Raw genomic sequence first — 118,973 nt, 5'->3', positions numbered from 1 at the left:
TACAAGCACAACATCACTATTAATCATAAAACACCTCAAGTTTATTTGAAAATTCTAAAGAAAAAGAACACACAAACACACAATGCCTCAGTGATTCACAGAACTGTTTCACAGATCACAGAACTATATCAGGGTGTCATTTCTCAGGCAGAAATGTAGATACAAATAATGAAATCCTGTTCCCCAAACAAGTGCAAGAACCACAGAGTCAAGAATAGGTTAAATATACAAATAAATTAAAATAAATTAAAAACAATAGCACATCAACATAAAAACATAAAAACATATAAACATAAAGCTGGAGCCTGAGGACAGTGTGTCCAACAGCACAACATCACTATTAATCATAAAACACCTCAAGTTATTTGAAATTCTGAGGACAAACAACACACAAACACACAATGCCTCAGTGATTCACAGAAGTATATCACAGATCACAGAACTATATCAGGGTGTCTCATGCAGCACTTTAAGTGGGGTTGCATAGTTTATTTGACTCCTGATACCTGGCATCTTTTAGCTTTCACCAGCGCATCAATATCAGGCGTCACATCCTGAGTGGCAGCCAACTTCAGGATGTGATTCAAGTGCTTGTGCGTGAGCCTTGAGCGCAGCTTTGTTTTATTTATGCTCATTACAGAGAACTTGCTCACAAAGATATGTGGTTCCAAACATGCACAACAGTTTTGCAGCGAGGGCTGTCAAGTTGGGGTAACCTGGCAAGAGATTCTGATAAAATGTGTCCAAGCCAGCTGCAGCAAATTTGCCCTTCAAATCCGAGTCACACTGCAAGTCTATTATTTCAAGTTGGATGCTGACGGGCAGATCAGAGGGATTCACGGTTAATGGCGAACAAAAAACGTTGAAGTCTTTCTCCAGTTCACCAAAAATCTGAAAGCGTTGCTCAAACTCCCTTAACAGTCCCGTTATTTTATCTTTGAACCGCTTCATGTCTGCCACATGTTGGGTCGCGCACACATTTTTCAGACAGGGGAAGTGAGCTGCATCACCACCGGCGAGTTGCGTCTCCCACAATGACAGCTTCAACTTGAAAGAACGTATGCTGTCATAATACTGCGTGGCAACTTTGTTGCACCCTTGCAGCTGTTTGTTCAAGTTATTCAGGTGCTCTGTAACATCCACCATAAATGCAAGGTCCTGCATCCATTCTGCGGAATGAAATTCTAACACTGGTTTGCCCTTTTCTTCCATGAACTGTTCAATTTCTTCTCGAAAATCAAAGAAACGCCTCAGCACAGCACCTCGGCTTAACCATCTTACCTCAGTGTGGTATGGCAGGCCATAGATGTGGTCTTTCTCTCTGAGAAGGCTGTCAAACTGACGTTGATTCAGGCTTCTGGATCGGATTAAATTAACTGTTTGGATAATATAATAATAATAATATAATAATAATATAATATAATAATATAATAATAATATAATAAAAATAATAACCACCTTCATGACGTTATCCATCTTTAATGACTTGCAACACAAAGCCTCCTGGTGCAAAATACAGTGAAAAGTCCAAAAATCACGTCCTCCATTTGCAGATTGCACTTTCTCTCTGAACTTTGTCACAACGCCTGCTTTTTTCCCGATCATTGAGGGCGCACCATCTGTAGCCAGGCTGACAGCGCGGGACCAGTCCACTCCGACCCTGTCCAGCGCGCTGACGAGTGCAGTGAAAATATCATCTGTCATCGGCACCAACTCCACGGTCAATGTGTCATCAACTCTGCGGATGAAAATGGCCAGTTGTGCAACATCTGTAATGTCCGTGCTTTCATCAATTGCAACCGAAAACGCAATAAATTACTTTACTTTTTGCTTCAACTGGCTGTCCAAATCCACTGAAAGATCGGAAATCCTGTCTGCAACTGTGTTTCTTGTCAGGCTGATATTTGCAAAAGCCTGGTGCTTTTCAGGGCACACAATCTCCGCTGCCTTCATCATGCATGTTTTTACAAATTCACCCTCACTAAATGGTTTTGAAGCCACTGCGATTTCATTAGCAATGAGGTAGCTAGCTTTCACTGCAGCGTCACTGATGTCTCGGCTGTGAGTAAACACAGACTGCTGTTTCTTCAGACCCGCCAACAGTTCATTCACCTCCTCTCTTCTCCGCTGTCCTTGAAAGTTGTCATATTTGTCGGCATGAAGACTCACATAGTGGCGACGAAGGTTATATTCTTTCAGCACTGCAACATGCTGTGAACACACCAAACATACAGCTTTCCCATTCAATTCCGTGAATAAATAGAAGGATGACAATTTTTCTTGGAACACTCTGCACTCTGCGTCCACTTTTCTCTTTTTTGACAGAGACATATTGGGGCAATGAGGGTGCAAAGCACATAATGTTAAAAGTAGAAGCCGTAATAAATATCGCGGGCAAAACAAAGTAGCTCATCCGGACTGGCTGCACTTGCTTGACCTATTTGCTCTTCCCCGGTATAAACAGTTTGCTTGCTTAACACAATTGCTATTGCGCTATCCAGTGGACACAATTGGAACAGCAGTTTCTTTTATTGAAAAATTGCAGCTCATTTTTATACTTTACAAAATCATCTCGCGGGCCGGATTAAACCCGTTTGCGGGCCTGATCCGGCCCGCGGGCCGGACGTTTGACACCCCTGGGCTAAAGGATTGCAATATTTACCTGGAGCTAACCCTGCAGATAGAAGGCAACTTGTTCTGGGGAGAAGGACAGGAGAAATCTGATTATGATGAATGATCAGTGCATATCAACGGGACCAGAGAAACAACCTGTAATGTCTAGTAGGCTATGTAACACTATTATGCTCTGATTGTCTATTAATAATGTTCTGAAGCCTAAATGCTTAGCTAATTATTATGAAGATAATAAAAACATGTAGGGTACTAGGGGATAACTGCACCCCCCCCCCCCCCCCCCCCTCCCCCACCCGTAATTCACATTAAGACCACAAGATGTCACCAAATTATTTCCCCTGGCTGCCACTGCTCTTGCTCAACAAAAAATGACCTCTGTGTCATCACAACTTTCTGAGGTATTTCAACAAAACGATTTTGTGATAAATTGAACTAATTTTTTACAATTTTGAAAAAGTTGTAAAATATGAACAAATGAAGTTAGATCTATAATTTTTGTTCTATATATATATACAAGTAGGAAAGCGTTAAGATAAATAATCCACTTGTTTAGAGAGAAAAATTTACATAATATTTTTGTAAAGTAGTAATATGTTGGATGAATGTGTTGGGGGCAACTTGCCCCCCTACTAGGGGATAACTGGCCCCTGGGAGCTAGTTACCCCTTTATGGTTATGAATGTGTTTCTACCTGTCATTTAGACAATGACTAGCCCAGTTAGCGCGAGTTTATGCTAACTTGCTAGCTAGGAACTTCACTAGCAGTAAATGCTAGCCAGCTAACTAATTAGCATAAGCTACTAGGAGTGCTAGCGAGCAACCTTACTACCAGATCGTCTGAGGTAAAATACAATAAAAAGATAACGTAACTTAATTGCAGTTGTAAATGTTTCCGCTAGTGACTGGTAGCTTTACAGTTCATGTTTCTTTATAGCCTTTTAGCTATTTTACACAGCATTTTATGTCATATACCTAGATAGCTAGCTACGTTTTTAAGAGAGAGCTTTTCAATTGGCATCTCTCCCCTTTTTTTCAGTCACAGGTGGGGACTGGATTAGGTGTGAGCAGTGCAGGAGGTGGGCTCATGAGTTGTGCTCCAATTTGACTGGGTTAGATTTAACACTTTGGCCTGAATGCAAGGCGTCACGTCTGGAGGAAACCTGGCACCATCCCTATGGTGAAGCATGGTTGTGGCAGCATCATGCTGTGGGGATGTTTTTCAGGGGCAGAGACTGGGAGACTAGTCAGGATCGAGGCAAATTGTTCTTTACCATTCGGCCATCAGATTTGCCACCAATGCTCCTTATAGGACACATCACTGCACTCTATACTCCTCTGTAAACTGGTCATCTCTGTATACCCGTCGCAAGACCCACTGGTTGATGCTTATTTATAAAACCCTATTAGGCCTCACTCCCCTTTATCTGAGATACCTACTGCAGCCCTCATCCTCCACATACAACACCCATTCTGCCAGTCACATTCTGTTAAAGGTCCCCAAAGCACACACATCCCAGGGTCGCTCCTGTTTTCAGTTTGCTGCAGCTAGAGACTGGAACGAGCTGCAAAAAACACTCAAACTGGACAGTTTTATCTCAATCTCTTCATTCAAAGACTCAATCATGGACACTCTTACAGACAGTTGTGGCTGCTTCGTGTGATGTATTGTTGGCTCTACCTTCTTGCCCTTTGTGCTGTTGTCTGTGCCCAATAATGTTTATACCATGTTTTGTGCTCCTACCATGTTGTGCTGCTGCCATGTTGCGTTGCTACCATGTTGTTGTCATGTTGTGTTGCTACTATGCTGTGTTGTCATGTGTTGCTGCCATGCTATGTTATTGTCTTAGGTCTCTCTTTATGTAGTGTTGTGGTGTCTCTCTTGTCGTGATGTGTGTTTTGTCCTATATTTTCATTTTATTTTAAATCCCAGCCCCAGTCCCCGCAGGAGGCCTTTTGCCTTTTGGTAGGCCATCATTGTAAATAAGAATTTGTTCTTAACTGACTTGCCTAGTTAAATAAAGGTTGAATAAAAAAATACGGAGCAAAGTACAGATAGATCCTTGATGAAAACCTGCTCCAGAGCGCTCAGGACATCAGACTGGGGCGAAGGTTCACCTTCCAACAGGACAACGACCCTAAGCACACAGCCAAGACAACGCAGGAGTGGCTTCGGGACGAGTCTCTGAATGTCCTTGAATGGCCCAGCCAGAGCCTGGACTTGAACCCGATCAAACATCTCTGGAGAGACCTGAACATAGCTGTGCAGCAATGCTCCCCATCCAACCTGAAAGAGCTTGAGAGGATCTGCAGAGAGGAATGGGAGAAACTCCCCAAATACAGGTGTGCCAAGCTTGTAGCATTATACCCAGGAAGACTCGAGGCTGTAATCGCTGCCAAAGGTGCTTCAACAAATTACTGAGTAATGGGTCTGAATACTTATGTAAATGTAATATTTCCGTTTATTATTTTTAATACATTTGCAAAATTAAAAAAAAAAAAAACTGTTTTTGCTTTGTTTTTATGGGGTATTGTGTGTAGATTGATGAGGGAAAAAACAATTTAAGCAATTTTAGAATAAGGCTCAGACAGTCTATCTAGGGATATAGTACCAATATTATTGTCTAATTGTACAGTCAGGGTGAGCAACGGGAGGGGTTGCAAGGAGGGATAGCTACGAGCATCAAACTCGGCAGTGGCAGCATCCATCCACCCCTCCCCCTCCTACCCATCGCATAGAACAGCCCATTTTAATGTTGCCATCACCGTAGGATGAGTCCGGTAAGCGAGGTATCTTTTCAGCATGTAGACCCAAATTCTTGCTCACCTATTGGAGCTTATGCTGTATTATCAGACAAAAAAAATAACAGCAACGAGAAACATTGGGAACAACGACAAGAACAGTAGGCCTAATAATATCAAATAGCTACCTGCAGTCCATAACCATTCATTTATGCAAACACGCTAATATCTACCCTCATCATTTAATTTTCTTCAGCATTAGAGGAATTTCACATAGGCCTAGACGTCTGCACAATTCTGTGCTCTACATTTTTATCTGCTGACCAGAAACAACAGATGGGACATCACGTCGGTATACATCCTTCAAACGTTTTTTCTCTGTCGGATTTGAAGTGAATTTGAAAGTGAAGAACATTGGATTTTCTGTTTTTCTAAACTCCCCGTTGACGTCCTTGGACATGGCCGGGTGAGTATTTTAACTCCGTTCAATGGTGTTTTTTGTATTATTATGATAGGCTAAGGATAATATTGCCTCAAAATGCCTCGTGATATTTGAATGATCTGTGAAAATGGCGATGATGTGCACCATTTATTTATTTTATCATTATTATTATTATTATTATACCTTTCTCGCTAGAAGGCTATTGATATATTATGGGACTGGTAGGCTATATAATACTGACAATCCATGAGATAAAATATAGCCTACTCATGCATCCAACACTGAACATACAGTGGCTACATTACCTTTATCAATATGAAATGCTATAAATGATCTAGGTAGGCTACATTAATGTTGTGGGCAACAGGAATAGATTATGATTCATTAGTAGGGCAGCACTGGCATCTGGAATATCTAAAATGTGGCGTATTCTGGGAATAGGGTATAGGCCTACCGGTCACTTCTATGATTTATGTCTGAATCCACAGAGAAGAGTTATTCTGCAAAGAAACCATAGCCGGTGTCTATCCGGTGATAACCTTGCAGTAGCCTAAACCAGCTCACAGATTAAATGTAGCACATTCACGCGGCCAGAATGTTATCGTTTTCCCACTATCAAGAAACGCAATATGTTCCAATCGTATTTTTCTATGTGCTGCAATTCCTCTGAAATCTGTTGCCTCGAAAATGTGTTCTTATTCATGTTAGGCCCATCATACCCACTTCCACCTCTAGAAATTAAAAATAAAATATGAATTTAAGAAAAGGTGTATAATTCCATGCTTTGGTGTGCATTTCTATCGTAATGGAAGGATATCGCTGACAAAATAGATTTTTGTGCAGACCAAGGTTAACAACTGATATCTGAAGGTTACAAGTAAAGGGCACGGTGGATTTTGATAATGTACTAGAATAACACATGCTCCGTGTTGCAAGGGAAAGGGATGCATTTTAAAAATATGATATATAAAAACAATGCTTCCATTCGCTCTTTGATACTGTGGAAATATAAGAAAATCTTAGTATAATGCTTCGTGCCACGATGGAGGTGTTTTTACCCGCGCATCACTCGGAAGAGAGTATCCTCTGTATCCCAGATCGCTGAGCATCATGGCTGTGCGCGTCGCCTTCGTGAAACCCATTCTAGACATGGATTGGCTATTTCCATACGAGCGTGACGACGCTCGTTCAGAAGGCGGTACTGTGAGAACAAATATATTCTGGAAATGTGTTTACTGTTTGTGTTTAACCTTAAAAAATGTTCTTGAGATTTTGATGATTCCTGGGCGCATATAGTAGGCCTAATTTGTCATGTATGGGTGGAATAGCATCGAGGGAGTACAATTCACTGTTTGAAGATGATGACGAAAGGAGAATATTATGCAAAGCTAATTAATTATACAAAGTTTAGAATAGTGTAGCATTAGTAGGCTAAAAGCTTGTCAAATTCATTAGGGCCAAAATATTAAGCAAATCCCATGCACACCATCTGATTATTTGCGTAGGCCTTTAAAACATTGAATATAAAGTATAAAATCATAAGGAAATGTAAAGATTTCTTTGTAACGATTACAATTTCAAGTCACAATTCAACGATGTGACTTTGACTCATAGATACATAACAGTATCAGTCTTATAAAGATATTGTATATTTGCATGGGTTTTCATCCCAATGCCTTTCTCCTCCTATTTTTAGTATGAGCATTCAGGATGGTTATGTATGTCCCCCTGATCAGAGAGCCAACCCACTGTTAAGCTGTTTCAAGCCAGAGAGGCCTTAACCTCCTAAATCAATAAACTCCAAATCAATAGACCTCTTATAAATAAGTTATGGTGTCTGTTTTTTTGTTTTGTTTGTTTCTTCTCCCAGTGAAGCGGGGTGGGATTCAAGCAACTCCTATTGGCTCATTAGGAATTCTCTTTGGTGCAAATGATAGATCATATTTTCATGGCATAGTGACATCCTGCCAAGACCCTGAATTCCTTACATCTGAGAGTTATTTTGAGACATGGGTTTATAGTCTTTTAAGGGGACTAATCATTTTTTTTCTCTGTTGGCAAATGTTCACAATTTGAATGATGAAAGAATATTCTCTACAAAACCCCTTTTCTCCATCTTCTCCAGCCTCTAGGTAAATCCAACACTCCACCTTCTGAAGCATCTTACTCTTTACCCCCAAACGCTTGAGCTCTTCTTTTTATTTATCTCCTTACAAATATCTGTCTCTATGGATTGGTATCCCCCTATCATTTAGCTTGATGCCCTTTTCTCTTCTGTGGTTGTGAGACACACCAGATTAAGGTCTCTGGTGGAATAAACCACCGTCAAATCACACGACAAAAACATTTCCATATGTTCTTCCACACATGCCTTGATATGGAGAATCATAGAAGGGGCAGAGGAGGGAGTGGCATGGGGGAACATTAATCTAAAAATCACATAGTCAAGCATACCCCACATCCTACCCTGGCTCAGGCACTAAAGAAGTCCATCAGTGAATCATTGTTTTTTGAAGAATCAATACACTTCTATAACCACACATTATCATGGGGGACTTAGCCAATAGCTCGGTGGAGTTCAAACCCAAGAAGCGAGGTAGTGGAGGGGGAATGGAGGTCAACCATGCAGGGGACTTCGGGGCTACCCTGGAGGACCTGCGGGACCTTATGGAGCTGAGGGGTGCAGAAGCCATTCAGAAGATTCAGGAGAACTACACGGACACAGAGGGCCTCTGTCAGAGACTGAAGACATCCCCAGCCGATGGTGAGAGTCTCACTCAGACACACCACTCTCAGAGTGACATACTTCACTTGTAACACAATATGCACCTTATTAGTCTACCTTACCAATCAAATTGAAACCAATAGGTCAAATCAACTGGATTTTTTTTATGAAGAACCAGTTGATGATATTGTATGCCATAGCGCCACTGCCATCGCATTTGCATAGACAGTTTCTACTTTACTCAATATCATCATTTGTACTGTCCTCATCCGCCTGGTTTTCTATCTGTATTTTTGTATTCCCAACCCAGTCTGCCAGAACATGCTTTCATGTCGTTGCTAAGCTACAAAAGAATCAGCAATCTGGTGGGTGTGAGGCAGAGACAGACACCTCCTCTCATTCATCCTGCAGCAAACATCAAATCGGCCTGAGGAGAGATGCTCAAACCTATAAGAGCATTTCATGTTTTCAGCATAATTGCTTTATGTTCAACATTATAGTTTCAAATTATGTAATAAAAAAAAAAAAATCAGATGACCTTCAATTATACAAGTGCCTTACTGTTTTTCACCATATCATCTTAAACAGGGATTTTTGCTTATGCTGTTGAGTATGGAATGGGAACTTTCCGATTAATGTCGATTTCAGTTTCAATTTGAATCAGTGGAAATTAATAAGTAAAGAGCAAAGGAGTCTCATTTGTATTTGCATTTTTAAGAACAATTTTCAATATTCCTGTTTTTACAATTCAACACACCTCTAATATCTGCAAACTTTTATAATGATTACAAAATGATTTTTTATAATTCAGTAAAAATACATGTATGCTGTTTCAATAATCAAATCAAATTTTATTTGTCACGTACACAGATTTTCTGATGTAATCGCAGGTGCAGTGAAATGCTTAGTAGCTCCAACAGTGCAGCAATACCTAGCAATAAAAAAAACAATACACACATAATCCAGAAAGATTTAGAAATTAAGAAATATCAGAACGAGCAATGTCAGTTACCGGACTATAAATATATATACACTACCTGTGACGAGGTGTGAATGAAGGAGTCAGGCGCAGGAGGTAAGATACCGAAGTCCAGAGTATTCTGTTTACATAAATCAAACGCCCCAAGCGTCAAACTAAACTATTACAAGGGAAAACATCCACCTTAGCATAAACACAGTGAATAGTAGCTCAACCAAGCTACACGCTCTCACAACAAACAATCACTCACAAAGACAAGGGGAACAGAGGGAACACTTATACACATACTAATTAGGGGAATGAGCACCAGGTGTGTGTGATTGACAAGACATGACAAGTGGGGTGATGAGAATGGGATCGGCAGTAGCTAGTACTCCGGTGACAACGAACGCCGAACGCCCCCGACGGACGCGCGGCTCCAGCAGTGCGCCGACCCCGGCCTCAGGGATGGAAATCCCTCAACAGGGAGAGATCGAGGATGTCCCGCCTTGGGACCCAGCACCGTTCCTCCGGACCGTACACCTCACACTCCACGAGATACTGAAGACCCCCCACCCGACGCCTCGAATCGGACCGAGTACGCCAGGGCCCCCTCAATGTCCAGAGGAGGTGGAGTAACCTCCCGTACCTCAGATTCCTGGAGCGGACCAGCTACCACCGGCCTGAGGAGAGACACATGAAACGAGGGGTTAATACAGTAATGTCACCTCGTTTATTCTCCTCAGGACTTTAAACGGCCCCACAAACCGCGGGCTCAGCTTCCGGCAGGGCAGGCGGAGGGGCAGATTCCGGGTCGGGAGCCAGATCCGATCCCCCGGTACTTACACCGGGGCCTCCCTGCGGTGGCGGTTAGCGTTGGCCTTCTGACGACGCACGGCGCGCTGGAGGCGAATGTGGGCAGCGTCCCAAGTCTCCTCTGCGTGCCGAAACCAGTCATCCACCGCAGGAGCCTCGGTCTGGCTCTGGTGCCATGGTGCCAGGACCGGTTGGTAACCCAAAACACATTGGAAGGGTGTTAGGTTAGTGGAGGAGTGGCGGAGAGAGTTCTGAGCATATTCTGCCCGTGGCAGGAACACCGACCACTCCCCCGGCCGGTCCTGACAGTAGGTCCGCAGGAACCTACCCACATCTTGATTCACCCTTTCCACCTGCCCATTACTCTCGGGGTGAAATCCAGAGGTCAGGCTGACCAAGACCCTCAGACGTTCCATGAACGCCTTCCAGACTCTAGACGTGAACTGGGGACCTCGGTCGGACACTATATCCTCTGGTACCCCGTAGTGCCGGAAGACGTGAGTAAACAGAGCCTCCGCAGTTTGTAGGGCCGTGGGGAGACCGGGAAGAGGAAGGAGGCGGCAGGATAGTGGTGTTACCTTGGGAGAGGGGAAGATCAGTGAGAAAATCAATACTCAGATGAGACCATGGTCGTTGTGGAACTGGTAAAGGTTGTAGCTTACCCGCTGGGAGGTGCCTAGGTGCCTTACTCTGGGCGCACACTGAGCATGAGGAAAGATACACCCTCACGTCCTTAGCCAAGGTAGGCCACCAGTACTTCTCGGTCAGGCAACGCATTGTACGACCGATACCAGAGGAGGGTGACGTGTGTGCCCAGTAGATCAGACGATCACGGATAAGCACAGGCACATACTGCAGCCCAGCTGGACACTGCGGTGGAGATGAATCTGTGCGTAATGCCTGTGCTATATCTGCGTCCATCGCCCATACTACCGGCGCCACAATAGATGAGGCCGGGAGTATGGGGGTGTTGTCTCTGGGCCTCTCCTCTGTGTCATACAGCCGAGACAGTGCGTCTGCCTTCACGTCCTTCGTACCCGGAATGTATGAGAGTGTGAAATCAAACCGGGTAAAGAAGAGGGCCCACCTGGCCTGGCGAGGATTCAGCCTCCTTGCTGCCCGAATGTACTCGTGGTCTGTCCAGACGAGGAAAGGGTGTTTCACCCCTTCGAGGCAATGTCTCCACACCGTCAAAGCTCGGACAACAGCCAGCAGCTCCCGATCACCAACGCCGTAGTTCTGCTCCGCCAAGCTGAGCTTCTTAGAGAAGAAGGCACAGGGGCGGAGCTTGGGTGGCGTGCCCGAGCGTTGGGATAAGACAGCTCCTATCCCTACCTCGGACGCATCCACCTCCACTACGAACGGTAGTGATGGATCGGGGTGAGCCAGTACCGGGGCTGAGGTGAACAAACCCTGCAATCTACTGAAGGCCAAATCAGCCTCAGCAGACCAGCGGAGCCGGGACAGCCCACCCTTCAACAAGGAGATAATGGGAGCTGCGACCTTGCCAAAGCCCCGAATAAACCTTCGATAGTAGTTGGCAAAGCCAAGGAAGCGCTGCACCTCCTTTACTGTGGTTGGAGTCGGCCAATTACGCACGGCTGCAATGCGGTCTCCCTCCATCTCCACACCTGTGGTGGTAATGCGATATCCAAGGAAGGAGACTGACTGCTGGAAAAACTCACACTTCTCTGCCTTAGGCATAAAGATAATTTTCCAGCAGTCGGACCAGTACCTTGCGAACCAGGGACACATTCTTTGCAACCCTGTCTAGGTCAGCATCCCGGAGTCGCCTCTTCACTGTTGACGTTGAGACTGGTGTTTTGCGGGTACTATTTAATGAAGCTGCCAGTTGAGGACCTGTGAGGCGTCTGTTTCTCAAACTAGACACTCTAATGTATTTGTCCTCTTGCTCAGTTGTGCACCGGGGCCTCCCACTCCTCTTTCTATTCTGGTTAGAGCCAGTTTGCGCTGTTCTGTGAAGGGAGTAGTACACAGCGTTGTACGAGATCTTCAGTTTCTTGGCAATTTCTTGCATGGTATAGCCTTCATTTCTCAGAACAAGAATAGACTGACGAGTTTCAGAAAAAAGTTATTTGTTTCTGGCCATTTTGATCCTGTAAACAAACCCACAATTGCCGATGCTCCACATACTCAACTAGTCTCAAGAAAGCCAGTTTTATTGCTTCTTTAATCAGCACAACAGTTTTCAGCTGTGCTAACATAATTACAAAAGGGTTTTCTAATGATCAATTCGCCTTTTAAAATGATACATTTGATTTAGCAAACACAACGTGCCATTGGAACACAGGACTGATGGTTGCTGATAATGGGCCTCTTTACGCCTATGTAGATATTCCATTAATAATCAGCCGTTTCCAGCTACAATAGCCATTTACAACATTAACAATGTCTACACTGTATTTCTAATCAATTTGATGTTATTTTAATGGACATTTCTTTAGAAATCAAGGACATTTCTAAGTGACCCCAAACTTTTGAAAGGTAGTGTACATCTAATATCCAAAAGTTATTTCCAGGTGTAGGTAATAATAAAATAAACGTTCTGAGCAAATAATATAAGAAATTACACACAAAAAACTATAGTGAATACTGCAAAGTTGGATAGGAGCTAGAAACAGAGCGATCGTGTCTGTCGGCACCATCTTGTTAGGGAGATCAAGAAGATTTGTTCATGAACCTTTCATTACCATAGAAACGGTAAGAATATTGTCTGAATTAGTAAAAGGTGTATTTTCACAAATAGGTTCCTTTCAGATGAATTAAAATGTGCATATCTCCTCAACCTGAGATGTTCCTACTCACGTGTCTTTTTATCATCAGACTGTTTCACACAATTTCTGAACTTGGTCAAGGTCAAATGGAGTGCTGTGTGCAGTGCAGGCCTAGCTCTGGTTATAGTGCGACTACATTTTGACTACACCACGAAATGGGATTGTGTGAAAAAGAAACAGATAAAGAGAGAGGGAGAGAAAGAGATACAGAGAGAGTGATGACTGGGTTGCCAGTAGCAGCAGGTGACGTTTGGCAGGGGAGGACATGAGGAGTGTGCTTGCCAGAGCACACACCCCACAGAGAAGCAGACACACTGACTTAGCCATCTGTGCTGTTCCCACCCCATCTATCTCACTTCACCAAGAGAGCACCCAGCACTCAAACATTTATATGTCTGTCATAGGATTCATGTGAGCGAGTGAGTCTATTGAAATGTACATTTACATAAATAATTGTATGATGCCTTAGGCTGTGTTCTGTCTGCTCTAATGTAGACATTGTGATAGCAATTTATTTGAATGCTCTGTCATAATGCCTACACAAGGCTATAAGAAACATGGCCTAAACTGTCATGATCTCAAGTATTATGACCACGTCCAATGTAATGTGGTCCTCTGTAGCTCAATTGGTAGAGCATGGCGCTTGTAACGCCAGGGTAGTGGGTTCGATCCCCGGGACTACCCATACGTAAAAATGTATGCACACATGACTGTAAGTCGCTTTGGATAAAAGAGTCTGCTAAATGGCATATTATATTATTATTATTAATGTAATGACTGTTTATGACAACAGTATTTCACAAGGCCAGTTTCTAATATGAACCTATCATGAAGTGTTACACACTGACTTTGTGAAGCATGATGCACTGAAACTCAAGGCAGAGACCTGCAATTTGACAAATGTTTAGTCTTATGTAGGCATCCTGACAGAACTACCCCCTTACCTACTGAATTCACGCAAGACTCTAATGCCCTTTAGTAGCGTTTTACATTAAATCCAGTGAGGTAAATGAAGGGATGCCGTGCACCATGTTCAGTAGCAGTATTCCCTCTCCTCTCTAGGCCTATCGGACAACCCGTCAGACCTGGAGAAGCGTGGCCTGGTGTTTGGCCAGAACTTTATCCCTCCTAAGAAGGCCAAGTCGTTCCTGGAGCTGGTCTGGGAGGCCCTACAGGATGTCACTCTCATCATCCTGGAGATAGCTGCCATCATCTCCCTCGCACTGTCCTTCTACCAACCACCCGGAGAGGAGAGCGAAGGTAGGTGTGACTGACTGTCCAGGTATCGAACTTGGGCCTTCCGCATGCCTTAAGAAAGCATTAGCCCTCTGAGCTAATGCCTAGGCATTACCTCTGGGAGCTAACACCACCCGGAGAGGTCTCTTCACAGTCCCCAAGTCCAGAACAGACTACGGGAAATGCACAGTACTACATAGAGCCATGACTAAATGGAACTCTATTCCACATCATGTAACTCAGTCAATCAGTAAAATCAGATTTAAAAAACAGATACAACTACACTTTATGGAACAGCTCGGACTGTGAAGAGACACACACACACACACACACACACAGCATTTGCAAACACATGCTAACACGCACTCTACACACACACATTTTAATATTGTTATTTTGCTGTATTATTGATTTTGTATTGTGATTGGACCCCAGGAAGAGTAGCTGCTGCCTTGGCAGCCACTAATGGGGATCCGTAATAAAAACAAATACAAAACACAAGATTTCAGTTCTATCAGTTAAGGTAACTCATCAGATGAGCAGAGTTCTATCTTCCCTAATTTTACTGCCCCCTCTCTTTCTCTCTCTATCTCTGCCGTCTCTTTCTTTCGCTCTCTCTCTGTCATCTTTCTTTCTATTTCTCTCCCTCTCTCTCTGCAGCGTGTGGGAACGTGGCGTCCGGTGCGGAGGACGAGGGCGAGGCGGAGGCTGGCTGGATCGAGGGCGCAGCCATCTTGCTGTCTGTAGTCTGTGTGGTGCTGGTGACGGCCTTCAATGACTGGAGCAAGGAGAAACAGTTCCGGGGGCTGCAGAGCCGCATCGAGCAGGAGCAGCGATTCGCCGTGGTGCGGAACGGTACCGTCATCCAGATCCCCGTGGCCGAAATGGTGGTTGGGGACGTGGCCCAAATCAAATATGGTCAGTCCAGGCTCAGGAAAGGTCACCTGATGTATTATACCTTGTTAGACTATCTACGTAGCTACCTGTGTAAAATGCATTTGTAGTTGCTACTATCTTACAAAAGGTCTATTAAGAATTAAACTTTCATAACAACTCACTTGGTCCTTATAACAGCAACCACATAATACATTAAACATATCTGGTATTGTGTAGACTTTTATTAAGCAGTTATAACTATGTTTGGATCTTTATAATTCCTTATAGATCCTTATAAGTCTCTGGTCCCATGTCTCCTCCTGCTCCTGCTCCTACACAGGCGATCTCCTGCCTGCTGATGGGATACTGATACAGGGAAACGACCTGAAGATCGATGAGAGCTCGCTGACAGGAGAGTCTGACCATGTAAAAAAGTCTGTTGACAAGGACCCTATGTTGCTGTCTGGTGAGTTGTTTGCATATAATACAGTAGTCATGTTACAGTCGGGAGACAGAGGCCATGCTAGGGGTGTTTGCCTCTGTGCGGTGTGTGTGTGTTCTAAGTGCGTTCTTATGCGTGTACTTTTTTTTCTGACTGATGAGCTGCCTGAGTGAATGGCCTGTCTAATGTGTCAGTATGCTAGCTGCAATGCCGAGAGGAGAAATCTCATTGCCTCTCCCAGTAAGAGAGTGAATCCTCCCTGTTCCCTGGAGCCTGACAAGGCTAATCGGATTGTAGCCTCTGGTCAGCTTCCTGAGCACTGGGTCATGGATCCATTAGACCCACAGGACACCCTCTCTCATCCTTTTCCCAATAATGATACTCGGAACTGGACTCTGCTACTAACTCCATAGGTCCACTGACTGGCTAGGCCTATGCAGAGATCTAAAAGAAGAGCATGCTATTGTGATCATGGTGTAGCAGCCTCATCCACATTGCTGTGATGGCGCAGAAGAACAAGTATTGAAAGTATTCAGATGCAGGTTTAGAAATATGTATGATACAATTGGTCAGTTATTTCATCAAGCAATATACAGTGGGGGAAAAAAGTATTTAGTCAGCCACCAATTGTGCAAGTTCTCCCACTTAAAAAGATGAGAGAGGCCTGTAATTTTCATCATAGGTACACGTCAACTATGACAGACAAATTGAGAAAAGAAATTCCAGAAAATCACATTGTAGGATTTTTAATGAATTTATTTGCAAATTATGGTGGAAAATAAGTATTTGGTCACCTACAAACAAGCAAGATTTCTGGCTCTCACAGACCTGTAACTTCTTCTTTAAGAGGCTCCTCTGTCCTCCAATCGTTACCTGTATTAATGGCACCTGTTTGAACTTGTTATCAGTATAAAAGACACCTGTCCACAACTTCAAACAGTCACACTCCAAACTCCACTATGGCCAAGACCAAAGAGCTGTCAAAGGACACCAGAAACAAAATTGTAGACCTGCACCAGGCTGGGAAGACTGAATCTGCAATAGGTAAGCAGCTTGGTTTGAAGAAATCAACTGTGGGAGCAATTATTAGGAAATGGAAGACATACAAGACCACTGATAATCTCCCTCGATCTGGGGCTCCACGCAAGATCTCACCCCGTGGGGTCAAAATGATCACAAGAACGGTGAGCAAAAATCCCAGAACCACACGGGGGGACCTAGTGAATGACCTGCAGAGAGCTGGGACCAAAGTAACAAAGCCTACCATCAGTAACACACTACGCCGCCAGGGACTCAAATCCTGCAGTGCCAGACGTGTCCCCCTGCTTAAGCCAGTACATGTCCAGGCCCGTCTGAAGTTTGCTAGAGTGCATTTGGATGATCCAGAAGAGGATTGGGAGAATGTCATATGGTCAGATGAAACCAAAATAGAACTTTTGGTAAAAACTCAACTCGTCGTGTTTGGAGGACAAAGAATGCTGAGTTGCATCCAAAGAACACCATACCTACTGTGAAGCATGGGGGTGGAAACATCATGCTTTGGGGCTGTTTTTCTGCAAAGGGACCAGGACGACTGATCCTTGTAAAGGAAAGAATGAATGGGGCCATGTATCGTGAGATTTTGAGTGAAAACCTCCTTCCATCAGCAAGGGCATTGAAGATGAAATATGGCTGGGTCTTTCAGCATGACAATGATCCCAAACACACCGCCACGGCAACGAAGGAGTGGCTTCGTAAGAAGCATTTCAAGGTCCTGGAGTGGCCTAGCCAGTCTCCAGATCTCAACCCCATAGAAAATCTTTGGAGGGAGTTGAAAGTCCGTGTTGCCCAGTGACAGCCCCAAAACATCACTGCTCTAGAGGAGATCTGCATGGAGGAATGGGCCAAAATACCAGCAACAGTGTGTGAAAACCTTGTGAAGACTTACAGAAAACGTTTGACCTGTGTCATTACTGATTGTTCTTTCTCACAGAGAGCTATTCCACTCCCTGGTTATTGAACAATCCCTGGTCTCTTGTGATAGAGTAGTTTAATTAATGGGAACATAATGAAGCTCTGCTGTACAAAAGTAATTAGATCACCGGTCAGTAGGAAATACAGAGGAAAGTGACCTTAGAAAGTGATTAAAAAAGACAAACTACAGTAGTTTCAGATTGGTGAGTGTAATTCTGCATTGACCCTGGATTTGAATCTGCGTTCCCAATGGCACACCTCACTCAAGCCAACCATGCAAAACTCTAGAGCAAGAAAGCTAGCTAGTCACTCCAGGAATGAGATTTGGCTTTTAGGTCTTAGGGAAGATGACGTCATTGTGTAATGTAAACTTAGCCGTCCACTATATCTACACTGAACAAAAATATAAACGCAACATGTAAAGTGTTGGTCCCATGTTTCATGAGCTGAAATAAAAGATCCCAGGAATTTTCCATATGCACAAAAACCTTATTTCTCTCAAAATGTTTGCACAAATTTGTTTACATCCCTGTTAGTGAGCATTTCTCTTTTGCCAAGATAATCCATCCACCTGACAGGTGTGGCATATCAAGAAGCTGATTAAACAGCATGATCATTACACATGTGCCCCTTGTGCTAGGGACAAAAAAAAGGCCACTCTAAAATTTGCAGTTTTGTCACACAACACGCCACGGATGTCTCATGTTTTGAGGGAGCGTGCAATTGGCATGCTGACTGCAGGAATGTCCACCAGAGCTGTTGCCAGAGAACTGAATGTTAATTTCTCTACCATAAGCCGCCTCCAACGTTGTTTTTGAGAATTTGGCAGTACAGTGCCTTCAGACATTATTCATACCCCTTGACTTATTCCACATTTTGTTGTGTTACAGCTTGAATTCAAAATGGATTAAATATATTGTTTTTCTCACCCATCTACACACAATACCCCATAATGACAAAGTGAAAACATGTTTTTAGAAATGTTTGCACATTTATTGAAAATGAAATACAGAAACATCTCATTTACATAAGTATTCACACCCCTGAGTCAATACATGTTAGATTCACCTTTGGTAGTGATTACAGATGTGAGTCTTTCTGGGTAAGTCTCTAAGAGCTTTGCACACCCGGATTGTACAATATTTGCACATTATAATTGTTTTAATTCTTCAAGCTCTGGCAAGTTGGTTGTTGATCATTGCTAGACTGACATTTTCAAGTCTTGCCATAGATTTTCAAGACGATTTAAGTCAAACTTTAACTAGGCCACTCAGAAACATTAAATGTCATCTTGGTAAGCAACTCTAGTGTATATTTGGCCTTGTGTTTTAGGTTATTGTCCTGCTGAAAGGTGAATTCATCTTCCAGTGTCTGGTGGAAAGCATACTGAACCAGGTTTTCCTCTAGGATTCTGCCTGTCCTTAACGATTACAAGCATACCCAAAACATGATGCAGCCCCCACTAAGCTTGAAAATATGGCGAGTGGTACTCAGTAATGTGTTGTATTGGATTTGTCCCCAACATAACACTTTGTAGTCATGGCTTTGCCATATGTGCAGTATTACTTTAGTGCCTTGTTGCAAACAGGATGCATGTTTTGGAATAATTTTCTTCTGTACAGGCTTCCTTCTTTTCATTCGGTCAATTAGGTTAGTATTGTGGAGTAACTATAATGTTGTTGATCAATCCTCAGTTTTCTCGGGGGCGCTAGAGAGCGTGCTATGGAGTAGACGTGCATTGCTAGAGCTCCGCTCAATTTTGAAACAAATTAATATTTATCTTAACCTCTCACAACCTATAACTTCAAACAAATATGACAAAGGGAAAAGGCAACAAAAAAGGGGGCGCTAAACAAGATAATTGGAATGAGATAGACAACGAACCAATTTCAACGTCGCCGACCCACGAGGAGCTAGCTGAAGAGGCTAGCTTCCAAGAGTTCCCCACAGATCCTACTCAAAGTGACATACTGGCTGCCATAAACGCACTAAGCAAGAAGGTGGACACAAGGTTGGCTGATATCTCAAAGAGTATTGGGACTTTGGCCGAAACTGTGAAGGCAACTAAGGGAAGGGTGCACGAGGTTGAGCAGACGACAATCGATCACGAGGCCAGGCTACAGGACATAGAGAAACAGTGCGCAACGTTCAAAAATGACAACAAAACCCTGAAGGCCCGACTGGAAATGCTCGAGTCGCATTCAAGACGCCAGAACATCCGAATATGTGGGATCCAGGAGGACACGGAGAAAGGGAAACCCACTGAATTTGTCTCGGAGCTGATACCGGCATTGCTGGGGAGTGAACACTTCAAAACGGCCATCCTGATCGACCGCGCACACAGAGCACAGGCAACGAAGCCGGCCAAGGGCGGGCCACCAAGGCCATTCATTGTAAGGCTGCACTATCCCCACACCAGGGATCTCATCCTCAAGCTGGCTAGTCAAAAGTTCCCCCTTAACTACAACGGAGCCAGGGTGTCTTTATACCCAGATCTTACCTTGGAGGTGAGGAACCAACGGAAAGAGTAGGATGAGGTACGCAACAAATGCAGGGCGGCCAACATCCGATATGGATTCCTCTTCCCAGCCCGGTTTAAGGTGACAGTCGAGGGATCAACACGTACGTTTGACAACGCAAAAGAGGCAGATCTGTTCTTGACAAGCAAGCTCCCGGCTGAGGATACAGAACGGCTGTGCCAGCAGGCTAAATGGCCAAATACAGGCCAGGAATGTGTGTGAATTGAATTTCCGGCCTATGTCTTTTCGATCAGAAGATCAGAAATTGGGACTTATAGGATAGGTGAGATGTTGTGGCTAATATAGCATTGTTTGGCATGTCATGTTTTAGCGCCACTTACCCCCTAACATGAGAGTTAAGTTAAGTGTTATTTAATATTAGTTTATATGCGGAGCATCTATAGACGACGAGTTAGTTCAAGCTTTATGTCTAGACACCCTAACGTTTGTGTGTTAGCCAAGGAGTGCTTCGTTTGGGGAAGTCACTCAGTAAAGGGACGGGAGGGGGTTGGGGTCTGTGTTTTATGTTCACGTTTATTAGTACAGGTGGCATGACAAGCTTCGCACGGCGGGGACGTTTTTCTTCTGGGTTTTGTATGACAGCAGCAATTTGCTTTAAAATAAGAAATGCCACATAGTGACCGAGCACAGAGTAGACCAGGTGGAATAAAGATAGTCAGCTGGAACTGTAATGAATTAGGGCATGTCGTGAAACGAGCTAAGGTTTTTTCTCATCTTAAATCACTGGGTGCTGACATAGTGCTTCTTCAAGAAACTCATATTAAACGCCCCGCGCAGGCCAAGCTACGAGTCGGCTGGATCGGTCAGATATACCAGTCTAACTTTGATGCAAAAGCGAGAGGGGTAGCAATCCTGATAAGGAAGAACATTCCTTTTGTTTACTCAACCTCGATTTCAGATCCTAATGGTCGGTATATTATTGTGGCTGGTACACTGAATTCAAAACCAATAACCTTGGTCAATTTATATGGACCCAACTTCGATGATCCATTATTTTTTCAAAGGGTATTTAAGGCCATACCAAATATCTCGGATACAAGTGTTATTGTTGGAGGTGACTTTAACTGTACGTTAGACCCTCTTTTAGATAAACAGCTATCAAGGTCACTTCAACAATCAAATGCCAGTGTCTGTCTAAATACATTGATGACAAACCTTAACATTGTCGATATTTGGAGACTGACGCACCCAACAGACAGGGATTATTCTTTCTTCTCATCAGTTCATAAATCATATTCCAGAATTGACTATTTTTTGTTGGACTCCAAACTAATCTCAGCAGCTGAGTCGGTTACCTATCACCCCATTCTAATTACGGACCACTCTCCTCTGTCCATGGTGCTGAAACTCGACAATATGTCGACAGGTCGGCGACCGTGGCGCTTAGACGCATACCTGTTGAAAGATGAGGCTTTTTGTCAGTATTTGGAGGAGCAGATTGCCTTTTTCCTCAGTACTAACGACACGGGGGATGTTGACGACTCCACCCTTTGGGAATCTCTAAAGGCTGTGATTAGAGGTTACATTATTTCTTATACATCAGAGAGGAAGAAACGTGCCAATACTAGGCTGAGAGAAATTGAAAGAGAGTTAGGGGAACAGGAGAACGTTTTAGGACAAATTCCTCGTATACAGTCCTTGAGAAGATCACAAAGTTAAAGTATGAATACAATACCATCCTTTCGAAACGGGTGGGCTCTTTACTTGCTAGAACGCAACAAAGTTATTTTGAACTGGGGGACAAACCACATAAATTATTAGCAAGACAGCTAAGGCATGTACAAGCATCTAGAGCTATTCACAAAATTAAAGACAAGAAGGGTAAAATAGTAACAGATCCGCAGGACATTAATAAATGCTTTGCACAGTTTTACTCAGAGCTATACCAATCAAAATGCGATGCTACTGATCCACAAACTATGGAACGCTTTCTCGCTGATTGTGAACTTCCTAAACTAGACAGGGGGCAGCTGCCGCACTCGATGCAGGGATAACCTTAGATGAAATTAACACAGCGATAGCACAATTTCCAAACAGCAAGGCCCCTGGGCCCGATGGATATGTAATAGAATTCTATAAGAAGTACTGCGCTAGTCTATCTCCACTTATGCTGCGAATGTTTCAACAATCCAAAGAAAATACCAAACTCCCGCAAACACTGTATGAGGCTACAATAGCCCTGATCTTGAAAAAAGATAGAGATTCCATGGAGATGTCGTCGTATCGCCCCGTGTCGTTACTCCCCATAGAAAACAAGGTGTTGACAAAGATATTGGCAAACCGATTGAAAAAATATATTTCCGACATCATACACCCTGACCAGACAGGTTTTATCCCGGGCCGACATATATACTACAATTTGAGACGCCTTTTCAACGTAATGTATCATGATCATAAAGTTGAGGCAGTGGTAATAGCTCTTGATGCAGAGAAGGCGTTTGATCAGATTGAGTGGAAGTATATGATGTCGGTTCTGGAGCATTTCGGATTTGGAAAGGAATTTATTAATTGGATAAGAATTATTTATGCACACCCAATGGCGTCCGTGGTGACCAATCAGGAAATGTCGCAGTCATTCCGCCTGTTCAAGGGGTGCCGACAGGGGTGCCCTATTTCGCCTGCTCTCTTCGCTATAGCCATAGAACCCCTTGCTACGCGCATTCGGGCATGTGCCGATATAGCTTCTGTTAAAATAAAAGACACACAGCACAAAATTTCCCTATATGCAGACGATGTTCTTTTGTTTTTGTCCAAGCCTAAAACGTCTATTCCACCATTACTTAACTTGATAAACACATTCGGCTCCTTCTCTGGCTACAAGATAAACTGGCAAAAAAGTGAGATGATGCCAATATCATGGCCTGTGGATATGCAATTTCTGCAATCTACCCCGCTTAGAACAGTGAGGGACAAGTTCACAAGCCTTGGCATTGTAGTGACAAGAGACCTTGACCAGCTATTGAAAGTGAATTGGGACATGAAAATATATCAGCTTAAACAAAATATAGATTTCTGGAAAACTCTGCCTATTTCCTTGGTTGGTCGTATAAACGCTATTAAAATGGTTGTCCTACCCAGGTTTCTTTACCTCTTCCAATGTCTACCCAATTTCATACCACAAAGCTATTTTAAGAAACTGGATTCAATAGTAACTCCATTTTTATGGGATAACAAGGCAGCCAGAATTGCAAAGAAGCATTTATGCAAGTACAAGATAGAGGGGGCTTTGGCCTTCCTCACTTCAAACTGTATTATTGGGCTGCTAATCTGAACATTGTGTCTTTCTGGAGGGAAAGTTTACCTGAGATGAGACGGAAGGATATGCCTTCATGGCTTTTGATTGAGCAGGCCTCCTGTCAACGTTCCTCACTCCCTGCACTTGTTAATAGCCCATCATATGTGAAAAAAGCCACTTATGACTCCAATCCAGTCATTTGTCATACTCTTAGGATCTGGAAACAGATTAGGGATTTTCTTAACATACCCACTGTGTACATAGACAGCCCGATTAGCCGGAATCATGCTTTCCACCCTGCAATGGATGATGTGGTGTTTTCACAGTGGAGGGAGAAGGGGCTCACAACAATTGGTAATCTATACATAGATGGTCAGTTAGCTTCATTTCAACAACTACAGGCAAAGTTCAACATGCCAACAACACATTTTTTTCAGATACCTCCAAATCAGGAATTTCTTAAGGACACACATCCCACAGTATGGCATGAAGCCAAATAGTCCTACATTAGATAGCTTGATCCTTGTCAAACCCCATTCAAAAGGGTCGGTCTCCAGACTGTATGATGTGCTACAGGCCCACATAGAGGTATCCACAGACACCATTAAAAGGGCTTGGGAACAAGAACTTGGTTCAGAAATCTCAAATGAGGACTGGATAGAAGCTCTCAGGAATATAAACCACAGTTCAGTGAATGCCAGACACAACCTTGTACAGTTTAAGGTGATACACAGGTTACACTACTCAAAAGTAAAACTGCATAAAATATTCCCGGACACCTCACCACTGTGTGAGAGGTGCAAGCAGGAGGAGGGGACGTTGTCCCACTTATTCTGGACATGCCCTAAATTACAGGCTTACTGGGCTCTCATTTTTGATTACTTATCTAAGGCCTTTGATAGAGTTCTAGCCCCAGACCCATTGATCGCTCTGTTTGGTACAGTTGATGGGAATAACCAGGAGGGGAAAGCTGTCTCTCTTTGTACTCTATTAGCCAAAAGGCTCATATTGCAATTTTGGAAATTGGAGACTGTACCTACCTTTGAAATGTGGTTACGGGATTTAGGGAATGTAATCCATATGGAAAAGATTCGATACAACACCTCCAATAGAAGTCCATTGTTTTACAAAATATGGCAGCCGATACTGGATAAATGGTCTAGTCCCGCTTCATAACTGGGCTGACGATCTGCTGCTACTCTGTGCTGTACTCCACTCAATATTTATTTTTGGCTGAACTACACTGCTTGTAATGACTATATGCTGTCTTCTTATACACGTACCACCTAATAGGATTTTGTTTTATTTTGTGTATGTGTGAGTTAACTTTTGTTTTGTCCTCTAAACTGGCCATCCCATCCAACAGTACAATGAATGTCATTGTTTGTATTGCTGTCTCTTTTACTTTATTTTTATTGGAAAATAATAAACATATTATTAAAAAAAAAAAATCCTCAGTTTTCTCCTATCGCAGCCATTAAACTCTGTAACTGTTTTAAAGTCACCATTGGCCTCATAGTGAAATCACTGAGCCTGTGTTTTTGTAGTGACTCTGTGTATTGATACAGCATCCAAAGTGTAATTAATAACTTCACCATGCTCAAAGGGATATTCAATATCAGCTTCTTTTTTTTTTACTCATCCATCAATAGGTGCCCTTCTTTGCGAGGCATTGGAAAACCTCCCTGGTCTTTGTGTTTGAAGTTCACTGCTCGACTGAGGGACCTTACAGATAATTGTATGTGTGGGGTACAGAGATGAGGTAGTCATTCAAAAATATTGTTAAACACTACTATTGCACACAGAGTGAGTCCATGCAACTTATTATGTGACTTGTTAAGCATATTTTTACTCCTGAACTTATTTAGGCTTGCCATAACAAATGGGATGAATACTTATTGACTCAAGACATTTTAGATTTTCATTTTTAATTAATTAAAACATTTGAAAAACATCATTCCACTTTGACATTATGGGGTATTGTGTGCAGGCCAGTGACACTAAATCTAAATTTAATCCATTTTAAATTCAGGCTGTAACACAACAAAATGTGGAAAAAGTCAATGAGTGTGAATACTTTCTGAAGGCACTGTACGTCTAACCGGTCTCACAACCGCAGACCATGGCGTCGTGTGGGCGAGCGGTTTGCTGATGTCAACGTTGTGAACAGTGCCCCATGGTGGTGGTAGGCTTATGGTATGCACAGAAATACCGTGACTAGATCCTGAGGCCCAATGTGAGGCCCATTTTTTTGAAGGTATCTGTGACCAACAGATGCATATCTGTATTCCCAGTCATGTGAAATCCATAGATTAGGGCCTAATTAATTTATTTCAATTGACTGATTTCCTCATATGAACTGTAACTCAGTAAAATCTTTGAAATTGTTGCATGTTGCGTTTATATTTTTGTTCAGTATACATCATAGAAATAAACACTTTTGAAAACATGATTTTTCTGCAATAACAATCTTTGAACACCATATCTTTGCAAACATTATTAATGGACATTTTCTCTTCTGTTTGAGGTGCCATATAAATAAAGGTACTCTGTTTAATATAGTGTTGATAACTGTGAGTTATTTCCATGCCTATTTATGAATGTAATCTTTGTGTCCCCTTAGGAACTCATGTGATGGAAGGCTCTGGAAAGATGCTGGTTACTGCTGTGGGGATCAACTCTCAAACTGGAATCATCTTCACTCTACTGGGGGCTGGAGAGGGGGAGGGGGAGGAGGAGAAGAAAGACAAGAAAGGTAAGATAATAAGACAAGCTTAAGTTGTAAAGACCTTAAGACGTTGGTATCATTGGTATAAAAGCAAATATAGTAGCCTACATTTGAATCTCAGTACATATAGCAGGGATGCTTAATATGGATAAATACTGTACATGGATGTATTTACGTATGATTGACTTACAATCTCTGTTTCTTATACTGTATATACAAAGACAGACATGTATAAGTATCAAATAAATAAATACAAAAGAAAATAAATCATGCATTGGCATTTTCAATAGGTGTGTTGAAATGATCCTCCGTTTAGCTGTGAGTCATTCAAGACCTGAAGTTACTTCTGCTGAGAAAGAGAGAGCAGAGCGTCTCTGAGCTGTACAGTGTACATTTACAGTACATGGGCAGAGACTTTCCTCCCTGTCTCCCTCTCCTTGATATGAAGAGAGCGGTAGCTAGCTAGCTGTTTAATAATTATATCCAGTAAAAGCATAGCAGTCTGCAGAGCGATCAATAATTGAATGGAAAGAGGGAGAGCAAGAAGGAGATGGGGTTACACAGACAGGGAAGCCTCTGGTAAGGACCAAGCTTCACAATGTAGACCACAGAAAGATATGATGCAATGGTTGACTTATTTACTGCTCCTGAGGTCTCATTCATTCATTTTGATCCATTCCTTTTTTCTGTTGTTTCTGTTGCTCATCCTTTTTTGTGATTTGATTGTTTTTGTCTCTTAATTTGATAAGATCTCTTATTGTCCCTGTCCCTATCTCAAATCCCAAACCACTATCCCGTCAGAGGGCAATAATACCCCTGCAGTCGAAGCAAAACAGATCAGCATCACGAATGGTAGGTGTTTCCCCTATTAGACTAGTTAGATTGATGAAGGGATTTGCTAGAGATATTTCATGGGACTTCCATGGGAAATTGTGGGCCCCTAACGTAATTGGAAAAAAAGTACAAACTGTAAACATATTTTGAAAAGTATGTTTAACATGTTGATATGTCATTGCGATTTCTTCACATGTTTCTGTCACTTTCATTTTGTCTATTCATTTTCCCATTCGATTTTTACTTCTTTCGGGGGGTTAAAATGGGAGCAATGTTTGCCTCCCATGCAGCATTATGTCTGTCACATTCAGCTGTATCAGTCTAGATATTTATCTCTCTCTCACTCAATCGCAGGTAAGCAAGATGGGACATTGGAAAACAATCAGAACAAAGGTAAGAAACAGTGGGATTTCAAGGCAGATTAATCATCCCTCATTTCAAATAGGCTGCCATATATAAATAGTTTGGGGAACTATACGAACAACTGATGGTATGAGGTAATAATTTATACCAAATATTTATATAGAACATTTTTACTTCTCAAATAAGATGGAAGCAATCTCTTGATTTATGTTGAAAACATCTTACCTGCACCTGTAAATGTTATAATAATGGATTGTATGTATATAGAGCTTTCTATTAGGTCTCAAAGGGCTTTACATCCTATAGGAAGCACTCCATGTTACAGTTGCATACTGTAGCACCAACCTGGGGGAAGCACGGCAGCCATTTTGTGCCGCAACGCTCACCACACCTTTAGTCTTTTCTCTAACCGTCCTAACCACTCCCTAACTTTGTGACAACCCCCAACCTTAGCCAAGAAACAGGATGAGGCTGTTGCCATGGAGATGCAGCCCCTGAAGAGCGCTGAAGGAGGGGAGGTGGAAGCGGAGAAGAAAAAGGGCAACGTGCCTAAAAAAGAGAAGTCTGTGCTCCAGGGCAAACTCACTAAACTGGCCGTGCAGATCGGGAAGGCAGGTGAGGGCTGACTAAAGCATTCAGCATCTCTTTTCTGCTGGCCTGCTTGTTCACTTTGACTTGACCTGTGAATACACAAGGTATACACTGCTGACAAGCTCTTCACATTTTCCTTTGAACTAAGGAGCCATTTTTTTTTACATTTTAGCAGACGCTCTTATCCAGAGCGACTTACAGTTAGTGAGTGCATACATTAATTTTTTTCCATACTGGCCCCCCGTGGGACTCGAACCCACAACCCTGGCGTTGCAAACACCATGCTCTACCAACTGAGCTACCAACTGAGCTACACAGGGCCATGTCTAAATGGTCGTGTCTGAGTGTCTGTCTGTCCGCTTTCGCAGGTCTGGTCATGTCAGCCATCACAGTGATCATCCTGGTGATGTACTTTGTGATCGAGACCTTTGTGGTTCAGGGCCGGGAGTGGCTCACTGAGTGTACCCCCGTCTATGTGCAGTACTTTGTCAAGTTCTTCATCATCGGCGTCACAGTGCTGGTGGTGGCTGTGCCTGAAGGGCTGCCGCTGGCTGTCACTATATCACTGGCCTACTCTGTCAAGGTGAGGGGAATAAGCTGTGTGTGTGTGTGTGTGTGCGTGTGTGTGTGTGTGTGTGTGTGTTGCTGCAGACATTATGTGACAATCATGTTAAATCACATTTTTGCTCGAGTATCCTCCATGTGGCAAAATCAAGGCACGATTACACTATATATTGTGCATGCAGCTGAATTGTATTGTAGTTTCTCAGGTGTAGGCCTAACAGTAAGATTCCTCTCCGTCTGTTTCCTCCTCCTTCCCTATAGAAAATGATGAAGGACAATAACTTGGTGCGCCACCTGGATGCCTGTGAGACCATGGGCAATGCCACAGCCATCTGCTCTGACAAGACGGGCACCCTCACTACCAACCGCATGACCGTGGTGCAGGCCTACGCGGGCGACCAGCACTTCCACATGGTCCCACACCCTGACCAGATGAATCCTATGGTGCTGGACACGCTCGTAAACGCCATAGCTGTCAACAGCGCATACACCTCAAAGATTATGGTGAGAGGGTGGATTATGAAAGACAGATACTGTAGATACCTGCACACTGTTGAATGCTCCTACATATGTCTGCAGTGCTAACGGGACACAGCTAGATTTTTTCTGTTTATCCAGTGTAGTTTAGTTGGACATTTACATATTTATTGGCCATTTGGATGGAAACTCATTTTGTTCATGTCAGCACGACATACAGTAGCTAAAACAATTCATAGAATTCAGAATTTACATATTTACATACACATTTACATACAAATTATATCGCCTTACCTTTTCTTTTCCTTCTTGTCTTTGACTCATTTTGCCCAGTCTGTTATTTACAGCCACATCTATTGAGCGGGGGGGGAATGGTAACTTCATCTTTTATCCCTTAGCCCCCAGATAAGGAGGGAGGCCTACCCAAGCAGGTGGGCAACAAGACAGAATGTGCCCTACTTGGCTTCGTCCTGGACCTGAAAAGGGACTATGCCCCCGTGAGGGAACAGATCCCTGAGGAGAAGCTCTACAAGGTCTACACCTTCAACTCGGTGCGCAAGTCCATGAGCACAGTGGTGCAGCTGCCCGATGGATCCTTCCGCCTCTACAGCAAGGGGGCCTCTGAGATCCTGCTCAAGAAGTAAGTCTGACTCCGAAGCTGAAGAAGTCGGAAAAGTCATTTTTCTGTTAATCACGCTTTTCAAATAAAGTTGGATTTGATTTGAGGCTACAGGTTTGATAGAGAATGAGGTGGTGGTGGCCTCAAGATAAAGTGAGCCTTGAATGAGGATTGATGAACAAAACAAAACAACTAACATTAATATTGTGCCCTAACATACAGAACATCTGACTTGTGTCCTGACTAGGGTAGCAAAGGAAGGGTATATTACTGGAAAGTAGCAGTATCTAACACAATTTTGGTAACTTTCAAGGATTTTAAGGAATTTATCACTGGACATCTCGTGGCCTTTTTGGGTACTTCAGATGATCACAGGTGTCTGTAATTATCTCTGCCCTCTGTGTGGCCTTATCATATGTACAATATATAACATAATCAAAAAATATGATTTTAAATCAAATTAGAAATAGAATGACAAAGCTGTAAAACATCCTAAGTATAAACCATCAATTTAGTGAATACCATTGGTGTTTAATCCTGGGCCATGCCAACATAAAATATTCTTTATATATATATTTTTCACAATGTCAATATGTCTTTGTTGTAAATGTTGTGGTGCCAAACTGGTGGTAGTTCTGAAAAAAATAAATAGTTGGAGGTGTTGAATAGTTAATTTAAAATAATGCTATTGTTGATTAGATGTTTGTTTTTTCATTAAATCGGCTATTTTCTCTTGAACCATTTGGTCTATCATATGGTCTATTCACTAGAAGCTCATGGGCAATATGGACACAGATATAAAAAATATGGACACAGATAAAAAATAAAAAAAAGTTATTCAAGTATACATTTCCGGTAATTACCTGTAGCTTTGCAACCATAGTTCTGACTCTCTGTCTGTCAGGTGCTCCTCTATCATGGCTGGCGGTGGAGATCCGCGGGGTTTCCGCCCGCGGGACAGGGACGAGATGGTGAAGAAGGTGATCGAGCCCATGGCCTGCGACGGCCTGCGCACCATCTGCGTGGCCTACAAGGACTTGCCGGCCAGCCCTGAGCCCGACTGGGAGGACGAGGCGGGCATCGTCAGCGACCTCATCTGTATCACCGTGGTGGGCATCGAGGACCCTGTCCGCCCAGAGGTAACCAAGACCTTACGCAGAGGGACTCTCTATTGCGGTGCAGTTGTTTACAGATGTAGGTAGAGATTTGGAGTGGAGTTTTTCCACAGGGATGACAATTGCCTGTTTCTTGCTCTTCATTTCAAGTGGGTTATTCTGCAGATATATGTCTAAATAAGTCAGATATATATGAATTTATTAATACATAGGATTAGAGTGGGGAGACCCATGCACCTATGGAAGGGCTGGAACAGTAGGATGACACAACGGGTATTGTTATACTGCAGGTAAAGGTATAGTTAGGTATAGGCATTGTAATCTCACACATAACATAAATGGTATCGTAGCATCTGTCAACAGACTGGGAAGGGGAGCGGACATTTGGACCATAGACTTGCCCAAAGCATACAGAGAGAGGGGGGTGGAGCTACCGCCCTGCTTTCGCTCCTCGTTCTAGTAACACATCTGCCCCCAGAACAGAATCGAGTGTCCGAAGCAATTAAAAAAGGTTTTAGTTCTGCGTTTCCGAGATTATAGGTATTGTTATAATTGTAGTAAATATTCAGTGATTAAAGCTGTAGTTTCATGCACATTAGCAAGTAAGAGGAGGTGCCAAGGCTTTATCAAAACCCAGGTGTCTTTTATAACCAGGTCCCAGATGCTATCAAGAAATGCCAGCGAGCAGGGATCACGGTACGCATGGTGACAGGTGACAACATCAACACAGCGCGCGCCATCGCTGCCAAGTGTGGCATCATCCAGCCAGGGGATGACTTCCTGTGTATAGACGGGAAGGAATTCAACCGACGAATCAGAAATGAGAAAGGAGAGGTAGAATTCATCATTCATGAACTGTTTAACACTCTTTTACTGACAAAAAATAGAAGTGCCCTGATTCAGTTCCTTAGCTTGTGTTACATAGTGTTACGTGACTCAACATTTTCTGTGTATATCCAATCTTTCTTTCTTACAGGTTGAGCAGGAGCGCATTGATAAGGTTTGGCCCAAACTGAGAGTTCTGGCCAGGTCCTCACCTACAGACAAACATACACTGGTCAAAGGTGGGTCAGAGATTCTACACTCAAAGCTACAGTACTCTTTTGTAAACAGTTTGTAAACCATGCAGCTACAGCATTTCCAATGAGACCTTAATCTCCCTGCAGGCATCATAGACAGCACCGTACTGGAGCAGCGGCAGGTAGTGGCTGTGACAGGGGACGGGACAAACGATGGACCTGCCTTGAAGAAGGCCGATGTTGGCTTTGCCATGGTGAGACATCATGATGATGATGACAAATCTTTTGTCATTTAAGTAACTTTGGGAAAATATTAAGTCCCAGACTTAAAGTTGCAGTCCGGGATCATAAGCACTTACAAATAACATATCGTAACATATCATACGAAATGGTTGACGTAGCCGGCCGCGACCGGGAGACCCATGGGGCGGCGCACAATTGGCCCAGCGTCGTCTAGGGTAGGGGAGGTAATGGCCGGCAGGGGATGTAGCTCAGTTCATAGTTGTGGATTCGTTTCCCACGGGGGGTATGAAAAAAAATAAAAATGCATGCACTAACTGTAAGTCGCTCTGGATAAGAGCGTCTGCTAAATGATGTAAATGTAATGTAAAATGTACACAATTGTGCACCATTTTCAGGGACCAGTTTTGGCTTTCAGAACTACTCTCTGAAATTATACAAAACCTTTGGAGCATCACTTTAACAATACATTTCCCTACCTATTTACATTGTAGTTACATAGGCATAGTATGTACTGTGGTATTGTTACATTAGTACTTACATAGTACTTACGGCTATGTAACTATCATGCACATATATAGGTATTAGTGACATGTTTTTTTAATGTGAGACCTGTGCAAGCAGGGGGGTGAATACTTTTCAAAGCAGTGTGAATTTAAAGTGGATTATCTCTGTGGCTCTGTGTAGGGCATCGCTGGTACTGACGTAGCCAAGGAAGCCTCTGACATCATCCTGACTGATGACAACTTCTCAAGCATTGTGAAGGCGGTCATGTGGGGACGTAACGTCTATGACAGCATCTCCAAGTTCCTCCAGTTCCAGCTCACTGTCAACGTGGTGGCTGTCATTGTGGCCTTCACCGGCGCCTGTATCACACAGGTACTCACTCCATCTCTGACTCTCGCACACCACAGCACACCACACCACAGCACAATTCACTGTTGTGTAAAATCCAAATGGACCACTTAAGTAACTGTAGTAAATGGTCAAAGATGTAGGTAACGGTCTATGGACATTCCAAACAAGCTTTGAAGCTAAATTCTATCTACTTACCTCTTTTTCTCTCTCCTTCTCTCCTTACCTCTCTCTCTTGCTGCTTCTCTTCTTACTTCCCCCTCTCTCTGCCCCTTACCTTCCCCCTCTCGCTACCTCTTTCTCCCTCTCTCCTTACCTCTCCCTACCCCCTCCCTCTCTCTCCTCCCTTCAGGACTCTCCCCTGAAGGCTGTCCAGATGTTGTGGGTGAACCTGATCATGGACACCTTTGCCTCCCTGGCCTTAGCCACCGAGCCGCCCACTGAGTCCCTGCTCCTGAGGAAACCTTACGGCCGCAACAACCCCCTCATCTCCCGCACCATGATGAAGAACATCCTGGGTCATGCCATCTACCAGCTCACCATCATCTTCACCCTGCTGTTCGCGGGTACACACAAGGGAGGAGGAGGAGGAGGAGGAGGAGAGAGACTGGAAGTGGGGGCAGAATGGAGACAAGGGGAGGAGGTGGAGGGGGGCTGCAGGTGGAGGTGGAGGGGGGCTGCAGGTGGAGGTGGAGGACGGAGTCTGGAGGTGGGGAAAGGGAAAGGGGGAGGGGGGGTGTAGGTAAAGGCAATGGTGAGGAACAAGAAGGTTGAAGTAAAACAGTCATGAAACTATGGTGCTCTATTTAGCTCATAGCATTTTACATGATAATTTAGTATACCTTTGCTTGCCATTAAAGGGATAGTGTGTTTTTCTAATTATCCAGTCAGATAAACTCATGGATACCATTTTTATGTCTCTGCATTCAGTATGAAGGAGGTTAGAGGTAGATTCGCGAGCCAATGCTAACTAGCGTTAGTGCAATGACTGGAAGTAGAAACTACCATCAAATTCTTTCAAACTGCACGCAGAGACATAGTAAATGGTATCATCTGACTCTGGGTAAGTAGAAAAACAGCTTAATTTCCAGAATCTTGCACTATCCCTTTAACTAGGAAGTATATCTTCGACTACATGTGTCTCTTTCTATTGTCCGCTTATCCTTTTTGTGTTCCTCTCCATCTCAGGAGAAAAGATCTTCAACATTGATAGTGGACGCAACGCCCCTCTGCACTCCCCCCCCTCCGAGCATTACACGATCATCTTCAACACCTTTGTGCTCATGCAACTGTTCAACGAGATCAATGCCCGCAAGATCCACGGTGAAAGGAATGTTTTCGACGGCATATTCCACAACCCTATTTTCTGCAGTATCGTGCTGGGGACTTTTTTAATGCAGGTGACAGGACCACAAGCGTTTACTTCTTATACGTTATTTTCCATTTCCATTATAGCAATCCTAGTAATGTTATTCAACCATGACATATACCTAATAATATTGACTACTTAATTATTGTCGCACAGGATACATGTATTTGGGCTAACCAATGGCAACCACTTTTTGTGATCAAATCTCTCTCGTCTTGTGTCTTATTCTGTACAGTTTGTGATTGTGCAGTTTGGGGGGAAACCTTTCAGCTGCACACCGCTCAATGTGGAGCAGTGGCTGTGGTGTCTGCTCGTGGGAGTAGGAGAGCTACTGTGGGGACAGGTACTTATGCTGGAGTTAATGTTGTGTGAATGTGTTAACCAATATGTGGTTCTACAGTGGTTTTGTGTCAAGACACAACTAAGGCCTTTGACATAGACAAACCCACATATCCATAACCCAGTCTTCAGTTGGCTTTGACACAAGGACTAGCTAGGACCAACCAGACCGAAACGGAAGTTGTGTTCTTCTGCTCGTCAACTAACGCTGACCCCTAACCCCAACAGCTCATCACCACGGTGCCCACCAGCCGCCTGCCCTGTCTGAAGGAAGCGGGTCATGCGCTGGGTAAGGAGGAGATGATTGATGATGACATGGCAGATGATGAGCAAGAGATTGACCATGCTGAGAGGGAGCTGCGTCGAGGGCAGATCCTCTGGTTCCGGGGCCTCAATCGCATCCAGACTCAGGTACAGTGCATTGGGCTCCACCATTCTCTGTCCCTTGTCTTTCCCTAACAAGGGCTCTGGTATGTACTGTACTGTCCTACGAAGAGGAGTCTTTTCTACTTGCCCGACTTATCTCTGTTAATTTGTGTCTCTCTTCACCATTTGATGCCTTAATTTATTTCACCACACTTTGTTTTCCTATATTTATTGAAATATAATTCTCTCTATTTTAACCTATCAGAGTAATTTTGATTCCATCTCATGGTCATATTTCTCACTAAAATACTTTTTATCCTTCTTCCTCATGTCATTGCTATTATCACAGATTCTGTCTTTATTTTTTATGTATCCTTAATCCTCGTCACTGTGACACAGAAAAGTCTTCAATGATCATACCTAATAATCCTAACAACAAGTATATTAAATATATTACAAGAGTTCCAATTGTAGTCTGTCTCGTACTCAAACCAGCATCTTTATGAGACATATGATGCGGACGTAGTGCTAAATACAATAATTAACATTACCAGTCCATGTTTTGAGGGTAACGTCATTTCTTTTTAAATGCATTTTTGTATCTAATACATGCTTTTGATACCTTCATATTGGAACATGACCTCTACAAAACTACAAGTTCTACTATACCATCCCGTTAAACGTGATTCATTCTGCCTGCTGGTTTCATAGCCCTCCAATATGCCCCACAGGGCCCCCTACCACCTGACATGAGGTACTGCAAGATTGTCATGTCCTCTCTGTAATATCCTCTCTTTCTCTCCAACAGATGGAGGTAGTGAGTACCTTCAAGAGAAGTGGTTCCTTTCAGGGTGCTGCGCGACGTCGCTCCTCAGTTCTCAGCCAACTCCATGACGTAACCAATATTTCTACTCCCACTCACGTAGTTCTCTCCACTGCCAATGCAACTGGTGCGCCTGGGAGTGAGTTTCTGCCATCCATTAACGGCACACAACAAAAAACAGTCCACTCACCATCATCAAAATGAGCATCTTGTATGTAGAAAATGGACCTTTGCCTGCCCAGAAATGCAATTAAGCATCAAAGATATGTGTGTTTGTCTGTGTGTGTGTTGTGTGGTGGGGGAGTCAACACTGAGGCGCCTGACCCACTGACCTTTTCATTTGAGTTTTCCTCCTTTTTTCTGGTTTATCTACCATCTCTATCTCCATCATCTTTTAAATTAGTTTAGTGACTGTGTGTTTATGTGTATATTTGTGGTTGTATTATTTGTTAATTTAATATTATATTTCTCTACCTCCTTTTCACTACTACCTCATGATCTTAGGCCAGGATTCAATCAGATCTGCGCTAGCCGACAACCACATAGCTCTTGTTCGAGTGCCGCGATGTCAGGCTGCATACTCTTTTGTCTTCGTAATTATGTATAGGCTACCTGGCTTCTTCAAGCATGATCATTAGCTGGCCAGCTGTATTCAATGAACCCATAAATAATATATGTATTTATTATTATTTATGTATTATTTTTTTATTGATTATATAATATTTTGTTTTATTATAGCCAATATTCTTTATGTATGACAATTTCATAGTTCTGAAAATGTTTCCTCATTTATACTTTTTGACTGCACAAATAAGGAGAACGTAGCCAGGTGCCTTTTGTAAACTGTTTTTCGTTGAACGATTTTACATTCGAGTAGAGTCTACACTTCATATCGATGTTTTGAACTACTAACATTGTAGGGAAGGACGGATGTTTTTTTGTCAATGTCCACAAGAGCAGCAGCTCACCAATTTGACAGCTCATAGCGTAGTTATACCTGTTGGCTGATGTGGGTTGCTGCTGATCTGATTTCATCCTGGCCTTAATCTATTTCTTTATCTTGCTGCTTTGTTTGGCTTGATGCAGTCTGTGATCAATCGTGTTTCAAACTGCCCAGAGAAGACTGTCTGTATGCTCCTATGGTTTTATCAGATTTGTGACAATACATACGTTTAATTTTCAATGTGATCAGAATTGTATTCAGAGCATTACAATGAAGCAGCCATGCCAATTTAAACAATTTCTTAAATGGCAAATCAAGGTTAAAAAAGACACAAAAGATAAGAAACAAAATAACATGTATTTTGGGTGTGTGCACTTCTGAACAGTTGTAAACCTTCGAGTGTTAGCCTGCAACAGTGACATTTCTGAGATGTTACTGTTTGGTCACCCTACCAATACAAATCTTTCTCTGTCCCTAGGTTCGATCAGACTGCCAAAATAGGATATGCAGTGTTGCTTTGTACAAATAACTACCCTCATTTTACTTGATCTCTTTCATTCTCTCTCATTGTAGGTTCTGCATCTCATGAAGGAAGATAGTTGTATTTCCTTTATTTTTCCTAACGTAGTACTAACGTACTCTAACTGATTATTATGGTTCATTTTTGTTGTTGTTTTCTTTTCTTATAAAACATACAGATTATCTTATTCCATTGAGATCAGTCAATGATGGGTTGAGGGTGGGCTTAAACTGCGTGCTACAGCTCCAAGCATTGCGGGTTCAATCTTAGTGCTAGGCACTCGTTTTATAATTATCGTTTTTCTGTTTTAACCCTATCCCAAACCTTAACCCTAACCTTTTAACCAGTCGGGATGAATGCCTTAACTTAGGTTTTGGTTTCACTTTTGCGCAGTTTGACTGACAGCTAACTTCTGTTCAGTTTGACTGACAACTTACACATGGCAAAATACACCGTAATTGAAGGGCAAGACATGCCATATCTCTGTTGCCTGCAGTTATGTCAAATGTCTCCATTTCCTTTGGAGGTTGCATTGCAGCAATTGGTATAACGCAATACCCAGGCATTCATCCAACCCATATTCAAAAACAGTCCCTCAAGTGTTGTGCACTTTGCCTATTATCATTTCCTTTGAGGACTTTTTGGTTTATTAATTTATTTTATAAACAGCCACAGATTGTTTGGTATATTAGGACGATTAGTAGACATCTGAATGTAGGAACTCTAACTTCTAATTCTAAATTTGCATTGTTCCAAGCGATGTCTTTTACTTAATTATTTTGCTGTTCAGCTTTTATATGTACTTCACATTGTTTCCCCTTAATGTCCTTTCCTTTCCTGACTTTGTGGTTGTCAGTTCAGTGATCATGTCCATGCGTGTGCAACTCTCCAAACGCACTTCTCAAATTAGGAGTCTGTCCTATATGTTTATTCAACAATGTCTGTTTTCCCTGTCATATGTTTCAGTTTTTTATGTTTTTATATTTCTCACGGCTTTGTGAAGACTATGAATCACACTCAAAACGAACTGATCTCTAGCAGAATGTCTTTGTTTAGAAAAAAGGATTCATGAAGAAAGTCTGAAATGTTGTGTCAGGGTTGGGGTCAACTCCATTTCAACTGAATTCAATTCAGGAATGGAGTTCAATCATCATACTTTGTACATTGATGGATGGTCCATTATCTTCACTGAGAATAGTTTGACCAATTCATGAATATAATTTCCATTTAATTCCCTGAATTGACTGAGAGGAAATGAATTGAGCCTAACCCTGACTTTTATAATTTGTTTGCATTATTATCATAAACACCTGTGTCCTCCCCTCCAGCATCCTCTCTTCCTTTGTCTAGTGTAATTCAATAAGCCTGGAGCGACCATGGGATTCAACCTCTACCCCAATAAAACAGGCCTTCTCATTTTCTTCTGTTTTTCCATCCAGCTCCTTGAGAGAAAGTTAGGTGGCCCATTTGAAAGAAACCAAGTGAATACATTGACTTGAGTAATAGTTCATTTTCAACAGCTGTGGTGTTATATTGACCATTGTGGGCACTATACTCGAAAGTTTACAATTTTCACAAGGGGACATTAATTCAGAGGGCACATAATAATTATTTATTTTCTAAATAATTTACTTTATGGGAACAAACAGCTCCTTGGAAAAACAAATCAGCACAAGTCAACCTTAACAGTGTCTCTGTGTTGCCTGACTCCCTCATCACAACATGGTTATTGGGTCATGTCGCTTCTTGTGCAAGATCTTTGTGGTCATTTTCACATTTAGAATGCTTGCTACAAAGGTTGGTCTTTTTGGATGTGCTTGCTGAAGAAATTGGTATTTGTGGCTATGCTTGCTGCAGGAATGAACAAACAAATCATATTGTTTGTGCATGCTGAGGTACAGTCCACAGAGCAAACAGGAATAAGGACCTAAGCATAATCTCCCTTTTTACATCAGCGCGTGATTTAAACAAAGGTTTTAGTTACTTGCATGTATCTCAAGTTAGGATTCAGCCTGTAGTGCCCATCGCAACGGAATATAATTGCATTCATGTTCACACACTTATTTGCTCTGTGGGAATGAATGTATTATTCTTATTTTATTAAACTTCACAATATGTGCATCTCTTTACCATCTAGGACCAGCCATAGTAATTACAGAAACACCCTATTTATTAATGTATTGTTTTCCTCATTAACAATATTAAAGCAAGATTCACCATAATGCCTACCTATTAAGACTTGTGTTGAGTTCTGTGTGAATGGGTGCTGACTTTGAGTGGATGAATAACCCATCACTAATTATTATTTTTGTACAAGGAAATGGGTATGTTGTGGCTGGACACAGAACTACTGGTGGTGTATCATAAATGTTTCAAATGTAGATTTTCACATGCTTATAATGTGATTTTGAGGAACAATTTTTAAAACAATTGTTCTGACATTGAAGGTAATGATTTGATGTACAACTCTGGCAATTCCAGTGTGGTGACTATTGTGCCTTATGAAATACAACCATTGTCTACTATATTGCCATTTTTGTACTGATCTGGATGAATGTATTTATGTCCTTACATTTGTTTGTACTGTAAAACATCTGAGTTTAGATATACCCTAGACAACTTACAAAGTACACGTTCAAGATGTTCAATAGAAATATACAATTCACTTACAATAATTATTTTTTGAAGTTGAACAAATTATTCACATTCACAGGCCCTGCCTTTTTTACAGCCGCCCCCGAATTTACAGAGTAAATTTGAACAACTTTTACTGTGATATAACAACATTACTCATCAAGTCAACAGAAGCCTGTGATTACTGTGACTGGTCTGTATTGTGGGTGATTTTCCCTTAGCTTTACTGGTAGCTGCATTATGGCTCATTGGACGTTGCAACACTCAAATGATATGTCATCCAGCTGTACCCATTTTCGTTTGCATCAAGACAAGCTCATGCACGACCACCTTGAATGTTTTTCTTTTACAGCATGGCTGTAAATGAGGCTGTCACATGATCAGTCTTGGCATGTCAGTTGTTGTTTGGTTTGCAAACTGATCTGAATCCCATGCTCTCACTTGTTTCACTTGTCCCGTATGTAAGTTCAGAGTTCAGTACAAAAATGTTTCTGTGTGTGTGTGTGTGTGTGTGTGTGTGTGTGTGTGTGTGTGTGTGTGTGTGTGTGTGTGTGTGTGTGTGCGTGTCAGACAATGTTGTACATCCATCAATGAATATTTGATTCATTTTAAATATCTTATATTGAACTGACAACAGTAACTTTTATTTAAGTCATTATTTCAGTTTTCATTTGTTTTACTTTCCCTAATGTTCTTTAAAGTTACAGAGTAATCCCAAGTGGACATGTACATATTGTACACATACAGTAGGTTTTATCAGGTCAGTGAGGCATTTCAAACTCATAGGTAATTGATTGCCTTTAAAGAGGCTATACAGAACTTTTGCCTCTGGGCAAGTTCTTGAGCAAAAGGGGTCCCCTAAATGGACAAAAATAATATCTAGGAATTACCTTATTGGACAGAAAGAGGTACACCTCCCCACGCCCAGGCAAACCTACTACTGTACAATAAAACCTTTAATTTAGAATTTAACTAACATTTAGTGGAATTTTCAGAAGACTCAAAAGTTGTATTTTCATAACTTTTTCAGGTCAGTTCAGCCAAAGAATTCTGCCACTGTGACGCTTTTAAATGCTTAAATCTAAATCTCTCTCCACTTGTTTGTCCCATCTATTCCCTTTTCCTTTCTGCATTTTTCCCCTTGTTTGACCATTATATACAAAATTCAACATAGATCCGAGTGGTGAAAGCATTCCATAACCCACTTTATGATGGCATTGAGAAGCCGGAATCCAAGAACTCCATCCACGACTTCATGGCACACCCAGAATTTCTCATCAGTGACTTGGTCCACAACATCCCCTTGATTGACGAGACAGACATTGAAACCGAAGAATCAGAGCGCTCAGACTGCAACAATGTTCGCCTGGCTTTTCATCAAGCTCCTCCCCCTGCCCAGCCCCCTCAGCCTCCCCTTCGCTGCCGCTCCGCCTCCCGCCCAGCCCCCTACCGCCAGCAGAGCCTCCCCGTTACACTCAACTGCAACAACAACGCCACTGCTGCTGCTGATGCTGAGAATGGAGATAATCTGAACCCAAAAGATGCAAGAATACCAGCTGCTTCTCTCTGCCGCCCCGCCAGCCCATTGCACAGCTTGGAGACCTGTTTATAACTATGATCTGGGCACATGGTTGACAAGTAGGGAGAGGAAACACCAATGACTTTGATGGACATGGATGTAACCCAACAAAGAGGGAATGAAGAGGAAAACTGGACATGGAAAGAGAAAGTATTACCTGGAAATGACATTGTATAGACCAATGGTTTTATGGATTGTTTCCTTGCCCAACCTTTCCCCCACAGCCACTGCTTTTAGCCTGCACTCTCTGCTTCAAAACACTCACATATCCTCTCAAAAAGCTCCACAATCCAACGATGCTAACCCCACCAGACTCTGATTGACACTTTTGAAATGTATATCTAGGCACGCAATAGAGGAGTGATTGGTGTAGTAGAGACAAGAATGAACTGGAATTGATTCTTGCCCTTTTGATTGAAAATATGAAAGACTCAATGGAAAGTGAAATGGGGTTAATTCATTCTGCTTTTTAACAATATAATTGTTCAGATTATTACTATTGTTATTACTACTGCAATTACTACAATTACTACTACAATTATTATATTCCAGTTAATGATGCTTCATTAATTAGCTTTATCTTTCCATGTATGTATGTATGTCTGTATGTATTGTTTGTTCGCTTAACTGCTGTATTTGTCTCCTTGTTTTTCTGTTTTTATATACTCCTTCTGGTCATGTCCCCTTTTTTCCTTTTCTGTGTTTACATGTGTTGTGTATGTCTTAAAAAATAAAAAAATAAATATAACTATACAAATAAATTTATAAACATATACAACAACTTAAAAACACAAAATGTTAAGAAAATAGTAGATATGCTATTAAAAAAAAGTCACAAAAAGTACTACTCATAGTTTTGGTTCTTCTCTTCATATAGATATGTCTTGAATGAAGTTATTCATTTGGACACTTCCATGAACAAAAGGAACAACTGAACTGAGTATTGAAAATATTAAGTTGTGCGTAATGATTAAAGGAATTTATGATTATTTTATTAATCCATGTGTATTCTCTTCATTTTTGTCTTTTAGTTTGCGTAGATCACATAACACAAAATGAAAATGACTTTTTGATGTACTTTAGAATCTATCAAACAATATTAGACTGTATGTTTTATGTGTTTCTACCCAACTATGCTTTACTGCCATCAACAGTGATAACTAGTCACAGCTTTTACAGTGGCACAGTTAGATATCAGAACAGAACAAAACCATTGAATATATATTTTCTTTTACGTTTTACTTACATTTCCACATATAGCGTTTTAAGAGTGATTTTGTTTTTTGAAAGTAGAAAATAGGATGTCTCCCAGCTTTGTGGAGCACTTATTAAAGCTGTCTGAAGAAAAGAAATTCAGCAACCATGAGAAAGAATTCCTTTTATCACAGTGTGGGAGTGATATGGTTGCAATAGAAGTTGGACGACTGAGGTATCTGTAAGGTGTATTGCCATGTTTTCTGATGTTAGACACAATTGATATCAATAAACTGTTTTGCACTAAACTGCCAAGCTACTACTGTCGACCGACAACATTCCAGGTAAGTGTAAAATAATATACATTTATATTTTTTGTTAACTATCCCTTTAAACTCCAAGAGAACAAGGTATAACAGACCTACTATGGTGGTTGATTCATTTTCATCCTGAAAACAAGTTGACACAAACAGGATGACTGCCAAGGTATGATAAAATACTTTTAATACCTCTGTGTACTGCATATAACAAACCTCATATTGGTTTAATACTGGTCTGTCACTTTAAACTTTACAGTAAAAACCAGTCACTGAAAATAATGGTATTTTTCATGATAAACTGCATAATCATATATGGCCAATAGTGTTAATTAATTTTTTGGGGTACAAATTCGATAAAACATACAAAAGTAAGTCTAAATCTATATTATTTTAACTATTTGTATCCCTGTCTCTGTGTGCTCAGTGTCTGTCTCAGGGCTGACTGTCCCAGGGCTGCTGTCGGAGCAGGGTGAGGTGGTTGTGTCGTAGCGTGCGCAGCTCCGTGAGTCTCCCCAACAGGCGAGCGAAGCGCTGGGCTCCCTGAGGGCCCTGGGCTCCACACCAGGCTCCGCACACTCTGGACAGCAACTCCAAGATCAGCTCCTGTAAGCTCTCCACACACGCCACCACCCGCAGCGACGCTTCGTCTGCTAACAGAGATACAGTAGATGACAGAACGACATACATGAGTTGCTCGTCACTATCTGGCCAAGCTAGAGGAGATATTCAGACACTCTTGGAGGAAAATGATAAGTCAATAAAAAGTATGTCTTTATTAAGAAAAACGTATGGTGATATATGTATTAAAAATTAATTCCTAAATACATGTTGCTTTTCATACAGTAATATGTCAGGCATAGAGAGCCAATCACCTGAGCATAGCAGTGCTGTAGCAGTGAGCAGGGCATATTCAGCCTCGGTCACCCCCAGTGCTGCCATGCTGTGGAAGAAGTTGATCACGGGTCCTAGCAGGTCCTCATTGACTCCTGCACACAGACACACTAGCTAAGACACACAATTGAAGGATAGAGTAAAAACACCCCCTTTCCTTTATTGCCCCACTGCATGCTTCATTCTAATTTCTTTAAAGGTTTTAGTTCACTATTTAGAAGTTTTAGCATATTTTCGACGTACCTTTTTTTGGTTTCATCCAAACAGTTTTTAAGTTGTTTAGCTGGTTATTTAGCAATGTTCAGATTCTCCTGGCTAGCCAGTAGCAATGCTAGTGGAAAATAAGCTAAAACGTCAAAAAAATTACCTTATCCGTTGAACCTCTCTTCAAATAGTATTGTAAATAAAGCTCGTAAGATGGGATACAATGGTGGTGGATATACTGTATCTAATAAGATAGGACAGTGTGCCTTACCTGAGTTTACAGGGCCGGTCCCACTATGAATGTTTTCCTTGGACTCCAAGGTTTTCAGCCAATGATGAGTTGAGATGTTGAAAGGCTGTAGTGCTTGTAAAAGAAGAAAGAAAACGATTAGCTCTATGTCATAATCGGCTCGGCTCGGTTCCATTTCCATCCCTATACCCTACCTCTTCGGTAGGCTGAAATAGAGCCAGGCCAAATGACTCAGACACCCACAATCCTCATGGTGGTGTAGTGGTGTCAGTACCTGGACTAGAAGCTGCAGGGTTCTGGGTGAACTGCTGCGCTGAGAGCAGAAACATGACTTCCACAGAGGAACTAGTGAGGAGGGTGCTCTGGTCCGAGCAGTTCAGGAGCTCAAAGCCTACACGGACACCAGACGCTAGATTAGTTAAAACTGCAGGAGGTAGTTCAGAAGCAGAGGGGCCACAGAGAGCGAAAGAGGGGTGTTTTTGTTCTGAAAACATATGGTAGGTGAAAGCAAAATGGTGTATGCTTACTAGGTATTTGCTTTCCATTTGACCTGTCTGGTTCTTTCATATCAGTGCAGAAACAAGAAAGGAGAGGAATCTGATGTACGAGATGAGGCCCAACTCACCAGGTACACTCTTGGCAAACTGCAGCAGCCTCTGAGAGGGAGGGGAGGCCATGTCCGTTAGTCTGTCTCCACCATCCTCTGTACAAGTCTCCTCAAACACCTGCAGAAAAAAACTGCCTGAATAAGCTCTCAATGAGATGAGAAGAAAAATGATAACACAACTTTCAAATCTCAATCCATTGACAACAGAATTACTATTCTAATCAGCGACCCACCCTACAGTGTCCTGCGTCCTGCACCCTGTACTGCCGAAGAGCCTCCACCATCGTGTCCAGCACATGCTTCTGTTCTCTTGACAAATTTGCAGACACCACCTGTCACAGAAGAAAATGCATCACAAACAGATCAGTTGATTGCTGAGTGAAATTACCATTCTGACACAGACTTGGAGTATAAGCAGGGTTTGTATTACAGGGCGGCCCCATAAGAAATCAGTCACAAGTGTTACAGGCTACTGATGGAGCATTCCAAAGACCTATGCATAAAATTATCTGATTGTCCAAAAATGTGATGGTTCAAGAACTTAAACTGGAAGTCCAAGAAAGTAATCTGGGAGAGGGCCACTTATGAATCAAAGTAAGTTAACTTGGGGTCTGAGGAAGAGATCCGGGTACTCCAGTGGTGCAAACCATTCTACAAGATGATCATCCAACGGTCTGTAACTATTTAGACCCTTGGATATTTGCTTTGGACAAATAATATGATCTTGGGGTATCTTTCAGAAACGGCAAGCTACAATGTCTTCCCCATTCATAATATTCAAGAAAGTTAATCAAAATACTTAAGGTCAGAAAACTAGATGAGAAAGTTAGAATGGAGGAGGAGAGGAGAAAGGGATGTACCTGTCCTGGTAACCTGCTGGTGGAGCTGACGCTCCTGCTCTCCCTGATTTCCTCCTCCTCAGGCCCTCCTCCTCTGTGCTTGGCTCCCTTCCTCAGCCTCTTTGACTGGCACTGCACCTCCGTCAGCAGACCTGGCAACACAACTGCTTCTGTCAGACTCACATAGGCAATTATCTTTCATTCATTTATCCTTTATTTAACTGGGGGAGATGTATTGAGATATAACACATTTTTGCAAGGGATCCATGTCCAATGTATTTTAGTTGTCTTAGCAATGAAATATGTTTATATCCGCCTGGCTTTAAATTGGAGATATGATCACTGGTCAGTATGAAAAAAGTATGAAAATGTATGCACTCACTAACTGCTCACTAACTGTAAGTCGCTCTGGATAAGAGCGTCTGCTAAATGACTAAAATATAAATGTAAAATGTCACGATTCTTGATCTTATTGCTATCTGACTTTACCTCTCTTCAAAGTATTCACATGACTTTCTGTTCAAAATAGTTCAAATATCCCTACAGGCATTTTGATATAGTATGTTCCACACACATTCGTCTAGCATGCCCACAGCACGACATTTCCGCAGGCGGCAGTCCTGGCACTTCCTCCGCATGTACATGTCCATCTCACAGCCTCCGCCACTTTTACACCGGTACACTGCTTTCTTCGTCACACTCCTTCGGAAGAAACCTGAAACACAGGAGTACAGTAACGATAGAGATTATGACATGGGTTGGAGTAGCAACCACCTCTAGTTGGGGTCCATTTCAATTCAAGTTCATCCAGATAAAGATTTTTCAATTTCAATTCTAACCACATATTCAGACAGATATCAGAAGTAGCGGGCTCTGTGACAAAACTTTCAGATTGACCCCCCAAATATTGTTGTAAACTTTGATGAAAACACTGCCTCCCCTACCTTTGCAGCCTTCACAGGTGAGGGCATTGTAATGGTAGCCAGAGGCTTTGTCTCCACACACCACACAAAGCTCATCCAGGCCCCTCACCCTCCCTCCAGGGCCCAGCCTGGTCCTCTTGACCAGGGGCAGACCTACCCCGCCTCCCCCTTTCCCCAGGCCTCCACACTGGGGCTCCGGGCTGGGCTCGCAGGGAGCCTCCAGGTAGTGGGGGCTGTAAGGGTGGGTGTAGGGTGGGTGGCAGGGCTGCGAGGAAGGTGGTTCGTAGACAGAGAATTGCACGTTGACGGGGCTGTACTGCTGCTGGCTGAAGGCTAGGACCTGTAGGTCTGGCTCCTGGAAAGGGTAGCCCAAAGGGTCCCCCAGCACATCTGTATGATGGGATAACAACACAAAATGAATGAAGTGTTTTGGTCCTGGTCACACCGGTTAAGTTTACGTGCACCACAGGAGTGGATGTGGGAACATCTAGTGGCTAGCCTAGAGGGTCCACCGGCACATACAGTGGGGAAAAAAAGTATTTAGTCAGCCACCAATTGTGCAAGTTCTCCCACTTAAAAAGATGAGAGAGGCCTGTAATTTTCATCATAGGTACACGTCAACTATGACAGACAAAATGAGGAAAACAAATCCAGAAAATCACATTGTAGGTTTTTTTATGAATTTATTTGCAAATTATGGTGGAAAATAAGTATTTGGTCAATAAAAAAAAGTTTCTCAATACTTTGTTATATACCCTTTGTTGGCAATGACACAGGTCAAACGTTTTCTGTAAGTCTTCACAAGGTTTTCACACACTGTTGCTGGTATTTTGGCCCATTCCTCCATGCAGATCTCCTCTAGAGCAGGGATGTTTTGGGGCTGTCGCTGGGCAACACGGACTTTCAACTCCCTCCAAAGATTTTCTATGGGGTTGAGATCTGTAGACTGGCTAGGCCACTCCAGGACCTTGAAATGCTTCTTACGAAGCCACTCCTTCGTTGCCCGGGCGGTGTGTTTGGGATCATTGTCATGCTGAAAGACCCAGCCACGTTTCATCTTCAATGCCCTTGCTGATGGAAGGAGGTTTTCACTCAAAATCTCACGATACATGGCCCCATTCATTCTTTCCTTTACACAGATCAGTCGTTTTTTTCTCATTTTGTCTGTCATAGTTGACGTGTACCTATGATGAAAATTACAGGCCTCTCTCATCTTTTTAAGTGGGAGAACTTGCACAATTGGTGGCTGACTAAATACTTTTTTTCCCCACTGTATGACTAAATAAATGCATTTTTATTATCACAGTCAAACTGGTTTCTAAGTCAAAGTGCATCACAAGAATGTGTTCCTTGTCCACAATCTTACGTGTCTTTTATTGGTGCTGTGGGGGGTAATAAAAAAACATCTGAGCAAGACCTTGTGAACCAGTTTGGACTGTGGAAACAGGATGCAGCTGAGAGGGTACAGCATTGTTTATGATTTGGATATTTTTTATAGAGTTTAATTCAGTGTTTTGTGGCCGTGTAGACTGGTGTCGCCCCTGGCAGCTCTTCTGAAGCACATCTGCATTATAAGGAGAAGATCTGGTCACAGATCAGCCCTAAATCAGTCACTCTGATCAGAAAGATCCTCTTCCATAACCTGAGTCTCTTGGCGTTTTATTAGTTCAGAAAACAACTGAAATAGTGAGAGGTATCTTCTTTCAGCCACAGCTCTGATGCCTTGACATGGACTGAATACCACAGTGACTTCTAGAATCCAACCTCTGACCTATGACCCCTCATTTCTGAACCCTAACACTCACCCCATTCTCAACCACAACCTTCCCCACCCCTCTTCTAGAACCTAGACTCTCTCTAGCCTTCCTCCTCTCTCTCTCTCTCTCTCTCTCTCTCTCTCGCCTTCCTCCTCTCTCTCTAGCCTTCCTCCTCTCTCTCTCTCTCTCTCTCTCTCTCTCTCTCTCTCTCTCTCTCTCTCTCTCTCTCTCTCTCTCTCTCTCTCTCTCTCTCTCTCTCTCTCTCTCTCTCTCTCTCTCTCTCTCTCTCTCTCTCTCTCTCTCTCTCTCTCTCTCTCTCTCTCTCTCTCTCTCTCTCTCTCTCTCTCTCTCTCTCTCTCTCTCTCTCTCTCTCTCTCTCTCTCTCTCTCTCTCTCTCTCTCTCTCTCTCTACTTTCCTAACTCATTCCGTCTCTCCTCTGTGTCTCCCAGATGTTTCCTGTCCTGGCGAGGATGGAGGCCAATACTGAGCTTGTGCTTGTGTGACAACGCTGTGGTGAGCTCTGTTTGTAAACCGTTTCAGCACTGTGTAAACACCCGGGCCTCCCTCCTTCCCACGAACACGAACGCTACCCCCCATCATGCAGCTTGTCATATCCATCCGTCCAGCTTGGAGAGGAGAGGACAACAATTTGAAGAAAGAAACCTCATAGTTCGTATTAGGTCATAACTCTCCACTGCAACCATTATAAATAGCCCCTCTTTCCAATGACATTTTTTGTTAGCTAACATCCTGTGTATTGGAAAAAATACAAATAAAAACAGTTATTTTCTAAATGTTAGACCCACATTGTGTATCCCTACAAGTCTCCTTTTCTAATCTACGGCGCTAAACATTTGAACAAAAAAGCAACACACAAACTAAAGCAAAACAAAGCAAGCATAAACATGCGGAATATAAATGTCTAATCATTACATTTTGATTCGATTAGGTCATCACCATACAATTACAGGGTATGTATCAGGATAAATTGTGTTTGGATCAGCATACCATAGTATTGCAGACAATTTATAACCCCTCAAAAATCGGACTAGATTATTTTAGTATAATTGCAGACAGTCCAGATCAAAAGAGTCGCTCACCGTAGTACTGCAGAGGCTCGGTGATGCCGTATCCATCAAAGGTGGAGAGGTAACCACCGGCAGACATGGTCATCTCCGACTCGCTCCACTCTCTCATCTGGACAGCTGATCCACAGTCAGTCCCTAGGAACACCCGCTTAATCTATTGACACACACACCGGGAACCACACATCTGAGGAATCTGCAACTCTCCAAACATTTGTTTATATCCACGCTGACGACAGGTCTCCTCAGTCTCCTAACTGTGATATCATTGCCTATTTTAAGATACCCTCTATGATGCAAAACTAAAGGTTACTGTTGTCCACCGGGGAGGCGTGCAGCTGAAGTCTGTGGCAGTGTGATGGATCTCTGCTCCTCTGAGAGGCATCACGGGGAGACGAGGGACAGCGAGGAGAGTGTGAGAAGAAGACAGAGATGGGACTCATGTCCAAACAGCTGCTCTGGCTGAGTATTCAGAGGGAAGAGAGAGGTCCTGTCGTATGGGGGCCTGTCCCTGGTGGGGAGCTCAGGTTTGGCCTGGGTGGATCCCACCCCACCACGGAGCAGCTGGGACCCAATAATCACCCACCTGAGCCTGTGTGTGTCGTGGGAGAGGAGTTCACAAAGTGGGATCAATGATTTAGCCGTAGTTGGTAACTCACTGCTATCTTGTCTCTGTACCAACAAAACTTGACATGACCCGTGATCAATCTTTGTATTATGTATTATATTATCCATAAACATCCTGATACCTTTAATACTCTTCCCCATCTACACAGTATACTATTACTATGCTGTAGTTACTCTCCCTGGGTGGGTAGTGTGTGTGTGTGTGTGTGTGTGTGTGTGTGTGTGTGTGTGTGTGTGTGTGTGTGTGTGTGTGTGTGTGTGTGTGTGTGTGTGTGTGTGTGTGTGTGTGTGTGTGTGTGTGTGTGCGTGTGTGTGTGTGTGTGTGTGCACGCGTGCACGCGCGGGCTTATGCATGTTTGCTTGTTTATATGCATGTTTGTCTGTATGAGTGTGTATGTGTATTAGTGTATGTGTGTGTATGTGTGTGTGTGTGTGTGTGTATGAGTGTGTGCGTGTGTGTCTATCAATACAAATCAAACTTTATTTGTCACATGCGCCAAATACATGCGCCGTGAAATGCTTACTTACAAGCCCTTAACCCACAATGCAGTTCAAGAAAGAGTTAAGAAAATATTTACCAAATAAACTAGTTAAAAATAATAAAAAGTAACACAATAAGATAACGAGGCTATATATATATATATATATTTTTTTTTTTTTTTGTCATTTAGCAGACGCTCTTATCCAGAGCGACTTACAGTTAGTGAATACATATTTTTTTATACTGGCCCCCCGTGGGAATCGAACCCACAACCCTGGCGTTGCAAACGCCATGCTCTATCAACTGAGCTACATCCCTGCCGGCCATTCCCTCCCCTACCCTGGGCCAATTGTGCGCCGCCCATGAGTCTCCCGGTCGCGGCCGGCTGTGACAGAGACTGGATTCGAACCAGGATCTCTAGTGGCACAGTTAGCACTGCGATGCAGTGCCTTAGACCACTGCGCCACTCAGGAGTACAGGGGGTACCGGTACCGAGCCAATGTGCGGGGATACAGGTTAGTCGAGGTAATTTGTACATGTAGGTAGGGGTGAAGTGACTATGCATAGATAATAGACAGCGGGTAGCAGCAGTGTAAAAACAAATGGAGGGGGGTCAATGTAAATAGTCCGGGTGGCCATTTGATGAATTGTTCAGCAGTTGTATGGCTTGGAGGTAGAAGCTGTTAATGAGCCTTTTGGTCCTAGACTTGGCGCTCCGGTACCGCTTGCCGTGCGGTAACAGAGAGAACAGTCTATGACTTGGGTGACTGGACTCTTTGACAATTTTTTTGACTTTCCTATGACACCACCTAGTATATATAGTGAGGGAAAAAAGTATTTGATCCCCTGCTGATTTTGTACGTTTGCCCACTGACAAAGAAATTATCAGTCTATAATTTTAATGGTAGGTTTATTTGAACAGTGAGAGACAGAATAACAACAAAATAATCCAGAAAAACGCATGTCAAAAATGTTATATATTGATTTGCATTTTAAGGAGGGAAATAAGTATTTGACCCCCTCTCAATCAGAAAGATTTCTGGCTCCCAGGTGTCTTTTATACAGGTAACGAGCTGAGATTAGGAGCACACTCTTAAAGGGAGTGCTCCTTATCTCAGTTTGTTACCTGTATAAAAGACACCTGTCCACAGAAGCAATCAATCAGATTCCAAACTCTCCACCATGGCCAAGACCAAAGAGCTCTCCAAGGATGTCAGGGACAAGATTGTAGACCTACACAAGGCTGGGATGGGCTACAAAACCATCGCCAAGCAGCTTGGTGAGAAGGTGACAACAGTTGGTGCGATTATTCGCAAATGGAAGAAACACAAAATAACTGTCAATCTTCCTCGGCCTGGGGCTCCATGCAAGATCTCATCTCGTGGAGTTGCAATGATCATGAGAACAGTGAGGAATCAGCCCAGAACTACACAGGAGGATCTAGTCAATGATCTCAAGGCAGCTGGGACCATAGTCACCAAGAAAACAATTGGTAACACACTACGCCGTGAAGGACTGAAATCCTGCAGCGCCCGCAAATCCTACAGGCCCGTCTGAAGTTTGCCAATGAACATCTGAATGATTCAGAGGAGAACTGGGTGAAAGTGTTGTGGTCAAAATCGAGGTCTTTGGCATCAACTCAACTCGCCGTGTTTGGAGGAGGAGGAATGCTGCCTATGACCCCAAGAACACCATCCCCACCGTCAAAATGGAGGTGGAAACATTATGCTTTGGGGGTGTTTTTCTGCTAAGGGGACAGGACAACATCACCGCATCAAAGGGACGATGGACGAGGCCATGTACCGTCAAATCTTGGGTGAGAACCTCCTTCCCTCAGCCAGGGCATTGAAAATGGGTCGTGGATGGGTATTCCAGCATGACAATGACCCAAAACACATGGCCAAGGCAACAAAGGAGTGGCTCAAGAAGAAGAACATTAAGGTCCTGGAGTGGCCTAGCCAGTCTCCAGACCTTAATCCCATAGAAAATGTGTGGAGGGAGCTGAAGGTTCGAGTTGCTAAACGTCAGGCTCGAAACCTTAATGACTTGGAGAAGATCTGCAAAGAGGAGTGGGACAAAATCCCTCCTGAGATGTGTGCAAACCTGGTGGCCAACTACAAGAAACGTCTGACCTCTGTGATTGCCAATAAGGGTTTTGCCACCAAGTACTAAGTCATGTTTTGCAGAGGGGTCAAATACTTATTTCCCTCATTAAAATGCAAATCAATTTACAGTTTTTCCCAATTGCTAAAACACAATTTTGCAAACTAGGCTGGTTTTATCAAAATACTTAACACAATTCACAAAACCACACACCCAAACTGCAAAATACCTCATATATCCTGCAAAATGAAGCACTGCAACCAAAACTACATATAGTATTATCAAAATCAAACGTTTGCACGAAATGGCACACACTTCATTCATATTACCAGATTTTTGTCTAACCAACTACACACTGTTGGGCATAATGAAAAGCACTCTCATCTTAAGTATGCTTTGCCATAATGCTAAAATAGTTCAAATTGTAGAAAATTCTTCAGATTGTTCACATGCACAGAAATATTTGCAGATACACACACATGCTGTTGAAACATTTATTTCTTTATTTTTCACCAAACAAGTCAGTGCAACATCTGCACAGCAGATATATTTACATCGGACTGAACAAAAATATGCTCACAAAAAACAGTTAACTGAAAAAGAAAATTGCAGGAAAAAAATATATATAAAAAAAAAGGCAAGAAATATAATTAGGCAGCATCTTGCCACACAGCTGGGTCTGGCCACAACGCCTCGTCCACATCACAGGCAATATCTTCCCTTGCCAGACATCAAGGGAAGAAGCACATTGAGTGCCTTATCCATCCCTGAATCGCACCCACATCAATCTCATCACATGCCTCTTCCATAGCCTGCACAAGAGGCATGCGCACAAAGGGCTGCCAGTCGTATACCTTCCACCGCCATGCCGAAAATAACTCTTCTATGGAGTTCAGAAATGGTGAGTATGGTGGGAGGTATTGCACGAGAAATGGTGGGTGGTTAGCAAACCAGTTTTGGACTGGGGCTGCACGATGAAAGCTCACGTTGTCCCATACTACAACGTACCGGGTTCTTTGATGGTCTGCATCATTCATACGCTCTGGTGGTATGAGAATGTTGTGGAGTCTGTCCAGAAATGTGACAATATGGGCTGTGTTGTATGGTCCAAGGTTGGCATGACGGTGGAGGACACCATGCGTATTGGAGATGGCAGCACACATTGTGATGTTCCCACCACGTTGGCCAGGAACATCTATAATGGCTCTGTGGCCAATGACGTTTCTCCCCCTTCTTCTGGTATTTGCTAGGTTGAACCCAGCCTCATCTATAAAGATGAACTCATGTGGGATTGCATGAGCATCCATTTCCAGTACTCCCTGAAAACAAAGAACAAAAGCAGTCAATATGGTGTTATCCAGTACACTGGGAAACAATGTGTGTAGTATACTGCAGTCAATATTGTACTTACATCCACATATGCTCGTCTGACCTCTTTGTTTCTTTGAGAGTTTCTCTCAAACGGCACCTTATAAAGTTGTTTCATTCTGATTTGGTTTCGCTTGAGAATGCGAGCCAATGTGGACAGACTGACTCGTTGAATGTTGTTAAATATGGTGTTGTCTTGGATGATGTGGCTTTGAATTTCTCGTAATCTGATTTCATTATTTTCCAAAACCAAGCTTACAATGGCAGCTTCCTGTACCCCGGTGAACATTTGGCCCCTTCCTCCACCATGGTTGCGTCTGTCACGGTTTCGGCCGAGGCTGCTCCTCCTCCTTGTTCGGGCAGGCTTCGGCGGTCGTCGTCCCCGGAGTACTAGCTGCCACCGTTCGATGTTTCATGTTTGTTTGGTTTTGTCTATTTGTACACCTGTCCCTTGTTAGTGTTTGATTTGGTTGCCTATTTAGTTTTCGTGTGTGGGGGCAGGTGTTATGTGGTATTGTTTATTGTCAAGCTGTTGCTCTTTTGTATTACTCTCGTGTTTGTTGTTTTCCGAGAGTCCGCACTGTGTGCGCTATCTTCATTTTACGCACTGTGTGTGTTGTGCGTAATTTGTATTTTGCCTCCCGGTTGGGTTGGCTGTTCGCCTGTTTGGTGCTGCATTTTGTTAACTAAAGTCTGTTGACGAACGCCCGTGTTTCCCTGCGCTTGATTTCCTCACCGCATCTACACTCAGCTACTGACAGAATACCACATCACATCATGGAGTCAGCAGGAGCACCCGCGCCGACAGAGGTCATGGAGGACCGTCTTCGTGGACAGGAGGACCGGATTAACCAGATCGGTCACGCCTTGGATCGGGTGATGAACACTCTCCACCGATGGGAAAGCAGCGGGGTACCCACGCCCCCACCTACCGGACCATCCCCATCGGTCAGTCCTCCTGTCCACATTCCGAACCCAGTGGGATTCGGCTCTCGCTCCCGAGGGCGTACGACGGCTCCGCTGCCGGGTGTCAAGGGTTCCTGCTACAGGTGGAGCTCTACCTCGCCACCGTACACCCGGCGCCCTTGGGACACGAGAGCGTCTCCGCCCTCATCTCCTGTCTCACCGGCAAGGCGTTGGAGTGGGCCAACGCCGAATGGAGGAGAATGGACGCCGCTACCATCACCTATGCGGAGTTCTCCCGCCGCTTCCGGGCCGTGTTCGACCATCCACCAGAAGGGAAGGCGGCGGGGGAGCGTCTGTTCTTCCTCCGACAGGGGATGAGGAGCGCACAGGATTTTGCCCTGGAGTTCCGGACTCTAGCGGCAGATGCAGGGTGGAATGAGCGGGCCCTCATAGACCACTTCCGTTGTAGCCTCCGGGAGGACGTCCAAAGAGAGTTGGCGTGCAGGGATACCATGTTGACGTTTGACCAACTAGTCGACATGGCCATTCGGTTGGACACCCTGCTCGCCACCCGTGGACGTCCCGGATGGGGGTCGCCCATTTCACCCTCCAGCACCTCCGAGCCGAGCCCTATGGAGCTCGGAGGTGCTGGCGCTAGAGAAAGGAGGAGTAGGAACCCGAGGGGGGCCGTCCCCTGCACCAACTGTGGCCGTGGGGGGCACACTGCGGCTAGGTGTTGGGGAAGGTCCCCCGGTGGAGGTGAAGGCAGGCCACGCATTGGGGAGTCCTCCCAGATGAGTAGGCGCCCTACTTACCCAGAGCTTTCTGTCATTCACATAACCTTGCCTGTTTGTTTTCCACAGGTAGCACCTCGTTCCCAGCATAAGGCGCTAGTCGATTCAGGCGCAGCTGGGAACTTTGTAGATCGCCAGTTCTGTGTAGAATTAGGGATTCCTCTCCTTCCCGTTGATAAGCCTTTCCCTGTACATGCCCTAGATAGCCGTCCGTTAGGATCTGGGTTGATTAGGGAGGTCACAGCGCCCCTTAAGATGGAGGCGCAGGGGGGTCATGAGGAGACGATTCAGCTCTATCTGATTGACTCTCCTGCGTATCCGGTGGTGCTGGGGCTTCCCTGGTTGATTACCCATGACCCTACTATTTCGTGGCGAGAGAAGGCTCTTAAAGGGTGGTCTGCTCAGTGTGAGGGGCTGTGTCTGGGTGTTTCCATAGGGGCGACCTCGGTGGAAAGTCCGAATCTAATGCCTGCACTGCATATTCCCCCCCGAGTATGAGGATTTGACACTGGTGTTTAGTAAGACTAGGGCGGCGCAGCTGCCGCCTCATAGACAGGGGGATTGTGCGATAGATCTCAAGTTAGGAGCAGCCCTCCCGCGGAGCCATGTGTATCCCTTGTCTCAAGAGGAGAGGAAGGCGATGGAAACTTACATCGCCGAGTCTCTGAGACAGGGATACATACGGGCCTCCACTTCACCCGCTTCCTCAAGCTTCTTTTTGTGAAGAAAAAGGATGGAGGTCTGCGCCCGTGTATTGATTACCGCGGTCTCAATCAGATTACGGTGAAGTACAGCTATCCACTTCCTCTGATTGCGACTATGATGGAATCATTACACGGTGCTCAGTTCTTCACAAAATTGGATCTCAGGAGCGCATATAACTTGGTGCGCATTAGAGAGGGCGATGAATGGAAGACAGCGTTTAGAACGACCTCCGGTCATTACGAGTATCTCGTCATGCCATATGGGTTAATGAATGCTCCCTCAGTCTTCCAATCCTTCGTCAATGAGATTTTCCGGGACATGCAGGGGCAGGGAGTAGTCGTGTACATAGACGATATTCTGGTGTACAGTTCTACCCGAGCAGAGCATGTAGCCCTGGTGCGCCGAGTGTTGAGGAGGCTGTTGGAGCATGACCTATATGTCAAGGCAGAGAAATGTCTGTTCTTTCAGAAGTCGGTCTCCTTTTTGGGTTATCAGTTGTCTGCGTCAGGGGTGAAGATGGAGGTTGACCGGGTGTCAGCTGTGCGTAATTGGCAAACCCCAACCACTGTGAAAGAGGTGCAACAGTTCTTGGGTTTTGCGAATTACTACCGGAGGTTTATCCGGGGTTTTGGACAGGTGGCAGCTCCCATAACGTCTCTGTTGAAGGGGGGTCCGGTGCGCTTGCGGTGGTCAGCTGAGGCGGACAGGGCTTTTGGGAGACTGAAGGACCTGTTCACCTCGGCGCCGGTGTTGGCGCATCCGGATCCCGCTTTACCATTCCAGGTAGAGGTAGACGCGTCCGAGGCCGGTATTGGGGCCATTCTCTCACAACGGTCTGGCACACCACCTAAACTCCGCCCCTGTGCTTTTTATTCTAAGAAGCTCAGTCCGGCGGAGCGGAATTATGACGTAGGGGACAGGGAGCTGTTAGCCGTGGTACAGGCCCTAAAGGTGTGGAGGCATTGGCTTGAGGGGGCTCAACACCCTTTCCTCATTTTGACTGACCACCGTAACCTGGAATACATCCGGGCAGCTAGGAGACTGAATCCTCGCCAGGCCCGCTGGACTATGTTTCTAGCCCGGTTTGTGTTTAAAATCACTTACATCCCTGGGTCCCAGAACGGGAAGGCAGATGCCCTGTCTCGGCGGTATGACACGGAGGAGAGGTCCGTTGAGCCCACTCCCATACTACCAAAGTCTTGTCTGGTTGCACCGGTGGTATGGGAGGTCGATGCAGAGATCGAGCGGGCGTTACGCACCGACCCAAGTCCTCCACAGTGTCCAGTGGGTCGGACGTACGTTCCGCTCGAGGTACGCGATCGCCTCATTTATTGGGCTCATACGTCCCCCTTCTCTGGACATCCAGGTATCGGCCAGACAGTTCACTGCCTTAGCACTAAGTACTGGTGGCCAACGTTAGCCAGGGATGTGAGGATTTATGTCTCCTCCTGTTCGGTGTGTGCCCAGTGTAAGGCGCCCAGACATTTGCCCAGGGGTAAGCTACAACCCCTGCCCGTTCCACAACGACCCTGGTCCCACCTCTCGGTGGATTTTGTTACAGACCTTCCCCCCTCACAGGGGAATACTACCATCCTGGTCGTTGTGGATCGGTTCTCGAAGGCCTGTCGTCTCCTTCCCATGCCGGGTCTCCCTACTGCCCTACAGACCGCTGAGGCTCTGTTTACCCATGTCTTCCGGCATTACGGGGTACCCGAGGATATAGTGTCTGATCGAGGCCCCCAGTTCACCTCCAGAGTGTGGAGAGCGTTTATGGAACGGTTGGGGGTTTCGGTGAGCCTTACCTCGGGTTACCACCCGAGAGTAATGGGCAGGTTGAACGTGTCAACCAGGATGTGGGTAGGTTTCTGAGGTCTTATTGCCAGGGCCGGCCGGAGGAGTGGGCGAGATACGTTCCGTGGGCCGAGATGGCACAGAACTCTCTCCGCCACTCCTCCACCCAACTAACCCCTTTCCAGTGTGTGTTAGGGTACCAGCCGGTTCTGGCACCTTGGCACGAGAGCCAGATCGAGGCCCCTGCGGTGGATGAGTGGGTGCGGCGCTCGGAGGAGACATGGAACGCTGCCCAGGTTCATCTGCAGCGGGCCATCCGTCGGCATAAGACGAGCGCCGATCTCCACCGCAGTGAGGGGCCTGTGTACGCACCTGGAGATCGAGTCTGGCTCTCGACCAGAAACCTGCCCCTCCGCCTGCCCTGTCGGAAGCTGGGTCGGCGGTTTGTGGGGCCATTCAAAGTCCTGAGGAGGTTGAACGAGGTGTGTTACAGGTTAGAACTGCCTATTGATTACAGGAATATTAACCCCTCGTTCCATGTGTCTCTCCTCAGGCCGGTGGTAGCTGGTCCACTCCAGGACTATGAGATAGAAGAGACTCCTCCGCCCCCGTTGGACATCGAGGGGGCTCCGACGCACACTGTGAGGTCCATCCTTGATTCGAGACGCCGGATGGGGGTCTCCAATATCTCGTGGAGTGGGAGGGGTACGGCCCGGAGGAGCGGTGCTGGGTGCCGAGGAGGGACATATTAGACCTGTCCCTGCTGACCGAGTTCCATCGGGGTCATCCTACGCGCCCTGCTCCGCGTCGTCCTGGTCGTCCCCGAGGCCGGGATCGGCGCACGGCTGGAGCCGCGCGTCAAGGGGGGGGTACTGTCACGGTTTCGGCTGAGGCTGCTCCTCCTCCTTGTTCGGGCAGGCTTCGGCGGTCGTCGTCCCCGGAGTACTAGCTGCCACCGTTCGATGTTTCATGTTTGTTTGGTTTTGTCTGTTTGTACACCTGTCCCTTGTTAGTGTTTGATTTGGTTGCCTATTTAGTTTTCGTGTGTGGGGGCAGGTGTTATGTGGTATTGTTTATAGTCAAGCTGTTGCTCTTTTGTATTACTCTCGTGTTTGTTGTTTTCCGAGAGTCCGCACTGTGTGCGCTATCTTCATTTTACGCACTGTGTGTGTTGTGCGTAATTTGTATTTTGCCTCCCGGTTGGGTTGGCTGTTCGCCTGTTTGGTGCTGCATTTTGTTAACTAAAGTCTGTTGACGAACGCCCGTGTTTCCTGCGCTTGATTTCCTCACCGCATCTACACTCAGCTACTGACAGTGTCTCTCAGTCCTTTAGAAAAACAAAAAAACAAAAATATAGGGCTTGGACAATGCAGCCTAAAGATATTTCCCCCACAGTAGAGTAAATTGTACAGGAAACTTGTGCAGTTAGTGTATGACATCAGCCATTCATGAAGTAAACAGGTGTCACCCAACTGATACACTATGACATGGGGTGTACTACATAGTGTGAAATACATTTAGGTTACATACCTGTACTCCAGTCTAAATGTCCGGATGACACAGGCGACAGTAAAACGGCTCAAGTTGGGCTGCACTCTCTGTCCAGCCTCTCGCATTGTCAGCCCATGGTTGATGACATGATCAACTAAGGTTGCTCTGATTTCATTTGAAAGTTGTTGTCTTCTTTGGCCATGAACTCCTCTACCAGCTCTACCCCTACCTCTCACTCTTCCTCCCCCTCTCATTCTCACCCTCCCTCTTCCTCTTCCTCTTCCTCTTCCTCTCTCTGCAACGTCTTCCATTGTTGTTGTAAAACAAAAGGTGCTCACCTGTGGTCTTTTCATAGTGCTTACTTCCTGATTGAAGTGGTAACAATTAACCATTGAGGTGTTTGACCAGGTGGCACATGTATTGGCCAATTAGCTCATGTAGTGTCATTTTGAATGGCAGTGTTTTGAAATGGCAAACATGTGACTTTATGTCAACATTTTTGACATGCGTTTTTCTGGATTTTTTTGTTGTTATTCTGTCTCTCACTGTTCAAATAAACCTACCATTAAAATTATAGACTGATCATGTCTTTGTCAGTGGGCAAACATACAAAATCAGCAGGGGATCAAATACTTTTTTCCCTCACTGTAGGTCCTGGATGATTGGAAGCTTGGCCCCAGTGATGTAAGGCGCTACCCTCTGTAGCGCCTTACGGTCAGATGCCGAGCAGTTGCCATACCAGGCGGTGATGCAACCGGTCAGGATGCTCTCAATGGTGCAGCTGTATAATTTTTTGAGGATCTGTGGACCCATACCAAATCTTTTCAGTCTCCTGAGAGTAAATGTATGTGAATATGTGTGTGTGTATGAGTGTGTGTCTGAGAGTAAATGTATGTGAATATGTGTGTGTGTTGTAAGAGTGTGTGCGTGTCTGAGAGAAAATGTATGTGAATATGTGTTTGTGTGTGTGTGTGTGTGTGTGTGCGTGTGTGTGCATGTACGTGTGTGTGCATGTATGTGTGTGTGCGTGTATGTGTGTGTGCGTTTATGTGTGTGTGTGTGTATGTGTGTGTGTGCGTGTGTGTGTGTGTGTGTGTGTGTGTGTGTGTGTGTGTGTGTGTGTGTGTGTGTGTGTGTGTGTGTGTGTGTGTGTGTGTGAGTGGACGTGTTTAACTATTCTTGTGGGGACCAGAATTCCCCACAAGAATAGTAAACAAACAAAAATTTGACCAACTGGGGACATTTTGTTAGTCCCCACGAGGTCAAATGCTATTTCTAGGGGGGTTAGGGTTAAGGTTAGAATTAGTGGTAGGGTTAGAATTACGTTAAGGGTTAGGGTTAGGAGCTAGGGTCAGTTTTAGGGTTAGGGTAGGAGCTAGGGTTAGGTTTAGGGTTAGGGTTAAGGTTAGGTTTTTGGGTTAAGATTAGGGTTAAGGTTAGGGTAAGGGTAAGAGTACGGGTTAGGGTTAGGGATTGTGTGTGTGTGTGTGTGTGTGTGTGTGTGTGTGTGTGTGTGTGTGTGTGTGTGTGTGTGTGTGTGTGTGTGTGTGTGTGTGTGTGTGTGTGTGTGTGTGTGTGTGTGTGTGTGTGTGTGTGTGTGTGTGTGTGTGTGTGTGTGTGTGTGTGTGTGTGTGTGTGTGTGTGAGTGTGTGTGTTGTAAGAGTGTGTGTGACAGATAGCTCATCTTTGAAGCCTAAAGGACATGTTTGCCACTGCTTTGTTTGTATTGCAGTTAATTTTTGACGCTGGGCAGATTTAGAGTTTGGGAGACTCGGAGTTGACTGGGTCGAGTTGAGCCCTGATGAGAGAGCGAGAGAGAGACCCTAGATTTGCCCTTACCTCTCGCTGATGGGGTTTGACATGCATCATGACTCTAGAGAACTTATGGTGTCCTTCCCACCCTCACCGCATTCCTCAACTGTCTCATTACACTGGCCTGTGTGTGAACTAAGCTGAGCAACGAGCAGCATTTAATTTAATTAGACTTTATCTATCCCACGTGTTGAGCATCTGCGCTGAGCAAGCAGTGCAAATGAGAAGGTACACCGTATGTAGGATTCATACAGTATATGCACACACAAATAACATGAAGTGATAAAAGTAATAATAGTTATGGTGACTAATTAGTTACATATAACTGGAAGTAAACCTGACTATTGGTGGATTCTGGATGATTCAAGAACATTTACGTATACAAGCTTGGATGATGCGCAGAAAAACAGACCCTCTGTATTGATCGTCTCTGTTAACTTGCGATTTCTCTCCATAGCTCCCAACAAAGCAACCTCACATTAACATTGGGTCAACTTTGGATCCATCTTATATCACTCCACCTGATACCATAACTGACTAAGGTCCCAGATTGAGACAAATCCCAAATACACTATGTCATTATTACGTTTGTCTGATTCCTCTTTGTCATTGTAAAAGTACATTAACAAATCCCAGGAAAGGCTTCTGTTGTTATGTTCCTCTGTCATTTGTACAGTCGTGGTCAAATATTTTGAGAATGACACAAATACTAATTTTCACAAAGTCTGCTGCCTCCGTTTTGATGATGGCAATTTGCATACATTTACATTTTAATCATTTAGCAGACGCTCTTATCCAGAGCGACTTACAGTTAGTGAGTGCATACATTTGTATTTTTCTTCATACTGGCCCCCCGTGGGAATCAAACCCACAACCCTGGCGTTGCAAGCGCCATGCTCTACCAACTGAGCTACACAGGACTATATACTCCAGAATGTCATGAAGAGTGATCAGATGAATTGCAATTAATTGCCATAAAAATGAACTTAATCCCCAAAAAACATTTCCACTGCATTTCAGCCCTGCCACAAAAGGACCAGCTGCCATCATATCAGTGATTCTCTCGATAACACAGGTGAGAGTGTTGACGAGGACAAGGCTGGAGATCACTCTGTCATGCTGATTGAGTTAGAATAACAGACTGGAAGCTTTAAAAGGAGGGTGGTGCTTTAAATCATTGTTCTTCCTCTGTTAACCATGGTTACCTGCAAGGAAACACGTGCTGTCATCATTGCTTTGCACAAAAAGGGCTTCACAGGCAAGGATATTGCTGCTAGTAAGATTGCACCTAAATCAACCATTTTTCGGATCATCAAGAACTTCAAGGAGAGAGGTTCAATTATTGTGAAGAAGGCGTCAGGGCGCCCAAGAAAGTCCAGCAAGCGCCAGGACCATCTCCTAAAGTTGATTCAGCTGCGGGATCGGGGCGCCACCAGTGCAGAGCTTGCTCAGGAATAGCAGCAGGCAGGTGTGAGTGCATCTGTATGCACAGTGAGGCGAAGACTTTTGGAGGATGGCCTGGTGTCAAGAAGGGCAGCAAAGAAGCTACTTCTCTCCAGGAAAAACATCAGGGACAGACTGATATTCTGCAAAAGGTACAGGGATTGGACTGCTGAGGACTGGGGTAAAGTCATTTTCTCTGATGAATACCGATTGTTTGGGGCATCCGGAAAACACAGGAGAAGACAAGGTGAGCGCTACCATCAGTCCTGTGTCATGCCAACAGTAAAGCATTCTGAGACCATTCATGTGTGGGGTTGCTTCTCAGCCAAGGGAGTGGGCTCACTCACAATTTTGCCTAAGAACACAGCCATGAATAAAGAATGGTACCAACACATCCTCCGAGAGCAACTTCTCCCAACCATCCAAGAACAGTTTGGTGACGACCAATGCCTTTTCCAGCATGATGGAGCACCTTGCCATAAGGCAAAAGTGATAACTAAGTGGCTCGGGGAACAAAGCATCAACATTTAAGGTCCATGGCCAGGAAACTCCCCAGACCTTAATCCCATTGAGAACTTGTGGTCGATCCTCAAGAGGCAGGTGGACAAACAAAAACCCACAAATTCTGACAAACTCCAAGCATTGATTATGCAAGAATGGGCTGCCATCAGTCAGGATGTGGCCCAGAAGTTAATTGACAGCATGCCAGGGCGGATTGCAGAGGTCTTGAAAAAGAACGGTCAACACTGCAAATATTGACTCTTTGCATAAACTTAATGTAATTGTCAATAAAAGCCTTTGACACTTATGGAATGCTTGTAATTATACTTCAGAATACCATAGTAACATCTGACAAAAATATCTCATAACACTGAAGCAGCGAACTTTGTGAAGACCAATACTTGTGTCATTCTCAAAACATTTGACCACGACTGTACTGTTGCATTAGTCATGTCCTCACATATCCGGCAAAACAAGCCCTTGATATCCTTCATGCTGTCCTCTACCTCCAAGAGATTGTGAGAGAGAGAGAGCACAATAACGAAGGGAACGACTGCACAAGAGTGGATGTCGGTGCGCATTCATTAATTTTTTGGACAATTTATTGGAGTGTATACATGTGGCCATGGATCTTCTAGTCTGGCCCAGTTGTCACTTGTTGGACAAGGGCCTGAGCATGTAGCACATCCCCAAGGGAAGCTTTTTGGAGGAGAAGGAGGAGGAGGAGGAGGTGAAGGAGGAGGAGGAGGAGGTTGAAGGAGGAGGAGAAGGGTAGGGTAAGAGTGGGCTTAAACTCCTTACCCTTGATTCACAAAAAATGTGGACTGAAGGCAGTAAGCACACAATAAATCTCTCTCTCTTTCTTTCCTTCAGCATGTCTCCCCAGTTGTCTGTTTATCGCTGCACACTGTTTGCTGGTAGCCTGATTCAGATAGCACAGTGTTTACTGATTCAAACAGGAAACGTACACTTAGATTAGAGTGGCCTTGCAGGGAGGGCCAGTAGATGGATTTGTGGGTAAAGTCCAGTGCTACATTTGAGGGGGCAGTGTGTGTGTGTGTGTGTATTTTGCAAATACTTGTAAATACTAAAAATGTTACTACAGTTTTGTAAATAGCATTGTTTTTACCACAGTTAATGTGCATTGATACCGTTGTTGTGAAATGTGAAAAGGAACTAATTTCACCTCTTGAAGTTATCGCCCTAACTAGAAACAAACAGTTTATTAGAAATACATTCGGAACATACTAACATAATATTCACAATAAAAGTATTTGATTACAGTTTACCTAATTGTAAGGCACTGTTGTCGCTTTAGAAAGCTTGAGCTAGTCTAGTACAACTGCAGGTTTCAGAAAATGTTTCTCTCTCAAATGGATTCCACAGAATCAAGATTTTGGTTTTTCCCCCTACATACTGTAGATGCAAGCTTAACAACTAAATGTTCCTTATGCATTACTTGTAACAGCAGGTCTTAAAAAGTTCATAAATGTGTTAGGCTACTGTTGTCAGGACAGAACGGACACAGAATCAAGTCAAAACACTGGCTCGACATTGTGGCAAAAACCTTTTTTAAAGTGCAAGTGTAACCATCAAACCTCTCTAACCTGTCCAATGTCAGTTCCTTCTTGCTTGCATCACTAATGTGTAAAAATAAACATAAAACTAATAAAAAAACTGTAGACTTAGTTGTTTACCCTTCCAAAGCACACAGTTAAAACTTCTAAATCTCTCTGTTTCTCTGTAAGGCAGTAAGATGCACTATGGCTCCTTAGCACTTCCTCTATCAGGTAGCAAGTTTCTCAAGAGAAGTAGGACACCGCTGAGCTTCTTCACATTAACAAGAGGACACATTCTAGTGGCTTTGGGGAAAATGATGGTAAAACTACGATTTCCAAATGTACAGTCCATAGCAGAGTTTGAATAAAGGCTCATATTGAAACAAGGCTATTACTCTTCATCCAGTAAAATGTATTAAAAATTGTGATATGAACTCACCAGTGGTGGTCTTCTTCCTCATGTGTTGACTCTTCTGATAGCCTCTTGATTTTTCCTCCCCTTACATTTGTAATGTTGACTGCAGTCCAGCCTCTGACATCCTACACTTGCCAAACATGCACACACGCTACACACGCTCACGCAAACACACACTCACACAAAGTACAAACAAGAACTTACCCTCTCAAACAAAAGACAGGACACAATATCAGAAACATTGTATGAGATAGATTAGGGTATTAGATACCATGGATTTCTTTCAAGAAGAGGGGCTCTGAAAGTAGATTTTGCAGAGATATAATAATAATAATATGCCATTTCGCAGACGCTTTTATCCAAAGCGACTTACAGTCATGTGTGCATACATTTTTGTGTAACGGTGGTCCCGGGGATCAAACCCACTACCCTGGCGTTACAAGCGCCGTGCTCTACCAGCTGAGCTACAGAGGACCACTGTATTGGATACTGTATCCAATACAGTAAGTAGGATGTCACTATAGTGTACAAGGTTATTGTCTGTGAAATGTAATGTATGTGATTCCTTCCCCAAACATGATCAGTCATTTATAAAAATGAATAATGCCTGCAAAGAAATATACGCACCTACAACTATGCAGTGATACATAGGCCACGGTAGGCAAACCTTATAATTTAGCTCAAGTCAAATCATTGCACTGACAAATCTTTCCTGAGAGTGTGCACACCTTGCTTTGGCCTACTTCATGAGGCGATATCTTAAACAGTAGTTGATACCTCCCTCAATTCATTGCATTGTGTAAAACTAGAGAGCATTGAGGGCTGTACACTACCGTTCAAAAGTTTGGGGTCACTTAGAAATGTCCTTGTTTTCAAAAGAAAAGCCTTTTTTTTTGTCCATTAAAATAACATCAAATTGATCAGAAATACGGTGTAGACATTGTTAATGTTGTAAATGGCTATTGTAGCTGGAAACGGCTGATTTTTAATGGAATATCTACATAGGCGTACAGAGGCCCATTATCAGCAACCATCAGTGCTGTGTTCCAATGGCACATTGTGTTTGCTAATCCAAGTTTATCATTTTAAAAGGCTAATTGATCATTAGAAAACCATTTTGCAATTATGTTAGCACAGCTGAAAACGATTGATGATGATTAAAGAAGCAATAAAACTGGCCTTCTTGAGACTTGTTGAGTATCTGGAGCATCAGCAATTGTGGGTTCGATTACAGGCTCAAAATGGCCAGAAACAAATAACTTTCTTCTGAAACTCGTCAGTATATTCTTGTTCTGAGAAATGAAGGCTATTCCATGCGAGAAATTGCCAAGAAACTGAAGATCTCGTACAACGCTGTGTACTACTCCCTTCACAGAACAGCGCAAACTGGCTCTAACCAGAATAGAAAGAGGAGTGGGAGGCCCCGGTGCACAACTGAGCAAGAGGACAAATACATTAGAGTGTCTAGTTTGAGAAACAGACACCTCACAGGTCCTCAACAGGCAGCTTCATTAAATAGTACCCGCAAAACACCAGTCTCAACGTCAACAGTGAAGAGGCGACTCCGGGATGCTGACCTTCTAGGCAGAGTTGCAAAGAAAAAGCCATATCTCAGACTGGCCAATAAAAAGAAAATATTAGATTGGCAAAAGAACACAGACACTGGACAGAGGAAGATTGGAAAAAAGTGTTATGGACAGACGAATCGAAGTTTGAGGTGTTCGGATCACAAAAAATAACATTTGTGAGACGCAGACCAAATGAAAAGATGCTGGAGGAGTGCTTAATGCCACCTGTCAAGCATGGTGGAGGCAATGTGATGGTCTGGGGGTGCTTTGGTGGTGGTAAAGTGGGAGATTTGTACAGGGTAAAAGGGATCTTGAAGAAGGAAGGCTATCACTCCATTTTGGAACGCCATGCCATACCCTGTGGACGGCGCTTGATTGGAGCCAATTTCCTCCTACAACAGGACAATGACCCAAAGCACAGCTCCAAACTATGCAATAACTATTTAGGGAAGAAGCAGTCAGCTGGTATTCTATTGAGCTGTTGTGGGAGCAGCTTGACCATATGGTACGTAAGAAATGCCCATCAAGCCAATCCAACTTGTGGGAGGTGCTTCAGGAAGCATGGGGTGAAATCTCTTCAGATTACATCAACAAATTGACAACTAGAATGCCAAAGGTCTGCAAGGCTGTAATTGCTGCCCATGGAGAATTCTTTGACGAAAGCAAAGTTTGAAGGACACAATTATTATTTCAAATAAAAATCATTATTTCTCACCTTGTCAATGACTACATTTCCTATTCATTTTGCTATATTTCCTATTCAAACTCATTTCATGTATGTTTTCATGGAAAACAAGGACATTTCTAAGTGACCCCAAACTTTTGAACGGTAGTGTATATGAAGTATGTGGAGCACCACAATGAAGAACGGAGGGGAATGTGGATGTGATGGTGTGGGCCCTGGCCCTGCAGTGAGAGAGAGCAGGCTCATTAAGACATTCCCAGCATTGTGTGTTTATAAACAGCTTCTTGTTCCTCCTGGTGATGGATGATGGCCCGCTATCGCTGGCTTTTCCTGCTGCCCTCCGTAAGAAGCCCTGGGACTGCCTAGGAGCACAACCTCAGTTTCACAACCGACGACGACTACACGCACACATACTCCTTCTCCCTCACTGTCACTGTATGAGATCAGCCCCCCACACAGTTCATCTCTTCATTGAACCCATCGTGATAGTTTTGTTCTGACCTTTCCTTCCTCGCTGGGTGGGCCCTCAATGTCACTTATATGTGTGTGTATGCGTGTGAGAGGGAAAACGAGTGTGTGTGTGTGTGTGTCTGAGGGATAATGTGTGTGTGTGCGTGTGAGTGAGTGAGAGGAGGGTTCCCGGGGTCCGAATCCCATCGCTCGTTTTCTTCACTAACAGGACAGTATAAGACTAACTCCACTAATGAAGAGAAACAACAAAGCTGTGTATTCCACAAACATTAGCGCCAGGTCTACCAGGCACCCTCAGGGTCTACCAGATAGTGGAGTGGAAAGGTCAGAGGTCAGGACTAGGGCTTGACCTGCACGTGACATGATAAATTAAGGTTGAGTGTACACTACCGGTCAAAGGTTTTAGAACACTTACTCATTCAAGGGTTTTTCATAATTTTTACTATTTTCTACATTGTAAAATAATAGTGAAGACCTCAAAACTATGAAATAACACATATGGAATCATGTAGTAACCAAAAAAGTGTTAAACAAATTAAAATATATTTTATATTTGAGATTCTTCAAATAACCACCCTTTGCCTTGATGACAGCTTTGCACACTCTTGGCATTCTCTCAACCAGCTTAACCTGGAATGCTTTTCCAACAGTCCAATGAGTTCCGACATATGCTGAGCACTTGTTGGCTGCTTTTCCGTCACACTGCGGTCCGACCCATCCCAAACCATCTCAATTTGGTTGAGGTCGGGTGATTGTGGAGGCCAGGTCATCTGATGCAGAACTCCATCACTCTCCTTCTTGGTAAAATAGCCCTTATACAGCCTGGAGGTGTGTTGGGTCATTGTCCTGTTGAAAAACAAATGATAGTCCCACTAAGCCCAAACCAGATGGGATGGCGTATCGCTGCAGAATGCTGTGGTAGCCATACTGGTTAAGTGTAAATAAATCACAGACAGTAAATCACAGACAGTGTCACCAGCAAAGCACCCCCACACCATAACACCTCCTCCTCCATGCTTTACGGTGGGAAATACACATGCAGAGATCATCCGTTCACCCACACTGCGTCCCACAAAGACACAGCGGTTGGAACCAAAAATCTCAAATTTGGACTCCAGACCAAAGGACATATTTCCACCAGTCTAATGTCCATTGCTCGTGTTTCTTGGCTCAAGCAAGTCTCTTCTTCGTATTGTCCTTTAGTAGTGGTTTCTTTGCAGCAATTCGACCATAACGGCCTGATTCACACAGTCTCCTCTGAACAGTTGATGTTGAAATGTGTCTGTTACTTGAACTCTGTGAAGCATTTATTTGGGCTGCAATTTCTGAGGCTGGTAACTCTAATGAACTTATCCTCTGCAGCAGAGGTAACTCTGGGTCTTCCATTCCTGTGGCGGTCCTCATGAGAGCCAGTTTCATCATAGTGCTTGATGGTTTTTGCAACTGCACTTGAAGAAACTTTCAAAGTTCTTGAAATGTTCTGTATTGACTGATCTTCATGTCTTAAAGTAATGATGGACTGTCATTTCTCTTTGCTTATTTGATCTGTTCTTGCCATAATATGGACTTGGTCTTTTACCAAATAGGGCTATCTTCTGTATACCCCCCTACCTTGTCACAACACAACTGATTGGCTCAAACGCATTAAGAAGGAAAGAAATTCCACAAATTAACTTTTAACAAGGCACACCTGTTAATTAAAATGCATTCCAGGTTACCAACTCATGAAGCTGGTTGAGAGAATGCCAAGTGCGCAAAGCTGTCATCAAGGCAAAGGGTGACTATTTGAAGAATCTCAAATATAAAATATATTTTGATTTGTTTAACACTTTTTGGGTTACTTCATGATTCCATGTGTTATTTCATAGTTTTGATATATTCACTATTATTCTACAATGTAGAAAATAGTAAAAAATAAAGAAAAACCCTTGAATGAGTAGGGGTTCTAAAACTTTTGACTGGTAGTGTACATGGGATAAAGTCAAGGTTACAGTTGGATAAATATGGTGAAATACATAATACCAGAGCCATATATAGAGAGAGAGGTCGACCATGTTGGTGCGTTTATTCTCTAAATGTTGGTGATGTAACAATATGAGAGCACCTCCGACAGTTCCCTATTAAATGACTCGCTGTAAACAAGCAAAACAGAGCAGCGAATTTAACAGACATTTTTATTGATTAGCATTCGGGATAATGTGTATCCAAGTCTCTACTGTGTTGTGGTGTCAACAAATTGCATATATGCTTTCAATGGACACCTTCATAGTTTTTGAAAACTATCAGAAATAAACAGTACAACGCGGAAGTGTTAATTATCACTTAGCAACGCTCTCTGAACATTCAGACAGAAACCGCATTGGCCCAACTCTATACAGTACATTCAGAAAGTACTCGGACCCCTTGACTTTTTCCACATTTTGTTAAGTTAGCCTTCTTCTAAAATTGATTAAATAAATAAAATGTGTCATCAATCTACACACAATACCCCATAAAGACAAAGTGAAAACAGGTTTTTAGAAATTTTCGCAAATGTATTACAAATAAAAAACAGAAACACCTTATTTACATAGGTATCCCGACCCTTTGCTATGAGACTCAAAATTGAGCTCAGGTGCATCCTGTTTCCATTGATCATCCTTGAGATCTTTCTACAACTTGATTGGAGTCCACCTGTGTTAAATTCAATTGATTGGACATGATCTGGAAAGGCAAACACCGATCTATATAAGGTCCCACAGTTGACAGTGCATGTCAGATCAAAAACCAAGCCATGAGGTCGAAGGAATTGTCCGTAGAGCTCCGAGACAAGATTGTGTCGAGGCACAAGGATACCAAAACATTTCTGCAGCATTGAAGGTCCCCAAGAACACAGTGACCTCCATCATTCTTAAATGGAAGAAGTTTGGAACCACCAAAACTCTTCCTAGAGCTGGCTGCCCGGCCAAACTAAGCAATCGGGGGAGAAGGGCCTTGGTCAGAGAGGTGACCAATAACCCGATGGTCACTGTGACAGAGCTCTAGAGTTACTCTGTGGATATGGGAGAACCTTCCAGAAGGACAACCATCTCTGCAGCACTCCACCAATCAGGCCTTTATGGTAGAGTGGCCAGACGGAAGCCACTCCTCAGTAAAAGGCACATGACAGCCCGCTTGGATTTTGCCAAAAGGCACCTAAAGACTCTCTGGTCTGATGAAACCAGGATTGAACTCTTTGGCCTGAATGCCAAGTGTCAACTCTGGAGGAAACCTGGCACCATCCCTACGGTGAAGCATGGTGGCAGCATCATGCTGTGGGGATGTTTTTCAGCGGCAGGGACTGGGAGACTAGTCAGGATCGAGGCAAAGATAAACAGAGCACTCAGGATCTCAGACTGGGACGAAGGTTCACCTTCCAACAGGACAACGACCCTAAGCACACAGCCAAGACAATGCAGGAGTGGCTTTGGGACAAGTCTCTGAATGTCCTTGAGTGGCCCAGTCAGAGCCCGGTCTTGAACCCGATCAAACATCTCTGGAGAGACCTGAAAACAGCTGTGCAGCATCGCTCCCCATCCAACTTGACAGCGCTTGAGAGGATCTGCAGAGAAGAATGGGAGAAACTCCCCAAATACAGGTGTGCCAAGCTTGTAGCATCATACCCAAGAAGACTCGAGGCTGTAATCACTGCCAAAGGTGCTTCAACAAAGTACTGAGTAAAGGGTCTGAATACTATGTAAATGTGATCAGTTTATTTTAAATAAATTAGCAAAAATTCAAAAAAACAGTTTTTGCTTTGTTATTATAGGGTAGTGTGTAGATTGAGGAAATTGTATTTAATCAATTTTAGACTAAGGCTGTAACCTAACAAAATGTGGAAAAAGTGAAGGGGTCTGAATAATTTCCAAAGGACTTTTCATTATTTTATTATATAATCTTGAAGTCCAGTCAAAAACAGTATGGGCTGGATATGGAAGTAAGGTGGAAAATGAAATCACGTTGCCAGCGTATTTAACACACTAAAGATCAGGTACACTGGCCAAATGACATCAGGGCTCCATACAAATTCAGTTTGTTTAAAAGCATGATGTGTCCTATTGAGCGTATTAGTGAAACAGAACAAACATTTATCAAAATGAGAAACACATTCCCGCAACTCATTTCTAACAATTTTTTGTTTTTACTGCCTAAATGTAGCAGTAAGTGGGGAATGAGACACTATCAATGTGATAAAACATTAAATCCTTCCTGTGCATATCAGTAGACTGATGTAACACCATTTTTGTTTAGGGAACAGACTAAGAAAAAAGAAACAGGAGCATCATTGCTGTGTGCTTACACTGAACAAACATGAGGTCAAGTCTCCAGATCTGAAGACATACCCCCCAAAAAAGTACATAAATCTCAAATGTACACATATGCAAAATGCTTAACGGCAATTTATGTAAACAATAAAATAAATTCAGTACAGTACTTCAGACATTTACACTAATTAAAAGTTACAATAAATCCACATGAACATGTCAAGACACTAAGATTCATGTCTCTATACTCAAAAGACATGAAGTGATCTGCAAAAAATATTTATAGTCAATCACTTCTGAAATACAATAACAAGACTATTCTAATATGACAATGAGAGGGTTTCACGTAGTGACCAGTAGTAGTGTCATGATTGTCAGGACGGGTTTGTTACAAATTTGAAATACTATAAGTATTTAGACAAACGGTTGGAAGGTCCAGCACTTAAAGATTAAGAGGAATTAAGAACAGTTCATTAAAGTAAACTACAGCTGCATCCCAATTAACAGTGGCATCTTTCTCAAAACACAAATCATATAAATAAAACGATAGTCAAAAGAAAGGGATTTCCTGTGTGTCAAAAAGTTATGATTTAGTGTTTAGGAATGTGAATGAGAGTCCATTGGGTGGGGATAAGTGTCTGAACTGCTACTGTAGATCCAGCACCCAAGGAGCAGTTTCATTTGTCCAGCAGAGCAGCTCTCTCATCGTGCTGCGATTCCAACTCTAGAGGGGCGTTATTGCGGTATATCAGGAACTGTATGGAGATCTGAAGCAGCGAGTCAAGGGAATTCATGAAGTTTTTTTTTTTTTTTTTTAACTGGTCAAACTTTTAGATACTATAAAGGAAACACATTCCAACAACTGCAGGCTGGCATATAGGATAATGTACTTAGATAATACTAGTCAAAAACCAACCTGAACCTGTTGCATTTAGGTAAGTTCATTAGGGTCATTGTAATACAAAGTCAAAAGCAGAAGCTAAGTGTTAAGTCAAAGCACACTAAATGTTACAAGTAAACGTGTTGTTGGGGAGGCCTGAGGCCCAGTAGGCATTGTAATTTACATTTTAGTCATTTAGCAGACGCTCTTATCCAGAGCGACTTACAGTCAGTGAGTGCATACATTTTTCATAATGAGAAGGATACCAGGACGTCTAGAGAGAGGGTGCCCAGGCTGCCTATGAGCCAGGGCAGGTGGTGGATGACGTAGCTTCCCTCTCCCTGGCCCTGCTCAGGGTTCTTCAGCAGCACGCTCAGGCCGTACGTAGTGTTACCCAGGATGACCAGGGCAAACAGGAAGTAGGACACACCCTCCGTCGACTTCCTTGTGTACTACCAGAGAAAGAAACATTTTAAATATAAGGAGAAAGAAAAAGATCCATGCAACACTTTTACAGGGAGGTTTTCGCATCCACTTTAAAATGATCTGTCCACCCAGTACTCGTTCACTCCCTTAACAACCCCTCCCCACTCCCCCTTTTCAGACTCACATTAGTGTGCATCTGTGGCAGTCTGGAGCAGAGGTAGAGCACTGAGGATATGGAGCCAATGGTAAACCCAATGATCTCCTTGGTGCTGAAAGCCTGGACACACAAAGACAAAGCGTCTGCATGTCACTCAGAGAGATAAAAAGGTTGGCCAGAGGCCAGAATAAAAATCAACAAATCAATTACATTAACATCCAGCCCATATTTCACCTTAACACCGTCCACAGTGGTTGACAGCAAGGCCCGCCCCTTGAACCCAGAGAGGACCACATCCTGTTGGGACCCTGACCCAGGTAAGGCAACGAGGCTGGCAGAGAAGCCCAGTACATAGACCACACCAACTACATTTAGAACCGACCTGTCTGGGTAAAGGAAAAATAAAGATATTAGTCGTCAATATTGGTAGACGCCACCTCAGCAAATTCATCCAACCAAGGGTCATGGTGTCAATGGCTGCGACAACAATTAGGAACGAAAGAACAAAATGTGGTGGTGATGCAAGGTATTGCTGACATCACTAGTAGTATTGCTGACATCACACTAGTTTTGTATGATTCTTCCTCCTGTGTAATGAATGTCTGTTTCTCAAAACTAATCCTGGGGACCCTCTGTGTATAGGCTACAGCAGTCTAATCTGACACCCGTCAGGTTCATTGAACTGTTAAATAACAACTGTATACAGTTGTATGTATAAAACACAACCTTGCAGTGTGTTCTATGGCATAATGAGCCATTTTTACGAAGGCGTCTTGGAATGAACATTTGCTGAATGGGCAGAACATAGGACAACATGGACAAGCCATACCCTGTTCTGTCATGCGTTATACTGTATATTACAAACTGTGGTCCCGGTGTAACACACAGAGGCCTCAATTAATAGTAAATGTGTGGAATGTGCACTGACCAATGGCCTTGATTTATTATTGAGAAGACAAATCTCACAGCAGCTAATTTGGAACAGAGATCAAATACATTAACAGACAAAAACACAAACTCACTGTTATTCATCTTGTGCTTAGCTACGTAGTAAAAGTACAATCCCAGCATCAATAAGTCAGCCAGGACATAATACACTGCTGTGTATGCCTGTATGAGAAGGGGGAGAGAGACATGTCAGTGCGGTGGACAAGGGGAATACTTGTTTAAATGAATATCATTACACTTTTTTGTAACATTAAAATGTCGTTATCTTTTCATTAGTATCTTGGAGTTGACAATTTCAGTTTATCCCCCTATTTTCATGCTTGACAGACAAACGTTTATATTGTTATTCAAACCATTTCAGTAATATTGACTGACCCAGATAGCTGTCACTTACCTGTAGCGGCAGTTGGTCAGCTAAGAATGAGCCTACAAGATTGCAGGAGTCGCCCCCCAGCCACAGTAACAGAAACCAAATGGACAAGGCGCTGTCCATATTCCCACTCTTACAAGAGCTGTAGTACTGCCTGTATTCATGAACACAACAAAATAGGAAGAGTAAAGGTGTTGTCCTTACATCGGAAATGGCCTGAAATAATGTATTCCCAATCAAGACTTACGGCAGAGAAGAAACCATGAAGCACACTATAGACAGCAGACCCAGGATGACACTGGCCATGTCCCTGGCATCCTGGGCACATTCCCCCAGCCCTTCCCAAACCCATACCGACCCATTGGGGCACACAGAGCTGAAGTTTCCATCAGTGTTCCATCCAAAGGACCCCCGCATGAGGACACCATCAGCTGACCCCATATTCAGGCTCATGTTAAGCAGAGAGAAAAGCGTTAAACGAACAAGCTAGACAATGTAGCTAGCTAAATAAACAGCAAGCTACCGCTTATTCTTTATATTTGCAAAACTTGTTCATAGCTCAGTCTCAAAATGTACTATCTGCTATGGAATTCAGAGTGAAATCGGTTTGTACTGATAAAGACTTTCCAGTTGGGCACAAACAAGTTGCTCGCTGACAACTTTTGTTTGCTTGCTAGCCAGCTGACTTTTCACAGCTGGCTCTGCTTCAAACGTCTTCTAGGACAAAGGTGGTGGTCCAACATTAAAAAAAAAATGTATCTTACCTGATTCTCGGTCGGTTATTGAAGTGTGTCCAGGGAGGAACAACGATGCCCTTTTCAGACGTCTGTTTGCTGACTGGCTTGCATAGGTTTGGGAGAAAACATACAGTAGCTTGTCAACAATTTAGCTCAAACTGAACTGATTGGAAGATGATCTCCAACGTCAGAGAAAAGGCGGAGTTACACGACCGATTTACCTACGACCATAGAGATCCTATTACATTTACCTATTCTAATTCTTAATTTTGTGTGTACAATGTAGAAATTCTGTCTGTAGTTTACCTCCCGTCAAAAACAAATCAACTGCATTTTAAAATGTCCAAGTCACAGCACAAAATAATAATCTCGAACTAGTTAACTGCGTTTGTGGGGCACGTTTCTGGAATTTAGGTTGTACCTTGAAATACAGGCATGATGAATATTGTCCTCAAGTTCCTGTAATTTACAGAACAGCGGCAACCTGTGTCCAAATTTCACATGTTCGCATCACATATCAACAGCCCTCGTTATTTGGCCTCATCCATCTGCGTGGTAATTCTGCCATTAGTGCGCAGCCAGCCTCCCTCCCCATCACGGCCCCACAGTCTTCGAAGATCTACAGGCGTTTGCATTTTTTCATAAAGCTGTGAAAATTAAGACCGTATCATGTACATCTGATGTTCGCAGCGGCCGCATATTTCTGCCTGAAACATGCCATTTTCCAGCTATTCTACCGATCGCGCGCAAATGACTCGCCAGGTAGCCAATTATGCATTTATCCCTAAAGTATTCTAATGACAATGAAGACGTAACAGTATGGCTTACCTCAACACACAAGCTCTAAAAAAAAAAAAAAAAACTATTCTTGTCCTCAGCTCGCGGGAGTCTTCGATCGAAACATATTTGTCAGCTGACACTGCTCACCTGACTGACGACTCAGCACAAAACTACGCTGATCCAGAGAAACTGTATATAATGACGAGATCGTCTTGTCTCCTCCCTAACAATGGGAGTTGTTGTACCAAAGGCGGGAAAGGCAGGCGATCTGCTTATCGGGGACATATTTTGACGGGAGCAAACCCTCTCGCTTCGCCTCTTCCTCTCTGCTCTGATCTCATGTCACAGTTTATTCCACCAAATACCTTCCCTAGGTACTATTTTGGTCTGGGTTCAACTCTGTCACAGACATGCATCTGACGATCTTTTCTCATCGCTGCAACTCCCCAACCGGCTCGGGAGAAGCGAAGGTGGTCACGCGTCCTCCGAAACATGACCCGCCTAACCGCGCTCCTTAACACGGAAGCCAGCCGCACCAATGTGTTGTTTTTATTGCACTGCTTTGCTTTATCTTGGCCAGGTCGCAGTTGTAAATGAGAACCTGTTCTCAACTGGCTTACCTGGTTAAATAAAGGTGGGGGGGGGAAACATGTGTCGGAGGAAACACCGTTGCACTGGCGACCGGTATCAGCCTGCAGGCACCCGGCCCGCCACAAGGAGTCACTAGGGCGCGATGAGCCAAGTAAAGCACCCCCGGCCAAACCCTCCCCTAACCCGGACGACGCTGGGCCAATTGTGCGCCGTCCTATGGGACTCCCGGCCATGGCCGGTTGTGGCACAGCGCGGGAATTAACCCGGGTCTGACCGCTGCGCCACTCGGGAGGCCCCGGACTCTGATTTTAAATGAGATGTCACAAAATGACTGTTCCATTAAAACGTTCACACCTTTGACAATACAGTACTTTTAGTTGATTGATTGGATTGATATTTAGAAATGCCATTTCCTATCTACTTTGTCTAAGGGTGATGTACTTACAGAAACGAATTAACCCCTTTTAGTGCAGATTGTCTCTCAGGGTTGGGTAGCCTATGTACTTGGGTATGTGAGAGATGGAGGGGTCGGGATGACTCGGGTTTGTCCTTCATTGCGGCACATTTTGACTCATGTAAAATAGAGAAGTAAAAAGAGAAGTCAATTTGCGTAACCTCATTTGAGGTTTGGTAACTTCATTTGAAAACCTGCACCATATTATCTGGAGTTGCAAATGTTTCAATTTCATTAACCATTGTGACCCAGTCTTTGAGTCATTGATTATAAAACCCTTTGCCAACCTGGTATTAATTTAAAAACGTCATTTTATCCTTTATTCAGATCATGAGATTACACATCTTTCCCAAAAGAGACCTGTTTAGATCATGGAAAGCAAAAGATCACAGAAACAACATTGTTCAATCTGTTTTTTCTCAGAGCCTGAAATTAAGTCTTGCAACATTGACAGGAATTATTTGAACATATTTTATTTATTGATGAAAGACCAAACAAGCCACTGGTTTTTCCTCATTTGGTTTTTCTTATTTACAGCCGGTAAAATATTTCAAACACAATACAAATACTTGGTAGGTAATTCATGTCAAACTTTAAGATTAGAGGAAATGGGAGTTTTGGATATTTTATAAAGCATGTTTCACAAATATTATCATAAATGATAATAGAAAAAAAATGACTACTGCAAACAAATCATACTTAAAATCTGTACAAGCATTTTTTTGAACATCCATAAATTGCCAGAGGAAATGGAGGAGTGGAAATTCCAATGTCTTTAAAAAGTCCAGTTTGCCAGATACAGACTAATTTCATTTCTATTTTACAATAACTAAAAGAGGCAAAGGATGAAATAAACGTGTAAATGTGTACAATAGGTCCTGCATTTCAGATAAGGAAGACAAAATCCTTTCACTTCTTGACCTTTTCTTTTCCTTTTTTTTAACACTGATTCTCACTTGATGTGGAGCATCTTTTCATCTGTTTTTAACCGCTTGCGTTTAGGTTGCACAAATTCATCCTCTGAGTCTTCTGTGAGATCTGCCTCCTCTCCCTCTCCAACTGGGGCCTCGGGCTCCTCTGGTACCTCAGGAAAACTCTCCTCTGGGTAGAGCTCCAGCAGCCTCTCCTCAAAGTACAAACTCACTGCTTTCCCTGCCTGTGCCACCTCCGAGTCCGCCTGCCAGGAGGGAAGGAGGGGGAGAGTATGAGGAAGGTGGGGTGTGAGAGCATCATTGAACAGGAGGGAAGAATGGGTAAGGAATGGGAGGGGAGGGGATGGAGTACACTAGAGTGGGTTAAAAGGTCCAATGCAGCTGGTTTTTTAAAATGTTTTATCTCAATATCAAATCATTTCTGGGTAACAATTAAGTACCTTACTGTGATTTTTTTCAAATAAAATGGTAAAAAATAAGAAGGAAAAAAATAGCTTCTTAAGCAAAGAGCAATTTCTCAAGCAAGAATTTTGCTTGGACTGTCTAGAACTAGCTGTTATTGGCAGAGAGGTTTGGAACTCTTTATTGGTCTAAACAAATTTACCCCAAAACTCCTTCCCACCAAAACAGGCTGAAATTTCAGGCGGTCTTTTCAAACAGCTCTTACACTAAAAAGGCATTATCATAATTTTCACAATATTATTCTAACCTCAGTGTGGAAATACATATAACACAGGAAAACCACGTTTTTAACAATCCAAGTGGCAGGTTGGGCAGCCAAACCTTTCCCCTCCATGTGTATTAGAAACAGCTTACCTGCACATTACTCTGTTTCTCCTCATCATAAACCTGGATTATTCGAGACATCTAAAAAAGGGGTGATAACAGTACAATAAAATACCAAAAAGCAGAAGGGGGGGGCAGGGGGATTTCACAGCACAGACAGGTTATAGGTAACAACCATGTGTACTGTCACTAACCTAGGTCTACGGCCTAAGTAAAATATACCCCTTATTGAACTGGTGTCCAAATGTGGTTTGTGTCATCCCTCCATAAACTTTTGTTTCACTTACTGTCTAACTTAAGAAGGTTGCAGTTGCAGACCTTGGGTAAATCTTGCCATTACTTTTCCCAACTAGTCTAGTGTCTTTACCTACGGTCTGTCTTTACCTGGCTGCTTCAGCCTGTTGAGAGAATTCTGAACAGCATCCATGGCCTTGCTGTGGATCCTGGCATATTCCTGGGAATGACGTCTTTCAATTTCTCTCCTTGCTAAATTGGTTAGCTTGATTTACTAGCCTTGACACTGACGGTCCCTTCACTGATATCTAGTAAGTGTCCCTTTAAATCTTAAATTAGCATATATAACACATTGAGCTGGACCGTTGACTACGTCAACTGCAACCAGTAGGAAACCTTTTAACGTTACCTCCACAACTCAGTTCCTCATTGATTCTCTCAATGCAAGGTATTTTCCATTTCAAATCACTATTGAAAATCTAAATCACCAAATTCCTTGTAAAGCATCTTTCCCCTAAACACATCACTCGAAAACATGTCCAGAGAGATTCAATTAAGAAAGTAAAAATTGACACCATATCAAAAGGTCCAATGCAATGAAGATCCCACACACGGGACAACTTTTGCATTCGAAAAGTCCAAGTATTTGGGTTAGTATGTATTGAAAATATACACGTTAAAGGAAAATTCCACCCTCAAAACGATATTTTGGTATTTGTTTCATTAGTCCATTGTTGATATAGTCCCAAAATGTTTTGCATGTCAGCAATCAAGTTGTCAAGATATAACTTTCAAAATATAGAAATACAGCCGTATGATGCATTTACCAGCTGTATTTCTATTTTGGGACTATATCAACAATGGACTAATGAAACAAATACCAAAAGATAGCTTGCCCAAGATATTAAAGGAAAACTCCACCCAAAAAACTATCAAGTCAAGGACAAACTATCTATCATTGATAGAAACGGTTAGCTATAAGGAATACAGACAAAACAGAATGTATTAGCATTTTAAAGGTAATCTGGCTGCAAGAAAGCATCAAGTTATTTAGAATGACAAAAATCTTGAATATATTGTGACAATAATGACAATAATAGTCAATGCTTTATAGATGTGCTTGTTTTGTTAACTCATAAGTAAACAAATCAAGAAGTCTTATGGTAGCAGGCGATATCACTGCTTACAAAATAACTGACCAGGAAGACATTACATTAGTGGCCATGAAAATATTTAGGTTGGAAAATCAGCACATAGGCAAATTAGTTTTGCAACACCACACTCAAAACAAACAGTCTAGTGTGAGTACACAGTAACTGCATCCGGTCATCCAGTGTTAATCCCTGTGGGTGCCCAAGTTCATGCAAAATGGTGTGATAAGGATATCAACATTCTGCATGGTGCATTTCCACTGCCCGCATACAGGATTAGTGTGCATGTGTTCTCCTGCATCCATTAAACTATCACTCAGCCCCATCTCATCATGCATGGAATTCATGCCCACTAACCTCGTTGTATTTGGCACAGTTGCTGAAGACCAGGCGCACGTCCGAGACAAACTCTATGGGGCTCTGGTAGTGCTGGACATGCTTCAACTGTAGTTTCTGTTTTACCAGGGTCAAGTCCATGGGCTTCTTGATGATCTTGTGGTAATTAGGGATCTGGTGGGAACACCATGGTTAGAGAGCCATATTGGATCATTCATTTATTATACAGAACATTATGGTTATAGCCACAATGCTGAAGTAAAGTTGTGCTGTGGGCATAGGGCAGGATCAATAAACCAATCAATCTAATTTATTTATAAATACAATGTATTTTTTAAATCAGCAGTTCACACTAAGTGCTTTTACAGAAATCTGGCCAAGACCCCAAAGAAAGCAATGGCAGAATCAAGAACACAGTGCCCAGGAAAAAGTCCCTAGAAAGAAAAAACCTAGAGAGGCTGTACTCTGTAGAGGTGTTGAGTACATGTGGCCATCAAGGTCAGATAGAATACAGGTGGCATTGCCTTTTACATGCTCGTGATACTTACAGAGGGAGGGACAGGCTCCTGGAACCCCTCGCTGAGCTCATGGCAGAAAACATACAGCAGGAGGCGCTCACACCTCTGCAGAGAGAGAGACAGAAAGAAATAGAGCGATAGAGAGGGAGGGGGTGAGAGAGGGGTGGTTAAGCAGGAGAACATTACACAAGTGCTTAACATTCCTCAGCTAGGACACAGAGAGAGAGAGAGAGAGAGAGAGAGAGAGAGAGAGAGAGAGAGAGAGAGAGAGAGAGAGAGAGAGAGAGAGAGAGAGAGAGAGAGAGAGCGCGAGAGACATTGAGTAAGAGAGAGAAAGAGGAGAGAGAGAGAGAGATGAGGCATGTGTCCCTCTGTCTGAATGCAGCACATAAAGATGAAAGAGTAGCGCATCAGGCTTCATGAGTTCAAGCTTACTAAATACAAGTTGTCCGTAATTCACATACTCCTTACTAAGAGAAGTGTACTAAATTAATTCATACTGATTTACTCCTCAAATGTGACGGCATCTAAAGTCAACTGAAATTCACTGATATAAGTAGTGGGGAAATGCATTGAATTGACAGTGGCAGTAGTAACTACTAATGCTATGGGAAAGTCCTTTCAACTGTAAGCAGGGAATGCCATGTTCTAGGTATTACAGGTGGATGGTTCCACTGACCCTCTGGTCCTCAGGACTCAGGCCCTGCTCACTGTTGTCCTTCTCGCCACGAGGCTCGTCGTCAGGCTGGTACTCCATCTCCGGGCTGGCCAGGCTCCGGCAGAACGTGCACATCCACTCTCCACTGAGGGGGGAAACCCAGAGAGAAAATGTGAAGCAATAACCTAGATATATAGGCATATACATGGGAGAAAGATAGCCGATGTGTGGCAAGCTATCAGCATCCAATGTTAAAGGGCTTATATGTTGAAATATTAATTATCATTCTGACACCTAGTCAACGCCAGCCTGTGTGTATGCATGCATGCGTGGATGTATCAGGGGCTCACCTCGGAGAGCACTTCAAGGTAGGGATGTGACAGGTGATGTGGAAGACTTTGGGGCAGCGGTCACAGCAAAGCAGCTCTCCCCCGTTGTTGCACACGGCGCACCAGTCCTCGTTGGGGTCGTCATCCTTCCCTCCCGCCCCACTCTGGTTGGTCCCCTGTGCAGTGCGTGGAGTGCGCACGGCAGCAGACGCAGCTCCCTTGCTGTTGGTCAGTGGGGCGTCTGAGGCCTTTGTGGATGGGCTGGTGCTAGGGGCTTTGCTAGGCCCGTTGGCCCCGCTGCAGGCCTCCTGGTCCTGGGGCTCAGTTTTGACGTGCTCCCCCAACTTCTTGAGGGCGTCCTGGACAGAGGAGGCGGAAGCCATGGAGCCCAGCACGGGGAGAGGGGGAGTCCGGCTGATCTCGGGACTACTCATCTGTGAGACAGACACACACGTTAAAAAAAGCTGAACGCATTCAAGTGGGTTAAGTACATTGAGAATTCTGGTGAGAAGTGAGGCCGAAACGTCCTAAAAAATGTTAACCTCTCACCATTACCAATAACAGGGGAGGTTAGTATTTTTCTGGTGGGGGTTTATCTTTGTGCCTCTAACTCACTCATTATTATTCATGATTATCTGTAATCATGGTAGCATCCACATTAAATGTAGAAGTGTTCAGAAACATATTATATTCTTATTTACAATAAAAGTGACTCCAAAATGACAATACATTATTCACCTTTCAGTTCCTATTGGGCAAAACATAATCCGAAACAACCAAAACAAACTGCAAATGCATCCAACATGTTTGTCACAAGCTTGAGGTAGTCATTGTGTGCAAGGAATATGGGACCAAATACTAAACTTGACTACTTTAATACACTATAAGTGAATTTGTCCAAATACTTATGACTTCTTCAAATGGGGGGACTAGATATATAACGTGCATTCATTTCTAAATGGTAAAACATATGTAAGAGAATACCCTGGTGACATTCTGTACTGTCACCTCATATGAAACATTTGATCTCAAATCCAAAATGCTGGAGTATAGAGTCACATTTAAACATTTTAGCTTCACTGTCCAAATAAATACGGAGGAGAATGTACATAGCCTCAGGTACATAGATACCTGCTAGATTAAGATCAAGGTACTGACAGGCTAAAAGGAGGTGAAAGAGCTGGGCAGTTAGAGGTGTGTTACCATGCACGCACTCCTCCCTCCATCCTTCCCTCGTTCAGTTTTGACATTGGAGGAGGTGGTTCCTGAGAAGCCACACTCCTTCTCGATTCCGGGCTCCTGCTTGACTTTAACCTGCTGTTCCATTGGGGCGCTCGCTGGCACTGGCCTCCCCGCAGAGCCACAGCTGAGGACACAAACGTATACACACAGTCAAGACCTCCCTTACAGTCATCCATATACTTTTACATGTATACCAGTGAGAGAAGGACTCATTGGTCAGGAGTGACTAGCTTGCTCTATGGTGCAATATCTGCATTGCTACCTTCTGCCCATCCTATGGATGTTCCACAGTTTTATGCAATAGCGTCATTTGAACTTTCCGCGCAGAGGTCTAGTGCTAAGCCTGTGTGTCATCATTACCTGCCCCTGCTTCCTGTGCTGGATGTACTGGATGGCCGTACGGGTGTGTGGGAGTTTGATAAGCCTGCAGGTGGGAGACAGACAGAGAGCAAGGATGAGGCAGTACTTAGGGTTGAATATTTTCCTGAAAATAAAAACAATTTCCTTCCTGAGAAAATTGCAACCATACCGGTATTCCTGTTCAAACTGGAAATGCTAATTAAAGCAAATAATACCAGCAGAAAAAAAGATCTGACATGATTATAACACTGTAAATGGAGAAATATGGATTTGAATCTAACGGTTTCTTGTTGTATTTGCCAAAATTGAATAAACTCAAAGTTCTGTCAAAGTCACCACGCTATTTTGTTGATTTAGGCCTACAATATTACAAGGTTATTAACCAACAACCTGGTGAAAATTACATTTCATTTTAGCTTACCTTTGACTGAAAGATGTCAGCCAACTTGTTGGCACTTTTCTCTCCCCTTGCACCTGGCTATCAGGGGAATTTCATAAGGGTTGTGGCTGTTTTTACTTAATGATAACCCGCTTATTGTGGAGACTGTCACAGGGAACATATCCAATTCCAGCTAAACAAACATAAGAAAATAGGCCTAGTAGCGGAGATTCAGCAGCACCATAGTAGTGGAGATTTGTGAATGTGGAGATTGCCTTCAGTAACTGCGTTGAGACATCGCATGATAGTCGGCAATGCAATTATAAAAGTCATGCAAGTAGACCAAGTTATGTTTTCTATTGGAGACTTTACGTCAAGTAGGCTTAATATGGAAGGCTGCTAGCGTTGTGATGACTAGTCTAATGTATGAATGAAGGCAGAGAGATGATAAGTCCGGTTCATGCAGCTATTCGCACATGCATATTTTGTATTTTTGCATTAGTGCGGCATAACATTTTTATATTATTAGTCCACGGGACCTATATTTCTCGGGAAACGGAAAGGGGCATGGTCGAGAAGTCCAGGGACACCGGTATTCAACCCTAGCAGTAATATAGAAGTCATGTAATACAAAAGATTATCTTCGTAAAACGTGACAGTGATATGAGCACTTGTTTTTGACAAATGATTCAAAATCATAGATGGGATTGAAGCTGTGTGTGTGTGTGTATGCGTTGTAGTCCTCCAGTACCTGAGGAGCCAGGCGAGTGTGTGGAGAGTCCGGGTGAGGGATTCATGTCCACGGGGGGCCACAGGCCTAGCTGAGGGTATGTGCTGGCTGAGATCCAGCGACTCAGGAGGGCGTCCAGACTGCTGGAGCCCGCGTCTTCCAGCTGATTGTGCCAAAGCATCCAACCACAGGAAAATACACAGAATTAGTGGTCATTTTCAGTTCACCTTGAGACCATTTCTGATGAAGAATCACCATGTACAGTGCCTAGTGACAGCCTATACACCCTTCGCACATGTCACATTTTGCTCGCTTAAATTAAAATCTAACAATGGATAAAAAAAAGAAAAAAAAAAAGAGGGATTTTCCCCCCAACTGATCTACACAAAACTAGTCCACACTTTCAAAATGAAAATTATAAAAATTAAGACTTGTTGATTGCATTAGGTCTTCACACCCCTTAGTTAATACTTTTGCCAGCAATGTAGCTCAGTTGGTAGAGCATGGCGTTTGCAACGCCAGGGTTGTGGGTTCGATTCCCACGGGGGGCCAGTATGAAAAAAATTATGTATGCACTCACTTAACTGTAAGTCGCTCTGGATAAGAGCGTCTGCTAAATGACTAAAATGTAAATGTAAATAATTTTGGATAAGGCTCCACCAACTTTCCACAACTCTTGGGGCAACATCTATCCATTGTTCTTGGCAAAATTGCTCAAGCTCAGTCAAGTTGGTTGGGGATCATTAATGGACAGCAATATTAAAGTATTGTCTCTGATTGTCATGCAGATCTAAGTCAGGGCTGAGATTACACCACTCAGAAACACTGAACACCTTGTGGAAAGCCATTATGGTGCATCTTTGGACTTATAATTTGGATAATTGTCACCCTGAAAAATACATCTCTATCCCAGTGTAAGGTCTTCAGAAGACTAAAGGCATGCTTTCATCTGTGCTTTGCCCCTTTCACAAAACTCCCAAGTCCCTGCCGGTAACAAGCATACCCATATTAACATGATGATGCCGACACAATTCATGAAATATATGAAAGGTTCACTCTGATGTTGTTGTTTTTTTTATTTGCCCCAAACCTAAAGTTTTGCATTTATGAAAAAAAGTACATTTGTTTGCCATATTCTCTTACAGTATTCCTTAATGGCCTTTTTGCAAACAGGAAGGATGATTTGGAATGGATTTTTTTAGCACATGCCACATACAGGCCAGTGATGTGGAATGAATGCAGTGTTGTTGATCCATCCACAGATTTCCACAACCCCCTAGAGTCGATGTACGCGGCCACATGGAAATCTAATTAGCATAATAAAAAAATCTCCATCAAAATCTGCCAGTTTAAGCTAGAGATATGTTGTTTTGCATGGGCTGCATCTCAATCCACTGCATCCGCCAATGTCGCCCTTCCGCATCTGCTGTGAAAGGTGGCAGAGCTAGATTGTGTTTGTCAGACCATGAGACATCCCGAAAATCTGTATTCTCGCGAAAACGTCTGTAGCATCCAAATGGTTTGACCGCTCTATGGAAAGATAACTCATGAACACTGTGTTATTCTCCGTTTTGCTCTACGACCCCCATAAGCATCATGGGACTCGTCTGAAGTCGGTACATCCGATCTGCCAACTTCGGTCTGTAGCGTCTGAACCGTTTGGGCTACACACTAATATGACCCCTCTATGGAAATGTCTCTCACGTACATGTTGGTTGTTTTGCTCTAGGACGCCCACAAGCCTAGTCTGAAGGTAGCCGGGTACCAATAATGTTTTATTATTTTTTAATATATATATGGAGATACAGTTGAAGTCGGAAATTTACATACACTTAGGTTGGAGTCATTAAAACTCGTTTTTCAACCACTCCACAAATTTCTTGTTAACAAACTATAGTTTTGGCAGGTTGGTTAGGACATCTACTTTGTGCATGACACAAGTAATTTTTCCAACAATTGTTTAAAGACAGATTGTTTCACTTAATCACAATTCCAGTGGGTCAGAAGTTTACATACACTAAATTGATTGTGCCTTTAAACAGCTTGGAAAATTCCAGAAAATGATGTCATGGCTTTAGAAGCTTCTGATAGGCTAATTGACATAATTTGAGTCAATTGGAGGTGTACCTGTGGATGAATTTCAAGGCCTACCTTCAAACTCAGTGCCTCTTTGCTTGACATCATGGGAAAATCAAAAGAAATCAGCCAAGACCTCAGAAAAACAATTGTAGACCTTCACAAGTCTATTTCATCCTTGGGAGCAATTTCCAAACGCCTGAAGGTACCACGTTAATCTGTACAAACAATAGTACGCAAGTATAAACACCATGGGACCACGCAGCCATCATACCGCTCAGGAAGGAGACGCGTTATGTCTCCTTGAGATTCTCCTCCTAGAGATTAATGTACGTTGGTGCGAAAAGTGCAAGTCAATCCCAGAACAACAGCAAAGGACCTTGTGAAGATGCTGGAGGAAAGAGGTACAAAAGTATCTATATCCACAGTTAAACGAGTCCTATATCGACATAAACTGAAAGGCCGCTCAGCAAGGAAGAAGCCATTGCTCCAAAACCGCCATATAAAAGCCAGAATACGGTTTGCAACTGCACATGGGGACAAAGATCGTACTTTTTGGAGAAATGTCCTCTGGTCTGATGAAACAAATATAGAACTGTTTGGCCATAATGACCATCATTATGTTTGGAGGAAAAAGGGGGTCGCTAGCAAGCCGAAGAACACCATCCCAACCGTGAAGCACGGGGGTTGCAGCATCATGCTGTGGGGGTGCTTTGCTGCAGGAGGGACTGGTGCACTTCACAAAATAGATGGCATCATGAGGAAGGAAAATGATGTGGATATATTGAAGCGACATCTCAAGACATCAGTCAGGAAGTTAAAGCTTGGTCGCAAATAGGTCTTCCAAATGGACAATGACCCCAAGCATACTTCCAAAGTTGTGCCAAAATGGCTTAAGGACAACAAAGTCAAGGTATTGGAGTGGCCATCACAAAGCCCTGACCTCAATTCTATAGAAAATGTGTGGGCAGAACTGAAAAAGCGTGTGCGAGCAAGGAGGCCTACAAACCTGACTCAGTTACACCAGCTCTGTCAGGAGGAATGGGCCAAAATTCACCCAACTTATTGTGGAAGGCTACCCGAAAAGTTTGACCCAAGTTAAACAATTTAAAGGCAACGCTACCAAATACTAATTGAGTGTATGTAAACTTGTGACCCACTGGGAATGTGATGAAAGAAATACATCTGAAATAAATAATTCTCTCTACTATTATTCTGACATTTCACATTCCTAACTGACCTAAGAGAGGGAATTTTTACTAGGATTAAATGTCAGGAATTGTGAAAAACTGAGTTTAAATGTATTTGGCTAAGGTGTATGTAAACTTCCGACTTCAACTGTAGAAGCTGTTATTCAATGTGTTTCTATGGGCTAACAGCAATAAGCCCAAATTCAATGTTATGTCAAATAAATAACAAATTATACCTTATGGGGTCCTAAAACTCAAAATCAAATAGCTAAATGATCCTTGGTATGACAATCTTAAAACAATTCAATATGTTAGCTTAGTAGTTTCCATTCTCTTCCTTACCGCAGTTATGAAGGACGGTCAGATCCTCTCAGTACCCAGGTGATACGATACACCATCAACAGCTTAATTACTATACTCAAAGGGTTATTCAGTGCATTGGAATGATTTCATAACCTTCCCCTGATCTGTCCCAGTCTACAAATTCATCCCTGACAAGTTTTTAAAGCACTTTCGTGGCTTTGAGGTTAAATCATTGTTTGACATTTACTATACATCTGAGGTACCTTAGAGACAGAAGTTATTCAAAAATTATGAAAACCATTACTTTTGCACACAGATGGACCCAATTAAAAGTAATTGTGTGATTTTTGTGTAGACCTATGCAATCAAGATATATTTTTTCCCCAAAAAAGTATATCATTTTTATTTTACTTTGAAAGTGTGGAGTAGGTTGTGTAGATCATTGGAGGGGGAAATCCCAATTCATTTTTATTTTTTTTCATTTAAGGGAGAAAATGTGACAGTGCAAAGGGTGTGTAGACTTTCACTAGGCACCACATTTGAGTTCACCTGAGTTGAGCCAGGTTCCCATTCCGCTCCCTACCCCCTTCCCCTACCCCTAGCTCCTTCAATGAGCAAAAATAGGAAAGGACCAGATGGGTATAAAGCAATATGGCAGAAGTTACATTGAATATTAATCATACAGTGCATTTAGAAAGTATTCAGACCCCTTCCCTTTTCCACATTTTGTTACCTTACAGCCTTATTCTAAACTGGATTAAATGATTATTTTCCCATCAATCTACACACAATAGCCCATAATAACAAAGCGAAAACAGATTTTGTAATTATTTTTGCAAATGTATTAAAAATAAAAAACAGAAACACCTTATTTACATAGGTATTCAGACCCTTTGCTATGAGACTCGAAATTGAGCTCAGGTGCATCCTGTTTCCATTTATCATCCTTGAGATGTTTTTACAACATGATTGGAGTCCACCTGTGGTAAATTCAATTGATTGGACATGATTTGGAAAGGCACACACCTGTCTATATAAGGTCCCACAGTTGACAGTGCATGTCAGAGCAAAAACCAAGCCATGAGGTCGAAGGAATTGGCCGTAGAGCTCCGAGACAGGACTGTGTCAAGGCACAGATCTGGGGAAGTGTACCAAAAAATGTCTGCAGCATTGAAGGTCCCCAAGAACACAGTGGCCTCCATTATTCTTAAATGGAAGAAGTTTGGAACCAACAAGACTCTTCCTAGAGCTGGCCGCCCGGCCAAACTGAGCAATCCGGGAAGAAGGGCCTTGGTCCTCTGTGGAGATGGGAGAACCTTCCAGAAGGACAACCATCTATGCAGCACACCACCAATCAGGCCTTTATTATAGAGTGACCAGACGGAAGCCACTCCTCAGTAAAAGGCACATGACCGCCCGCTTGGAGTTTTCCAAAAGGCACCTAAAGGACTCTCAGACCATGAGAAACAAGATTCTCTGGTCTGATGAAACCAAAGTTGAACTCTTCGGCCTGAATTCCAAGTGTCACGTCTGGAGGAAACGTGGCACCATCCCTACGGTGAAGCATGGTGGTGGCAGCATCATGCTGTGGGGATGTTTTTCAGCGGCAGGGACTGGGAGACTAGTCAAGATCGAGGCAAAGATGAACGGAGCAAAGTACAGAGAGATCCTTGATGAAAACCTGCTCCAGAGTGCTCAGGACCTCAGACTGGGGCGAAGGTTAATCTTCCAACAGGACAACGACCCTAAGCACACAGCCAAGACAATGCAGGAGTGGCTTCGGGACAAGTCTCTGAATGTCCTTGAGTGGCCCAGCCAGAGCACGGACTTGAACCCGATCAAACATCTCTGGAGAGACCTGAAAATAGCTGTGCAGTGACGCTCCCCATCCAACCTGACAGAGCTTGAGAGGATCTGCAGAGAAGAATGGGAGAATCCCCAAATACAGGTGTGCCAAGCTTGTAGCATCATACCCAAGAAGACTCTAGGCTGTAATTGCTGCCAAAGGTGCTTCAACAAAGTATTGAGTAAAGGGTCTGGGTTATTGTGTGTAGATTTATGAGGTGAAAAATACAATTTAATCCATTTTAGAATAAGGCTGTAACGTAACAAAGTGGAAAAAGTCAAGGGGTCTGAATCCTTTCCGAATGCACTGTATTACTCACACCTATCCAATCCCCTCAGATCTACAAAAAGCAAAGAGGTGGGGGCCAGGAGAAAAGGAGCGGGATGAGAATGGAAGCAGGTTTGGTGAGATTTGGAGGTACGTGACATGTGCCTGCTCCCTGAGGGCTGTGTGTACCTGAATGGGAGGGATGTCTGGTAGGCAGGGCAGGTTCTCTGGGTTGGTGACGGATGGGATGAGCTCGATGGCGCCCACTATGGGGCTGGCGGGGCCACGGTGGGCATGGGCGCTGGCCATGCTGGCACTGGTGGGACTGGTGGGGTTGGCTGGGGTCACATTGTGGAGAGAGGCCACTGGGAAGGGTCCAGCATGACCTGGGTTAGAATGCTACAGGGAGAGCGAGAGGGAGGGAGGAGGTCAAAAACTAGAGATTTACAACAGCATTGACTATTCATTATTGTTCAATTCTACCAGGTCTACGACGTGCTGAAAGGTAACTTTTGGAAGCATAATCACTAATCATGCCCATGCAACACAAAACACAACTACTATTTAAGTACAAGTAGAAAAAGTGCCAAACCCCTGTTAGATGTAACAAACGAAACCTGTGGTGGCTCATCTCAGAATCTATAGTCAGCTAAACACAAAAAGGTACCCATACATACACACTCAGTGAAAATCCTACTACAAAATGGCGACAGTAGTGCCAATCACTCACACCGGTTTCTGCATTAAACATATCTATTGTTTACTGTATTTGTTATTATTCTAAGGATATTGTCTTTCTGATCAATTTCCCTTTTGGGGAGTAATAAAGTATCTATACCTCAATTCATTACAACTATTTTTTTAATCCCCTCAGGGACATAATGTGAGTGGTGTAGTCTGACCTGTCTCTGCAGCTGGGGCTGCATCATTGGGGGGTACTGCTGACCGTTGGGCATGCGTGGCTGGGCGCTGGGGCTGGGCATGCGGCCCTGTCCCGGGGCGAGGCGCAGGTGGTGGGGGGGGTACATGAGGGGACCGCCGTTCATGGGGCCCCTCTGCTGGGCCTGCATGCTGATGAGGCGCGGGGGCTGGGGAGAGACCGTTAGACTTTTACATAAAATTGCATTGTAATTAACTAAATCCTTAGAGCAACAGATAATATTGATTACTATTATAGTTCCACTATGTTATGACTGTATAACTATTTTCTGTAAATAAAAAAGTGAACCTGGCTTGACAAATGTACTCCATCAATCAGTGATGTAATGGTCAAAAAATGATTGGTGAGTAAATTAACACTACCTATATTTTCAATGCATTTTTTCGCAATAGGTGGGTAAACGCTTGTGCAAAATAAAAAAGGTGCGTAAACAGTGTTTACGTATGTTTACCCTTCACTACACCACTGCTATCGATGGGAACAACGGTACCCTAAAATAATCAAAAAATGCTGTCCTCCTCAGTCTACCTGTTGCTGTACCATCGGAGGTCCACCCTGCCTGGGGTGCTGCTGGGACATTTGGGAAGCGATACGCATCTGCTCCTGGATCCTCTGTTGGTGCTGCTGTTGGTGCTGTTGTTGGTGCTGCTGCTGTTGTTGTTGCTGTTGTTTCTGCTGGGCGAAGGCTTGCTGCTGCATGTGCTGCAGGCGGAGCTGAGCCAGATTGATCTGCCCCGGGTGTTTTCCGTGGCCTGGGTGGCCATGGCCCGGGGAGATGGGTCCCACCATAATGTTGGGAGGGTGCTGAGCCTGGGGCATCTTCTCGATTACCAGGTTCCCTACAGTGGGAGGGGGAGAGAGGGGAGGCTAAGAGTAAGTGACTGAGTGTATGAAGATTCCCCTAGACCAAGGCTGTCAAACTTATTTTGCCCTGGAGGCCGAATTAGGTCAGGAGGGCCACACTGAAAATATGTTATATTTTCTAACTATCAGAATTTGAGAGAGAAAAACTGTCTTCTATCCATCGTTTCTTAAATTCGATGCTCCCTGACTGTCTAGCTTTCATTTCGGTGATTATTAACAAGCTGGACACAGTCAAGAAACTATGAATGTAGTTATCATTTCATTTCATTACCATTTCTACACAGTTTCGATTGGATTTAGACATTTCAAAGTATATTGAGTGCGTCCCCGTCCCCCATCTCCCTTTCTATTAAATGCTTTATACTGTACCATCGGTGACCAGAAACAGATGTCCTTGCATACTTCCCTGCATGTAGAGTAGTAAACCCCCAAAACCCCATCACAGTCATAGGGGGGTCCTCTCACCTAGGTTGACCACATTCTTGGCCCAGAATGTGGGGTCACAGAAGAAGCGAACAGAACCATTAGCCTGAGGCACTGGTTCCAGTCCAGCCTTCAGAACCTTGCGCAGCTGGTAGATGATCTGAAGAATGAAGATATTGGGATGTCGTTTGTAGGTACTATATAGACAATATACTATATACAGAGGATCGATTTAGGATAGGGCAACCGTCATAGCTTCCGTATATAATATAGTGCACTCTTTAGCCTTTCGTTGCGGAGAGCTTTTCCCTGAGTGTGTGTGTGTGTTTATCTGTACTCCGTACCAGCCTCTTGCTGTAAAGCAGCGCGGTGCTGCTGCCGCTGTTAATGGCAGAGTGGGTGAAGTTGAGCACGTGGAGGATCTGCCTGGCCAGGTTAGCGATGTCTGTCTGCTGGGAAAACAGCTTCATGCTCCTCTCCTTAGTCACACTCTGGAGGACCAAGGGACAAACGGTTGGGAGAAACCTTACATTTTAGTCAATTAGCAGACACTCTTATCCAGAGCGAATTACAGGAACAATTATGTTTAAGTGCCTTGGACAAGGGCACCAACTGATTTCAGTCTGTTCGGGGATTCGAACCAGTGACCTTTCGGTTACGGGCCTAAAACTCATTACTGCTAGGCTACCTGCAGCCCACTAGGCTACCTGCCACTACCAACAGGCAACCACCTATGTAATTACTATGTAATTAGGGTCAAGCATAACCCCTTTTTTATTCAATTAAAACGGTATCCAAGTAACATCACAGAATAAACTTCCCATCATCTGGCAATGTAGGAGCGAGATTAAGTTCATAGTGATTTATTAGTATTCATGTTTCTCAATATATACAGTACTAGTCAAAAGTTTGGACGCACCTACTCATTCAAGGGTTTTTCTTTATTTTTACTATTTTCTATAATAATATAATATGCCATTTAGCAGACGCTTTTATCCAAAGCGACTTACAGTCATGTGTGCATACATTTTTACGTATGGGTGGTCCCGGGGATCGAACCCACTACCCTGGCGTTACAAGCGCCATGCTCTACCAATTGAGCTACAGAGGACCACGTTCTACATTGTAGAATAATAGTGAAGACATCAAAACTATGAAATAACACATATGGAATCATGTAGTAACCAAAAAAGTGTTAAACAAATCAAAATATATTTTATATTTGAGATTCTTCAAAGTAGCCACCCTTTGCCTTGACAGCTTTGCACACTCTTGGCATTCTCTCAACCAGCTTCACCTGGAATGCTTTTCCAACAGTCTTGAAGGAGTTCCCACAGATCTTTAACACTCTGCGGTCCAACTCATCCCAAACCATCTTAATTGGGTTGAGGTCGGATGATTGTGGAGGCCAGGTCATCTGATGCAGCACTCCATTACTCTCCTTCTTGGTCAAATAGCCCTTACACAGCCTGGAGGTGTGTTGGGTCATTGTCTTGTTGAAAAACAAAATGATAGTCCCACTAAGCCCAAACCAGACGGGATTGCGTATCACTGCAGATTGCGTATCACATGCTGGTTAATTGTGCCTTGAATTCTAAATAAATCACTGACAGTGTCACCAGCAAAGCACCCCCACACCACCTCCTCCATGCTTCACGGTGGGAACCACACATGCGGAAATCATCCATTCACCTACTCCGCGTCTCACAAAGACACAGCGGTTGGAACCAAAAATCTCAAATTTGGACTCATCAGACCAAAGGACAGATTTCCACCGGTCTAATGTCCATTGCTCGTGTTTCTTGGCCCAAGCAAGTCTCTTCTTCTTATTGGTGTCCTTTAGTAGTGGTTTCTTTGCAGCAATTCGACAATGAAGGCCTGATTCACGCAGACTCCTCTGAACAGTTGATGTTGAGATGTCTGTTACTTGAACTCTGTGAAGCATTTATTTGGGCTGCAATTTCTGAGTCTGGTAACTCTAATGAACTTATCCTCTGCAGCAGAAGTAACTCTGGGTCTTCCATTCCTGTGGCGGTCCTCATGAGAGCCAGTTTCATCACAGCGCTTGATGGTTTTTGCGACTGCACTTGAAGAAACGTTCAAAGTTCTTGACATTTTCCGTATTGACTGACCTTCATGTCTTAAAGTAATGATGGACTGTCGTTTCTCTTTGCTTATTTGAGCTGTTCTTTTACCAAATAGGGCTCTCTTCTGTATACCACCCCTACCTTGTCACAACACAAATGATTGGCTAAAACGCATTAATTCCACAAATGTACTTTTAACAAGGCACACCTGTTAATTGAAATTCATTCCAGGTGACTACCTCATGAAGCTGGTTGAGAGAATGCCAAGAGTGTGCAAAGCTGTTATCAAGGCAAAGGGTGGCTACTTTGAAGAAACTAAAATATAAAATATATTTGGATTTGTTTAACACTTTTGGTTACTACATGATTCCATATGTGTTATTTCATAGTTTTGATGTCTTCACTATTATTCTACAACATAGAAAATAGTAAAAATAAAGAAAAACCCTGGAATGAGTAGGTTTGTCCAAACTTTTGACTGGTACTGTAGGCCTAGATACAGTTCATTAGTATATGCTGATAAAAACACTGAAGGCCTGTTTCCCGAACCCTAGATTAAAAACCTTAATTGAAAGTGTGTTTGAGTCCAGGACTAGGCATAATCTGGCTCTAGGAAAATGGGCCTGAGAGCATAAATCTTCTAAATTCAAAGGGTTCTGAAGAGAAGTTTAAATACATTCCTTGCATAGGTTTCATAATGGCCTTACCTCAAGCTGCTGCAGTAAACACTTGCCCTTCTTGTTGATTTCGTTGATAAGAGTGAACACGGCTATCTTGATCTCATGCTCCACCTTCCTATGGGTCTCAGTAACTTCCTTTAGCCTGGATGGAAACGGGGACACACAGTCACTCAAACTACAAACACACTAATAAACAATAAAATAGCACTTTGAGAAAATTGTGCAACTTCCAGCATACGTTTACTGTGAACACTGGGGCTGTACCCGCTTTAAGTTACAGTTTTAATAGTGGCCAAGTAGGCTACTGTGGCTATTTGATCATAATGTAGGCCTACCAGAGTGGCCTACCATAAAAAACAATGGAGAAAATGCATCTCATAACATTTGAACATGGATATAGCTGTTCTATCATTCAGCCTACAGTAGCAGCCAATGTGTGATGTTCAATGTAGACCTACAATCAAATCAAATGTTATGTCACATGCGCCGAATACAACAGGTGTAGACCTTACAGTGAAATGCTTACTTACAAGCCCTTAACCAACAATGCAGTTTTAAGAAAAATAAGTGTTAAGTAGAAAATTGATAACTAAAAAATAAAAATAAGAGCTGCAGTAAAATAACATAAGAGCTGCAGTAAAATAACAGTAGAGAGGCTATATACAGGGGGTACCGGTACAGAGTCAATGTGCGGGGGCACAGGTTAGTCGAGGTAATATGTACATGTAGGTAGAGTTAAAGTGACTATGCATAGATAATGAACAGAGAGTAGCAGCAGCGTAAAAAAGGGGGTGGGGGGAGGAACAATGTAAATAGTCGGGGTAGCCATTTGATTAGCTGTTCAGGAGTCTTAAGGCTTGGGGGTAGAAGCTATTAAGAAGCCTTTGGACCTCGACTTGGCGCTCCGGTACCGCTTGCCGTGCGGTAGCAGAGAGAACAATCTATGACTAGGGTGGCTGGAGTCTTTGACAATGTTTAGGGCCTTCCTCTGACACCGCCTGGTATAGAGGTCCTTGATGGCAGGAAGCTTGGCCACAGTGATGTATTGGGCCGTACGCACTACCCTCTGTAGTGCTTTGCGGTCGGAGGCAGAGCAGTTGCCATACCAGGCAGTGATGCAACCAGTCAGGATGCTCTCGATGGTGCAGCTGTATTACTTTTTGAGGATCTGAGGACCCATGCCAAATCTTTTCAGTCTCCTGAGGGGGAATAGGCTTTGTCGTGCCCTCTTCATGACTGTCTTGGTGTGTTTGGACCATGATAGTTTGCTGGTGATGTAGACACCAAGGAACTTGAAGCTCTCAACCTGCTCCACTACAGCCCCGTCGATGAGAATGGGGGCGTGCTCGGTCCTCTTCTTTTTCCTGTAGTCCACAATCATCTCATTTGTCTTGATCACGTTGAGGGAGAGGTTGTTATCCTGGCACCACACGGCCAGGTCTGACCTCCTCCCTATAAGCTGTCTCATCGTTATCGGTGATCAGGCCTACCACTGTTGTGTCGTCGGCAAACATAATGATGGCGTTGGAGTCGTGCCTGGCCATGCAGTCATGGGTGAACAGGGAGGACAGGAGGGGACTGAGCACGCTCCCCTGAGGATGAGACTTTTGAAAAAAAACATGCAAGGCTTGACAACCTGTTTATCCACTTGTCTTTCAGACAATGAGGTGACTGAAAATCTTGTTGTGTTGTTTGATGAAAGAAACCACTATACAAAATAAAATGCATTATTATTCCCATACCATTATTACAGAGAATCAGACAAATTATACTATCCTCTGCCTATTGGCTACTTAGCTTTTTCAAGCCTGCCTCAAAATACAACACTACCCCTTTAAGACAAAAGAAAGCTCTTTACCAGACTCACTTTTCAAAGATGTCTAGACATGTACACGTTTTGTGCTCTTGTAGGAAGCAAAAACTCCCCTATTGCTGACCACAAATTATCTATAACTGGGCTAATAACTCACTAACTAGCAAAGGACATGAACAAAATGTGCACACGGGCCTACATACCGCTCATGCTGTAAACACAGTTCAGTTCAAAGTAAATGGCACAGCTCCATTTATGGTAATGATCTATTTGCATATAGGCCTACTGCAGCTCTGATCGGTTATACCACACCGGTCTGTGTAGAGTACGGGCTGAGTCGTTCATGTTAATGCAATAGAATCCTACTCCGATGCGTTCTGCCTACAACAAAATATCTTGCATAGTTAGTTTTGCATACTAACATAGTTAGTTTTATTTAGGTATGTTGTATTGAAAGTGGCTAATATTGCGTTGATTCGTTCACAATTCCACAGTAAAGGGAAACTAACATGGAAAACTCTAGAAAGTTAAGTGAAATTGAATCTCGTGCTTCTCTCCGTTGGCTGGCAGTCCCGGGGGAGCTGCGCAGCAGTCTCGGGGCTACTGCGCACCCGCGCGCAGCTTGAGGGGACATTGTCCTCAACCCATTAACAAACCTGTATGAAATCGCTGTAGGGTGAAATGGCCCCAAGACACTGATCTTGGGTCAGTTTAGCATTTGCCCCACTGTGGTTAAGATTAGGATTGGGGGACAGGAAGCTGGTTCCAGATTTGTACCTAGAAGAAAGTTCCCCCTGCAGCTATGAAGTCGCATTACAAGACTTTCACAGAAGAGATGGGAATGCTGCTGTACCTGCTTGTCACGTGAGAGTGTGAGTAGTGGACGTAGGTCTTTTTCTCCTGCAGTTTGGCCATGTGTGTCTCGATGAAGCCTTTCTGGTTCTGGAAGGCCTCCTCCAGAAATTGGTACCTGAGAGAGGAGAAACTTTGTTCAGCAAAGAACACTAGGGCTTAGATCACTGGACGAGATTGCTGCTTTTCTCATTGTGCCGATCCTCATTGGAGATACACTACCGTTAAAAAGTTAGGGGTCACTTAGAAATGTCCTTGTTTTCAAAAGAAAAGCAAATTTTTTGTCCATTAAAATAACACCAAATTGGTCAGAAATACAGTGTAGACATTGTTAATGTTGTAAATGGCTATTGTAGCTGGAAATTGCTGATTTTGAATGGCATATCTACATAGGCGTACAGAGGACCATTTTCAGCAACGATCAGTCCTGTGTTCCAATGGCACGTTGTGTTTGCTAATCCAAGTTTATCAAAGGGGTAATTGATCATTAGAAAACCCTTTTGCAATTATGTTAGCACAGCTGAAAACTGTTGTGCTGATTAAAGAAGCAATAAAACTGGCCTTCTTGAGACTAGTTGAGTATCTGGAGCATCAGCAATTGTGGGTTCGATTACAGGCTCAAAATGGCCAGAAACAAAGAACTTTCTTCAGAAACTCCTCAGTCTATTCTTGTTCTGAGAAATGAAGGCTATTCCATGCGAGAAATTGCCAAGAAACTGAAGATCTCGTACAACGCTGTGTACTACTCCCTTCACAGAACAGTGCAAACTGGCTCTAACCAGAATAGAAAGAGGAATGGGAGGCCCCGGTGCACAACTGAGCAAGAGGACAAATACATTAGTGTCTAGTTTGAGAAACAGACGCCTCACAGGTCCTCAACAGGCAGCTTCATTAAATAGTACCCGCAAAACAAAATAGTACCCGAGGCGACTCCGGGATGCTGACCTTCTAGGCAGAGTTGCAAAGAAAAATACATATCTCAGACTTAATATTTTCTTTTTATTGGCCAGTCTGAGATATGGCATCCCGGAGTCGCCTCTTCACTGTTGACGTTGAGACTGGTGTTTGGCAATTTCTCGCATGGAATAGCCTTCATTTCTCAGAACAAGAATAGACTGATGAGTTTTAGAAGGAAGTTCTTTGTTTCTGGCCATTTTGACCCTGTAATCGAACCCACAATTGCTGATGCTCCAGATACTCAACTAGTCTCAAGAAGGCCAGTTTTATTGCTTCTTTAAATCAGCACAACAGTTTTCAGCTGTGCTAACATAATTGCAAAAGGGTTTTCTAATGATCAATTAGCCTTTTAAAATGATAAACTTGGATTAGCAAACACAATGTGCCATTGGAACACAGGACTGATGGTTGCTGATAATGGGCCTCTGTACGCCTATGAAGATATTCCATTAAAAACAGCCGTTTCCAGCTAAAATAGCAATTTACAACATTAACAATGTCTACACTGTATTTCTGATCAATTTGATGTTATTTTAATGGACAAAAAAATTGCTTTTCTTTCAAAAACAAGGACATTTCTAAGTGACCCCTAACTTTTTAACGGTAGTGTATGTGAATGTAACACAAAACCAAATGCATTACCATCCACCACCACCGACCAGTATCCACTACAGATTTAGATGCCCTATTCTAAAGATCATTCCTGTGTTGTCTATGCACTGCATGTCTTACCTGTGCTCCTTGTGCTCCAGCAGTTGGCAGTCCCGACAGGTGAGTGTGTCACAGGTTTCACAAAAGAGTTTCAGGGGCTCCTGTTTGTGGACGGGACAGAACACAGGTCTCTGACCCGACGCACCTACAGACTCTACAGAGACCGAGAGAAACAAACGAAAGAATGAAAGAATATGAAATATGGTGAGTGGAAAAAAAGTGAAAGAAAGTGTGAGAGAAAGAATAGAAGCAAGAGAGAGATACATAAATTAATGCTTCAGAAAAGTCTGATAGAACCACAATATAGTACTGCATGTCAGTGATTCTGCAGCACGGTTGCCATGGCAACAGCAAATCAGCTATGAAGTTAGGAGGCCTGGAAAAACTACACCGTGCTATGAGACAGCAAATGCCTACCCCAGAGCCTCCTCCTTGCAAATAGAAAGCGCTGGCCTACACATGCAACTATGTCAAATTGTCACTTGATATTCCAGGGTACACATTTCATATTGTGTTTAGGTTTGTAGGGCAGTTTACCCTCAGAGACGTCTTCTTTCTTGCGGATCTTGTGGTCCTTGGTGATTTTGACCCTCTGGTGAGCCTCAATGCAGGTCTTGCACAACCACTCTCCACATTCTGCACAGAACCCTATGGTATCTGCGTTGTCCTCACAACTGGTGCACATCTGAATGAGACAAAACACATGTCCCCACTTACACTTAGACACATACTTAGGCTAGGCTACATGCTGCTGATAAAAGGGGAGCTTGTAATAAATCAACCATCCAATTGAATGTAACTGGATTGTGTTATCAATTGTGGTATACCTGTGCAGATTTTTCATCTGAAGTGTTGGAGGCCTCGGTAGTGTCCTTGACAAAGTAGTTGTCAATGATGTCACTCTGTTTGCAGTCTTGACAACAAACTATGCACCGCATCACATTCACTAGAGTAGACAGAGGAAAGATATGAGAGAGAAGCACTGGTTAGGCCTATAGCCTAAGAAGGGGTGAAATTGCCAAAGAAAACATTTGAAATCAGCAAAAAAACAGCATTTTCTCACTAATTGTTTTCATACAGATACTACATAGGTCAGAGGCTATTCAAAAAGCCTATATAGAAAAGAGATGGATGCAAATCATCAAACAGATTAGGCATCACAAGCTGGTTCAACTACATTTTTGAATGATCATTTGTCCCTCCACATGTTCTCAGCTTGTCACAAACACAATGCATTTTTTTTTATGAAGATGAGTTTGATTGTATCTACAGTCTGAACTGTATGGAAAGACTGGTTTCTGGGTAGCCTTGTTTGAGAAAGGTCAGCCATGTCAGTTTTTTACCATTTACCATTGGTTGGTACTTAAACTTAGTAATAATAAAGATGTTACAATTGAATTGGTAAGTACCATATGAATAGCGGACTATGAAATACATTATTTTTACATTTTAGTAATTTAGCAGACGCTCTTATCCAGAGCGACTTACAGTTAGTGAGTTTATTATTTTTTTATTTTTATACTGGCCCCCCATGGGAATCGAACCCACAACCCTGGCGTTGCAAACGCCATGCTCTCCCAACTGAGCTACACAGGACCTATAGGGCCTAAGTAGGTGGGTGCTACATATTGGTGGTAGATTAAAAAAATATATATATATATATATATATATTTATTTAAAAAAAAAAAGTATTTAATTAGGCAAGTCAGTTAAGAACAAATTCTTCATTACAATGACGGCCTACACCGGCCAAACCCGGACGACGCTGGGCCAATTGCGCGCCGCCCTATGGGACTCCCAATCCCGACCGGTTGATGAGGCAGTTTCCCTTTGAGGGTTGGGAAAAGAGTTATATAAATCCATTAAATTATTATTATTTATTCTGATTCACCCCAATATTTCCTATTATTTTCAAGTTTTCTGAATAATGAGGTAGCTATGCTCATGCAAGATATGTAAATCAGTGAGCTATATCATAAGTGGGCAATGATATGCATGTTGAAAATACATAACCCTAAATGTTGAATACATAATCCTTAACTACTCCACACTTAACTCCTCTCAACTCCCTTAAACCCATCAATTAAATCCCCTGTACATCACTGGATGCAGCACAAACCAGCTCAGACCGGTTTGAGCCAGTATATACTGGCTCGGGCTGCACACAGCCGGTTTGTGTAAGCCCCAGCTGCAGGGGGCTGTGAGTGATTGGCTGTGAGTGCAGCTGGAGAGGGTTTGTGAGACCACACCACCAAGGCTGATCTGATCTGCCACTGCAGCTGTGACACTTTCAACTGCGGCAAGTCAGGGAGCATGCACACAGACATTGCAGTGCACACAAACATTGTATCCAAATGCAAAATCTATTTCATGGTTGGTTATTGTTACATTATACTGTTTATATGACCTAAATAACAGGTGAGGCAGAATTTCATGCATGAATGTCTGAAATTGTAACATGGCTATCAGACTAGGGGAAAACTAAGACAGCCAACATTAAATAGGCATAGCCTAATTTTGTGGCACCGGTTTTAGTAGCCTATATGTGGATGACACTGACAATTTTGTACCATTAGTCCACATGTTTGTTTATTCAATGGTTAGGCCCTCCAGCTACAGTTAGGCTTACTGGTCTACATGAAATCTAAACCACAAATGCCACATTCACATAAGCGATTTATGAGGGCAAGGCAAATAACCCCAAATATAATGTTGTATGATTGGCCTAACACTTAATTTGTAAATAAACAATGTATAGCTTCAAAATATTTTTAAAACCATGATATCGATCTCATGAACTGCAATTCCTTGCATCCATAGTTCAATCGTTGAATTTGAGTTTCCCCCAACCCAATCCCTCAGCTGTAGGTAGGCTATACCAAACCAAGTGGCGATTTTGTTCTTTTTTGTAGACTTTGCACACATAAATAAATATATGATGGCATTGTAAACAGTTAGGCCTAAGTCTACTGCTCTTATTTAGGCTTCTGTATTTATGTTTTGCATTGAATTCATCCGATCTTAGCCATGTTGATAAGACAAAGTGGGTCTTAATAATAAAAAAATAAAAAGCACAGCCCTTGGGTAGTTCTGACCACAGTGCCCAAAATGCCATCGGCATTGAATAGGCAAGGCGTAGCCTGGTCCCATTTCAGTTTGGGTGTATTTTTTAAAAACATTTTATTTAACCTTTATTTAACTAGGCAAGTCAGTTAAGAACAAATTCTTATTTACAATGACGGCCTACACCGGCCTAACCCGGACGACGCTGGGCAAATTGTGCGCTGCCCTATGGGACTCCCAATCACGACCGGTTGTGATACAGCCTGGAATCGAACCAGGGGGTCTGTAGTGACGCCTCAAGCACTGAGATGCAGTGCCTTAGACCGCTGCGCCACTCGGGAGTGTATAGCCAACCACTATGGTAATTGTCAATGCCAAAACTTTGGTACGTCAATGACCATAGGGGTTGGCTGCAATACGCACAAACAGATCTAGGAGGACCAGACTAGGCTAGGTGGAGGCTGAAGTGTCATAATGGCATCTTCCAGAACGCAACGGGTGCTGACAAGCAGAAAGGGTAGTGTTCCTGGGCCATTATCAAGTGTCCACCAATAGAAGGTGAAGAACTAGGTCACAACTAAAATGGGAAACATTTTACCTTGATTTCATGCCAGAAATAATGCTGGAATTATGTGTTCTTGGTTGCCCATGATCTTAACCTAGGCCTTAATAACTTACCCATAAAATGTCTGTAAATGAGTTCTGAATGTCAATAGTTAGCCTAGGGTTAATGTATCAAGAACGGGTTTACTAGAATTGACCATTGATAGAGTAAAAGTAAATAGTAATCCAAAGTCTTGCCTAGTCAGAAATGGGCCTAATCATTATTGCAAGCTGGAAAAAGTTGGTTGGTTGACTTCTTTGGACATAACTGTCTATGTGAATCAAATCTGAACTGGAAAAATCTGCTAAATGACTTGAATTAGTATAGCTGGAAAACATATGATTTCTTCCCAGCAAGCAACCAAGAGCACAATGTTTCATCAGTCATTTGATTTGTCAATGGCGTTATAGGCCTATATCTTTAAGGTCCAATCTCACATGGATGTCCTCTCACATTGTTTGGCCTACTCCACATGGATCAATTTGAGAAATGGATCATTGCATCTTTCCCATATCAACCGCAGACAGACCCATAGCCGGGTAGGTTATTTGGTTGCCATAGTGGTGGGCTCAAAGAGCCCCTCAGACTTGAAGATCTGAGATTTATCATTTGAACGTCCTTTGACAGAAAACAAGCTCTTTTCCATATCCACCGATCTTCCAACATTTTTACTCCTGGAAGCCTTGCTAACAGAAGTAAAACAAAATGTGTGTTCTGTCTGAAGACATGCACAAACTTATAACAATCACGTCACCCGGTCCCAAAGCCACACCATAACAGAATTTTGGGGGCTTACCAAATATGAATGTGGCTTGTCTTTATGTGGGCATAGTAGTTCTGGTGTAATTGTCATGCAAGGATAATGCTCTATGGATGGACAAACTTCCCACCTTGAGGAAGGATGGAGAAACTGAATTTTGGGTCTTAGGCCAAGGCTCTTTACAGATAAGACAAACTGAAAATAATTATACCGTGGGGCACGTGATATTCAATATGAATACTCTTCTGGCATAGACCTATCAGGCCCAGGGGCTGTTGACTATTCAGTATGCTATGTTGCACTCCCATTATTAGCTAGGTTAGGCCCAATGTGAATGAATCATTATTGTAATGAGTCACAATGTGAGTAATATATCTATCTCCATATGACATCTAGTAATTAGTGAAAAACAATATTATCCTGAAACTTTCCATCAAGTCGATTTATTTGCATGTCATTACGCTTGCTGACCATTGGGCTGCTGCCTGGTACTCAATGGTTATACACAATTGCTGGTACAAATAATCTATGACCACTTCAATCAAGTAGGCTACACTCACCTTTGCCCAATATTGGACTAAAGGAGCCTAACGTTACTCCTTAGTCCAAGGACCTTGCATGTTCTGTTTAAAGGGCGAATTTGATCTGGAAGCCAAAACAGACAAATACTCAATCTTAACGTGCATCGATTCTCAATTGCGGTACGGTTCTAGGAACATAACATTCTTTACTTTCATATAAAATATTTTCACAAATGCAAAATACACACTTACTGTACACGGTTTTAACACAGTTGCAGCCGACAGTATTTTTCAGTGACAACACGTTTGTGGCATCCGTCTTCCGTTTACACACAGGTGTTCGGAGATGCAGATAGCTAGATAATTAGCACAGGTAGTCAGTCCACTCTGTTTTCCGTAAACAAGCGCTGTAACATGGAAATATGGCCGTGTGGGAACCCTAACCCTATAAAAAGGTGTGTTATTATTATTTATCGCCGATATGGAAGATAAAGTCCTTATACTTTCAAAACCGTGTCGCAAGTGATGTGTGTTAATGTTAAGACCGATCGTCGCGACTCTTGACCTAACTCCCCACTACAGAAGACGCCTTCGTCCAATGACTGTAATGTGATGGAACTGAGAGTCATGATCAAGGGCTACACTCACCTATGTGGGTGTCTGGCTGACAAAACTCCCCCCTACAGAAGAAGCCTTCGTCCAATGACTAATGTGATGGAACTGAGAGTCATGATCAAGGGCTACACTCACCTATGTGGGTGTCTGGCTGTCCGTTCGGCCCGGGCACCTGTACGGTAACTTGTCGCTCTGGCTGGGGGATACATTTCAAGCAAAATGAATGAAGACACGGTAAGAGTTTGGGTTCACAGTCACGGGTCTGGAGACTTTGTTTACACACAGCGCACGTATCCATAAGGTTTATTGGGGTGACGGGGTTGGCTGGTGGAACCGTCGGCGGTGGAGACATTTCTGTTGTGAATGCTAGTGAGGTTCCAGCAATGTCCCCAGCACCCGAGGACTCGGTTGTACCCCCATTGGTGTTCCCAACTGGACTGCTGCTAGTGCTGCCTTCCCCCCCTGCGCCCGCGCTGTTGCTGCTAGCGTCCCCTCCTCCGCTAACGTTAGCGTGTGTAGACATCTGAGAAACATTATCTTGGGATTGTAAATCCTCTCCTTCTTTCGAATCGGGCTCTATGACAATCACCGAATTCACATCTTTCAATTCGGGGTCTCCGCTATCCTCTCCCCGAGGTTCTGAATCTAATTTGGAAGCGCTCTCGATATCCTCTTCGCCTTTGTTGTCCGCCATCTTCCTTCCTCTTTGAACCGGGAGAGGCTATAGGGACACGCCTGGTGCCCAAATTGATGACGCAGCTGAGAATCGAGTGTGGAGACGAATGGATTCGGTTCAGTCAGTCGTCCTGATAAGCCCTTACCAGCTAGTTTATGTTGGCTGGCTAGCTAGCAACAACAGCAGCATGGCGCAAGTTACAACTTGTTAAAGAAAGCGAGGTTTATTTCGATGGGCGAGGGAGAAATAACTTGTAGTATTGGTCACCATCTTCAATTTGTTCCATCCCACTTCATTTTATTTCGAGTAGGATAGCAGCCTACAGGATAAATAACTTGTAATATTGGTAGTAACCACTTGGATGTCACTAATACATTATACACTGCTCAATCGGAAGAGTATACGCTGCAACACAACACCGGGCACAGTGTCCTTCGTTCCTGTTTGCCGCAGGAGAGAGAAGTAGCTAGATAGTGTGTAGATAATATCAGGCCAGGATGACAGCTAAAGCACATTTATTGTAGTGATTTTCAACTGAAATGTATTGTAAAAATACGAACAATTACTCTTATAAAAACGGAATGAGTCTGAACACCCCCAAATCCCAACTTCGGCAGACAAATTCTCGCTGAAGTTTCTAGCCGTAATCATAAACTAGCTAGCTGTCGAAGCGCTCATCAGGATGACTGAACCGAATGCGTTCGTCTCCACTCGACTCTCTCTGTGCGAAAACGTCATCAATTTGGACACCAGGCGTGTCCGTATAGCCTCTCCGTTTTGAACCGCAACCCTGAACGTCCTACGTACCGATGAAAAAAACGTGTTGCCTACGTCATTACGTGATTTACGGTCTTGCGTTTGACTATTGATTCATGCGTAGAATTAGGAATGTTTATTTAACCATAATTTTATCAGGGTGTCATACTGAGACCAAGGTTTCTTTTACAGATGAGACCTGACACAGAAATTACACACAATACAATTAGAATACTTGAATGGCCATGAACATTCTTATGATGGGATAAAGGTCAGCCATTTTGGTCAGGGAGTTAGTCAACCATGGTTTGCCAGTGCTGTGATAAGATTGTATTGTTTAAAATATTGTGTTAAATAATGAATTTGAAGAATTGATCTGCACTGTATGTTTGTTAGCCACACAGTTTGAGGAATGATTCCATTAATTTTTCAAATTAACTGCCAACATTCCATTCAAACAATGTGTCAATCTATACACTGAAATCAGTTGATGATAGGACATAGACAAGTTGTAAATGCAACAAGTAATGATATTGTATCATATAATAAAACTCACAGCTTTCCTATATATATATATATATATATATATTTTAGACATTTATGGTCTGTTCACATGAGGCTATTTATACAGAATGTGTATAAAACCCGTATAAACTATATTTATGACATTTTAGGTTGACAATTACAATTTCTGATATCACATGCCTTTTATTTTCCTGCATTAGTAAAATCAGGATTATACCTCTACTGCCATTATTAGACTGGTTTGGATTTCTCCCTGATTAATATGGCTGCCATTTTCACCCATTTGGGAACTTTGAGGGTGTATGACATAGCCCTTCTACTAATTTAATAGGCTCTCTATGGATTCATGCATCATCTTTGTCCATGTTTGTCAATAACTGTGTATAAACATTCCCAAATAATTTGTAGGACCCAAAAATGATAGGATAATATAAAAGTAATGATTTACATTTCCAAATAATATGAAAGATTGAAAATTATAAATCTCACCCACAAGAAATGTAGCATTTCCCTCATAAAAAAAAGTATTAGGCAATACTCATTGCCATATGACAGCAGCAATAGCGTCTCCTTTTCAACTAAACATTTCACAATATTTCATATTCACTGATAGGGAGATCTATTTACAGGCAAGAACAAGGGCGTATCTGTTAAGGCAGTAGACACATAACCAATCTTTAAACAATGTCTCGACACATTTATTATAATAGTGTAAAAATAATAATAATTGCCTACATGCACAAAAACTTTTGTATCACAAAGTAGTAAAAAATTCAAACAACTTTGCTATGTTGAAGTTGATCAGTTTGGAAATTATTTTCTTCATCATAACATGCACTTAAACACATGCTAGCATGTTTTTGTGCACAGGTACTTGTCTATATGTTAAGAAATCAAGTGACTTTGGTAGACTGCATCATTAGTTATTCTTAACTCTACCTCATTTTAGAACTTAAATTGACAATCTTTTTATTTTTTTATTTTAAATACACCAAAATTCACAGTTCACCTCTGAAGTGATCTCTAGGTACACTGAATATGCTCTACACAGGGCCAATAGTTTTTCAATGGTCACTGTCAGACTAATGTAAAGACTTTCTCTCATAAGAAGCTGTGCAGCCAAGGCAAGTAGGTTCTTAAAGTTTGGAGTGACAGTCCTGTTCTTTTCACATTAGTTTTCGTTGTTCTCAGCTGCAAGCTCAACATTTCCTTTCTTGTAGAACGTCTCTTGTACAAGGTTCTGGTTCTAGAAGTCCTGTCGAATGTTTTCCTTGTTCTCGTCACCATGCTGCTGTTTGCGCTGTCCAACTTCATTCTCCAACTGGACGATGGCACGTTCAATCTCATAGTTTTTACTTACGAGGGACACCCAACTGTTACAAGAGAGATGGCAAGGGTTTAGAAATCATACCACATTTGAGAGAACAGTAATGAAAAATACAACATTCACAGAACTGACTTTGACTCCAGCTCTCTCAGCTTGGCTCCGCCTGCAAGCTGATCATTCTTCCGTTGCCAGTTCAAGTCCTGAATCTGCTTTCTGTATAAATGACAAACACAACAGAAAAGGCTGTTAAAAATATATACTGTATAGGCAGAAGCTTGTTGACACAGTTTGTGTCACAGTCCAAAACTATTACTAAACAAGCTAACCATGAGGAATGTGATGCACGACCTGGAAATTGTAACGCAACATTTTCACACCATTTACTTACCTACATTTCTGTAGTTCTTTTTGAGCCAATTCAATCATAAAGGCCAGGTTACTGTGGAGTGGAAATAATGACAAAGATGAAGGCAACGTCAAAATTCCTGTGAACCTATACGTTACCCTTCAGGACAAGCATGTGTAAAAATATATATTGTCTATATGTTAAGAAATCAAGTGACTGGTAGACTGCATCATTAGTTATACATAGACTGTTCTCTCTGCTACCACACGGCAAGCAGTACCGGAGCGCCAAGTGTAGGTCCAAAAGGCTTCTTAACAGCTTCTACCACCAAGCCATAAGACTCCTGAACAGCTAATCAAATGGCTACCCGGACTATTTGCATTGTTCCCCCCCCCACCCCCTCTTTTACGCTGCTGCTACTCTCTGTTTATTATCTATGTATAGTCACTAACTCTACCTACATGTACATATTACCTCAATTACCTCTACTAACCTGTGCCCCCGCACATTGACTCTATACCGGTACCCCCTGTATATAGCCTCGCTACTGTTATTTTACTGCTGCTCTTTAATTATTCGTTATTTTAATTTTTTAGTTATCTATTTTTTACTTAACACTTTTTCTTCTTAAAACTGCATTGTTGGTTAAGTGCTTGTAAGTAAGCATTTCACTGTAAGGTCTACACCTATTGTATTCGGCACATGTGACAAATACAATATGATTTGATTTGAAAAAGGACTAAACTGACAAGTAAAAAGACTAAAAGACTGATCTCCTATAGTATCAAATTAAATCACTATCAAACCCCATTTGTTAGCTTAATTCAAATCAGTTTGGTTGTCCCCCTGACTCTTTCTTGGAAACAAAAATAAATGAAGAGCTCTACTGGGCACAAGCAGCAGCCACTGACTCACTCATTGTAGACCTTCCATGCATTGGTGCCGTAGTGTGCCATGAGTTCCAGGTTCTCAATGCGCACTGCTTGATGCTCCAGCTGAGCCATGGAGTTGTTCACACAGTCCTGCCATGCAGTGATGTCATTCTTCTGCCCTGACGATGGAGCTGGAAGCTCATATCTGCACAGGTGAAACAGAAACAGTTGTGTACACTCTGAGAATGCATCAAGTTAGAACTGAATGGGGGATTGAAAGTTAGCAAGCTTTTTTTAACATGACTGTTCTTGCTCTGAGCAAAAGAGTAGACTGGGTTTACCTCTTCATGCTGAGAAGTTCAAGGGGCTGCCGGGCTGCTAGCCTCTCAAACTCATTCCTCATGATTTCAGTCTGATGGGTGATATAAGCATTAGTATTTGCTTCACATAATGTCATTGTAGAGCAGTGTAGATTACACAGTTGACAGTGATGAGTCAGTCAAAAGCCAGCCATATGGCACGGCATTAGTGTACATATTAATTTATGCCTTTTTTTATTGCATGAGGAACTGTGTATGTGGTACTTACTTCAAATGTAGTGAAATCAGGTGTTGGCATATAACTGAGGTAGTTCTTGGTGGGTCTGTATCGGCGAGTCTCCTCCTCTACCAAGGCTGCAGCCTGTGTATGGAAATTAATACATTTACATCATTTAACAGATTAACAGACAGCATACTAGTACAGTAGACTAGCTAGACTTGTAACTGAGGTGACCTAAAAGCAGGGGTTGGAACCTAAATTATTTTCCAATAGTTTGTTCTGAACCATTATTTTTTTTCGTTCAGTTCCACTGCTCTGACCTACAAAATAAAGTTCTGAACCGGTTTGAACCCCCCAAAAGTAACAGTTTATAGCTTTCCTTTCTAAACCTCTGAAATCATTTTTTTTTTTTACATTAGCTCGACATTAAATTACTTCACCAATCGGTGCGGATAGATCCGCTTGCTATGGTGCGGGCAAGCTATAGTTGTTTACATGCGCGATGGACAGACAAGTGTAGGGCACGAGATGTGACAGAAATTTTGCGGATGGGAAGAGAGCAAGAGAGGATGGAGGAGGAAGTTTGGCTTGACGCGCTGGGCATCTTGTTACGACATGTATTATCTGAATTAGGCCAACAGAATTATACCTACGGAGGAGCGGCTTTGAAAAATCTTTGAACTTCCGAGAGTTGGCTTAACGTTGCCTGAGATAACAAGCTTGTGTGTGCAGAGCGGCACCAGAATTAAAAACACGTCTTACCTTTTTGTAGTTAATAAATCCAATGTGAAACGTGATAACTATAGTATTCGTAACTAGCATTGAAAAAGTTAATTAAAAATCTCTCCCTAATTTCTGAATCACGCTTGTAACGTCAGTAGGCTACGGAGGGGTAGATTGCCTACACATGCACACTGGCAAAGATTTTCAGCTGGCAGGCTAGATGAGGAACGCTCAACTCCGTTCTCCAATGGAATCCGCCAGTGCTATCCGGGATCCTTGGAACATCCCTACCCTAAACCTAACCAGTGGTGAAAGTAGATTACATTTTTTACCGGAACAGGACACCCAAGCGCGCGCACACACTTATTTTTTATAGCCTAAGTGTAATAATAGAATTACATAGAATCGCTATTAATTTCATATATGATCTGTGTGGGCCTAGTATCCTTTAATTAGCATTGAAAACGTTAATCCATTCTTCTCTAAAAATCTCCCTCCCCAATTTCAAAATCACACCTGTAACGTCAGTAGCTACAGTAGACTATGCTTTGGAGGGAGAGGGGCGGGGTAGGTAGCCTACACACACAGCCAAAGATTTTCAGCTGGCAGGCAGACACTGGAATACGTTTGAGTGACAGTGAGGGCTTTGCATAGGCGCCTGGCTGCGTTTTTTTGTGGGACTTGAAAAAAATGCCCGGAACGTAAAATAACGTTATTAGCCAGTTCCCATGCTTTTTAAAATAACAGTTCTGTTCAGAACAGTCTAGATTACTTTCGTTCTCGGGTTCTGTTCCTCAAATCTATCTGGTTTTCTGTTCTGTTCCCTGAACCTGTTCCAACCGCTGGTTAAAATTGAATTACAGTTGAAGTCAGAAGTTTACACACACTTAGGTTGGAGTAATTAAAACTCGTTTTTCAACCACTCAACAAATGTATTGTTAACAAACTATAGTTTTGGCAAGTCGGTTAGGACATCTACTTTGTGCATGACAAGTAATGTTTCCAACAATTGTTTCCAGACAGATTATTTCATTTATAATTCACTGTATCACAATTACAGTGGGTCAGAAGTTTACATACACTAAGTTGACTGTGCCTTTAAACAGCTTGGAAAATTCCAGAAAATGTGTCATGGCTTTAGAAGCTTCTGATAGGCTAATTGACATCATTTGAGTCAATTAGTGGTGTACCTGTAGATGTATTTCAAGGCCTACCTTCAAACTCAGTGCCTCTTTGCTTGACATCATGGGAAAATCAAAAGAAATCAGCCAAGACCTCAGAAAAATTAATTGTAGACCTCCACAAGTCTGGTTCATCCTTGGGAGCAATTTCCAAACGCCTGAAGGTACCACGTTCATCTGTACAAATAGTACGCAAGTATAAACACCATGGGACCACGCAGCCGTCATACCGCTCTGGAAGGAGACGCGTTCTGTCTCCTAGAGATGGTGTGAAAAGTGCAAATCAATCCCAGAACAACAGCAAAGGACCATGTGAAGAAGCTGGAGGAAACGGGTACAAACGTATCTATATCAACAGTAAAACTAGTCCTATATCGACATAACCTGAAAGGCCGCTCAGCAAGGAAGAAGCCACTGCTCCAAAACCGCCATAAAAAAGAGCCAGACTACGGTTTGCAACTGCGCATGGGGACAAAGATCGTACTTTTTGGAGAAATGTCCTCTGGTCTGATGAAACAAAAATAGAACTGTTTGGCCATAATGACCATCGTTATGTTTGGAGGAAAAAGGGGGTAGATTAAGCCGAAGAACACCATCCCAACCGTGAAGCACGGGGGTGGCAGCATCATGCTGTGGGGGTGCTTTGCTGCAGGAGGGACTGGTGCACTTCACAAAATAGATGGCATCATGAGGAAGGAAAATTATGTGGATATATTGAAGCAACATCTCAAGACATCAGTCAGGATGTTAAAGCTTGGTCAAAATGGGTCTTCCAAATGGACAATGACCCCAAGCATACTTCCAAAGTTGTGGCAAAATGGCTTAAGGACAACAAAGTCAAGGTATTGGAGTGGCCATCATAAAGCCCTGACCTCAATCCTATAGACAATTTGTGGGCAGAACTGAAAAAGCGTGTGCGAGCAAGGAGGCCTACAAACCTGACTCAGTTACATCAGCTCTGTCAGGAGGAATGGGCCAAAAGTCACCCAACTTATTGTGGGAAGCTTGTGGAAGGCTACCTGAAACATTTGACGCAAATTAAACAATTTAAAGGCAATGCTACCAAATACTAATTGAGTGTATGTAAACTTCTGACCCACTGGGAATGTGATGAAAGAAATAAAAGCTGAAATAAAATCACTCCTATTATTCTGACATTTCACATTCTTAAAATAAAGTGGTGATCCTAACTGACCTAAGACGGGGAATCTTTACTAGGATTTAATGTCAGGAATTGTGAAAAACTGAGTTTAAATGTCTTTGGCTAAGGTGTATGAAACTTCAGACATCAACTGTAGGTTCCTGAAAGTTTAAATGTAATATACAGCAAGCAAGTATTGTTCCAATATTGTAGCTGGCTTAATATGGGCATGTTATGCTTTGCAATGGATTATTAATCTACTAGTGGCACAAGTCACAAAACATCTTTAAGCTGGCATAATATGGGCACCCTCAAAGTTCACTGTAATATACACAGAGTGCACAAAAAATTAGGAACACCTGCTCTTTCCATGACAGACTAACCAGGTGAAAGCTATGATCCCTTATTGATGTCACCTATTAAATTCACTTCAATCAGTGTAGATGAAGGGGTGGAGACATGTTAAATAAATGATTTTTAAGCCTTGAGACATGGATTGTGTATGTGTGCCATTCAGAGGGTGAATGGGCAAGACATAAGTTAAGTGCCTTTGAACAGGGTAGTAGTAGTAGGTGCCAGGCGCACTGGTTGGAGTCTGTCAAGAACAGCAACGCTGCTGGGTTTTCCACAATCAACAGCTTCCTGTGTGTATCAAGAATGGTCCACCACCCAAAGGACATTCAGCCAACTTGACAACTGTGGGAAGCATTGGGGTCAACACGGGCAAGCATCCCTGTGGAACGCTTTCGACACCTTGTAGTCCATGCCCCAACGAATTGAGGCTGTTCTGAGGGCAAAAGGGGGTGCAACTCAATATTAGGAAGGTGGTCCTAATGTTTTGTACACTGTGTATAACAACCAATTATTTTACCCCATATTTTAAGATGGCATAATATGGGCATCTTACGGTATGCAATGGTCATCACACTGGACTAATGATCTACTAGTAGCACATCAACAAACAAAAAAACAAGTCTAGGGGTCGAAGTTCACTGTAATATAACTACTTTTTAAAAATGATAAAGAATGTGGGGATAGACCAATACAATGTAATTAACACTTTAAATGTATAATCTTTCTTTAATGAAATACAAAAAAAAAATTATAGCTCACTTAGATCAAACTATGGTGTTTGTATGTCATTACTGTAAACACATCTTGCTTTAACATTTGCTGAACAGCACCCCATTAGGCTAATGAAGGCTACTGATTTTTTTATAATACACGAAAATGAAACAAACGATTTGGTATCATTTTGATTATGGAAGATTTAATAAGTGCTTCAAAACAGTTTGCTTGTAATGATTTGTTGCTATCATCTACCTGTGCATGAGTGCATCCGACTCAGTTTCCTTACCAGAACACACGCAATACTGTAAATGTGATTAGGTTTTACAAAGTATAGCAAAGACTATGCAAAGCCTTTCTTCTTAAATCAACCTGTTATTTTAGATAAATTCTATATTCATAAATGTAAATTTGAGTTGGAAAACTATTTTTGCGAATGAAATTGAACAATATATAAATATTTTCTTCTCATAACAAAAAAGCAATCAAAACTTGCTATAATGGTCTTTATCATTTCTCTGTATTCCCCTGACTGTTTGTATACTCCGTTGTATACTCTGTTTTTCTATATTGTGTATTATGAATGGCTTTAAGAGAACGGAGTTGAGCGTTTCTCAGCTAGCTCATGTCTGATGCTAGCTAGTTAGCAACTGGTAGCTATGTATAGAGTAGATACTTACCGCCTCTCTGACGCCGGCTGCATCATAACCCTGGTCAAAATACGGTAGGGCATCGACAAATACTTCACCAGCTACTGATGAAGTTCCAGCCATATTCAGTTTAGTTGTTTGTTTGTTTGCTAGCACCGCTGGATAGCTAGCTAGTTGTCTCGGCAGCAAAACAACGCAGCCGGTCTCTCCTGCCGTCTTCCCGGAAGCTAAACGTATTTTTCTTTGGTGTCTTATGGCCTTTGGTTGTATAGCGCCCCTTACGCCCTGGAGTGATTCTTAACTCATTACTATTTCATATTTATGTAACATAGCTAATACTATATCTTTCAACATATCCCATTTGCATCCTGAATTTGGTGTTAATCATGTAATAGCTTAGGTCCCTATGACTAATTACCACAAAAATGGCATGCCATTAGGACAGAAAATACATAACTTACCTGACCGGACACAGGGAGACAAACTTGTTGAAGTAGTGGAGTCATGAATGAATACCAAACTCACATTTCACATTAATTTTGACATGTAGGGTGGACATTTCACGTTTATAAAAACATAACAAAAAAAACGTACAATAGTTCAAAATTGTATCTGTTGAGATGCACATTTTACAGTGCCTTCAGAAAGTTTTCATACACCTTCACTTATTCCAAATTTTGTTACAGCCTAAATTCAAAATGGATTAAATAAAAAAAATCTCACACAATACCTCAGAAAGACAAAAGGAGAACATGTTTTTAGAAAGTTTAGCAAGTTTATTGAGAATTAAATACAGAAATATCTAATTTACGTAAGTATTCACACCTGAGTCAATACTTTGTAGAAACACCTTTGGCAGCGATTACGGCTGTGAGTCTTTCTGTGTAAGTCTCTAAGAGCTTTCCACACCTAGATTGTGCAACATTTGCCCATTATTCTTTTCAAAATTCTTCAATATGTCAAATTGGTTCTTGATCATTGCTAGACAACCATTTTCAGATCTTGCCGTAGATTTAAGTCTAAACTCTAACTCAGCCACTCAGGAACATTCACGGTCTTCTTAGTAAGCAACTCCAGTGTAGATTTGGCCTTGTGTTTTAGGTTATTGTCCTGCTGAAAGGTGAATTAATCTCCCAGTGTCTGGTGGAAAGCAGACTGAACCAGGTTTTCCTCTAGGATTTTGCCTGTGCTTAGCTCCATTCCATTTCTTTATTATCCTGAAAAACTCCCCAGTCCTTAACGATTACATGCATACTCATAACTGTCACGGTTTCGGCGGAGGCTGCCTCTCTTCCTTGCTCGGGCAGGCTTCGGCGTTCGTCGTCTCCGGAATACTAGCTGCCACCGTTGTATGTTTCTATGTTCGTTTGGTCTTGTCTGGTATTGTACACCTGTTGTCGTTTAGCGTCATTAGTGTCCTATAAGTTCTCGTTGTGTTTGTCAGGTGTTGTGTGTGATTGTTTCGCTGTCGTGTTTGTGCTCTACAGTATACCGTTTGCTCTTTGTAGCTTTCCTCCTCTGTTAAGGAGAGTATTTATCGCACATGTTTAGTGCGCCCTTTTGTTTACGCCTGCGTGCGGAGTTTCTCGCCTCAGGGCTTTTGGCTCGTGTATTTGTTTGTGCCTGCACTAAAGTCTTTTGGACTTATTTTCTGCGTCCTGCGCCTGATTCCAGCACCACACCCACCTACAGCACCTACTGACAATAACATGATGCAGCCCCCACTATGCTTGAAAATATGGAGAGTGGTACTCAGTAATGTGTTGTATTGGATTTGCCCCAAACATAACGCTTTGTATTCAGGACAAAAAGTGAATTGCTTTGCCACATTTTTTGCAGTATTACTTTAGTGCCTTGTTGCTGATAGGATGCATGTTTTTGAATGTTTTTATTCTGTACAGGCTTCCTTCTTTTCTCCCTTTCAATTAGGTAAGTATTGTGGAGCAACTAGAATGTTGTTGATTCATCCTCAGTTTTCTCCTATCACAGCCATTAAACTCTGTAACTGTTTTAAAGACACCATTGGCCTCATTGTGAAATCACTGAGCTGTTTCTTTCCTCTCCGGCAACTGAGTTAGGAAGGACGCCTGTATCTTTGTAGTGACTGGGTGTACTGATACACCATCCGAAGTGTAATTAATAACTTCACCATGCTCAAAGGGATATTCAGTGTCTGCTTTCTTTATTTGTACCCATCTACCACTAGGTGCCCTTCTTTGCGAGGCATTGGAAAACCTCCCTGGTCTTTGTGGTTGAATCTGTGTTTGAAATTCACTGCTCGACTGAGGGACCGTAAAGATCATTAATTGTATGTGTGGGGTACAGAAATGAGGTAGTCATGCAAAAATCATATTAAACACGTATTGCACACAGAGTGAGTCCATGCAACTTATTATGTGACTTGTTAAGCAAACTTTTCCTGCTGAACATATTACCTCAATTACCTTGACTAATCTGTACCCCCGCACATTGACTCGGTACCCCCATATATGGCCTCGTTCTTGTTATTTTGTGTTACTTAAAAAAGGAATAATATACACTACAAAAGTTTGGACACACCTACTCATTCAAGGGTTTTTCTTTATTTTTACTATTTTTTACATTGTAGAATAATAGTGAAGACATCAAAACTATGAAATAACACATATGGAATCATGTAGTAACCAAAAAAAGTGTAAAACAAATCAAACTATATTTTATATTCTTCAAATAGCCACCCTTTGCCTTGATGACAGCTTTGCACACTCTTGGCATTCTCTCAACCAGCTTCATGAGGTAGTCACCTGGAATGCATTTCAATTAACAGGTGTGCCTTCTTAAAAGTTAATTCGTGGAATTTATTTCCTTCTTAATGTGTTTGAGCTAATCAGTTGTTGTGACAAGGTAGGGGGGTATACAGAAGAAAGCCCTATTTGGTAAAAGACCAAGTCCATATTATGTCAAGAACAGCTCAAATAAGCAAAGAGAAACGACAGTCCATCATTACAAGACATGAAGGTCAGTCAATACAGAACATTTCAAGAACTTTGAAATGCAGTCGCAAAAACCATCAAGCGCAAGGACCGCCACAGGAATGGAAGGCCCATAGTTACCTCTGCTGCATAGGATAAGTTCATTAGAGTTACCAGCCTCAGAAATTGCAGCCCAAATAAATGC

The 118,973-nt window shown here is 42.9% G+C and overlaps 5 protein-coding genes across 23 annotated transcripts; 1 reads left to right on the top strand and 4 right to left on the bottom strand.

Annotated features, from left to right (window-relative positions):
• The first annotated feature begins 5,288 nt into the window (after nt 1-5,288).
• Nucleotides 5,289-42,366, top strand: LOC121538406 (plasma membrane calcium-transporting ATPase 3-like). 9 transcript variants are annotated; one of them, XM_045207099.1, is made up of 24 exons: nt 5,290-5,411; nt 5,629-5,838; nt 7,940-8,578; nt 14,171-14,368; nt 15,005-15,262; nt 15,561-15,686; nt 26,014-26,145; nt 26,920-26,970; nt 27,307-27,345; nt 27,769-27,930; nt 28,275-28,489; nt 28,732-28,974; nt 29,346-29,587; nt 30,471-30,705; nt 31,336-31,515; nt 31,658-31,745; nt 31,848-31,954; nt 32,628-32,819; nt 33,148-33,361; nt 33,984-34,195; nt 34,400-34,507; nt 34,732-34,914; nt 35,678-35,764; nt 40,964-42,366. In XM_045207099.1, exons 3-24 carry the CDS (start codon nt 8,362-8,364, stop codon nt 41,399-41,401), a joined length of 3,927 nt encoding a protein of 1,308 aa, XP_045063034.1. In that variant the 5' UTR covers nt 5,290-5,411; nt 5,629-5,838; nt 7,940-8,361; the 3' UTR covers nt 41,402-42,366. The 9 variants fall into 9 exon arrangements, with proteins under 9 accessions (XP_045063040.1, XP_045063041.1, XP_045063042.1 ...); XM_045207105.1 differs by having other exon boundaries at nt 5,289-5,838; nt 35,678-35,831; nt 40,964-41,087; XM_045207106.1 differs by lacking the exon at nt 26,920-26,970 and having other exon boundaries at nt 5,289-5,838; nt 35,678-35,831; nt 40,964-41,087.
• Nucleotides 42,367-43,049: 683 nt separating this feature from the next.
• Nucleotides 43,050-65,530, bottom strand: LOC121538407 (bile acid receptor). Of its 5 annotated transcripts, none has more exons than XM_041846367.1 (11): nt 65,460-65,530; nt 49,455-49,596; nt 46,618-46,986; nt 46,248-46,388; nt 45,695-45,825; nt 45,068-45,166; nt 44,853-44,952; nt 44,502-44,618; nt 44,249-44,341; nt 43,755-43,868; nt 43,050-43,532 (listed from the first exon to the last, which is right to left on the bottom strand). In XM_041846367.1, the coding sequence occupies exons 2-11, from the start codon at nt 49,549-49,551 to the stop codon at nt 43,315-43,317; spliced, it is 1,479 nt and encodes a 492-aa protein (XP_041702301.1). In that variant the 5' UTR covers nt 49,552-49,596; nt 65,460-65,530; the 3' UTR covers nt 43,050-43,314. The 5 variants fall into 5 exon arrangements, with proteins under 5 accessions (XP_041702301.1, XP_041702299.1, XP_041702300.1 ...); XM_041846365.2 differs by lacking the exon at nt 65,460-65,530 and adding an exon at nt 49,753-50,302; XM_041846366.2 differs by lacking the exon at nt 65,460-65,530 and adding an exon at nt 49,753-50,302 and having other exon boundaries at nt 43,050-43,529.
• A 6,518-nt stretch (nt 65,531-72,048) lies between these two features.
• LOC121538408 (lysosomal amino acid transporter 1 homolog) lies at nt 72,049-77,188 on the bottom strand. Of its 3 annotated transcripts, none has more exons than XM_041846373.2 (9): nt 76,789-76,978; nt 75,988-76,060; nt 75,471-75,671; nt 75,248-75,377; nt 74,928-75,015; nt 74,140-74,291; nt 73,933-74,025; nt 73,589-73,774; nt 72,049-73,209 (listed from the first exon to the last, which is right to left on the bottom strand). In XM_041846373.2, exons 3-9 carry the CDS (start codon nt 75,662-75,664, stop codon nt 73,120-73,122), a joined length of 933 nt encoding a protein of 310 aa, XP_041702307.1. In that variant the 5' UTR covers nt 75,665-75,671; nt 75,988-76,060; nt 76,789-76,978; the 3' UTR covers nt 72,049-73,119. The 3 variants fall into 3 exon arrangements, with proteins under 3 accessions (XP_041702307.1, XP_041702305.1, XP_041702306.1); XM_041846371.2 differs by lacking the exon at nt 76,789-76,978 and adding an exon at nt 76,382-76,749; XM_041846372.2 differs by having other exon boundaries at nt 75,471-76,060; nt 76,789-77,188.
• Nucleotides 77,189-78,242: 1,054 nt separating this feature from the next.
• LOC121538409 (E3 ubiquitin-protein ligase TRIM33-like) lies at nt 78,243-106,822 on the bottom strand. Of its 5 annotated transcripts, none has more exons than XM_045207095.1 (21): nt 106,148-106,822; nt 101,277-101,395; nt 100,987-101,134; nt 100,471-100,603; nt 98,783-98,899; nt 96,144-96,258; nt 93,694-93,840; nt 93,392-93,509; nt 92,591-92,904; nt 92,025-92,210; nt 91,715-91,771; nt 91,312-91,521; nt 85,462-85,603; nt 84,332-84,395; nt 83,933-84,095; nt 82,751-83,163; nt 82,422-82,545; nt 81,773-81,847; nt 81,246-81,398; nt 79,534-79,584; nt 78,243-78,962 (listed from the first exon to the last, which is right to left on the bottom strand). In XM_045207095.1, the coding sequence occupies exons 1-21, from the start codon at nt 106,704-106,706 to the stop codon at nt 78,738-78,740; spliced, it is 3,633 nt and encodes a 1,210-aa protein (XP_045063030.1). In that variant the 5' UTR covers nt 106,707-106,822; the 3' UTR covers nt 78,243-78,737. The 5 variants fall into 5 exon arrangements, with proteins under 5 accessions (XP_045063030.1, XP_045063031.1, XP_045063033.1 ...); XM_045207096.1 differs by having other exon boundaries at nt 92,591-92,901; nt 106,148-106,821; XM_045207098.1 differs by lacking the exon at nt 106,148-106,822 and adding an exon at nt 105,437-105,506.
• A 1,823-nt stretch (nt 106,823-108,645) lies between these two features.
• On the bottom strand, nt 108,646-116,044 carry LOC121538410 (pre-mRNA-splicing factor SPF27). The gene is made up of 7 exons (XM_041846375.2): nt 115,848-116,044; nt 111,103-111,195; nt 110,856-110,926; nt 110,558-110,719; nt 109,685-109,735; nt 109,429-109,509; nt 108,646-109,342 (listed from the first exon to the last, which is right to left on the bottom strand). Exons 1-7 carry the CDS (start codon nt 115,938-115,940, stop codon nt 109,216-109,218), a joined length of 678 nt encoding a protein of 225 aa, XP_041702309.1. The 5' UTR covers nt 115,941-116,044; the 3' UTR covers nt 108,646-109,215.
• Nucleotides 116,045-118,973: the final 2,929 nt, after the last annotated feature.

Source organism: Coregonus clupeaformis, chromosome 24 (assembly GCF_020615455.1).
Source record: "Coregonus clupeaformis isolate EN_2021a chromosome 24, ASM2061545v1, whole genome shotgun sequence".
NCBI classification, from domain to species: domain Eukaryota; kingdom Metazoa; phylum Chordata; class Actinopteri; order Salmoniformes; family Salmonidae; genus Coregonus; species Coregonus clupeaformis.
This window is presented reverse-complemented; position numbering and strand designations above follow the sequence as displayed.

What these genes read in the sequence shown, in the direction of transcription:
- LOC121538406 (XM_045207099.1), top strand. Translation starts at nt 8,362, where the DNA reads ATGGGGGACTTAGCCAATAGCTCGGTGGAGTTCAAACCCAAGAAGCGA. An exon ending in GGACCCTATGTTGCTGTCTG is followed by an intron (nt 15,687 to 26,013) that starts GTGAGTTGTTTG and finishes GTGTCCCCTTAG; the next exon opens with GAACTCATGTGATGGAAGGC. An exon ending in CCGGCGCCTGTATCACACAG is followed by an intron (nt 32,820 to 33,147) that starts GTACTCACTCCA and finishes TCCTCCCTTCAG; the next exon opens with GACTCTCCCCTGAAGGCTGT.
- LOC121538407 (XM_041846365.2), bottom strand. Translation starts at nt 49,824, where the DNA reads ATGCCTCTCAGAGGAGCAGAGATCCATCACACTGCCACAGACTTCAGC. An exon ending in CGCCTCCCCGGTGGACAACA is followed by an intron (nt 49,597 to 49,752) that starts GTAACCTTTAGT and finishes GTGTGTCAATAG; the next exon opens with ATTAAGCGGGTGTTCCTAGG. An exon ending in GACCGGCCCTGTAAACTCAG is followed by an intron (nt 43,869 to 44,248) that starts GTAAGGCACACT and finishes GTCTGTGTGCAG; the next exon opens with GAGTCAATGAGGACCTGCTA.
- LOC121538408 (XM_041846371.2), bottom strand. An exon ending in TAAGCACAAGATGAATAACA is followed by an intron (nt 74,292 to 74,927) that starts GTGAGTTTGTGT and finishes TCCTTTACCCAG; the next exon opens with ACAGGTCGGTTCTAAATGTA. An exon ending in CCACTGTGGACGGTGTTAAG is followed by an intron (nt 74,026 to 74,139) that starts GTGAAATATGGG and finishes TTGTGTGTCCAG; the next exon opens with GCTTTCAGCACCAAGGAGAT.
- LOC121538409 (XM_045207095.1), bottom strand. Translation starts at nt 106,706, where the DNA reads ATGGCGGACAACAAAGGCGAAGAGGATATCGAGAGCGCTTCCAAATTA. An exon ending in GTTTACTGCAGCAGCTTGAG is followed by an intron (nt 93,841 to 96,143) that starts GTAAGGCCATTA and finishes TTGGTCCTCCAG; the next exon opens with AGTGTGACTAAGGAGAGGAG. An exon ending in AGGAGCCTGTCCCTCCCTCT is followed by an intron (nt 81,399 to 81,772) that starts GTAAGTATCACG and finishes TGTTCCCACCAG; the next exon opens with ATCCCTAATTACCACAAGAT.
- LOC121538410 (XM_041846375.2), bottom strand. Translation starts at nt 115,940, where the DNA reads ATGGCTGGAACTTCATCAGTAGCTGGTGAAGTATTTGTCGATGCCCTA. An exon ending in GAACTTCTCAGCATGAAGAG is followed by an intron (nt 110,720 to 110,855) that starts GTAAACCCAGTC and finishes TCACCTGTGCAG; the next exon opens with ATATGAGCTTCCAGCTCCAT. An exon ending in AAAGAACTACAGAAATGTAG is followed by an intron (nt 109,510 to 109,684) that starts GTAAGTAAATGG and finishes TCATTTATACAG; the next exon opens with AAAGCAGATTCAGGACTTGA.